General features: G+C 54.4%; 1 protein-coding gene across 4 annotated transcripts; it reads right to left on the bottom strand.

The window, feature by feature from the left end:
• Nucleotides 1-1,792: 1,792 nt before the first annotated feature.
• Nucleotides 1,793-80,242, bottom strand: LOC130684987 (uncharacterized). 4 transcript variants are annotated; one of them, XM_057508135.1, is made up of 20 exons: nt 80,025-80,242; nt 74,367-74,488; nt 71,362-71,578; nt 65,694-65,815; nt 62,689-62,905; nt 57,027-57,148; nt 54,034-54,250; nt 48,370-48,491; nt 45,362-45,578; nt 39,692-39,813; nt 36,693-36,909; nt 31,031-31,152; nt 28,029-28,245; nt 22,367-22,488; nt 19,338-19,554; nt 13,556-13,677; nt 10,530-10,746; nt 4,750-4,871; nt 3,317-3,378; nt 1,793-3,080 (listed from the first exon to the last, which is right to left on the bottom strand). In XM_057508135.1, exons 1-19 carry the CDS (start codon nt 80,210-80,212, stop codon nt 3,341-3,343), a joined length of 3,060 nt encoding a protein of 1,019 aa, XP_057364118.1. In that variant the 5' UTR covers nt 80,213-80,242; the 3' UTR covers nt 1,793-3,080; nt 3,317-3,340. The 4 variants fall into 4 exon arrangements, with proteins under 4 accessions (XP_057364118.1, XP_057364120.1, XP_057364121.1 ...); XM_057508137.1 differs by lacking the exon at nt 80,025-80,242 and adding an exon at nt 74,855-74,991; XM_057508138.1 differs by lacking the exons at nt 74,367-74,488; nt 80,025-80,242 and adding an exon at nt 72,660-73,894.
• Nucleotides 80,243-101,684: the final 21,442 nt, after the last annotated feature.

Below are 101,684 nucleotides of genomic sequence, written 5' to 3'. Positions count from 1 at the left end.
TGAACTCCTACCAGCTGAGAAGCTGGAGGCATCAGGAACCTGCATCCATAGGATGAAACAGCAGGTGGGGGCAGGCAGGGGTGGCTGCAGGTGCCGGGGGGAGGCCAGGAGGCCCTGGCCCAGGGTCCAGGGCAGTGAGTGCCGCTGGGATGGGCTGAAGTGACACAAGTTGCTGTTTGACGCTGAGAAGAACTAGGATTCTTCCCTAAAGTGGGAATGAACCCCAGAGAAGGGAATTCGTTTCCTTCCTCAGCCCCTCCAACTGAGACCACATCCCTCTAGCCTCCAACCAAACAGATCTCTTGCTCACTCATCACTGACCTTGTACCAAATCTGGCTCCCTCAGAATAGAAGTCTGGAGGGCAAGATGGCTTAACACTGGACCCCTACGTTCCTGTGGGGGTCCTGCTTCCCTCTCCCTCCTCAGCTGGGACCTGCAGGCAGGAGGTTGGAGGGAGACGGGCAGTGCGAGCGTGAAGCACCTTCATGTGTGACAGAGAGCCGACTAAGTCAGCGATAGCTGCTGTGATGAGGAAGATGAAGATGGCGACTAAGAAAACCACTCCAGGGTGGGGGTCACGCACAGGGGCTGGACGGCTGTACTGGGGGGGGATGGGACAGAGGACCCTGCAGCCCATGCCTCGGGCCGCGGCCAGCTGGGTTCCCCTCCACTAGCAAATGCTCCGCCAGTGCAGCGTGCCCCGTGCCTCCCTGCCACGCAGTGGCTGGTGCGCCGGGACCGGCCCAGAATGCAGTTGGCATGCCGTGGCATTCCAGCACGCTGGGGTGCAGTGGCTGGGCTGTAGAGGGGACACCTTAGACCAGAAGTGCCAGTGGGTGGGCAGTTGTGAAATGGAAGTATCAGTGGAGGAACCTGACCTGTCAGGTGCGATTCCATACTGCTGGAAGGGCCCTTTGGGCAGCGCAGGGAGTCTCCAAAGTGGGCCAACCGCACAGGAGGTGGGCCTGCTGGAGAAACCATTCAAGACACCCCCCCACACACACACACACACTCGTCCAATTCATGGCCCCCATCCACATTAGCCACGACAGAGGGGTGCAATGGGAGGGAGTCAGGGGAGACAGTGGCTGTGCTGGGTGGAGAGGATGGAAAGCATTCTTGTCCACCTGACACTATAATTCACTGGCTTCAGAGGGGGCAGAGAGATTTATGAGGACCCCATCAGCCTGGGTCAAGGAGAGCTCAAGAGCGGCCAAGTCAGGGATTCTCCCCTGCAGACCTGGTGATCAGAAGGTTTCCAGCTTGGCTGAGGGTGGGAGGCAGAGGGCTGCTGGGCCCTTCTAGAAAATCTGGGTGTCAGGGGAGGAGCCAGGTGTCGCAGAGAAAGTCCCTGGAAAATTGACATTCCAAAGTCAAGGGCCAGGCTGTTAAACAGCTGGAAGCACCCTGAATGCCGGGGATTTGACTTCCTGAGGTTTGGGGAGGCTGTGCCTCACCACGTGAGCAGTCATCAGGCCTGGGGGGTCCCACCGTGGGCCAGGTCACCAGCACACCCAATAAGCTCAGCCCCGTGATTCCCTTTACCTCGGGGGAGGGGAGTACAACGGGCAGCATTCTCTCCCTCTGTCCCTGGGAAATTGATTTTGCAGGACCGGGAACTGCAGGAAACCGGTCGGTGTCATTAGCTGGGGTTAGACAAGCCGTCAGGAGCCGCACCTCGCCCTAGCGCCCACCCCAGGTACCGGCTGACCGCCTGACAGCGCGGGAGGGGTGGGGCCAGAACACGGCAGGTGAGACAAGCGCTGAGCCTCGGCCCTCCCGCCCCTGCCTGGCCTGGCGGGACGGAGGAAGGGTGGGGGGGACTCAGAGACCTGGGGAGCTCACCTGCCTCGCTGCTTTCCTCAGTCTCTACTTGGACTTTTGTTTCCCCAAATAAAGGTCGCAGAGCCCCTCACATGGGCCCTGCTCTGGTCAAGGAACCCTGTCCCGTTCTTCCTTCTGGAGGCACTCCCAGCTTCCCCGGGGATCCCCTGCCCACTTCCCAGGGGGTCCACTCACACTGCCTCCAGATTCCAGTAGAAAATCCCAAAGTCCTGCTTGCTGGCAGCTCTGAGACAAGCTTGCCCACCAGGGGGAGAGGGAAGGGCATCGTGCTCCACCCGCGGCGAGCAGGAGGGCCCACTTCCCTTTCTCCCATCTCCTCCAGGGAGGCCTCTCGAGAGGTCCTCCATCCCTAGGGCGAGCCTCCGGCAGCTGGTGGAGCAGGTCCCAGGAGGAGGCAGCATCCCGGACCTCGAGCAGAAGCGCGTCACCTGGGCCCTGCAGGAGGGGGAGGCCTGGGAGGAGGGCTGCCGAGAGGGGCAAGAGTCCCACACCCCAAGCTCCCCAGTGCGTGCAGCCTTCCTAACCTGGCTCCGTGTCCCTAAGTCCATCACCAGGCCACACCCTGCTTCCTGTTACTGGGGGGTGCCTGAGGAGCAGAGGAGTAAAAGGAGTGAGGACATGCTATGGTCTGCTGATTCGAGAAGCATCCAGGAACCAGGATGGGGAAAAGCTGGGCTGGAGCAGGAGAGGCTGTGAGTTTCCTGGCATCGTGTCTGTTCCTCCCCCCCCCCCCACCAGCAGCTGCGAAGGCACTGCCCACACGGAGCTGACCTGGGCTCCTCCCAGCCCTGCCTGCAGACAGCCTCACCCCCTTCAGCTCTCAGACTGGGCTCAGGAAGCCCGTTTCAGAAGGCCACATGAGAAAAGTGCTCAGGAAAGTGGTGGTGACATAAGCTCATGGAGGAGAGGGTACAAACTGAAGTCCTCTCCCCAACACAGGTCCCCAAGAAACTGCAGTTTCCAACATTCTGGGAGAAGAAAGTAATGGTACTTTAATCTTCTAAATCTAACTCGAAGTTCCCCCTCATGAGAAATTTTCTGTCGTTGCTGGGGAGGTCCCCTGGGTCCCTCCACCGAGGCATTCCTGATGTGAGCCGCAGGGGTCCCATGAGGGTGAGCAGGTCCCTGGCTTCCACGCAAACATGGAGCACGGGGTCTCTTCTAAGACTGAGCTGTGTGTCAGCACCAGCTCCCCTGGGCACCAAACAGCCACTGCTTGCCCAGGCTGTCATCCCTGCTGGAGGGGGGACGTGAACACACAGAACACTCCTCCCCATCCCAGCCTTGGGAGAGTCCTTCAGCCTCCTTACCCCACCCACTTGAGAAGAAATGCCCCCCCCCCCAGCAAGCCCTACTTGCCTCCCTCGCACCACCAGCAGCTTGGCTGCACCTCCTCCTCAAGGAACCCAGGCTCTACAATACAAATGCCAGGTGAGGTCCTCTTCAGGGGGCCTGGCAGTGGCTGCTCACCACCTGGCATCGGGAATCCTTGAGTCACGGGGCACCGTCCTTGGAGTAGACAGCTGAGACACCTAAGGTGGTAAAAATGTCATAAATCAAAATATCAATGAAGTATCCTCTCACTGCTCCCCAATTTGTCAATCTCCCTGAATGCCTCTTGCTCCTGCAGGGAGAAATGCCATACTTCACGCTCTGGTCCAAGGGGAGCCTAGACCCCACGAGCACTGGCAGTGCACCAAAGGGGACCTCAGTAACTCCACCAAGTACCAGATATCCTCCACCCCGGGCAGCAAGGAGCAGGTGCTGCAGGTAAGAACTACAGCTCTTTACCTGACTGGCAACTACTCATCTCTTTCTGCCCCATGAAGGTCACCTTGGTGGCCTCCAATCCCCAGAAGAGGATTGGAGATATCACCCAGAAAAAATCCCACTTGATGCTGAGTCCACTCAACTCGGTCCTGTGGCTCCAGGTTGCCTGAGCCAGGTGTGTTTCCATGTGTGCTTATTTCCTGTTAATTCCCTCCTGCTGATGGCAACACTCGCACAGCAGGAGGAAGCGATCATGCAGATGCTGGCAGCTGAGGCCAAGCACGCTGTGGGCTGTGGTGCACTGAGGATGGTGGGGCAGACGGGGTGAGCCAGGGCACCGATTACACCCGCTACCCAGGGTGAACCAGAGGCCCTGCCAGCATGGAGCTTACACGCTCCCGAGAGAGCCACAAACCAATGCTTGTAGCACTCCTCAGGTGGCACCGTAAGGAAGACACAGCAGGGGAGGGGACGGAGAGAAAGGAGGGGCACTGTGCCGGCTCGGGTGGTCAGGGCAGGCGAGAAGAGACGGCGGCTGGTACCCACTGCGCCCCTCGCAGCGCCAGCTCCCGAATCTCCTCTGGCAGCGAGTCCCCGAGCATTTGGATTAAGCTGCCCACAAACCCAGCATGTCCTTCACGGCCAGCTTCAAGGGGCAGCGCACCCGGACGTCCTCTCGGGGGGGCGGGGACCGAGGCCCGGGAGTCTATCCCGGCTACTCTTCTGAAGGCCCGCGCTGGGGAAAGGGCGGCCGCCGCCGCCGCCGCCGCCGCCGCCGCCGCCGCCGCCGCCTTTTCCCCACTTTGAACTGTCAGCGGGATGCCTGGGAGCGGAAGGGCGGGTTCCCACGGGGGGAGGAGCCCGCGTCCGACCGGAAACTCACCCCGCGCAGCCGCAGAGTTCCTGCTGAGAGTCGGCGGAGAGCGGAGGGCGGCGGCCGTTGGGGCGGTGGGGGCGGGGGCGGAGGGCGCAGGGAGGGTGGGCTGTCGCTGCCGCCTCTCCGCGCAGGACTTTCCGGCGCATGTGAGGGCGAGGCGGGGCCCGTGGGAGAGGGGCGGCCCCCGTCCTTTCCCCTCACGGTATCTTTGCTTTCTTCCCTTAAGGGGAAGCCCCAGACCCTCCCAGGCGCCTACCTGGGGCTCTGCGTGACTTGCTCCTGACTCGCTGTGTAACCTCCGTGATACCGATTTCTCTCCCCGATCCCGAGTAGCGATCAGCCCTCTGTCTGGTCCACACATGTCCCCCAGCTTGCAGGCTGCAGGACAGATCAGTGAAAGAGGCTTCACTCGCCTTTTTTTTCTGTGTGGTGTCATTAATATACAATCACATGAGCAACACCCTGGTTACTAGATTCCGCCCATTGTCGAGGCCCAACCGCATACCCCATTACAGTCACTGTTCACTCGCCCTTTTTCCGGAGGAAAGGAAGCTGCCAGCTCTCGTTTCGCTCACTGTGAAAAGCCTTTAATTGATCTCTTCAAACAAGTTCTGTAGGCTACACTAGAACATGTGGGCTTGAATAAAAATTGGCTACTCTGCTACCAATGCCCTTCAGGGAGACACAGGCTTGATTAAATGTTAAGATTCAGGCACAGGAGTGGTGCCTGGTCCTTGAACTCACGTATGGTTCCTTTACACGATCCCCTGGAACACAGTCCTCCTAATTCTGTTTCCTGAATTGTCCATCAGGGGTAGTTCCTCATGTGTAAAGAGTCATCAGGCAGAGTACCATCCACCACTTCTTTCTGGAGATGTTTCCTTTTCTCAGTGCAGGGGAAATAAATCCTTACATTTACCCTCTGGTTGTGGGTATAGGGGCCACGCTGAGCCCTTATGAAACTCAAGGAAATATTTAAGCTGCCATGGACGACAAAGGGTTGGAGAGGAAGGAAGGGGGTGGTGACTCTGGCTAGAAAAATTGATCTGAGAAATATGCTGTGTATGACAATGGAACAGTATGTTCATTTACAAACGCATTAAAAAGGTTTGTTTCCTGTGGCCACGTTTATGTTTGGATACTTTAATTTTTGAAGAAAGGATGACTATATATTTACCATCAAATTGTTTAGCTCACCTCATGTCACATTCAGTGGAAAGGAAAGGCTGGGGGCTCTGGGAGAGCAAACTTGGACGCGGCCCCTGCCAGATGCCAGGCTGACCATGGTTTCCACCGGGCTGCCTCCTGCTGGGCTGTGACGTCACACAGGGCATGGAGCGCCCGCGCTCCCTCCTCTCTCCTGCCCTCAGCCTTGTCCCCTAGCCTTTCCCTGAGGCCTGGCTTGGCACTGCTCGGACAGAGAGCTTTAAAGGGTTTTGGTCCAGGACAGGGTTCTGGATGTGAAACTTTTACTTTGTGCCAAGAACTAAAACACCGACTCTTTTCCATCTCTATCCTAATGTCTCCCCACGGGCTTTGAATAAACTCCTGCAGGCCAAGCCCACATCAAACCTTTCCTCTCCTCTCCATCCCATATTCGTGGTTGTGTTCTAGAAGTTTCTGTGTGAGCAGCAGCTGTCAGCGCCAGGCGGGATGAGTGCTAATAATAATAGCTACCATAGCTTGGGACAATATGTTCCACACTTTACATGCAGTATCTCACTTAATCCTCACAGCAACTTTTATCCCCATGTTACAGATGAGGAAGTGAATGGCTTAGAAGTATCCTCAAGGTCCATGGTTGAGCCCTCTAAAGTGGAAATCTATGCATTTTAACTATAAGCATTCTGAGCTAGAGTGTGTGTGTGTGTGTGTGTGTGTGTGTGTGTGATAAAATACAAATTAACATGAAATCTAACATTGTCACCATTTTAGAGTATACAACTCCACTGTCCCTCACTGAATTCACAATACTGGATAACCATCACCGCTAACTAGTTCCAGAATTTTTCATCCCCCTGAAAGGAAATCTTGTACCTATTAAGCAGTCATCCCCATTCTCCCCTCCCTCTAGTCCTAGGCAAACACCAGTCTCATATCTTTCTCTATGGATTTGCCGCCATTGTTTCAGTCATATAAGTGGATTTGTACAATATGTGGCTTTTTGTATCTGGCTTCTTTCACTAAGCATAATATCAAGGTTCATCCATTTTGCAGCATGTGTCAGTATTTCGTTTTTTTTTATGGCTGGGAAACATTGTACTGTGTGAATAGACCCATTTTGCTTTTCCACTCAGCTTTCAATGAACAGTTACGTGTATTTTCACAGCAAGATAGCCTTTGTCGTCACGGAATGAATCTCTAGGGTGGGATTTCAGGCATAACATCAAACTGGAAGGTGAGGGAGTTGAGAGCAGACGTCTTTCTCAGATCTGCCAGGTAACAAAGTAGAAGTCACATGTTCTCTGACTAGCTCAATGGGACAGCAGTAAGGCAGGAGGTATAAGGGTACCCGCTCCCCAAAGGTGTCAAGGTTTCCAAGCCACTTCTGCTGGAGGGCATCTGGCAGGCTCCTGGAATGGAAGCTTACGGCTCAGGTTTATTTCCTGCCCTCCTCATTTCAGTGGGGGAGGAAGGAAGAATGCGGAGGAGTCTTAAAAGAATAGTAGGTTTCCATACACAGACTGATGAAAGGAGAAACGGAGATGACTCCCCAGATGATTTAACCCCCACGTCCTACCGGCCACGGTCTGAAGCGGTCATCCTGGCTTCTCTCCAGAACAATATATGTGCACATAGCATTATAGAACTTGTGATAATGCACTGATTTGATCCTCTTCAAGGTAGTTAAATCAGTCCGGTTTGGAAACATTTCGATGGCCCGCGCTTTCTCTGTAAGCAAAGTACTACAGCGGTTCAGAACAAAGGCTTTACACCTGCGTTCAAACACTGCCTCCACTACCACTACTCCCGTGAATTTAGGCAACTGACACAACCTCCGTTTCTTCACCTATAACAAGGGATGGTAGCTACAAGGCCAAACACAGTGGGTTCTCATGATATGTGAAGAACATAACACAGCATCTGAGGAAATCAATTTTTAATGTATTATTAAATAAGGTCAATATCACCATTTACTGAGACTTTTTGAAAGGACTGGCTAAGGACCGAGACTGGGTTGTTTGATGGTTCCATCCTATTCAATCATCTTACGTGACTACAGACTTTTTCCATTTGCTGTATCTTTTTCATTTGGGGCTGGAAAAGAAAGCATACACCCAATTTTCCCTGTTAAAGACATTTCTACCTTGGTACCCACCTCAGGACATGGCAGGATGGGCCTCTCTTCTGCGGGGCAGGGGGATGTTTGGGGGTGAGGGTGGTAGCCCCACCCTCAGGGTTCAGCTGAGGCGTGGAAAAAAGGGGATTGTGATGGTGACAGGACATACCCTGAGTTGTGTATGGCACAAAGGGCTTGACCACTTCGGGGCAGTGGCATGTTTGTGTAGGAGGGTGGCGGCTCCGCCCTGAGGGCTTGGCGGAGGGGTGGGGACAAAGGGGTTTGTGACAGTGACAGGTCATAAAGGGCAGCAGAGTATAAATGGGGCTGCGCAGGGGGGTTAGGCGAGGAGTTATTCTCTCCGTAGGACTCTAGCTCACAGCGTCTGACATTGTCAGAGGCAGACGTGAGGCACAGCAGAGCGCGAGCACACCGTATATCTCTGCACACTTGCAGAGATTCCGGCTGGCATCCAGCACCTGCTAGCACTCCCACGGCCGTCACCTGCACCCCCGCCCACACCTCTGCCTCCAGGCAGACCTGAGGCCACGGGAGTTGGGTACTGCAGGGTGGGGTGCTGTTGAGAGACCTGCCGGGAGGCCGCCCGTGCCCAGGAGCACCGCTGTTCCCTCTTCTGTCAGCGAAGGGAAGGAACAGGGACCTGTTTGCCTAGCCAGTGCTGCTTCCTGTAGTAACGGAGTCATCAGCAGTGAGACTCTGTGCCCGTGTTACATGGCCAAGAGGAGGCCCAGGGTGGGCATGTTCAACACCACCATGGGGCAACTGCAGCGACAACTGTGCCAGGGAGAATTTGACATGTTCAAGTCTGTCCCTGTGTTTGAGAGCGACTTTATGCAGGTCACCAAACGGGGAATGCTAGTTGATGTGCACAAATGCGCCATGATCATTACAGTGGGCATTGCAAACACCAACACCCTCGACCCAATACCAGATGTCATGCTGCTGGCACAACCTGTCGGTGACTGTGAAAAGCATGAGGGATTTGGTGAGCCCACTGAGGGTGAAGAGCAAGGAGATACAAAGACCTTAGAGCTCACAAGACTCTTTCCCTTGAAGTTCATAAAGATCTCCATTCACAACCGTGACAAACAACAGCTCCGCGTGAAGCTTGCTAATGGCCGCTCCTACTACTTGCAACTGTGTGCCCCTCCGGACAAGCAGGAAGAGCTCTTTGGCTACTGGGAACAGCTAATTGTCCTCCTGAGGCCCCCGGTTGAAGCTCACAGCACTATCCATGCCGTTCCTGTCGGGGACAGGTTCTTGTCGATGTTTGATGAAATTGACAGGAGGGTCCCCGATGCAGAACATTTCCACGGACCAGAAGGTCAGGAAGAGGTCAGCATTGGGAGCATCCATGTCCTGGAGGCGACTGCGGCCCTCTCTGCAGCTTCTGACGTGGGGGAGCGGGCCCGACAGGACTTCCACAGATGCACTACCATGCCCGAAGAGGCCGCCCCGGACAATACACCTGCATGGCGTGTCCGAGAGTCAGCAGCAAGGGCAGAAAGAGAGGAGGTGACAGCACAGGAGCCGGCAGCAAGGGCTATGACGCATGGAGCAGAAGGGGTGGCAGGAGACACCACGGCAGGTGCTTTAACCACGACAGCCACCAAGTCCGCCTTGAAACAGCTGAACACAACCCTAGCAGGGGCAGCCGCTGAGTGTCCTGGAGGACGCAAACACAACCCGGCTATTTCGGGTGCGGACAACACGTGCCCAACTTCCGCTCCGACCTTGCGGAGGGAGCGGGCTGGGAGGCAGCCGCGCCTGTCTCCAGCCAGCACTGAGGTCCCCACAGGGAGAAGGGAGAGCACGCAGGAGGGCGCTATCCGGAGCTCCCCACCCCGCGGGGTAGCTGAGAGCTGCCAGAGGGCAGGTGTGGACAAGATACCCCACCAACCAGGGGACAGCACCTTAGGGAGCCACACAACCCCCAGAGAGGAGGAGGAAGGCCGCCGCAGCTCCGCGCACAGCACGCATGACACCACCTGCAAGGAGCTAAGCCCTGCCCACGGCCCCACCGCTGAGGAGTCCAGAGCCTCTCACAAACCGGGTGGGAGAAAAAGTGCACGTTCATGGCCTAATATATGCAGCAGCATATGCTCGCTGTGGCATAAAATCAAGGACAGAGTGCGCGGCTACACCCACACACACAGAGGTGAACAACGTGTGCCTTACCTGCTGGGAGACTATCACAAAGAGGACAGTCAGGGACTGAAGGTGGCTGGGAGCAGACCCTGGGCCAGAAGACACAGGGAGGACCAGGGCTAGGGAGGGGACCAGGGCTCAGGACAAACTTTTGCATGTTAAATAAAAGATAAATGAGAAATACACTGAGAATGTGGCATGCTGCTTTTTGTCTGAATGTTTAGGTCAGTAGTGTGACCTCACAGTGGATCTCATGAAGTCATCTGGGCAGCAGCCTGAGACCCCAGTGCCAGCCAGGGCACACACCCCTGCTCAGCAGAGTCCACAGGACGGCTCCATCTCGCCTCAACCCCTTTCGGGGTCACTATTTAGAGTGAGATGTTATAGGCATTATTCTGTTCATGATTGCCTTTAATTCTCAAAGCAACGGAACAGGCAGCGATTAGTCTCACTATAGGGGGGAAACAGACCTAGAAAGGGTAAGTAACTCCCCAGAGGACACAGCGAGTTCACCTCTTCCTTCTGTCAGGCCCTTGCACCTCTGCTCTAGTCTGCTTGGTCACCACCCTCTTGGCCCCTAAACCCACCTGCACAGAAATTCCTTCGTGAGCCTTCTCAGGATCTTTCTTTGCTTCTGCTCCTGCCTCAGACCGTCAGTGCCTCCAAAGCCAGGGAAACATTTCCTCATTCTCTTTCTGGCCTCCCGTCTCCAACGCTGAGGGCCCCGTGTGAAGTTCTTCATAGAGTGGGCCCTTAGTAGATGCTCCAAGTTCATGGCTGTGGTTGCATGTGCAACTGGGGCCGCTGGAGGAAAGGCAGAAATGAGGGAACATCCAGAACCCAAACCCAAAGGCGAGATCCTCTGTCACTCCCCAAAACTCCTTTCTAGCATAAATATGCGTAAAGCATGACCTTCCTAAACACCCCAGGAAAATGCCTGCCCGTGAGTGTTCCAGACCCAGTGTGAGCCATCCGGGGTGGCTCGACAAAAGCTTGTGAACTGGTGGGAAGGAAGTGTAAGCTGGGACTCCCTGCACCAGGGCAGGTGAGCTGCAGGAATCTGTGGCCACGGGGAGAGAAGGTACATGGGGACAAGGCAGCGTTGAGGGCAGGCCTTTGAGTTCTGGCCCCTTTGAGGGGATGGGAGAAGAAATAGAACAAGAGATAAGAAAGGAGCAGTCAGACTGAGAAGCTGACGCCTGACTACTTTAGAGACAGACTCCCACATCTTAGAGCAGGGGTCAGGACGTTATGGCCCCCACCTGCCTGTTCTTGTCCTGCCTGTAAGCTAAGAAGGGTTTCTATAGCTTTAAATGGCTGAAGGAATTCAAAAGCAGAATAGTATTTCATGACACCTGAACATTCCATGAAATTCAAATCTTCACCTCTATGGATAAAGTTTTATTGGCTCCCAGCCAGGCTCATTCACTGGAGGGTTGTCCATCACTGCTTCCTGCTACCACGACAGTCAAGGTGATAGAGATCACATGGCCCAGAAAGCTTAAATATTTACTATTTGCCTTTTGCAGAACATGAGGAACAGGGCCCTGGGCCACAGATCGGCCCCCATGTGGGAGAGGAAGCCGCCTGAAGGGAGTTCAGGCTGAAGGGGACGCATAGGAGCAGATAGAGGGGGCGGGTTCCCAGGAGACTTCTGCCAAAGCCAGCTGCCCTGATTTTCTTAGGACAAAACTCCCCGGCAGTGAACTTACATCTTCCCAGCCCCAAACTAGCTGCCCAGGGAATCCTGAAGGAACCCAGACCCCAATACACACCCTAGGGCCCTGGAATCCCAGCTCCAACATTAGGAACTGTGTGGGCTTTCACAATTCCATAACCTCTAAGCCTCAGATCTCCATCTGCACGATAGGGGTGTAACGCAGACCTTGGAGGCCCGCTGAGAATTCCGTATGACGACAGAGTTAGCACAGTCTCTGGTGCACCGTGGCACTCTGCAACGTGTAGGCCTTGCTGTTAGTGTCGGTCACTCTGCCTGCAGCCGGTCTGCGAGAACAGATGCACCTCCTAATGTGCCCACCAGGGGGCAGGAAGGCCCTGCTCGTGGCCGGGACTATGGCAGATGGAGCCAGTGTAGAGGTTTCCTGCCTGGGGAGAGGTGCCCGTCCCTGCAGTTTACAACCCAGCCTGTGATTAGCTCCTATTCTTCCCCCAGCCTGCTGTGGGCCAGACTGGTGCAGAGCTTCCAGCTGCGGGCAGGCCAGTGTTGTTCTTGCCCTTCCGGTGGCAGGCCAGGTCACTGGGGAAACGCTCCTTCTTTCTGTCTATCTGTGTGTCACCTCATGTCGTCCTCCAGTGACCCTGGAGGCAGGCAGAGCAAGTGGGTTAACACCCTCACGCCAGCAGGGAACTGAAGCTCAGAGAAGTCAGGTGACTTGCCCAAGATCCCGGGGCTTGCGTGCGAGCAGGGTGCCTGGGATTGTAGCTTATATCATCTCTCCCAGTGCCAGGCTTGTCTCTCTCCTGGTCAGCAGGCTGTCCTTAATAACCACCCTCTCCCCAAAGTTCCACTTTCTGCCACTTCTTTCAGCATTCCTGCCCCTGCCCTCCTGGCTGAGGACACCCCACCACTCCTCTATCCCCGTGGAACTTGGAATGTGGACAGGCTGCTGGGCTGTGTGTTTGCATGTGTGGTAATTTCTTCTTCATTCCCTCCTGCTGACGCCAATACTTGCAGAGCACGCACAGCAGGAGGGAGCGATCATGCAGATGCTGGCAGCTGAGGCCAAGCACGCTGTGGGCTGTGGTGCACTGAGGATGGTGGGGCAGACGGGGTGAGCCAGGGCACCGATTACACCCGCTACCCAGGGTGAACCAGAGGCCCTGCCAGCATGGAGCTTACACGCTCCCGAGAGAGCCACAAACCAATGCTTGTAGCACTCCTCAGGTGGCACCGTAAGGAAGACACAGCAGGGGAGGGGACGGAGAGAAAGGAGGGGCACTGTGCCGGCTCGGGTGGTCAGGGCAGGCGAGAAGAGACGGCGGCTGGTACCCACTGCGCCCCTCGCAGCGCCAGCTCCCGAATCTCCTCTGGCAGCGAGTCCCCGAGCATTTGGATTAAGCTGCCCACAAACCCAGCATGTCCTTCACGGCCAGCTTCAAGGGGCAGCGCACCCGGACGTCCTCTCGGGGGGGCGGGGACCGAGGCCCGGGAGTCTATCCCGGCTACTCTTCTGAAGGCCCGCGCTGGGGAAAGGGCGGCCGCCGCCGCCGCCGCCGCCGCCGCCGCCGCCGCCGCCGCCGCCGCCGCCGCCTTTTCCCCACTTTGAACTGTCAGCGGGAAGCCTGGGAGCGGAAGGGCGGGTTCCCACGGGGGGAGGAGCCCGCGTCCGACCGGAAACTCACCCCGCGCAGCCGCAGAGTTCCTGCTGAGAGTCGGCGGAGAGCGGAGGGCGGCGGCCGTTGGGGCGGTGGGGGCGGGGGCGGAGGGCGCAGGGAGGGTGGGCTGTCGCTGCCGCCTCTCCGCGCAGGACTTTCCGGCGCATGTGAGGGCGAGGCGGGGCCCGTGGGAGAGGGGCGGCCCCCGTCCTTTCCCCTCACGGTATCTTTGCTTTCTTCCCTTAAGGGGAAGCCCCAGACCCTCCCAGGCGCCTACCTGGGGCCCTGCGTGACTTGCTCCTGACTCGCTGTGTAACCTCCGTGATGCCGATTTCTCTCCCCGATCCTGAGTAGCGATCAGCCCTCTGTCTGGTCCACACATGTCCCCCAGCTTGCAGGCTGCAGGACAGATCAGTGAAAGAGGCTTCACTCGCCTTTTTTTTCTGTGTGGTGTCATTAATATACAATCACATGAGCAACACCCTGGTTACTAGATTCCGCCCATTGTCGAGGCCCAACCGCATACCCCATTACAGTCACTGTTCACTCGCCCTTTTTCCGGAGGAAAGGAAGCTGCCAGCTCTCGTTTCGCTCACTGTGAAAAGCCTTTAATTGATCTCTTCAAACAAGTTCTGTAGGCTACACTAGAACATGTGGGCTTGAATAAAAATTGGCTACTCTGCTACCAATGCCCTTCAGGGAGACACAGGCTTGATTAAATGTTAAGATTCAGGCACAGGAGTGGTGCCTGGTCCTTGAACTCACGTATGGTTCCTTTACACGATCCCCTGGAACACAGTCCTCCTAATTCTGTTTCCTGAATTGTCCATCAGGGGTAGTTCCTCATGTGTAAAGAGTCATCAGGCAGAGTACCATCCACCACTTCTTTCTGGAGATGTTTCCTTTTCTCAGTGCAGGGGAAATAAATCCTTACATTTACCCTCTGGTTGTGGGTATAGGGGCCACGCTGAGCCCTTATGAAACTCAAGGAAATATTTAAGCTGCCATGGACGACAAAGGGTTGGAGAGGAAGGAAGGGGGTGGTGACTCTGGCTAGAAAAATTGATCTGAGAAATATGCTGTGTATGACAATGGAACAGTATGTTCATTTACAAACGCATTAAAAAGGTTTGTTTCCTGTGGCCACGTTTATGTTTGGATACTTTAATTTTTGAAGAAAGGATGACTATATATTTACCATCAAATTGTTTAGCTCACCTCATGTCACATTCAGTGGAAAGGAAAGGCTGGGGGCTCTGGGAGAGCAAACTTGGACGGGGCCCCTGCCAGATGCCAGGCTGACCATGGTTTCCACCGGGCTGCCTCCTGCTGGGCTGTGACGTCACACAGGGCATGGAGCGCCCGCGCTCCCTCCTCTCTCCTGCCCTCAGCCTTGTCCCCTAGCCTTTCCCTGAGGCCTGGCTTGGCACTGCTCGGACAGAGAGCTTTAAAGGGTTTTGGTCCAGGACAGGGTTCTGGATGTGAAACTTTTACTTTGTGCCAAGAACTAAAACACCGACTCTTTTCCATCTCTATCCTAATGTCTCCCCACGGGCTTTGAATAAACTCCTGCAGGCCAAGCCCACATCAAGCCTTTCCTCTCCTCTCCATCCCATATTCGTGGTTGTGTTCTAGAAGTTTCTGTGTGAGCAGCAGCTGTCAGCGCCAGGCGGGATGAGTGCTAATAATAATAGCTACCATTGCTTGGGACAATATGTTCCACACTTTACATGCAGTATCTCACTTAATCCTCACAGCAACTTTTATCCCCATGTTACAGATGAGGAAGTGAATGGCTTAGAAGTATCCTCAAGGTCCCATGGTTGAGCCCTCTAAAGTGGAAATCTATGCATTTTAACTATAAGCATTCTGAGCTAGAGTGTGTGTGTGTGTGTGTGTGTGTGTGTGTGTGTGATAAAATACAAATTAACATGAAATCTAACATTGTCACCATTTTAGAGTATACAACTCCACTGTCCCTCACTGAATTCACAATACTGGATAACCATCACCGCTAACTAGTTCCAGAATTTTTCATCCCCCTGAAAGGAAATCTTGTACCTATTAAGCAGTCACCCCCATTCTCCCCTCCCTCTAGTCCTAGGCAAACACCAGTCTCATATCTTTCTCTATGGATTTGCCGCCGTTGTTTCAGTCATATAAGTGGATTTGTACAATATGTGGCTTTTTGTATCTGGCTTCTTTCACTTAGCATAATGTCAACGTTCATCCATTTTGCAGCATGGGTCAGTATTTCGTTTTTTTTATGACTGGGTAACATTGTACTGTGTGAATAGACCCATTTTGTTTATCCATTCAGCTGTCAATGAACAGTTACGTGTATTTTCACAGCAAGATAGCCTTTGTCGTCAAGGAATGAATCTCTAGGGTGGGATTTCAGGCATAACATCAAACTGGAAGGTGAGGGAGTTGAGAGCAGACGTCTTTCTCAGATCTGTCAAGTAACAAAGTAGAAGTCACATGTTCTCTGACTAGCTCAATGGGACAGCAGTAAGGCAGGAGGTATAAGGGTACCCGCTCCCCAAAGGTGTCAAGGTTTCCAAGCCACTTCTGCTGGAGGGCATCTGGCAGGCTCCTGGAATGGAAGCTTACGGCTCAGGTTTATTTCCTGCCCTCCTCATTTCAGTGGGGGAGGAAGGAAGAATGCGGAGGAGTCTTAAAAGAATAGTAGGTTTCCATACACAGACTGATGAAAGGAGAAACGGAGATGACTCCCCAGATGATTTAACCCCCACGTCCTACCGGCCACGGTCTGAAGCGGTCATCCTGGCTTCTCTCCAGAACAATATATGTGCACATAGCATTATAGAACTTGTGATAATGCACTGATTTGATCCTCTTCAAGGTAGTTAAATCAGTCCGGTTTGGAAACATTTCGATGGCCCGCGCTTTCTCTGTAAGCAAAGTACTACAGCGGTTCAGAACAAAGGCTTTACACCTGCGTTCAAACACTGCCTCCACTACCACTACTCCCGTGAATTTAGGCAACTGACACAACCTCCGTTTCTTCACCTATAACAAGGGATGGTAGCTACAAGGCCAAACACAGTGGGTTCTCATGATATGTGAAGAACATAACACAGCATCTGAGGAAATCAATTTTTAATGTATTATTAAATAAGGTCAATATCACCATTTACTGAGACTTTTTGAAAGGACTGGCTAAGGACCGAGACTGGGTTGTTTGATGGTTCCATCCTATTCAATCATCTTACGTGACTACAGACTTTTTCCATTTGCTGTATCTTTTTCATTTGGGGCTGGAAAAGAAAGCATACACCCAATTTTCCCTGTTAAAGACATTTCTACCTTGGTACCCACCTCAGGACATGGCAGGATGGGCCTCTCTTCTGCGGGGCAGGGGGATGTTTGGGGGTGAGGGTGGTAGCCCCACCCTCAGGGTTCAGCTGAGGCGTGGAAAAAAGGGGATTGTGATGGTGACAGGACATACCCTGAGTTGTGTATGGCACAAAGGGCTTGACCACTTCGGGGCAGTGGCATGTTTGTGTAGGAGGGTGGCGGCTCCGCCCTGAGGGCTTGGCGGAGGGGTGGGGACAAAGGGGTTTGTGACAGTGACAGGTCATAAAGGGCAGCAGAGTATAAATGGGGCTGCGCAGGGGGGTTAGGCGAGGAGTTATTCTCTCCGTAGGACTCTAGCTCACAGCGTCTGACATTGTCAGAGGCAGACGTGAGGCACAGCAGAGCGCGAGCACACCGTATATCTCTGCACACTTGCAGAGATTCCGGCTGGCATCCAGCACCTGCTAGCACTCCCACGGCCGTCACCTGCACCCCCGCCCACACCTCTGCCTCCAGGCAGACCTGAGGCCACGGGAGTTGGGTACTGCAGGGTGGGGTGCTGTTGAGAGACCTGCCGGGAGGCCGCCCGTGCCCAGGAGCACCGCTGTTCCCTCTTCTGTCAGCGAAGGGAAGGAACAGGGACCTGTTTGCCTAGCCAGTGCTGCTTCCTGTAGTAACGGAGTCATCAGCAGTGAGACTCTGTGCCCGTGTTACATGGCCAAGAGGAGGCCCAGGGTGGGCATGTTCAACACCACCATGGGGCAACTGCAGCGACAACTGTGCCAGGGAGAATTTGACATGTTCAAGTCTGTCCCTGTGTTTGAGAGCGACTTTATGCAGGTCACCAAACGGGGAATGCTAGTTGATGTGCACAAATGCGCCATGATCATTACAGTGGGCATTGCAAACACCAACACCCTCGACCCAATACCAGATGTCATGCTGCTGGCACAACCTGTCGGTGACTGTGAAAAGCATGAGGGATTTGGTGAGCCCACTGAGGGTGAAGAGCAAGGAGATACAAAGACCTTAGAGCTCACAAGACTCTTTCCCTTGAAGTTCATAAAGATCTCCATTCACAACCGTGACAAACAACAGCTCCGCGTGAAGCTTGCTAATGGCCGCTCCTACTACTTGCAACTGTGTGCCCCTCCGGACAAGCAGGAAGAGCTCTTTGGCTACTGGGAACAGCTAATTGTCCTCCTGAGGCCCGCGGTTGAAGCTCACAGCACTATCCATGCCGTTCCTGTCGGGGACAGGTTCTTGTCGATGTTTGATGAAATTGACAGGAGGGTCCCCGATGCAGAACATTTCCACGGACCAGAAGGTCAGGAAGAGGTCAGCATTGGGAGCATCCATGTCCTGGAGGCGACTGCGGCCCTCTCTGCAGCTTCTGACGTGGGGGAGCGGGCCCGACAGGACTTCCACAGATGCACTACCATGCCCGAAGAGGCCGCCCCGGACAATACACCTGCATGGCGTGTCCGAGAGTCAGCAGCAAGGGCAGAAAGAGAGGAGGTGACAGCACAGGAGCCGGCAGCAAGGGCTATGACGCATGGAGCAGAAGGGGTGGCAGGAGACACCACGGCAGGTGCTTTAACCACGACAGCCACCAAGTCCGCCTTGAAACAGCTGAACACAACCCTAGCAGGGGCAGCCGCTGAGTGTCCTGGAGGACGCAAACACAACCCGGCTATTTCGGGTGCGGACAACACGTGCCCAACTTCCGCTCCGACCTTGCGGAGGGAGCGGGCTGGGAGGCAGCCGCGCCTGTCTCCAGCCAGCACTGAGGTCCCCACAGGGAGAAGGGAGAGCACGCAGGAGGGCGCTATCCGGAGCTCCCCACCCCGCGGGGTAGCTGAGAGCTGCCAGAGGGCAGGTGTGGACAAGATACCCCACCAACCAGGGGACAGCACCTTAGGGAGCCACACAACCCCCAGAGAGGAGGAGGAAGGCCGCCGCAGCTCCGCGCACAGCACGCATGACACCACCTGCAAGGAGCTAAGCCCTGCCCACGGCCCCACCGCTGAGGAGTCCAGAGCCTCTCACAAACCGGGTGGGAGAAAAAGTGCACGTTCATGGCCTAATATATGCAGCAGCATATGCTCGCTGTGGCATAAAATCAAGGACAGAGTGCGCGGCTACACCCACACACACAGAGGTGAACAACGTGTGCCTTACCTGCTGGGAGACTATCACAAAGAGGACAGTCAGGGACTGAAGGTGGCTGGGAGCAGACCCTGGGCCAGAAGACACAGGGAGGACCAGGGCTAGGGAGGGGACCAGGGCTCAGGACAAACTTTTGCATGTTAAATAAAAGATAAATGAGAAATACACTGAGAATGTGGCATGCTGCTTTTTGTCTGAATGTTTAGGTCAGTAGTGTGACCTCACAGTGGATCTCATGAAGTCATCTGGGCAGCAGCCTGAGACCCCAGTGCCAGCCAGGGCACACACCCCTGCTCAGCAGAGCCCACAGGACGGCTCCATCTCGCCTCAACCCCTTTCGGGGTCACTATTTAGAGTGAGATGTTATAGGCATTATTCTGTTCATGATTGCCTTTAATTCTCAAAGCAACGGAACAGGCAGCGATTAGTCTCACTATAGGGGGGAAACAGACCTAGAAAGGGTAAGTAACTCCCCAGAGGACACAGCGAGTTCACCTCTTCCTTCTGTCAGGCCCTTGCACCTCTGCTCTAGTCTGCTTGGTCACCACCCTCTTGGCCCCTAAACCCACCTGCACAGAAATTCCTTCGTGAGCCTTCTCAGGATCTTTCTTTGCTTCTGCTCCTGCCTCAGACCGTCAGTGCCTCCAAAGCCAGGGAAACATTTCCTCATTCTCTTTCTGGCCTCCCGTCTCCAACGCTGAGGGCCCCGTGTGAAGTTCTTCATAGAGTGGGCCCTTAGTAGATGCTCCAAGTTCATGGCTGTGGTTGCATGTGCAACTGGGGCCGCTGGAGGAAAGGCAGAAATGAGGGAACATCCAGAACCCAAACCCAAAGGCGAGATCCTCTGTCACTCCCCAAAACTCCTTTCTAGCATAAATATGCGTAAAGCATGACCTTCCTAAACACCCCAGGAAAATGCCTGCCCGTGAGTGTTCCAGACCCAGTGTGAGCCATCCGGGGTGGCTCGACAAAAGCTTGTGAACTGGTGGGAAGGAAGTGTAAGCTGGGACTCCCTGCACCAGGGCAGGTGAGCTGCAGGAATCTGTGGCCACGGGGAGAGAAGGTACATGGGGACAAGGCAGCGTTGAGGGCAGGCCTTTGAGTTCTGGCCCCTTTGAGGGGATGGGAGAAGAAATAGAACAAGAGATAAGAAAGGAGCAGTCAGACTGAGAAGCTGACGCCTGACTACTTTAGAGACAGACTCCCACATCTTAGAGCAGGGGTCAGGACGTTATGGCCCCCACCTGCCTGTTCTTGTCCTGCCTGTAAGCTAAGAAGGGTTTCTATAGCTTTAAATGGCTGAAGGAATTCAAAAGCAGAATAGTATTTCATGACACCTGAACATTCCATGAAATTCAAATCTTCACCTCTATGGATAAAGTTTTATTGGCTCCCAGCCAGGCTCATTCACTGGAGGGTTGTCCATCACTGCTTCCTGCTACCACGACAGTCAAGGTGATAGAGATCACATGGCCCAGAAAGCTTAAATATTTACTATTTGCCTTTTGCAGAACATGAGGAACAGGGCCCTGGGCCACAGATCGGCCCCCATGTGGGAGAGGAAGCCGCCTGAAGGGAGTTCAGGCTGAAGGGGACGCATAGGAGCAGATAGAGGGGGCGGGTTCCCAGGAGACTTCTGCCAAAGCCAGCTGCCCTGATTTTCTTAGGACAAAACTCCCCGGCAGTGAACTTACATCTTCCCAGCCCCAAACTAGCTGCCCAGGGAATCCTGAAGGAACCCAGACCCCAATACACACCCTAGGGCCCTGGAATCCCAGCTCCAACATTAGGAACTGTGTGGGCTTTCACAATTCCATAACCTCTAAGCCTCAGATCTCCATCTGCACGATAGGGGTGTAACGCAGACCTTGGAGGCCCGCTGAGAATTCCGTATGACGACAGAGTTAGCACAGTCTCTGGTGCACCGTGGCACTCTGCAACGTGTAGGCCTTGCTGTTAGTGTCGGTCACTCTGCCTGCAGCCGGTCTGCGAGAACAGATGCACCTCCTAATGTGCCCACCAGGGGGCAGGAAGGCCCTGCTCGTGGCCGGGACTATGGCAGATGGAGCCAGTGTAGAGGTTTCCTGCCTGGGGAGAGGTGCCCGTCCCTGCAGTTTACAACCCAGCCTGTGATTAGCTCCTATTCTTCCCCCAGCCTGCTGTGGGCCAGACTGGTGCAGAGCTTCCAGCTGCGGGCAGGCCAGTGTTGTTCTTGCCCTTCCGGTGGCAGGCCAGGTCACTGGGGAAACGCTCCTTCTTTCTGTCTATCTGTGTGTCACCTCATGTCGTCCTCCAGTGACCCTGGAGGCAGGCAGAGCAAGTGGGTTAACACCCTCACGCCAGCAGGGAACTGAAGCTCAGAGAAGTCAGGTGACTTGCCCAAGATCCCGGGGCTTGCGTGCGAGCAGGGTGCCTGGGATTGTAGCTTATATCATCTCTCCCAGTGCCAGGCTTGTCTCTCTCCTGGTCAGCAGGCTGTCCTTAATAACCACCCTCTCCCCAAAGTTCCACTTTCTGCCACTTCTTTCAGCATTCCTGCCCCTGCCCTCCTGGCTGAGGACACCCCACCACTCCTCTATCCCCGTGGAACTTGGAATGTGGACAGGCTGCTGGGCTGTGTGTTTGCATGTGTGGTAATTTCTTCTTCATTCCCTCCTGCTGACGCCAATACTTGCAGAGCACGCACAGCAGGAGGGAGCGATCATGCAGATGCTGGCAGCTGAGGCCAAGCACGCTGTGGGCTGTGGTGCACTGAGGATGGTGGGGCAGACGGGGTGAGCCAGGGCACCGATTACACCCGCTACCCAGGGTGAACCAGAGGCCCTGCCAGCATGGAGCTTACACGCTCCCGAGAGAGCCACAAACCAATGCTTGTAGCACTCCTCAGGTGGCACCGTAAGGAAGACACAGCAGGGGAGGGGACGGAGAGAAAGGAGGGGCACTGTGCCGGCTCGGGTGGTCAGGGCAGGCGAGAAGAGACGGCGGCTGGTACCCACTGCGCCCCTCGCAGCGCCAGCTCCCGAATCTCCTCTGGCAGCGAGTCCCCGAGCATTTGGATTAAGCTGCCCACAAACCCAGCATGTCCTTCACGGCCAGCTTCAAGGGGCAGCGCACCCGGACGTCCTCTCGGGGGGGCGGGGACCGAGGCCCGGGAGTCTATCCCGGCTACTCTTCTGAAGGCCCGCGCTGGGGAAAGGGCGGCCGCCGCCGCCGCCGCCGCCGCCGCCGCCGCCGCCGCCGCCGCCGCCGCCGCCGCCTTTTCCCCACTTTGAACTGTCAGCGGGAAGCCTGGGAGCGGAAGGGCGGGTTCCCACGGGGGGAGGAGCCCGCGTCCGACCGGAAACTCACCCCGCGCAGCCGCAGAGTTCCTGCTGAGAGTCGGCGGAGAGCGGAGGGCGGCGGCCGTTGGGGCGGTGGGGGCGGGGGCGGAGGGCGCAGGGAGGGTGGGCTGTCGCTGCCGCCTCTCCGCGCAGGACTTTCCGGCGCATGTGAGGGCGAGGCGGGGCCCGTGGGAGAGGGGCGGCCCCCGTCCTTTCCCCTCACGGTATCTTTGCTTTCTTCCCTTAAGGGGAAGCCCCAGACCCTCCCAGGCGCCTACCTGGGGCCCTGCGTGACTTGCTCCTGACTCGCTGTGTAACCTCCGTGATGCCGATTTCTCTCCCCGATCCTGAGTAGCGATCAGCCCTCTGTCTGGTCCACACATGTCCCCCAGCTTGCAGGCTGCAGGACAGATCAGTGAAAGAGGCTTCACTCGCCTTTTTTTTCTGTGTGGTGTCATTAATATACAATCACATGAGCAACACCCTGGTTACTAGATTCCGCCCATTGTCGAGGCCCAACCGCATACCCCATTACAGTCACTGTTCACTCGCCCTTTTTCCGGAGGAAAGGAAGCTGCCAGCTCTCGTTTCGCTCACTGTGAAAAGCCTTTAATTGATCTCTTCAAACAAGTTCTGTAGGCTACACTAGAACATGTGGGCTTGAATAAAAATTGGCTACTCTGCTACCAATGCCCTTCAGGGAGACACAGGCTTGATTAAATGTTAAGATTCAGGCACAGGAGTGGTGCCTGGTCCTTGAACTCACGTATGGTTCCTTTACACGATCCCCTGGAACACAGTCCTCCTAATTCTGTTTCCTGAATTGTCCATCAGGGGTAGTTCCTCATGTGTAAAGAGTCATCAGGCAGAGTACCATCCACCACTTCTTTCTGGAGATGTTTCCTTTTCTCAGTGCAGGGGAAATAAATCCTTACATTTACCCTCTGGTTGTGGGTATAGGGGCCACGCTGAGCCCTTATGAAACTCAAGGAAATATTTAAGCTGCCATGGACGACAAAGGGTTGGAGAGGAAGGAAGGGGGTGGTGACTCTGGCTAGAAAAATTGATCTGAGAAATATGCTGTGTATGACAATGGAACAGTATGTTCATTTACAAACGCATTAAAAAGGTTTGTTTCCTGTGGCCACGTTTATGTTTGGATACTTTAATTTTTGAAGAAAGGATGACTATATATTTACCATCAAATTGTTTAGCTCACCTCATGTCACATTCAGTGGAAAGGAAAGGCTGGGGGCTCTGGGAGAGCAAACTTGGACGGGGCCCCTGCCAGATGCCAGGCTGACCATGGTTTCCACCGGGCTGCCTCCTGCTGGGCTGTGACGTCACACAGGGCATGGAGCGCCCGCGCTCCCTCCTCTCTCCTGCCCTCAGCCTTGTCCCCTAGCCTTTCCCTGAGGCCTGGCTTGGCACTGCTCGGACAGAGAGCTTTAAAGGGTTTTGGTCCAGGACAGGGTTCTGGATGTGAAACTTTTACTTTGTGCCAAGAACTAAAACACCGACTCTTTTCCATCTCTATCCTAATGTCTCCCCACGGGCTTTGAATAAACTCCTGCAGGCCAAGCCCACATCAAGCCTTTCCTCTCCTCTCCATCCCATATTCGTGGTTGTGTTCTAGAAGTTTCTGTGTGAGCAGCAGCTGTCAGCGCCAGGCGGGATGAGTGCTAATAATAATAGCTACCATTGCTTGGGACAATATGTTCCACACTTTACATGCAGTATCTCACTTAATCCTCACAGCAACTTTTATCCCCATGTTACAGATGAGGAAGTGAATGGCTTAGAAGTATCCTCAAGGTCCCATGGTTGAGCCCTCTAAAGTGGAAATCTATGCATTTTAACTATAAGCATTCTGAGCTAGAGTGTGTGTGTGTGTGTGTGTGTGTGTGTGTGTGTGATAAAATACAAATTAACATGAAATCTAACATTGTCACCATTTTAGAGTATACAACTCCACTGTCCCTCACTGAATTCACAATACTGGATAACCATCACCGCTAACTAGTTCCAGAATTTTTCATCCCCCTGAAAGGAAATCTTGTACCTATTAAGCAGTCACCCCCATTCTCCCCTCCCTCTAGTCCTAGGCAAACACCAGTCTCATATCTTTCTCTATGGATTTGCCGCCGTTGTTTCAGTCATATAAGTGGATTTGTACAATATGTGGCTTTTTGTATCTGGCTTCTTTCACTTAGCATAATGTCAACGTTCATCCATTTTGCAGCATGGGTCAGTATTTCGTTTTTTTTATGACTGGGTAACATTGTACTGTGTGAATAGACCCATTTTGTTTATCCATTCAGCTGTCAATGAACAGTTACGTGTATTTTCACAGCAAGATAGCCTTTGTCGTCAAGGAATGAATCTCTAGGGTGGGATTTCAGGCATAACATCAAACTGGAAGGTGAGGGAGTTGAGAGCAGACGTCTTTCTCAGATCTGTCAAGTAACAAAGTAGAAGTCACATGTTCTCTGACTAGCTCAATGGGACAGCAGTAAGGCAGGAGGTATAAGGGTACCCGCTCCCCAAAGGTGTCAAGGTTTCCAAGCCACTTCTGCTGGAGGGCATCTGGCAGGCTCCTGGAATGGAAGCTTACGGCTCAGGTTTATTTCCTGCCCTCCTCATTTCAGTGGGGGAGGAAGGAAGAATGCGGAGGAGTCTTAAAAGAATAGTAGGTTTCCATACACAGACTGATGAAAGGAGAAACGGAGATGACTCCCCAGATGATTTAACCCCCACGTCCTACCGGCCACGGTCTGAAGCGGTCATCCTGGCTTCTCTCCAGAACAATATATGTGCACATAGCATTATAGAACTTGTGATAATGCACTGATTTGATCCTCTTCAAGGTAGTTAAATCAGTCCGGTTTGGAAACATTTCGATGGCCCGCGCTTTCTCTGTAAGCAAAGTACTACAGCGGTTCAGAACAAAGGCTTTACACCTGCGTTCAAACACTGCCTCCACTACCACTACTCCCGTGAATTTAGGCAACTGACACAACCTCCGTTTCTTCACCTATAACAAGGGATGGTAGCTACAAGGCCAAACACAGTGGGTTCTCATGATATGTGAAGAACATAACACAGCATCTGAGGAAATCAATTTTTAATGTATTATTAAATAAGGTCAATATCACCATTTACTGAGACTTTTTGAAAGGACTGGCTAAGGACCGAGACTGGGTTGTTTGATGGTTCCATCCTATCCCATCATCTTACGTGACTACAGACTTTTTCCATTTGCTGTATCTTTTTCATTTGGGGCTGGAAAAGAAACTATCCACCCAATTTTCCCTGTTGAAGACACTTCTACCTTGGTACCCACCGTAGGACATGGCAGGATGGGCCTGACCCCTGAGGGGCAGCGGGAAGTTTGTGGGGGAGGGTGGCGGCCCCGCCCTGAGGGCTCGGCGGAGGGGTGGGGACAAAGGGGTTTGTGACAGTGACAGGTCATAAAGGGCAGCAGAGTATAAATAGGGCTGCGCAGGGGGATTAGGCGAGGAGTTACTTCTCTCCGCAGGACTGTAGCTCACAGCGTCTGAGATTGTCAGAGGCAGACGCGAGGCACAGCAGAGCGCGAGCGCACCGTACATCTCTGCACACTTGCAGAGATTCCGGCTGGCATCCAGCACCTGCTAGCACTCCCACGGCCGTCACCTGCACACCCCAAACCCACCTCTGCCTCCAGGAGGCTCTGAAGCCGGGGGAGTTGGGTACTGCAGGGTGGGGTGCTGTTGAGAGACCTGCCGGGAGGCCGCCCGTGCCCAGGAGCACCGCTGTTCCCTCTTCTGTCAGCGAAGGGAAGGCACAGGGACCTGTTTGCCTAGCCAGCGCTGCTTCCTGTGGTAACGGAGTCATCAGCAGTGAGTCTCTGTGTCCGTGTTACATGGCCCAGAGGAGGCCCAGGGTGGGCATGTTCAACACCGCCATGGGGCAACTGCAGCGACAACTGCGCCAGGGAGAATTTGACATGTTCAAGTCTGTCCCTGTGTTTGAGAGCGACTTTATGCAGGTCACCAAACGGGGAATGCTAGTTGATGTGCACAAATGCGCCATGATCATTACAGTGGGCATCGCAAACACCAACACCCTCGACCCAATACCAGACGTCATGCTGCTGGCACAACCTGTCGGTGACTGTGAAAAGCATGAGGGATGTGGTGAGCCCACTGAGGGAGAAGAGCAAGGAGATACAAAGACCTTAGAGGTCACCAGGCTCTTGCCCTTGAAGTTCGTAAGGATCAGCGTTCACAACCGTGACAAACAACAGCTGCGCGTGAGGCTTATTACCGGCCGCTCCTTCTACCTGCAACTGTGTGCCCCTCCGGACAAGCAGGAAGAGCTCTTTGGCTACTGGGAAGAGCTAATTGACCTCCTGAGGCCCCCGGTTGAAGCTCACAGCAGTACCCATGCCGTTCCTGCCGGGGACAGGTTCTTGTCGATGTTTGACGAAATGGACAGGAGCGTTCCCGATGCAGAACATTTCCACGGACCAGAAGGTCAGGAAGAGGTCAGCATTGGGAGCATCCATGTCCTGGAGGCGACTGCGGCCCTCTCTGCAGCTTCTGACGTGGGGGAGCGGGCCCGACAGGACTTCCACAGATGCACTACCATGCCCGAAGAGGCCGCCCCGGACAATACACCTGCATGGCGTGTCCGAGAGTCAGCAGCAAGGGCAGAAAGAGAGGAGGTGACAGCACAGGAGCCGGCAGCAAGGGCTATGACGCATGGAGCAGAAGGGGTGGCAGGAGACACCACGGCAGGTGCTTTAACCACGACAGCCACCAAGTCCGCCTTGAAACAGCTGAACACAACCCTAGCAGGGGCAGCCGCTGAGTGTCCTGGAGGACGCAAACACAACCCGGCTATTTCGGGTGCGGACAACACGTGCCCAACTTCCGCTCCGACCTTGCGGAGGGAGCGGGCTGGGAGGCAGCCGCGCCTGTCTCCGGCCAGCACTGAGGTCCCCACAGGGAGAAGGGAGAGCACGCAGGAGGGCGCTATCCGGAGCTCCCCACCCCGCGGGGTAGCTGAGAGCTGCCAGAGGGCAGGTGTGGACAAGATACCCCACCAACCAGGGGACAGCACCTTAGGGAGCCACACAACCCCCAGAGAGGAGGAGGAAGGCCGCCGCAGCTCCGCGCACAGCACGCATGACACCACCTGCAAGGAGCTCAGCCCTGCCCACGGCCCCACCGCTGAGGAGTCCAGAGCCTCTCACAAACCGGGTGGGACAAAAAGTGCACGTTCCTGGCCTGAGATACGCAGCAGGATCGGCTCGCTGTGGCACAACACCAAAGCCAGAGTGAGCAGCCGCCCCAAGCCAGAGAGAGGTGGACACCCTGGACAGGACCTGCTGGGAGACCATCACAAAGAGGACAGTCAGGGACTGGAGGTGGCTGGGAGCAGACCCTGGGCCAGAAGCCACAGGGAGGACCAGGGCTAGGGAGGGGACCAGGGCTCAGGACATACCCCTGCATGTTAAATAAAAGATAAATGAGAAATACACTGAGAATGTGGCATGCTGCCTTCTGTCTGAATGTCCAGGTCAGTAGTGGTGACCTCACAGTGGATCCCCTGAGGTCATCCGGGTCTGCAGCCTGGGACCCCAGTGCCAGCCAGGGCAGCTCCCACCTCACACCCCTGCTCAGCAGAGCCCACAGGACGGCTCCATCTCGCCTCAACCCCTTTCGGGGTCACTATTTAGAGTGAGATGTTATAGGCATTATTCTGTTCATGATTGCCTTTAATTCTCAAAGCAACGGAACAGGCAGCGATTAGTCTCACTATAGGGGGGAAACAGACCTAGAAAGGGTAAGTAACTCCCCAGAGGACACAGCGAGTTCACCTCTTCCTTCTGTCAGGCCCTTGCACCTCTGCTCTAGTCTGCTTGGTCACCACCCTCCTGGCCCCTAAACCCACCTGCACAGAAATTCCTTCGTGAGCCTTCTCAGGATCTTTCTTTGCTTCTGCTCCTGCCTCAGACCGTCAGTGCCTCCAAAGCCAGGGAAACATTTCCTCATTCTCTTTCTGGCCTCCCGTCTCCAACGCTGAGGGCCCCGTGTGAAGTTCTTCATAGAGTGGGCCCTTAGTAGATGCTCCAAGTTCATGGCTGTGGTTGCATGTGCAACTGGGGCCGCTGGAGGAAAGGCAGAAATGAGGGAACATCCAGAACCCAAACCCAAAGGCGAGATCCTCTGTCACTCCCCAAAACTCCTTTCTAGCATAAATATGCGTAAAGCATGACCTTCCTAAACACCCCAGGAAAATGCCTGCCCGTGAGTGTTCCAGACCCAGTGTGAGCCATCCGGGGTGGCTCAACAAAAGCTTGTGAACTGGTGGGAAGGAAGTGTAAGCTGGGACTCCCTGCACCAGGGCAGGTGAGCTGCAGGAATATGTGGCCACGGGGAGAGAAGGTACATGGGGACAAGGCAGCGTTGAGGGCAGGCCTTTGAGTTCTGGCCCCTTTGAGGGGATGGGAGAAGAAATAGAACAAGAGATAAGAAAGGAGCAGTCAGACTGAGAAGCTGACGCCTGACTACTTTAGAGACAGACTCCCACATCTTAGAGCAGGGGTCAGGACGTTATGGCCCCCACCTGCCTGTTCTTGTCCTGCCTGTAAGCTAAGAAGGGTTTCTATAGCTTTAAATGGCTGAAGGAATTCAAAAGCAGAATAGTATTTCATGACACCTGAACATTCCATGAAATTCAAATCTTCACCTCTATGGATAAAGTTTTATTGGCTCCCAGCCAGGCTCATTCACTGGAGGGTTGTCCATCACTGCTTCCTGCTACCACGACAGTCAAGGTGATAGAGATCACATGGCCCAGAAAGCTTAAATATTTACTATTTGCCTTTTGCAGAACATGAGGAACAGGGCCCTGGGCCACAGATCGGCCCCCATGTGGGAGAGGAAGCCGCCTGAAGGGAGTTCAGGCTGAAGGGGACGCATAGGAGCAGATAGAGGGGGCGGGTTCCCAGGAGACTTCTGCCAAAGCCAGCTGCCCTGATTTTCTTAGGACAAAACTCCCCGGCAGTGAACTTACATCTTCCCAGCCCCAAACTAGCTGCCCAGGGAATCCTGAAGGAACCCAGACCCCAATACACACCCTAGGGCCCTGGAATCCCAGCTCCAACATTAGGAACTGTGTGGGCTTTCACAATTCCATAACCTCTAAGCCTCAGATCTCCATCTGCACGATAGGGGTGTAACGCAGACCTTGGAGGCCCGCTGAGAATTCCGTATGACGACAGAGTTAGCACAGTCTCTGGTGCACCGTGGCACTCTGCAACGTGTAGGCCTTGCTGTTAGCGTCGGTCACTCTGCCTGCAGCCGGTCTGCGAGAACAGATGCACCTCCTAATGTGCCCACCAGGGGGCAGGAAGGCCCTGCTCGTGGCCGGGACTATGGCAGATGGAGCCAGTGTAGAGGTTTCCTGCCTGGGGAGAGGTGCCCGTCCCTGCAGTTTACAACCCAGCCTGTGATTAGCTCCTATTCTTCCCCCAGCCTGCTGTGGGCCAGACTGGTGCAGAGCTTCCAGCTGCGGGCAGGCCAGTGTTGTTCTTGCCCTTCCGGTGGCAGGCCAGGTCACTGGGGAAACGCTCCTTCTTTCTGTCTATCTGTGTGTCACCTCATGTCGTCCTCCAGTGACCCTGGAGGCAGGCAGAGCAAGTGGGTTAACACCCTCACGCCAGCAGGGAACTGAAGCTCAGAGAAGTCAGGTGACTTGCCCAAGATCCCGGGGCTTGCGTGCGAGCAGGGTGCCTGGGATTGTAGCTTATATCATCTCTCCCAGTGCCAGGCTTGTCTCTCTCCTGGTCAGCAGGCTGTCCTTAATAACCACCCTCTCCCCAAAGTTCCACTTTCTGCCACTTCTTTCAGCATTCCTGCCCCTGCCCTCCTGGCTGAGGACACCCCACCACTCCTCTATCCCCGTGGAACTTGGAATGTGGACAGGCTGCTGGGCTGTGTGTTTGCATGTGTGGTAATTTCTTCTTCATTCCCTCCTGCTGACGCCAATACTTGCAGAGCACGCACAGCAGGAGGGAGCGATCATGCAGATGCTGGCAGCTGAGGCCAAGCACGCTGTGGGCTGTGGTGCACTGAGGATGGTGGGGCAGACGGGGTGAGCCAGGGCACCGATTACACCCGCTACCCAGGGTGAACCAGAGGCCCTGCCAGCATGGAGCTTACACGCTCCCGAGAGAGCCACAAACCAATGCTTGTAGCACTCCTCAGGTGGCACCGTAAGGAAGACACAGCAGGGGAGGGGACGGAGAGAAAGGAGGGGCACTGTGCCGGCTCGGGTGGTCAGGGCAGGCGAGAAGAGACGGCGGCTGGTACCCACTGCGCCCCTCGCAGCGCCAGCTCCCGAATCTCCTCTGGCAGCGAGTCCCCGAGCATTTGGATTAAGCTGCCCACAAACCCAGCATGTCCTTCACGGCCAGCTTCAAGGGGCAGCGCACCCGGACGTCCTCTCGGGGGGGCGGGGACCGAGGCCCGGGAGTCTATCCCGGCTACTCTTCTGAAGGCCCGCGCTGGGGAAAGGGCGGCCGCCGCCGCCGCCGCCGCCGCCGCCGCCTTTTCCCCACTTTGAACTGTCAGCGGGAAGCCTGGGAGCGGAAGGGCGGGTTCCCACGGGGGGAGGAGCCCGCGTCCGACCGGAAACTCACCCCGCGCAGCCGCAGAGTTCCTGCTGAGAGTCGGCGGAGAGCGGAGGGCGGCGGCCGTTGGGGCGGTGGGGGCGGGGGCGGAGGGCGCAGGGAGGGTGGGCTGTCGCTGCCGCCTCTCCGCGCAGGACTTTCCGGCGCATGTGAGGGCGAGGCGGGGCCCGTGGGAGAGGGGCGGCCCCCGTCCTTTCCCCTCACGGTATCTTTGCTTTCTTCCCTTAAGGGGAAGCCCCAGACCCTCCCAGGCGCCTACCTGGGGCCCTGCGTGACTTGCTCCTGACTCGCTGTGTAACCTCCGTGATGCCGATTTCTCTCCCCGATCCTGAGTAGCGATCAGCCCTCTGTCTGGTCCACACATGTCCCCCAGCTTGCAGGCTGCAGGACAGATCAGTGAAAGAGGCTTCACTCGCCTTTTTTTTCTGTGTGGTGTCATTAATATACAATCACATGAGCAACACCCTGGTTACTAGATTCCGCCCATTGTCGAGGCCCAACCGCATACCCCATTACAGTCACTGTTCACTCGCCCTTTTTCCGGAGGAAAGGAAGCTGCCAGCTCTCGTTTCGCTCACTGTGAAAAGCCTTTAATTGATCTCTTCAAACAAGTTCTGTAGGCTACACTAGAACATGTGGGCTTGAATAAAAATTGGCTACTCTGCTACCAATGCCCTTCAGGGAGACACAGGCTTGATTAAATGTTAAGATTCAGGCACAGGAGTGGTGCCTGGTCCTTGAACTCACGTATGGTTCCTTTACACGATCCCCTGGAACACAGTCCTCCTAATTCTGTTTCCTGAATTGTCCATCAGGGGTAGTTCCTCATGTGTAAAGAGTCATCAGGCAGAGTACCATCCACCACTTCTTTCTGGAGATGTTTCCTTTTCTCAGTGCAGGGGAAATAAATCCTTACATTTACCCTCTGGTTGTGGGTATAGGGGCCACGCTGAGCCCTTATGAAACTCAAGGAAATATTTAAGCTGCCATGGACGACAAAGGGTTGGAGAGGAAGGAAGGGGGTGGTGACTCTGGCTAGAAAAATTGATCTGAGAAATATGCTGTGTATGACAATGGAACAGTATGTTCATTTACAAACGCATTAAAAAGGTTTGTTTCCTGTGGCCACGTTTATGTTTGGATACTTTAATTTTTGAAGAAAGGATGACTATATATTTACCATCAAATTGTTTAGCTCACCTCATGTCACATTCAGTGGAAAGGAAAGGCTGGGGGCTCTGGGAGAGCAAACTTGGACGGGGCCCCTGCCAGATGCCAGGCTGACCATGGTTTCCACCGGGCTGCCTCCTGCTGGGCTGTGACGTCACACAGGGCATGGAGCGCCCGCGCTCCCTCCTCTCTCCTGCCCTCAGCCTTGTCCCCTAGCCTTTCCCTGAGGCCTGGCTTGGCACTGCTCGGACAGAGAGCTTTAAAGGGTTTTGGTCCAGGACAGGGTTCTGGATGTGAAACTTTTACTTTGTGCCAAGAACTAAAACACCGACTCTTTTCCATCTCTATCCTAATGTCTCCCCACGGGCTTTGAATAAACTCCTGCAGGCCAAGCCCACATCAAGCCTTTCCTCTCCTCTCCATCCCATATTCGTGGTTGTGTTCTAGAAGTTTCTGTGTGAGCAGCAGCTGTCAGCGCCAGGCGGGATGAGTGCTAATAATAATAGCTACCATTGCTTGGGACAATATGTTCCACACTTTACATGCAGTATCTCACTTAATCCTCACAGCAACTTTTATCCCCATGTTACAGATGAGGAAGTGAATGGCTTAGAAGTATCCTCAAGGTCCCATGGTTGAGCCCTCTAAAGTGGAAATCTATGCATTTTAACTATAAGCATTCTGAGCTAGAGTGTGTGTGTGTGTGTGTGTGTGTGTGTGTGTGTGATAAAATACAAATTAACATGAAATCTAACATTGTCACCATTTTAGAGTATACAACTCCACTGTCCCTCACTGAATTCACAATACTGGATAACCATCACCGCTAACTAGTTCCAGAATTTTTCATCCCCCTGAAAGGAAATCTTGTACCTATTAAGCAGTCACCCCCATTCTCCCCTCCCTCTAGTCCTAGGCAAACACCAGTCTCATATCTTTCTCTATGGATTTGCCGCCATTGTTTCAGTCATATAAGTGGATTTGTGCAATATGTGGCTTTTTGTATCTGGCTTCTTTCACTTAGCATAATGTCAACGTTCATCCATTTTGCAGCATGGGTCAGTATTTCGTTTTTTTTATGACTGGGTAACATTGTACTGTGTGAATAGACCCATTTTGTTTATCCATTCAGCTGTCAATGAACAGTTACGTGTATTTTCACAGCAAGATAGCCTTTGTCGTCAAGGAATGAATCTCTAGGGTGGGATTTCAGGCATAACATCAAACTGGAAGGTGAGGGAGTTGAGAGCAGACGTCTTTCTCAGATCTGTCAAGTAACAAAGTAGAAGTCACATGTTCTCTGACTAGCTCAATGGGACAGCAGTAAGGCAGGAGGTATAAGGGTACCCGCTCCCCAAAGGTGTCAAGGTTTCCAAGCCACTTCTGCTGGAGGGCATCTGGCAGGCTCCTGGAATGGAAGCTTACGGCTCAGGTTTATTTCCTGCCCTCCTCATTTCAGTGGGGGAGGAAGGAAGAATGCGGAGGAGTCTTAAAAGAATAATAGGTTTCCATACACAGACTGATGAAAGGAGAAACGGAGATGACTCCCCAGATGATTTAACCCCCACGTCCTACCGGCCACGGTCTGAAGCGGTCATCCTGGCTTCTCTCCAGAACAATATATGTGCACATAGCATTATAGAACTTGTGATAATGCACTGATTTGATCCTCTTCAAGGTAGTTAAATCAGTCCGGTTTGGAAACATTTCGATGGCCCGCGCTTTCTCTGTAAGCAAAGTACTACAGCGGTTCAGAACAAAGGCTTTACACCTGCGTTCAAACACTGCCTCCACTACCACTACTCCCGTGAATTTAGGCAACTGACACAACCTCCGTTTCTTCACCTATAACAAGGGATGGTAGCTACAAGGCCAAACACAGTGGGTTCTCATGATATGTGAAGAACATAACACAGCATCTGAGGAAATCAATTTTTAATGTATTATTAAATAAGGTCAATATCACCATTTACTGAGACTTTTTGAAAGGACTGGCTAAGGACCGAGACTGGGTTGTTTGATGGTTCCATCCTATCCCATCATCTTACGTGACTACAGACTTTTTCCATTTGCTGTATCTTTTTCATTTGGGGCTGGAAAAGAAACTATCCACCCAATTTTCCCTGTTGAAGACACTTCTACCTTGGTACCCACCGTAGGACATGGCAGGATGGGCCTGACCCCTGAGGGGCAGCGGGAAGTTTGTGGGGGAGGGTGGCGGCCCCGCCCTGAGGGCTCGGCGGAGGGGTGGGGACAAAGGGGTTTGTGACAGTGACAGGTCATAAAGGGCAGCAGAGTATAAATAGGGCTGCGCAGGGGGATTAGGCGAGGAGTTACTTCTCTCCGCAGGACTGTAGCTCACAGCGTCTGAGATTGTCAGAGGCAGACGCGAGGCACAGCAGAGCGCGAGCGCACCGTACATCTCTGCACACTTGCAGAGATTCCGGCTGGCATCCAGCACCTGCTAGCACTCCCACGGCCGTCACCTGCACACCCCAAACCCACCTCTGCCTCCAGGAGGCTCTGAAGCCGGGGGAGTTGGGTACTGCAGGGTGGGGTGCTGTTGAGAGACCTGCCGGGAGGCCGCCCGTGCCCAGGAGCACCGCTGTTCCCTCTTCTGTCAGCGAAGGGAAGGCACAGGGACCTGTTTGCCTAGCCAGCGCTGCTTCCTGTGGTAACGGAGTCATCAGCAGTGAGTCTCTGTGTCCGTGTTACATGGCCCAGAGGAGGCCCAGGGTGGGCATGTTCAACACCGCCATGGGGCAACTGCAGCGACAACTGCGCCAGGGAGAATTTGACATGTTCAAGTCTGTCCCTGTGTTTGAGAGCGACTTTATGCAGGTCACCAAACGGGGAATGCTAGTTGATGTGCACAAATGCGCCATGATCATTACAGTGGGCATCGCAAACACCAACACCCTCGACCCAATACCAGACGTCATGCTGCTGGCACAACCTGTCGGTGACTGTGAAAAGCATGAGGGATGTGGTGAGCCCACTGAGGGAGAAGAGCAAGGAGATACAAAGACCTTAGAGGTCACCAGGCTCTTGCCCTTGAAGTTCGTAAGGATCAGCGTTCACAACCGTGACAAACAACAGCTGCGCGTGAGGCTTATTACCGGCCGCTCCTTCTACCTGCAACTGTGTGCCCCTCCGGACAAGCAGGAAGAGCTCTTTGGCTACTGGGAAGAGCTAATCGACCTCCTGAGGCCCCCGGTGGAAGCTCACAGCAGTACCCATGCCGTTCCTGCCGGGGACAGGTTCTTGTCGATGTTTGACGAAATGGACAGGAGCGTTCCCGATGCAGAACATTTCCACGGACCAGAAGGTCAGGAAGAGGTCAGCATTGGGAGCATCCATGTCCTGGAGGCGACTGCGGCCCTCTCTGCAGCTTCTGACGTGGGGGAGCGGGCCCGACAGGACTTCCACAGATGCACTACCATGCCCGAAGAGGCCGCCCCGGACAATACACCTGCATGGCGTGTCCGAGAGTCAGCAGCAAGGGCAGAAAGAGAGGAGGTGACAGCACAGGAGCCGGCAGCAAGGGCTATGACGCATGGAGCAGAAGGGGTGGCAGGAGACACCACGGCAGGTGCTTTAACCACGACAGCCACCAAGTCCGCCTTGAAACAGCTGAACACAACCCTAGCAGGGGCAGCCGCTGAGTGTCCTGGAGGACGCAAACACAACCCGGCTATTTCGGGTGCGGACAACACGTGCCCAACTTCCGCTCCGACCTTGCGGAGGGAGCGGGCTGGGAGGCAGCCGCGCCTGTCTCCGGCCAGCACTGAGGTCCCCACAGGGAGAAGGGAGAGCACGCAGGAGGGCGCTATCCGGAGCTCCCCACCCCGCGGGGTAGCTGAGAGCTGCCAGAGGGCAGGTGTGGACAAGATACCCCACCAACCAGGGGACAGCACCTTAGGGAGCCACACAACCCCCAGAGAGGAGGAGGAAGGCCGCCGCAGCTCCGCGCACAGCACGCATGACACCACCTGCAAGGAGCTCAGCCCTGCCCACGGCCCCACCGCTGAGGAGTCCAGAGCCTCTCACAAACCGGGTGGGACAAAAAGTGCACGTTCCTGGCCTGAGATACGCAGCAGGATCGGCTCGCTGTGGCACAACACCAAAGCCAGAGTGAGCAGCCGCCCCAAGCCAGAGAGAGGTGGACACCCTGGACAGGACCTGCTGGGAGACCATCACAAAGAGGACAGTCAGGGACTGGAGGTGGCTGGGAGCAGACCCTGGGCCAGAAGCCACAGGGAGGACCAGGGCTAGGGAGGGGACCAGGGCTCAGGACATACCCCTGCATGTTAAATAAAAGATAAATGAGAAATACACTGAGAATGTGGCATGCTGCCTTCTGTCTGAATGTCCAGGTCAGTAGTGGTGACCTCACAGTGGATCCCCTGAGGTCATCCGGGTCTGCAGCCTGGGACCCCAGTGCCAGCCAGGGCAGCTCCCACCTCACACCCCTGCTCAGCAGAGCCCACAGGACGGCTCCATCTCGCCTCAACCCCTTTCGGGGTCACTATTTAGAGTGAGATGTTATAGGCATTATTCTGTTCATGATTGCCTTTAATTCTCAAAGCAACGGAACAGGCAGCGATTAGTCTCACTATAGGGGGGAAACAGACCTAGAAAGGGTAAGTAACTCCCCAGAGGACACAGCGAGTTCACCTCTTCCTTCTGTCAGGCCCTTGCACCTCTGCTCTAGTCTGCTTGGTCACCACCCTCCTGGCCCCTAAACCCACCTGCACAGAAATTCCTTCGTGAGCCTTCTCAGGATCTTTCTTTGCTTCTGCTCCTGCCTCAGACCGTCAGTGCCTCCAAAGCCAGGGAAACATTTCCTCATTCTCTTTCTGGCCTCCCGTCTCCAACGCTGAGGGCCCCGTGTGAAGTTCTTCATAGAGTGGGCCCTTAGTAGATGCTCCAAGTTCATGGCTGTGGTTGCATGTGCAACTGGGGCCGCTGGAGGAAAGGCAGAAATGAGGGAACATCCAGAACCCAAACCCAAAGGCGAGATCCTCTGTCACTCCCCAAAACTCCTTTCTAGCATAAATATGCGTAAAGCATGACCTTCCTAAACACCCCAGGAAAATGCCTGCCCGTGAGTGTTCCAGACCCAGTGTGAGCCATCCGGGGTGGCTCAACAAAAGCTTGTGAACTGGTGGGAAGGAAGTGTAAGCTGGGACTCCCTGCACCAGGGCAGGTGAGCTGCAGGAATATGTGGCCATGGGGAGAGAAGGTACATGGGGACAAGGCAGCGTTGAGGGCAGGCCTTTGAGTTCTGGCCCCTTTGAGGGGATGGGAGAAGAAATAGAACAAGAGATAAGAAAGGAGCAGTCAGACTGAGAAGCTGACGCCTGACTACTTTAGAGACAGACTCCCACATCTTAGAGCAGGGGTCAGGACGTTATGGCCCCCACCTGCCTGTTCTTGTCCTGCCTGTAAGCTAAGAAGGGTTTCTATAGCTTTAAATGGCTGAAGGAATTCAAAAGCAGAATAGTATTTCATGACACCTGAACATTCCATGAAATTCAAATCTTCACCTCTATGGATAAAGTTTTATTGGCTCCCAGCCAGGCTCATTCACTGGAGGGTTGTCCATCACTGCTTCCTGCTACCACGACAGTCAAGGTGATAGAGATCACATGGCCCAGAAAGCTTAAATATTTACTATTTGCCTTTTGCAGAACATGAGGAACAGGGCCCTGGGCCACAGATCGGCCCCCATGTGGGAGAGGAAGCCGCCTGAAGGGAGTTCAGGCTGAAGGGGACGCATAGGAGCAGATAGAGGGGGCGGGTTCCCAGGAGACTTCTGCCAAAGCCAGCTGCCCTGATTTTCTTAGGACAAAACTCCCCGGCAGTGAACTTACATCTTCCCAGCCCCAAACTAGCTGCCCAGGGAATCCTGAAGGAACCCAGACCCCAATACACACCCTAGGGCCCTGGAATCCCAGCTCCAACATTAGGAACTGTGTGGGCTTTCACAATTCCATAACCTCTAAGCCTCAGATCTCCATCTGCACGATAGGGGTGTAACGCAGACCTTGGAGGCCCGCTGAGAATTCCGTATGACGACAGAGTTAGCACAGTCTCTGGTGCACCGTGGCACTCTGCAACGTGTAGGCCTTGCTGTTAGCGTCGGTCACTCTGCCTGCAGCCGGTCTGCGAGAACAGATGCACCTCCTAATGTGCCCACCAGGGGGCAGGAAGGCCCTGCTCGTGGCCGGGACTATGGCAGATGGAGCCAGTGTAGAGGTTTCCTGCCTGGGGAGAGGTGCCCGTCCCTGCAGTTTACAACCCAGCCTGTGATTAGCTCCTATTCTTCCCCCAGCCTGCTGTGGGCCAGACTGGTGCAGAGCTTCCAGCTGCGGGCAGGCCAGTGTTGTTCTTGCCCTTCCGGTGGCAGGCCAGGTCACTGGGGAAACGCTCCTTCTTTCTGTCTATCTGTGTGTCACCTCATGTCGTCCTCCAGTGACCCTGGAGGCAGGCAGAGCAAGTGGGTTAACACCCTCACGCCAGCAGGGAACTGAAGCTCAGAGAAGTCAGGTGACTTGCCCAAGATCCCGGGGCTTGCGTGCGAGCAGGGTGCCTGGGATTGTAGCTTATATCATCTCTCCCAGTGCCAGGCTTGTCTCTCTCCTGGTCAGCAGGCTGTCCTTAATAACCACCCTCTCCCCAAAGTTCCACTTTCTGCCACTTCTTTCAGCATTCCTGCCCCTGCCCTCCTGGCTGAGGACACCCCACCACTCCTCTATCCCCGTGGAACTTGGAATGTGGACAGGCTGCTGGGCTGTGTGTTTGCATGTGTGGTAATTTCTTCTTCATTCCCTCCTGCTGACGCCAATACTTGCAGAGCACGCACAGCAGGAGGGAGCGATCATGCAGATGCTGGCAGCTGAGGCCAAGCACGCTGTGGGCTGTGGTGCACTGAGGATGGTGGGGCAGACGGGGTGAGCCAGGGCACCGATTACACCCGCTACCCAGGGTGAACCAGAGGCCCTGCCAGCATGGAGCTTACACGCTCCCGAGAGAGCCACAAACCAATGCTTGTAGCACTCCTCAGGTGGCACCGTAAGGAAGACACAGCAGGGGAGGGGACGGAGAGAAAGGAGGGGCACTGTGCCGGCTCGGGTGGTCAGGGCAGGCGAGAAGAGACGGCGGCTGGTACCCACTGCGCCCCTCGCAGCGCCAGCTCCCGAATCTCCTCTGGCAGCGAGTCCCCGAGCATTTGGATTAAGCTGCCCACAAACCCAGCATGTCCTTCACGGCCAGCTTCAAGGGGCAGCGCACCCGGACGTCCTCTCGGGGGGGCGGGGACCGAGGCCCGGGAGTCTATCCCGGCTACTCTTCTGAAGGCCCGCGCTGGGGAAAGGGCGGCCGCCGCCGCCGCCGCCGCCGCCGCCTTTTCCCCACTTTGAACTGTCAGCGGGAAGCCTGGGAGCGGAAGGGCGGGTTCCCACGGGGGGAGGAGCCCGCGTCCGACCGGAAACTCACCCCGCGCAGCCGCAGAGTTCCTGCTGAGAGTCGGCGGAGAGCGGAGGGCGGCGGCCGTTGGGGCGGTGGGGGCGGGGGCGGAGGGCGCAGGGAGGGTGGGCTGTCGCTGCCGCCTCTCCGCGCAGGACTTTCCGGCGCATGTGAGGGCGAGGCGGGGCCCGTGGGAGAGGGGCGGCCCCCGTCCTTTCCCCTCACGGTATCTTTGCTTTCTTCCCTTAAGGGGAAGCCCCAGACCCTCCCAGGCGCCTACCTGGGGCCCTGCGTGACTTGCTCCTGACTCGCTGTGTAACCTCCGTGATGCCGATTTCTCTCCCCGATCCTGAGTAGCGATCAGCCCTCTGTCTGGTCCACACATGTCCCCCAGCTTGCAGGCTGCAGGACAGATCAGTGAAAGAGGCTTCACTCGCCTTTTTTTTCTGTGTGGTGTCATTAATATACAATCACATGAGCAACACCCTGGTTACTAGATTCCGCCCATTGTCGAGGCCCAACCGCATACCCCATTACAGTCACTGTTCACTCGCCCTTTTTCCGGAGGAAAGGAAGCTGCCAGCTCTCGTTTCGCTCACTGTGAAAAGCCTTTAATTGATCTCTTCAAACAAGTTCTGTAGGCTACACTAGAACATGTGGGCTTGAATAAAAATTGGCTACTCTGCTACCAATGCCCTTCAGGGAGACACAGGCTTGATTAAATGTTAAGATTCAGGCACAGGAGTGGTGCCTGGTCCTTGAACTCACGTATGGTTCCTTTACACGATCCCCTGGAACACAGTCCTCCTAATTCTGTTTCCTGAATTGTCCATCAGGGGTAGTTCCTCATGTGTAAAGAGTCATCAGGCAGAGTACCATCCACCACTTCTTTCTGGAGATGTTTCCTTTTCTCAGTGCAGGGGAAATAAATCCTTACATTTACCCTCTGGTTGTGGGTATAGGGGCCACGCTGAGCCCTTATGAAACTCAAGGAAATATTTAAGCTGCCATGGACGACAAAGGGTTGGAGAGGAAGGAAGGGGGTGGTGACTCTGGCTAGAAAAATTGATCTGAGAAATATGCTGTGTATGACAATGGAACAGTATGTTCATTTACAAACGCATTAAAAAGGTTTGTTTCCTGTGGCCACGTTTATGTTTGGATACTTTAATTTTTGAAGAAAGGATGACTATATATTTACCATCAAATTGTTTAGCTCACCTCATGTCACATTCAGTGGAAAGGAAAGGCTGGGGGCTCTGGGAGAGCAAACTTGGACGGGGCCCCTGCCAGATGCCAGGCTGACCATGGTTTCCACCGGGCTGCCTCCTGCTGGGCTGTGACGTCACACAGGGCATGGAGCGCCCGCGCTCCCTCCTCTCTCCTGCCCTCAGCCTTGTCCCCTAGCCTTTCCCTGAGGCCTGGCTTGGCACTGCTCGGACAGAGAGCTTTAAAGGGTTTTGGTCCAGGACAGGGTTCTGGATGTGAAACTTTTACTTTGTGCCAAGAACTAAAACACCGACTCTTTTCCATCTCTATCCTAATGTCTCCCCACGGGCTTTGAATAAACTCCTGCAGGCCAAGCCCACATCAAGCCTTTCCTCTCCTCTCCATCCCATATTCGTGGTTGTGTTCTAGAAGTTTCTGTGTGAGCAGCAGCTGTCAGCGCCAGGCGGGATGAGTGCTAATAATAATAGCTACCATTGCTTGGGACAATATGTTCCACACTTTACATGCAGTATCTCACTTAATCCTCACAGCAACTTTTATCCCCATGTTACAGATGAGGAAGTGAATGGCTTAGAAGTATCCTCAAGGTCCCATGGTTGAGCCCTCTAAAGTGGAAATCTATGCATTTTAACTATAAGCATTCTGAGCTAGAGTGTGTGTGTGTGTGTGTGTGTGTGTGTGTGTGTGTGTGTGTGATAAAATACAAATTAACATGAAATCTAACATTGTCACCATTTTAGAGTATACAACTCCACTGTCCCTCACTGAATTCACAATACTGGATAACCATCACCGCTAACTAGTTCCAGAATTTTTCATCCCCCTGAAAGGAAATCTTGTACCTATTAAGCAGTCACCCCCATTCTCCCCTCCCTCTAGTCCTAGGCAAACACCAGTCTCATATCTTTCTCTATGGATTTGCCGCCGTTGTTTCAGTCATATAAGTGGATTTGTACAATATGTGGCTTTTTGTATCTGGCTTCTTTCACTTAGCATAATGTCAACGTTCATCCATTTTGCAGCATGGGTCAGTATTTCGTTTTTTTTATGACTGGGTAACATTGTACTGTGTGAATAGACCCATTTTGTTTATCCATTCAGCTGTCAATGAACAGTTACGTGTATTTTCACAGCAAGATAGCCTTTGTCGTCAAGGAATGAATCTCTAGGGTGGGATTTCAGGCATAACATCAAACTGGAAGGTGAGGGAGTTGAGAGCAGACGTCTTTCTCAGATCTGTCAAGTAACAAAGTAGAAGTCACATGTTCTCTGACTAGCTCAATGGGACAGCAGTAAGGCAGGAGGTATAAGGGTACCCGCTCCCCAAAGGTGTCAAGGTTTCCAAGCCACTTCTGCTGGAGGGCATCTGGCAGGCTCCTGGAATGGAAGCTTACGGCTCAGGTTTATTTCCTGCCCTCCTCATTTCAGTGGGGGAGGAAGGAAGAATGCGGAGGAGTCTTAAAAGAATAGTAGGTTTCCATACACAGACTGATGAAAGGAGAAACGGAGATGACTCCCCAGATGATTTAACCCCCACGTCCTACCGGCCACGGTCTGAAGCGGTCATCCTGGCTTCTCTCCAGAACAATATATGTGCACATAGCATTATAGAACTTGTGATAATGCACTGATTTGATCCTCTTCAAGGTAGTTAAATCAGTCCGGTTTGGAAACATTTCGATGGCCCGCGCTTTCTCTGTAAGCAAAGTACTACAGCGGTTCAGAACAAAGGCTTTACACCTGCGTTCAAACACTGCCTCCACTACCACTACTCCCGTGAATTTAGGCAACTGACACAACCTCCGTTTCTTCACCTATAACAAGGGATGGTAGCTACAAGGCCAAACACAGTGGGTTCTCATGATATGTGAAGAACATAACACAGCATCTGAGGAAATCAATTTTTAATGTATTATTAAATAAGGTCAATATCACCATTTACTGAGACTTTTTGAAAGGACTGGCTAAGGACCGAGACTGGGTTGTTTGATGGTTCCATCCTATCCCATCATCTTACGTGACTACAGACTTTTTCCATTTGCTGTATCTTTTTCATTTGGGGCTGGAAAAGAAACTATCCACCCAATTTTCCCTGTTGAAGACACTTCTACCTTGGTACCCACCGTAGGACATGGCAGGATGGGCCTGACCCCTGAGGGGCAGCGGGAAGTTTGTGGGGGAGGGTGGCGGCCCCGCCCTGAGGGCTCGGCGGAGGGGTGGGGACAAAGGGGTTTGTGACAGTGACAGGTCATAAAGGGCAGCAGAGTATAAATAGGGCTGCGCAGGGGGATTAGGCGAGGAGTTACTTCTCTCCGCAGGACTGTAGCTCACAGCGTCTGAGATTGTCAGAGGCAGACGCGAGGCACAGCAGAGCGCGAGCGCACCGTACATCTCTGCACACTTGCAGAGATTCCGGCTGGCATCCAGCACCTGCTAGCACTCCCACGGCCGTCACCTGCACACCCCAAACCCACCTCTGCCTCCAGGAGGCTCTGAAGCCGGGGGAGTTGGGTACTGCAGGGTGGGGTGCTGTTGAGAGACCTGCCGGGAGGCCGCCCGTGCCCAGGAGCACCGCTGTTCCCTCTTCTGTCAGCGAAGGGAAGGCACAGGGACCTGTTTGCCTAGCCAGCGCTGCTTCCTGTGGTAACGGAGTCATCAGCAGTGAGTCTCTGTGTCCGTGTTACATGGCCCAGAGGAGGCCCAGGGTGGGCATGTTCAACACCGCCATGGGGCAACTGCAGCGACAACTGCGCCAGGGAGAATTTGACATGTTCAAGTCTGTCCCTGTGTTTGAGAGCGACTTTATGCAGGTCACCAAACGGGGAATGCTAGTTGATGTGCACAAATGCGCCATGATCATTACAGTGGGCATCGCAAACACCAACACCCTCGACCCAATACCAGACGTCATGCTGCTGGCACAACCTGTCGGTGACTGTGAAAAGCATGAGGGATGTGGTGAGCCCACTGAGGGAGAAGAGCAAGGAGATACAAAGACCTTAGAGGTCACCAGGCTCTTGCCCTTGAAGTTCGTAAGGATCAGCGTTCACAACCGTGACAAACAACAGCTGCGCGTGAGGCTTATTACCGGCCGCTCCTTCTACCTGCAACTGTGTGCCCCTCCGGACAAGCAGGAAGAGCTCTTTGGCTACTGGGAAGAGCTAATTGACCTCCTGAGGCCCCCGGTTGAAGCTCACAGCAGTACCCATGCCGTTCCTGCCGGGGACAGGTTCTTGTCGATGTTTGACGAAATGGACAGGAGCGTTCCCGATGCAGAACATTTCCACGGACCAGAAGGTCAGGAAGAGGTCAGCATTGGGAGCATCCATGTCCTGGAGGCGACTGCGGCCCTCTCTGCAGCTTCTGACGTGGGGGAGCGGGCCCGACAGGACTTCCACAGATGCACTACCATGCCCGAAGAGGCCGCCCCGGACAATACACCTGCATGGCGTGTCCGAGAGTCAGCAGCAAGGGCAGAAAGAGAGGAGGTGACAGCACAGGAGCCGGCAGCAAGGGCTATGACGCATGGAGCAGAAGGGGTGGCAGGAGACACCACGGCAGGTGCTTTAACCACGACAGCCACCAAGTCCGCCTTGAAACAGCTGAACACAACCCTAGCAGGGGCAGCCGCTGAGTGTCCTGGAGGACGCAAACACAACCCGGCTATTTCGGGTGCGGACAACACGTGCCCAACTTCCGCTCCGACCTTGCGGAGGGAGCGGGCTGGGAGGCAGCCGCGCCTGTCTCCGGCCAGCACTGAGGTCCCCACAGGGAGAAGGGAGAGCACGCAGGAGGGCGCTATCCGGAGCTCCCCACCCCGCGGGGTAGCTGAGAGCTGCCAGAGGGCAGGTGTGGACAAGATACCCCACCAACCAGGGGACAGCACCTTAGGGAGCCACACAACCCCCAGAGAGGAGGAGGAAGGCCGCCGCAGCTCCGCGCACAGCACGCATGACACCACCTGCAAGGAGCTCAGCCCTGCCCACGGCCCCACCGCTGAGGAGTCCAGAGCCTCTCACAAACCGGGTGGGACAAAAAGTGCACGTTCCTGGCCTGAGATACGCAGCAGGATCGGCTCGCTGTGGCACAACACCAAAGCCAGAGTGAGCAGCCGCCCCAAGCCAGAGAGAGGTGGACACCCTGGACAGGACCTGCTGGGAGACCATCACAAAGAGGACAGTCAGGGACTGGAGGTGGCTGGGAGCAGACCCTGGGCCAGAAGCCACAGGGAGGACCAGGGCTAGGGAGGGGACCAGGGCTCAGGACATACCCCTGCATGTTAAATAAAAGATAAATGAGAAATACACTGAGAATGTGGCATGCTGCCTTCTGTCTGAATGTCCAGGTCAGTAGTGGTGACCTCACAGTGGATCCCCTGAGGTCATCCGGGTCTGCAGCCTGGGACCCCAGTGCCAGCCAGGGCAGCTCCCACCTCACACCCCTGCTCAGCAGAGCCCACAGGACGGCTCCATCTCGCCTCAACCCCTTTCGGGGTCACTATTTAGAGTGAGATGTTATAGGCATTATTCTGTTCATGATTGCCTTTAATTCTCAAAGCAACGGAACAGGCAGCGATTAGTCTCACTATAGGGGGGAAACAGACCTAGAAAGGGTAAGTAACTCCCCAGAGGACACAGCGAGTTCACCTCTTCCTTCTGTCAGGCCCTTGCACCTCTGCTCTAGTCTGCTTGGTCACCACCCTCCTGGCCCCTAAACCCACCTGCACAGAAATTCCTTCGTGAGCCTTCTCAGGATCTTTCTTTGCTTCTGCTCCTGCCTCAGACCGTCAGTGCCTCCAAAGCCAGGGAAACATTTCCTCATTCTCTTTCTGGCCTCCCGTCTCCAACGCTGAGGGCCCCGTGTGAAGTTCTTCATAGAGTGGGCCCTTAGTAGATGCTCCAAGTTCATGGCTGTGGTTGCATGTGCAACTGGGGCCGCTGGAGGAAAGGCAGAAATGAGGGAACATCCAGAACCCAAACCCAAAGGCGAGATCCTCTGTCACTCCCCAAAACTCCTTTCTAGCATAAATATGCGTAAAGCATGACCTTCCTAAACACCCCAGGAAAATGCCTGCCCGTGAGTGTTCCAGACCCAGTGTGAGCCATCCGGGGTGGCTCAACAAAAGCTTGTGAACTGGTGGGAAGGAAGTGTAAGCTGGGACTCCCTGCACCAGGGCAGGTGAGCTGCAGGAATATGTGGCCACGGGGAGAGAAGGTACATGGGGACAAGGCAGCGTTGAGGGCAGGCCTTTGAGTTCTGGCCCCTTTGAGGGGATGGGAGAAGAAATAGAACAAGAGATAAGAAAGGAGCAGTCAGACTGAGAAGCTGACGCCTGACTACTTTAGAGACAGACTCCCACATCTTAGAGCAGGGGTCAGGACGTTATGGCCCCCACCTGCCTGTTCTTGTCCTGCCTGTAAGCTAAGAAGGGTTTCTATAGCTTTAAATGGCTGAAGGAATTCAAAAGCAGAATAGTATTTCATGACACCTGAACATTCCATGAAATTCAAATCTTCACCTCTATGGATAAAGTTTTATTGGCTCCCAGCCAGGCTCATTCACTGGAGGGTTGTCCATCACTGCTTCCTGCTACCACGACAGTCAAGGTGATAGAGATCACATGGCCCAGAAAGCTTAAATATTTACTATTTGCCTTTTGCAGAACATGAGGAACAGGGCCCTGGGCCACAGATCGGCCCCCATGTGGGAGAGGAAGCCGCCTGAAGGGAGTTCAGGCTGAAGGGGACGCATAGGAGCAGATAGAGGGGGCGGGTTCCCAGGAGACTTCTGCCAAAGCCAGCTGCCCTGATTTTCTTAGGACAAAACTCCCCGGCAGTGAACTTACATCTTCCCAGCCCCAAACTAGCTGCCCAGGGAATCCTGAAGGAACCCAGACCCCAATACACACCCTAGGGCCCTGGAATCCCAGCTCCAACATTAGGAACTGTGTGGGCTTTCACAATTCCATAACCTCTAAGCCTCAGATCTCCATCTGCACGATAGGGGTGTAACGCAGACCTTGGAGGCCCGCTGAGAATTCCGTATGACGACAGAGTTAGCACAGTCTCTGGTGCACCGTGGCACTCTGCAACGTGTAGGCCTTGCTGTTAGCGTCGGTCACTCTGCCTGCAGCCGGTCTGCGAGAACAGATGCACCTCCTAATGTGCCCACCAGGGGGCAGGAAGGCCCTGCTCGTGGCCGGGACTATGGCAGATGGAGCCAGTGTAGAGGTTTCCTGCCTGGGGAGAGGTGCCCGTCCCTGCAGTTTACAACCCAGCCTGTGATTAGCTCCTATTCTTCCCCCAGCCTGCTGTGGGCCAGACTGGTGCAGAGCTTCCAGCTGCGGGCAGGCCAGTGTTGTTCTTGCCCTTCCGGTGGCAGGCCAGGTCACTGGGGAAACGCTCCTTCTTTCTGTCTATCTGTGTGTCACCTCATGTCGTCCTCCAGTGACCCTGGAGGCAGGCAGAGCAAGTGGGTTAACACCCTCACGCCAGCAGGGAACTGAAGCTCAGAGAAGTCAGGTGACTTGCCCAAGATCCCGGGGCTTGCGTGCGAGCAGGGTGCCTGGGATTGTAGCTTATATCATCTCTCCCAGTGCCAGGCTTGTCTCTCTCCTGGTCAGCAGGCTGTCCTTAATAACCACCCTCTCCCCAAAGTTCCACTTTCTGCCACTTCTTTCAGCATTCCTGCCCCTGCCCTCCTGGCTGAGGACACCCCACCACTCCTCTATCCCCGTGGAACTTGGAATGTGGACAGGCTGCTGGGCTGTGTGTTTGCATGTGTGGTAATTTCTTCTTCATTCCCTCCTGCTGACGCCAATACTTGCAGAGCACGCACAGCAGGAGGGAGCGATCATGCAGATGCTGGCAGCTGAGGCCAAGCACGCTGTGGGCTGTGGTGCACTGAGGATGGTGGGGCAGACGGGGTGAGCCAGGGCACCGATTACACCCGCTACCCAGGGTGAACCAGAGGCCCTGCCAGCATGGAGCTTACACGCTCCCGAGAGAGCCACAAACCAATGCTTGTAGCACTCCTCAGGTGGCACCGTAAGGAAGACACAGCAGGGGAGGGGACGGAGAGAAAGGAGGGGCACTGTGCCGGCTCGGGTGGTCAGGGCAGGCGAGAAGAGACGGCGGCTGGTACCCACTGCGCCCCTCGCAGCGCCAGCTCCCGAATCTCCTCTGGCAGCGAGTCCCCGAGCATTTGGATTAAGCTGCCCACAAACCCAGCATGTCCTTCACGGCCAGCTTCAAGGGGCAGCGCACCCGGACGTCCTCTCGGGGGGGCGGGGACCGAGGCCCGGGAGTCTATCCCGGCTACTCTTCTGAAGGCCCGCGCTGGGGAAAGGGCGGCCGCCGCCGCCGCCGCCGCCGCCGCCGCCGCCGCCTTTTCCCCACTTTGAACTGTCAGCGGGAAGCCTGGGAGCGGAAGGGCGGGTTCCCACGGGGGGAGGAGCCCGCGTCCGACCGGAAACTCACCCCGCGCAGCCGCAGAGTTCCTGCTGAGAGTCGGCGGAGAGCGGAGGGCGGCGGCCGTTGGGGCGGTGGGGGCGGGGGCGGAGGGCGCAGGGAGGGTGGGCTGTCGCTGCCGCCTCTCCGCGCAGGACTTTCCGGCGCATGTGAGGGCGAGGCGGGGCCCGTGGGAGAGGGGCGGCCCCCGTCCTTTCCCCTCACGGTATCTTTGCTTTCTTCCCTTAAGGGGAAGCCCCAGACCCTCCCAGGCGCCTACCTGGGGCCCTGCGTGACTTGCTCCTGACTCGCTGTGTAACCTCCGTGATGCCGATTTCTCTCCCCGATCCTGAGTAGCGATCAGCCCTCTGTCTGGTCCACACATGTCCCCCAGCTTGCAGGCTGCAGGACAGATCAGTGAAAGAGGCTTCACTCGCCTTTTTTTTCTGTGTGGTGTCATTAATATACAATCACATGAGCAACACCCTGGTTACTAGATTCCGCCCATTGTCGAGGCCCAACCGCATACCCCATTACAGTCACTGTTCACTCGCCCTTTTTCCGGAGGAAAGGAAGCTGCCAGCTCTCGTTTCGCTCACTGTGAAAAGCCTTTAATTGATCTCTTCAAACAAGTTCTGTAGGCTACACTAGAACATGTGGGCTTGAATAAAAATTGGCTACTCTGCTACCAATGCCCTTCAGGGAGACACAGGCTTGATTAAATGTTAAGATTCAGGCACAGGAGTGGTGCCTGGTCCTTGAACTCACGTATGGTTCCTTTACACGATCCCCTGGAACACAGTCCTCCTAATTCTGTTTCCTGAATTGTCCATCAGGGGTAGTTCCTCATGTGTAAAGAGTCATCAGGCAGAGTACCATCCACCACTTCTTTCTGGAGATGTTTCCTTTTCTCAGTGCAGGGGAAATAAATCCTTACATTTACCCTCTGGTTGTGGGTATAGGGGCCACGCTGAGCCCTTATGAAACTCAAGGAAATATTTAAGCTGCCATGGACGACAAAGGGTTGGAGAGGAAGGAAGGGGGTGGTGACTCTGGCTAGAAAAATTGATCTGAGAAATATGCTGTGTATGACAATGGAACAGTATGTTCATTTACAAACGCATTAAAAAGGTTTGTTTCCTGTGGCCACGTTTATGTTTGGATACTTTAATTTTTGAAGAAAGGATGACTATATATTTACCATCAAATTGTTTAGCTCACCTCATGTCACATTCAGTGGAAAGGAAAGGCTGGGGGCTCTGGGAGAGCAAACTTGGACGGGGCCCCTGCCAGATGCCAGGCTGACCATGGTTTCCACCGGGCTGCCTCCTGCTGGGCTGTGACGTCACACAGGGCATGGAGCGCCCGCGCTCCCTCCTCTCTCCTGCCCTCAGCCTTGTCCCCTAGCCTTTCCCTGAGGCCTGGCTTGGCACTGCTCGGACAGAGAGCTTTAAAGGGTTTTGGTCCAGGACAGGGTTCTGGATGTGAAACTTTTACTTTGTGCCAAGAACTAAAACACCGACTCTTTTCCATCTCTATCCTAATGTCTCCCCACGGGCTTTGAATAAACTCCTGCAGGCCAAGCCCACATCAAGCCTTTCCTCTCCTCTCCATCCCATATTCGTGGTTGTGTTCTAGAAGTTTCTGTGTGAGCAGCAGCTGTCAGCGCCAGGCGGGATGAGTGCTAATAATAATAGCTACCATTGCTTGGGACAATATGTTCCACACTTTACATGCAGTATCTCACTTAATCCTCACAGCAACTTTTATCCCCATGTTACAGATGAGGAAGTGAATGGCTTAGAAGTATCCTCAAGGTCCCATGGTTGAGCCCTCTAAAGTGGAAATCTATGCATTTTAACTATAAGCATTCTGAGCTAGAGTGTGTGTGTGTGTGTGTGTGTGTGTGTGTGTGTGTGATAAAATACAAATTAACATGAAATCTAACATTGTCACCATTTTAGAGTATACAACTCCACTGTCCCTCACTGAATTCACAATACTGGATAACCATCACCGCTAACTAGTTCCAGAATTTTTCATCCCCCTGAAAGGAAATCTTGTACCTATTAAGCAGTCACCCCCATTCTCCCCTCCCTCTAGTCCTAGGCAAACACCAGTCTCATATCTTTCTCTATGGATTTGCCGCCGTTGTTTCAGTCATATAAGTGGATTTGTACAATATGTGGCTTTTTGTATCTGGCTTCTTTCACTTAGCATAATGTCAACGTTCATCCATTTTGCAGCATGGGTCAGTATTTCGTTTTTTTTATGACTGGGTAACATTGTACTGTGTGAATAGACCCATTTTGTTTATCCATTCAGCTGTCAATGAACAGTTACGTGTATTTTCACAGCAAGATAGCCTTTGTCGTCAAGGAATGAATCTCTAGGGTGGGATTTCAGGCATAACATCAAACTGGAAGGTGAGGGAGTTGAGAGCAGACGTCTTTCTCAGATCTGTCAAGTAACAAAGTAGAAGTCACATGTTCTCTGACTAGCTCAATGGGACAGCAGTAAGGCAGGAGGTATAAGGGTACCCGCTCCCCAAAGGTGTCAAGGTTTCCAAGCCACTTCTGCTGGAGGGCATCTGGCAGGCTCCTGGAATGGAAGCTTACGGCTCAGGTTTATTTCCTGCCCTCCTCATTTCAGTGGGGGAGGAAGGAAGAATGCGGAGGAGTCTTAAAAGAATAGTAGGTTTCCATACACAGACTGATGAAAGGAGAAACGGAGATGACTCCCCAGATGATTTAACCCCCACGTCCTACCGGCCACGGTCTGAAGCGGTCATCCTGGCTTCTCTCCAGAACAATATATGTGCACATAGCATTATAGAACTTGTGATAATGCACTGATTTGATCCTCTTCAAGGTAGTTAAATCAGTCCGGTTTGGAAACATTTCGATGGCCCGCGCTTTCTCTGTAAGCAAAGTACTACAGCGGTTCAGAACAAAGGCTTTACACCTGCGTTCAAACACTGCCTCCACTACCACTACTCCCGTGAATTTAGGCAACTGACACAACCTCCGTTTCTTCACCTATAACAAGGGATGGTAGCTACAAGGCCAAACACAGTGGGTTCTCATGATATGTGAAGAACATAACACAGCATCTGAGGAAATCAATTTTTAATGTATTATTAAATAAGGTCAATATCACCATTTACTGAGACTTTTTGAAAGGACTGGCTAAGGACCGAGACTGGGTTGTTTGATGGTTCCATCCTATCCCATCATCTTACGTGACTACAGACTTTTTCCATTTGCTGTATCTTTTTCATTTGGGGCTGGAAAAGAAACTATCCACCCAATTTTCCCTGTTGAAGACACTTCTACCTTGGTACCCACCGTAGGACATGGCAGGATGGGCCTGACCCCTGAGGGGCAGCGGGAAGTTTGTGGGGGAGGGTGGCGGCCCCGCCCTGAGGGCTCGGCGGAGGGGTGGGGACAAAGGGGTTTGTGACAGTGACAGGTCATAAAGGGCAGCAGAGTATAAATAGGGCTGCGCAGGGGGATTAGGCGAGGAGTTACTTCTCTCCGCAGGACTGTAGCTCACAGCGTCTGAGATTGTCAGAGGCAGACGCGAGGCACAGCAGAGCGCGAGCGCACCGTACATCTCTGCACACTTGCAGAGATTCCGGCTGGCATCCAGCACCTGCTAGCACTCCCACGGCCGTCACCTGCACACCCCAAACCCACCTCTGCCTCCAGGAGGCTCTGAAGCCGGGGGAGTTGGGTACTGCAGGGTGGGGTGCTGTTGAGAGACCTGCCGGGAGGCCGCCCGTGCCCAGGAGCACCGCTGTTCCCTCTTCTGTCAGCGAAGGGAAGGCACAGGGACCTGTTTGCCTAGCCAGCGCTGCTTCCTGTGGTAACGGAGTCATCAGCAGTGAGTCTCTGTGTCCGTGTTACATGGCCCAGAGGAGGCCCAGGGTGGGCATGTTCAACACCGCCATGGGGCAACTGCAGCGACAACTGCGCCAGGGAGAATTTGACATGTTCAAGTCTGTCCCTGTGTTTGAGAGCGACTTTATGCAGGTCACCAAACGGGGAATGCTAGTTGATGTGCACAAATGCGCCATGATCATTACAGTGGGCATCGCAAACACCAACACCCTCGACCCAATACCAGACGTCATGCTGCTGGCACAACCTGTCGGTGACTGTGAAAAGCATGAGGGATGTGGTGAGCCCACTGAGGGAGAAGAGCAAGGAGATACAAAGACCTTAGAGGTCACCAGGCTCTTGCCCTTGAAGTTCGTAAGGATCAGCGTTCACAACCGTGACAAACAACAGCTGCGCGTGAGGCTTATTACCGGCCGCTCCTTCTACCTGCAACTGTGTGCCCCTCCGGACAAGCAGGAAGAGCTCTTTGGCTACTGGGAAGAGCTAATTGACCTCCTGAGGCCCCCGGTTGAAGCTCACAGCAGTACCCATGCCGTTCCTGCCGGGGACAGGTTCTTGTCGATGTTTGACGAAATGGACAGGAGCGTTCCCGATGCAGAACATTTCCACGGACCAGAAGGTCAGGAAGAGGTCAGCATTGGGAGCATCCATGTCCTGGAGGCGACTGCGGCCCTCTCTGCAGCTTCTGACGTGGGGGAGCGGGCCCGACAGGACTTCCACAGATGCACTACCATGCCCGAAGAGGCCGCCCCGGACAATACACCTGCATGGCGTGTCCGAGAGTCAGCAGCAAGGGCAGAAAGAGAGGAGGTGACAGCACAGGAGCCGGCAGCAAGGGCTATGACGCATGGAGCAGAAGGGGTGGCAGGAGACACCACGGCAGGTGCTTTAACCACGACAGCCACCAAGTCCGCCTTGAAACAGCTGAACACAACCCTAGCAGGGGCAGCCGCTGAGTGTCCTGGAGGACGCAAACACAACCCGGCTATTTCGGGTGCGGACAACACGTGCCCAACTTCCGCTCCGACCTTGCGGAGGGAGCGGGCTGGGAGGCAGCCGCGCCTGTCTCCGGCCAGCACTGAGGTCCCCACAGGGAGAAGGGAGAGCACGCAGGAGGGCGCTATCCGGAGCTCCCCACCCCGCGGGGTAGCTGAGAGCTGCCAGAGGGCAGGTGTGGACAAGATACCCCACCAACCAGGGGACAGCACCTTAGGGAGCCACACAACCCCCAGAGAGGAGGAGGAAGGCCGCCGCAGCTCCGCGCACAGCACGCATGACACCACCTGCAAGGAGCTCAGCCCTGCCCACGGCCCCACCGCTGAGGAGTCCAGAGCCTCTCACAAACCGGGTGGGACAAAAAGTGCACGTTCCTGGCCTGAGATACGCAGCAGGATCGGCTCGCTGTGGCACAACACCAAAGCCAGAGTGAGCAGCCGCCCCAAGCCAGAGAGAGGTGGACACCCTGGACAGGACCTGCTGGGAGACCATCACAAAGAGGACAGTCAGGGACTGGAGGTGGCTGGGAGCAGACCCTGGGCCAGAAGCCACAGGGAGGACCAGGGCTAGGGAGGGGACCAGGGCTCAGGACATACCCCTGCATGTTAAATAAAAGATAAATGAGAAATACACTGAGAATGTGGCATGCTGCCTTCTGTCTGAATGTCCAGGTCAGTAGTGGTGACCTCACAGTGGATCCCCTGAGGTCATCCGGGTCTGCAGCCTGGGACCCCAGTGCCAGCCAGGGCAGCTCCCACCTCACACCCCTGCTCAGCAGAGCCCACAGGACGGCTCCATCTCGCCTCAACCCCTTTCGGGGTCACTATTTAGAGTGAGATGTTATAGGCATTATTCTGTTCATGATTGCCTTTAATTCTCAAAGCAACGGAACAGGCAGCGATTAGTCTCACTATAGGGGGGAAACAGACCTAGAAAGGGTAAGTAACTCCCCAGAGGACACAGCGAGTTCACCTCTTCCTTCTGTCAGGCCCTTGCACCTCTGCTCTAGTCTGCTTGGTCACCACCCTCCTGGCCCCTAAACCCACCTGCACAGAAATTCCTTCGTGAGCCTTCTCAGGATCTTTCTTTGCTTCTGCTCCTGCCTCAGACCGTCAGTGCCTCCAAAGCCAGGGAAACATTTCCTCATTCTCTTTCTGGCCTCCCGTCTCCAACGCTGAGGGCCCCGTGTGAAGTTCTTCATAGAGTGGGCCCTTAGTAGATGCTCCAAGTTCATGGCTGTGGTTGCATGTGCAACTGGGGCCGCTGGAGGAAAGGCAGAAATGAGGGAACATCCAGAACCCAAACCCAAAGGCGAGATCCTCTGTCACTCCCCAAAACTCCTTTCTAGCATAAATATGCGTAAAGCATGACCTTCCTAAACACCCCAGGAAAATGCCTGCCCGTGAGTGTTCCAGACCCAGTGTGAGCCATCCGGGGTGGCTCAACAAAAGCTTGTGAACTGGTGGGAAGGAAGTGTAAGCTGGGACTCCCTGCACCAGGGCAGGTGAGCTGCAGGAATATGTGGCCACGGGGAGAGAAGGTACATGGGGACAAGGCAGCGTTGAGGGCAGGCCTTTGAGTTCTGGCCCCTTTGAGGGGATGGGAGAAGAAATAGAACAAGAGATAAGAAAGGAGCAGTCAGACTGAGAAGCTGACGCCTGACTACTTTAGAGACAGACTCCCACATCTTAGAGCAGGGGTCAGGACGTTATGGCCCCCACCTGCCTGTTCTTGTCCTGCCTGTAAGCTAAGAAGGGTTTCTATAGCTTTAAATGGCTGAAGGAATTCAAAAGCAGAATAGTATTTCATGACACCTGAACATTCCATGAAATTCAAATCTTCACCTCTATGGATAAAGTTTTATTGGCTCCCAGCCAGGCTCATTCACTGGAGGGTTGTCCATCACTGCTTCCTGCTACCACGACAGTCAAGGTGATAGAGATCACATGGCCCAGAAAGCTTAAATATTTACTATTTGCCTTTTGCAGAACATGAGGAACAGGGCCCTGGGCCACAGATCGGCCCCCATGTGGGAGAGGAAGCCGCCTGAAGGGAGTTCAGGCTGAAGGGGACGCATAGGAGCAGATAGAGGGGGCGGGTTCCCAGGAGACTTCTGCCAAAGCCAGCTGCCCTGATTTTCTTAGGACAAAACTCCCCGGCAGTGAACTTACATCTTCCCAGCCCCAAACTAGCTGCCCAGGGAATCCTGAAGGAACCCAGACCCCAATACACACCCTAGGGCCCTGGAATCCCAGCTCCAACATTAGGAACTGTGTGGGCTTTCACAATTCCATAACCTCTAAGCCTCAGATCTCCATCTGCACGATAGGGGTGTAACGCAGACCTTGGAGGCCCGCTGAGAATTCCGTATGACGACAGAGTTAGCACAGTCTCTGGTGCACCGTGGCACTCTGCAACGTGTAGGCCTTGCTGTTAGCGTCGGTCACTCTGCCTGCAGCCGGTCTGCGAGAACAGATGCACCTCCTAATGTGCCCACCAGGGGGCAGGAAGGCCCTGCTCGTGGCCGGGACTATGGCAGATGGAGCCAGTGTAGAGGTTTCCTGCCTGGGGAGAGGTGCCCGTCCCTGCAGTTTACAACCCAGCCTGTGATTAGCTCCTATTCTTCCCCCAGCCTGCTGTGGGCCAGACTGGTGCAGAGCTTCCAGCTGCGGGCAGGCCAGTGTTGTTCTTGCCCTTCCGGTGGCAGGCCAGGTCACTGGGGAAACGCTCCTTCTTTCTGTCTATCTGTGTGTCACCTCATGTCGTCCTCCAGTGACCCTGGAGGCAGGCAGAGCAAGTGGGTTAACACCCTCACGCCAGCAGGGAACTGAAGCTCAGAGAAGTCAGGTGACTTGCCCAAGATCCCGGGGCTTGCGTGCGAGCAGGGTGCCTGGGATTGTAGCTTATATCATCTCTCCCAGTGCCAGGCTTGTCTCTCTCCTGGTCAGCAGGCTGTCCTTAATAACCACCCTCTCCCCAAAGTTCCACTTTCTGCCACTTCTTTCAGCATTCCTGCCCCTGCCCTCCTGGCTGAGGACACCCCACCACTCCTCTATCCCCGTGGAACTTGGAATGTGGACAGGCTGCTGGGCTGTGTGTTTGCATGTGTGGTAATTTCTTCTTCATTCCCTCCTGCTGACGCCAATACTTGCAGAGCACGCACAGCAGGAGGGAGCGATCATGCAGATGCTGGCAGCTGAGGCCAAGCACGCTGTGGGCTGTGGTGCACTGAGGATGGTGGGGCAGACGGGGTGAGCCAGGGCACCGATTACACCCGCTACCCAGGGTGAACCAGAGGCCCTGCCAGCATGGAGCTTACACGCTCCCGAGAGAGCCACAAACCAATGCTTGTAGCACTCCTCAGGTGGCACCGTAAGGAAGACACAGCAGGGGAGGGGACGGAGAGAAAGGAGGGGCACTGTGCCGGCTCGGGTGGTCAGGGCAGGCGAGAAGAGACGGCGGCTGGTACCCACTGCGCCCCTCGCAGCGCCAGCTCCCGAATCTCCTCTGGCAGCGAGTCCCCGAGCATTTGGATTAAGCTGCCCACAAACCCAGCATGTCCTTCACGGCCAGCTTCAAGGGGCAGCGCACCCGGACGTCCTCTCGGGGGGGCGGGGACCGAGGCCCGGGAGTCTATCCCGGCTACTCTTCTGAAGGCCCGCGCTGGGGAAAGGGCGGCCGCCGCCGCCGCCGCCGCCTTTTCCCCACTTTGAACTGTCAGCGGGAAGCCTGGGAGCGGAAGGGCGGGTTCCCACGGGGGGAGGAGCCCGCGTCCGACCGGAAACTCACCCCGCGCAGCCGCAGAGTTCCTGCTGAGAGTCGGCGGAGAGCGGAGGGCGGCGGCCGTTGGGGCGGTGGGGGCGGGGGCGGAGGGCGCAGGGAGGGTGGGCTGTCGCTGCCGCCTCTCCGCGCAGGACTTTCCGGCGCATGTGAGGGCGAGGCGGGGCCCGTGGGAGAGGGGCGGCCCCCGTCCTTTCCCCTCACGGTATCTTTGCTTTCTTCCCTTAAGGGGAAGCCCCAGACCCTCCCAGGCGCCTACCTGGGGCCCTGCGTGACTTGCTCCTGACTCGCTGTGTAACCTCCGTGATGCCGATTTCTCTCCCCGATCCTGAGTAGCGATCAGCCCTCTGTCTGGTCCACACATGTCCCCCAGCTTGCAGGCTGCAGGACAGATCAGTGAAAGAGGCTTCACTCGCCTTTTTTTTCTGTGTGGTGTCATTAATATACAATCACATGAGCAACACCCTGGTTACTAGATTCCGCCCATTGTCGAGGCCCAACCGCATACCCCATTACAGTCACTGTTCACTCGCCCTTTTTCCGGAGGAAAGGAAGCTGCCAGCTCTCGTTTCGCTCACTGTGAAAAGCCTTTAATTGATCTCTTCAAACAAGTTCTGTAGGCTACACTAGAACATGTGGGCTTGAATAAAAATTGGCTACTCTGCTACCAATGCCCTTCAGGGAGACACAGGCTTGATTAAATGTTAAGATTCAGGCACAGGAGTGGTGCCTGGTCCTTGAACTCACGTATGGTTCCTTTACACGATCCCCTGGAACACAGTCCTCCTAATTCTGTTTCCTGAATTGTCCATCAGGGGTAGTTCCTCATGTGTAAAGAGTCATCAGGCAGAGTACCATCCACCACTTCTTTCTGGAGATGTTTCCTTTTCTCAGTGCAGGGGAAATAAATCCTTACATTTACCCTCTGGTTGTGGGTATAGGGGCCACGCTGAGCCCTTATGAAACTCAAGGAAATATTTAAGCTGCCATGGACGACAAAGGGTTGGAGAGGAAGGAAGGGGGTGGTGACTCTGGCTAGAAAAATTGATCTGAGAAATATGCTGTGTATGACAATGGAACAGTATGTTCATTTACAAACGCATTAAAAAGGTTTGTTTCCTGTGGCCACGTTTATGTTTGGATACTTTAATTTTTGAAGAAAGGATGACTATATATTTACCATCAAATTGTTTAGCTCACCTCATGTCACATTCAGTGGAAAGGAAAGGCTGGGGGCTCTGGGAGAGCAAACTTGGACGGGGCCCCTGCCAGATGCCAGGCTGACCATGGTTTCCACCGGGCTGCCTCCTGCTGGGCTGTGACGTCACACAGGGCATGGAGCGCCCGCGCTCCCTCCTCTCTCCTGCCCTCAGCCTTGTCCCCTAGCCTTTCCCTGAGGCCTGGCTTGGCACTGCTCAGACAGAGAGCTTTAAAGGGTTTTGGTCCAGGACAGGGTTCTGGATGTGAAACTTTTACTTTGTGCCAAGAACTAAAACACCGACTCTTTTCCATCTCTATCCTAATGTCTCCCCACGGGCTTTGAATAAACTCCTGCAGGCCAAGCCCACATCAAGCCTTTCCTCTCCTCTCCATCCCATATTCGTGGTTGTGTTCTAGAAGTTTCTGTGTGAGCAGCAGCTGTCAGCGCCAGGCGGGATGAGTGCTAATAATAATAGCTACCATTGCTTGGGACAATATGTTCCACACTTTACATGCAGTATCTCACTTAATCCTCACAGCAACTTTTATCCCCATGTTACAGATGAGGAAGTGAATGGCTTAGAAGTATCCTCAAGGTCCCATGGTTGAGCCCTCTAAAGTGGAAATCTATGCATTTTAACTATAAGCATTCTGAGCTAGAGTGTGTGTGTGTGTGTGTGTGTGTGTGTGTGTGTGATAAAATACAAATTAACATGAAATCTAACATTGTCACCATTTTAGAGTATACAACTCCACTGTCCCTCACTGAATTCACAATACTGGATAACCATCACCGCTAACTAGTTCCAGAATTTTTCATCCCCCTGAAAGGAAATCTTGTACCTATTAAGCAGTCACCCCCATTCTCCCCTCCCTCTAGTCCTAGGCAAACACCAGTCTCATATCTTTCTCTATGGATTTGCCGCCGTTGTTTCAGTCATATAAGTGGATTTGTACAATATGTGGCTTTTTGTATCTGGCTTCTTTCACTTAGCATAATGTCAACGTTCATCCATTTTGCAGCATGGGTCAGTATTTCGTTTTTTTTATGACTGGGTAACATTGTACTGTGTGAATAGACCCATTTTGTTTATCCATTCAGCTGTCAATGAACAGTTACGTGTATTTTCACAGCAAGATAGCCTTTGTCGTCAAGGAATGAATCTCTAGGGTGGGATTTCAGGCATAACATCAAACTGGAAGGTGAGGGAGTTGAGAGCAGACGTCTTTCTCAGATCTGTCAAGTAACAAAGTAGAAGTCACATGTTCTCTGACTAGCTCAATGGGACAGCAGTAAGGCAGGAGGTATAAGGGTACCCGCTCCCCAAAGGTGTCAAGGTTTCCAAGCCACTTCTGCTGGAGGGCATCTGGCAGGCTCCTGGAATGGAAGCTTACGGCTCAGGTTTATTTCCTGCCCTCCTCATTTCAGTGGGGGAGGAAGGAAGAATGCGGAGGAGTCTTAAAAGAATAGTAGGTTTCCATACACAGACTGATGAAAGGAGAAACGGAGATGACTCCCCAGATGATTTAACCCCCACGTCCTACCGGCCACGGTCTGAAGCGGTCATCCTGGCTTCTCTCCAGAACAATATATGTGCACATAGCATTATAGAACTTGTGATAATGCACTGATTTGATCCTCTTCAAGGTAGTTAAATCAGTCCGGTTTGGAAACATTTCGATGGCCCGCGCTTTCTCTGTAAGCAAAGTACTACAGCGGTTCAGAACAAAGGCTTTACACCTGCGTTCAAACACTGCCTCCACTACCACTACTCCCGTGAATTTAGGCAACTGACACAACCTCCGTTTCTTCACCTATAACAAGGGATGGTAGCTACAAGGCCAAACACAGTGGGTTCTCATGATATGTGAAGAACATAACACAGCATCTGAGGAAATCAATTTTTAATGTATTATTAAATAAGGTCAATATCACCATTTACTGAGACTTTTTGAAAGGACTGGCTAAGGACCGAGACTGGGTTGTTTGATGGTTCCATCCTATCCCATCATCTTACGTGACTACAGACTTTTTCCATTTGCTGTATCTTTTTCATTTGGGGCTGGAAAAGAAACTATCCACCCAATTTTCCCTGTTGAAGACACTTCTACCTTGGTACCCACCGTAGGACATGGCAGGATGGGCCTGACCCCTGAGGGGCAGCGGGAAGTTTGTGGGGGAGGGTGGCGGCCCCGCCCTGAGGGCTCGGCGGAGGGGTGGGGACAAAGGGGTTTGTGACAGTGACAGGTCATAAAGGGCAGCAGAGTATAAATAGGGCTGCGCAGGGGGATTAGGCGAGGAGTTACTTCTCTCCGCAGGACTGTAGCTCACAGCGTCTGAGATTGTCAGAGGCAGACGCGAGGCACAGCAGAGCGCGAGCGCACCGTACATCTCTGCACACTTGCAGAGATTCCGGCTGGCATCCAGCACCTGCTAGCACTCCCACGGCCGTCACCTGCACACCCCAAACCCACCTCTGCCTCCAGGAGGCTCTGAAGCCGGGGGAGTTGGGTACTGCAGGGTGGGGTGCTGTTGAGAGACCTGCCGGGAGGCCGCCCGTGCCCAGGAGCACCGCTGTTCCCTCTTCTGTCAGCGAAGGGAAGGCACAGGGACCTGTTTGCCTAGCCAGCGCTGCTTCCTGTGGTAACGGAGTCATCAGCAGTGAGTCTCTGTGTCCGTGTTACATGGCCCAGAGGAGGCCCAGGGTGGGCATGTTCAACACCGCCATGGGGCAACTGCAGCGACAACTGCGCCAGGGAGAATTTGACATGTTCAAGTCTGTCCCTGTGTTTGAGAGCGACTTTATGCAGGTCACCAAACGGGGAATGCTAGTTGATGTGCACAAATGCGCCATGATCATTACAGTGGGCATCGCAAACACCAACACCCTCGACCCAATACCAGACGTCATGCTGCTGGCACAACCTGTCGGTGACTGTGAAAAGCATGAGGGATGTGGTGAGCCCACTGAGGGAGAAGAGCAAGGAGATACAAAGACCTTAGAGGTCACCAGGCTCTTGCCCTTGAAGTTCGTAAGGATCAGCGTTCACAACCGTGACAAACAACAGCTGCGCGTGAGGCTTATTACCGGCCGCTCCTTCTACCTGCAACTGTGTGCCCCTCCGGACAAGCAGGAAGAGCTCTTTGGCTACTGGGAAGAGCTAATTGACCTCCTGAGGCCCCCGGTTGAAGCTCACAGCAGTACCCATGCCGTTCCTGCCGGGGACAGGTTCTTGTCGATGTTTGACGAAATGGACAGGAGCGTTCCCGATGCAGAACATTTCCACGGACCAGAAGGTCAGGAAGAGGTCAGCATTGGGAGCATCCATGTCCTGGAGGCGACTGCGGCCCTCTCTGCAGCTTCTGACGTGGGGGAGCGGGCCCGACAGGACTTCCACAGATGCACTACCATGCCCGAAGAGGCCGCCCCGGACAATACACCTGCATGGCGTGTCCGAGAGTCAGCAGCAAGGGCAGAAAGAGAGGAGGTGACAGCACAGGAGCCGGCAGCAAGGGCTATGACGCATGGAGCAGAAGGGGTGGCAGGAGACACCACGGCAGGTGCTTTAACCACGACAGCCACCAAGTCCGCCTTGAAACAGCTGAACACAACCCTAGCAGGGGCAGCCGCTGAGTGTCCTGGAGGACGCAAACACAACCCGGCTATTTCGGGTGCGGACAACACGTGCCCAACTTCCGCTCCGACCTTGCGGAGGGAGCGGGCTGGGAGGCAGCCGCGCCTGTCTCCGGCCAGCACTGAGGTCCCCACAGGGAGAAGGGAGAGCACGCAGGAGGGCGCTATCCGGAGCTCCCCACCCCGCGGGGTAGCTGAGAGCTGCCAGAGGGCAGGTGTGGACAAGATACCCCACCAACCAGGGGACAGCACCTTAGGGAGCCACACAACCCCCAGAGAGGAGGAGGAAGGCCGCCGCAGCTCCGCGCACAGCACGCATGACACCACCTGCAAGGAGCTCAGCCCTGCCCACGGCCCCACCGCTGAGGAGTCCAGAGCCTCTCACAAACCGGGTGGGACAAAAAGTGCACGTTCCTGGCCTGAGATACGCAGCAGGATCGGCTCGCTGTGGCACAACACCAAAGCCAGAGTGAGCAGCCGCCCCAAGCCAGAGAGAGGTGGACACCCTGGACAGGACCTGCTGGGAGACCATCACAAAGAGGACAGTCAGGGACTGGAGGTGGCTGGGAGCAGACCCTGGGCCAGAAGCCACAGGGAGGACCAGGGCTAGGGAGGGGACCAGGGCTCAGGACATACCCCTGCATGTTAAATAAAAGATAAATGAGAAATACACTGAGAATGTGGCATGCTGCCTTCTGTCTGAATGTCCAGGTCAGTAGTGGTGACCTCACAGTGGATCCCCTGAGGTCATCCGGGTCTGCAGCCTGGGACCCCAGTGCCAGCCAGGGCAGCTCCCACCTCACACCCCTGCTCAGCAGAGCCCACAGGACGGCTCCATCTCGCCTCAACCCCTTTCGGGGTCACTATTTAGAGTGAGATGTTATAGGCATTATTCTGTTCATGATTGCCTTTAATTCTCAAAGCAACGGAACAGGCAGCGATTAGTCTCACTATAGGGGGGAAACAGACCTAGAAAGGGTAAGTAACTCCCCAGAGGACACAGCGAGTTCACCTCTTCCTTCTGTCAGGCCCTTGCACCTCTGCTCTAGTCTGCTTGGTCACCACCCTCCTGGCCCCTAAACCCACCTGCACAGAAATTCCTTCGTGAGCCTTCCCAGGATCTTTCTTTGCTTCTGCTCCTGCCTCAGACCGTCAGTGCCTCCAAAGCCAGGGAAACATTTCCTCATTCTCTTTCTGGCCTCCCGTCTCCAACGCTGAGGGCCCCGTGTGAAGTTCTTCATAGAGTGGGCCCTTAGTAGATGCTCCAAGTTCATGGCTGTGGTTGCATGTGCAACTGGGGCCGCTGGAGGAAAGGCAGAAATGAGGGAACATCCAGAACCCAAACCCAAAGGCGAGATCCTCTGTCACTCCCCAAAACTCCTTTCTAGCATAAATATGCGTAAAGCATGACCTTCCTAAACACCCCAGGAAAATGCCTGCCCGTGAGTGTTCCAGACCCAGTGTGAGCCATCCGGGGTGGCTCAACAAAAGCTTGTGAACTGGTGGGAAGGAAGTGTAAGCTGGGACTCCCTGCACCAGGGCAGGTGAGCTGCAGGAATATGTGGCCACGGGGAGAGAAGGTACATGGGGACAAGGCAGCGTTGAGGGCAGGCCTTTGAGTTCTGGCCCCTTTGAGGGGATGGGAGAAGAAATAGAACAAGAGATAAGAAAGGAGCAGTCAGACTGAGAAGCTGACGCCTGACTACTTTAGAGACAGACTCCCACATCTTAGAGCAGGGGTCAGGACGTTATGGCCCCCACCTGCCTGTTCTTGTCCTGCCTGTAAGCTAAGAAGGGTTTCTATAGCTTTAAATGGCTGAAGGAATTCAAAAGCAGAATAGTATTTCATGACACCTGAACATTCCATGAAATTCAAATCTTCACCTCTATGGATAAAGTTTTATTGGCTCCCAGCCAGGCTCATTCACTGGAGGGTTGTCCATCACTGCTTCCTGCTACCACGACAGTCAAGGTGATAGAGATCACATGGCCCAGAAAGCTTAAATATTTACTATTTGCCTTTTGCAGAACATGAGGAACAGGGCCCTGGGCCACAGATCGGCCCCCATGTGGGAGAGGAAGCCGCCTGAAGGGAGTTCAGGCTGAAGGGGACGCATAGGAGCAGATAGAGGGGGCGGGTTCCCAGGAGACTTCTGCCAAAGCCAGCTGCCCTGATTTTCTTAGGACAAAACTCCCCGGCAGTGAACTTACATCTTCCCAGCCCCAAACTAGCTGCCCAGGGAATCCTGAAGGAACCCAGACCCCAATACACACCCTAGGGCCCTGGAATCCCAGCTCCAACATTAGGAACTGTGTGGGCTTTCACAATTCCATAACCTCTAAGCCTCAGATCTCCATCTGCACGATAGGGGTGTAACGCAGACCTTGGAGGCCCGCTGAGAATTCCGTATGACGACAGAGTTAGCACAGTCTCTGGTGCACCGTGGCACTCTGCAACGTGTAGGCCTTGCTGTTAGTGTCGGTCACTCTGCCTGCAGCCGGTCTGCGAGAACAGATGCACCTCCTAATGTGCCCACCAGGGGGCAGGAAGGCCCTGCTCGTGGCCGGGACTATGGCAGATGGAGCCAGTGTAGAGGTTTCCTGCCTGGGGAGAGGTGCCCGTCCCTGCAGTTTACAACCCAGCCTGTGATTAGCTCCTATTCTTCCCCCAGCCTGCTGTGGGCCAGACTGGTGCAGAGCTTCCAGCTGCGGGCAGGCCAGTGTTGTTCTTGCCCTTCCGGTGGCAGGCCAGGTCACTGGGGAAACGCTCCTTCTTTCTGTCTATCTGTGTGTCACCTCATGTCGTCCTCCAGTGACCCTGGAGGCAGGCAGAGCAAGTGGGTTAACACCCTCACGCCAGCAGGGAACTGAAGCTCAGAGAAGTCAGGTGACTTGCCCAAGATCCCGGGGCTTGCGTGCGAGCAGGGTGCCTGGGATTGTAGCTTATATCATCTCTCCCAGTGCCAGGCTTGTCTCTCTCCTGGTCAGCAGGCTGTCCTTAATAACCACCCTCTCCCCAAAGTTCCACTTTCTGCCACTTCTTTCAGCATTCCTGCCCCTGCCCTCCTGGCTGAGGACACCCCACCACTCCTCTATCCCCGTGGAACTTGGAATGTGGACAGGCTGCTGGGCTGTGTGTTTGCATGTGTGGTAATTTCTTCTTCATTCCCTCCTGCTGACGCCAATACTTGCAGAGCACGCACAGCAGGAGGGAGCGATCATGCAGATGCTGGCAGCTGAGGCCAAGCACGCTGTGGGCTGTGGTGCACTGAGGATGGTGGGGCAGACGGGGTGAGCCAGGGCACCGATTACACCCGCTACCCAGGGTGAACCAGAGGCCCTGCCAGCATGGAGCTTACACGCTCCCGAGAGAGCCACAAACCAATGCTTGTAGCACTCCTCAGGTGGCACCGTAAGGAAGACACAGCAGGGGAGGGGACGGAGAGAAAGGAGGGGCACTGTGCCGGCTCGGGTGGTCAGGGCAGGCGAGAAGAGACGGCGGCTGGTACCCACTGCGCCCCTCGCAGCGCCAGCTCCCGAATCTCCTCTGGCAGCGAGTCCCCGAGCATTTGGATTAAGCTGCCCACAAACCCAGCATGTCCTTCACGGCCAGCTTCAAGGGGCAGCGCACCCGGACGTCCTCTCGGGGGGGCGGGGACCGAGGCCCGGGAGTCTATCCCGGCTACTCTTCTGAAGGCCCGCGCTGGGGAAAGGGCGGCCGCCGCCGCCGCCGCCGCCGCCGCCGCCGCCTTTTCCCCACTTTGAACTGTCAGCGGGAAGCCTGGGAGCGGAAGGGCGGGTTCCCACGGGGGGAGGAGCCCGCGTCCGACCGGAAACTCACCCCGCGCAGCCGCAGAGTTCCTGCTGAGAGTCGGCGGAGAGCGGAGGGCGGCGGCCGTTGGGGCGGTGGGGGCGGGGGCGGAGGGCGCAGGGAGGGTGGGCTGTCGCTGCCGCCTCTCCGCGCAGGACTTTCCGGCGCATGTGAGGGCGAGGCGGGGCCCGTGGGAGAGGGGCGGCCCCCGTCCTTTCCCCTCACGGTATCTTTGCTTTCTTCCCTTAAGGGGAAGCCCCAGACCCTCCCAGGCGCCTACCTGGGGCCCTGCGTGACTTGCTCCTGACTCGCTGTGTAACCTCCGTGATGCCGATTTCTCTCCCCGATCCTGAGTAGCGATCAGCCCTCTGTCTGGTCCACACATGTCCCCCAGCTTGCAGGCTGCAGGACAGATCAGTGAAAGAGGCTTCACTCGCCTTTTTTTTCTGTGTGGTGTCATTAATATACAATCACATGAGCAACACCCTGGTTACTAGATTCCGCCCATTGTCGAGGCCCAACCGCATACCCCATTACAGTCACTGTTCACTCGCCCTTTTTCCGGAGGAAAGGAAGCTGCCAGCTCTCGTTTCGCTCACTGTGAAAAGCCTTTAATTGATCTCTTCAAACAAGTTCTGTAGGCTACACTAGAACATGTGGGCTTGAATAAAAATTGGCTACTCTGCTACCAATGCCCTTCAGGGAGACACAGGCTTGATTAAATGTTAAGATTCAGGCACAGGAGTGGTGCCTGGTCCTTGAACTCACGTATGGTTCCTTTACACGATCCCCTGGAACACAGTCCTCCTAATTCTGTTTCCTGAATTGTCCATCAGGGGTAGTTCCTCATGTGTAAAGAGTCATCAGGCAGAGTACCATCCACCACTTCTTTCTGGAGATGTTTCCTTTTCTCAGTGCAGGGGAAATAAATCCTTACATTTACCCTCTGGTTGTGGGTATAGGGGCCACGCTGAGCCCTTATGAAACTCAAGGAAATATTTAAGCTGCCATGGACGACAAAGGGTTGGAGAGGAAGGAAGGGGGTGGTGACTCTGGCTAGAAAAATTGATCTGAGAAATATGCTGTGTATGACAATGGAACAGTATGTTCATTTACAAACGCATTAAAAAGGTTTGTTTCCTGTGGCCACGTTTATGTTTGGATACTTTAATTTTTGAAGAAAGGATGACTATATATTTACCATCAAATTGTTTAGCTCACCTCATGTCACATTCAGTGGAAAGGAAAGGCTGGGGGCTCTGGGAGAGCAAACTTGGACGGGGCCCCTGCCAGATGCCAGGCTGACCATGGTTTCCACCGGGCTGCCTCCTGCTGGGCTGTGACGTCACACAGGGCATGGAGCGCCCGCGCTCCCTCCTCTCTCCTGCCCTCAGCCTTGTCCCCTAGCCTTTCCCTGAGGCCTGGCTTGGCACTGCTCAGACAGAGAGCTTTAAAGGGTTTTGGTCCAGGACAGGGTTCTGGATGTGAAACTTTTACTTTGTGCCAAGAACTAAAACACCGACTCTTTTCCATCTCTATCCTAATGTCTCCCCACGGGCTTTGAATAAACTCCTGCAGGCCAAGCCCACATCAAGCCTTTCCTCTCCTCTCCATCCCATATTCGTGGTTGTGTTCTAGAAGTTTCTGTGTGAGCAGCAGCTGTCAGCGCCAGGCGGGATGAGTGCTAATAATAATAGCTACCATTGCTTGGGACAATATGTTCCACACTTTACATGCAGTATCTCACTTAATCCTCACAGCAACTTTTATCCCCATGTTACAGATGAGGAAGTGAATGGCTTAGAAGTATCCTCAAGGTCCCATGGTTGAGCCCTCTAAAGTGGAAATCTATGCATTTTAACTATAAGCATTCTGAGCTAGAGTGTGTGTGTGTGTGTGTGTGTGTGTGTGTGTGTGTGTGTGATAAAATACAAATTAACATGAAATCTAACATTGTCACCATTTTAGAGTATACAACTCCACTGTCCCTCACTGAATTCACAATACTGGATAACCATCACCGCTAACTAGTTCCAGAATTTTTCATCCCCCTGAAAGGAAATCTTGTACCTATTAAGCAGTCACCCCCATTCTCCCCTCCCTCTAGTCCTAGGCAAACACCAGTCTCATATCTTTCTCTATGGATTTGCCGCCGTTGTTTCAGTCATATAAGTGGATTTGTACAATATGTGGCTTTTTGTATCTGGCTTCTTTCACTTAGCATAATGTCAACGTTCATCCATTTTGCAGCATGGGTCAGTATTTCGTTTTTTTTATGACTGGGTAACATTGTACTGTGTGAATAGACCCATTTTGTTTATCCATTCAGCTGTCAATGAACAGTTACGTGTATTTTCACAGCAAGATAGCCTTTGTCGTCAAGGAATGAATCTCTAGGGTGGGATTTCAGGCATAACATCAAACTGGAAGGTGAGGGAGTTGAGAGCAGACATCTTTCTCAGATCTGTCAAGTAACAAAGTAGAAGTCACATGTTCTCTGACTAGCTCAATGGGACAGCAGTAAGGCAGGAGGTATAAGGGTACCCGCTCCCCAAAGGTGTCAAGGTTTCCAAGCCACTTCTGCTGGAGGGCATCTGGCAGGCTCCTGGAATGGAAGCTTACGGCTCAGGTTTATTTCCTGCCCTCCTCATTTCAGTGGGGGAGGAAGGAAGAATGCGGAGGAGTCTTAAAAGAATAGTAGGTTTCCATACACAGACTGATGAAAGGAGAAACGGAGATGACTCCCCAGATGATTTAACCCCCACGTCCTACCGGCCACGGTCTGAAGCGGTCATCCTGGCTTCTCTCCAGAACAATATATGTGCACATAGCATTATAGAACTTGTGATAATGCACTGATTTGATCCTCTTCAAGGTAGTTAAATCAGTCCGGTTTGGAAACATTTCGATGGCCCGCGCTTTCTCTGTAAGCAAAGTACTACAGCGGTTCAGAACAAAGGCTTTACACCTGCGTTCAAACACTGCCTCCACTACCACTACTCCCGTGAATTTAGGCAACTGACACAACCTCCGTTTCTTCACCTATAACAAGGGATGGTAGCTACAAGGCCAAACACAGTGGGTTCTCATGATATGTGAAGAACATAACACAGCATCTGAGGAAATCAATTTTTAATGTATTATTAAATAAGGTCAATATCACCATTTACTGAGACTTTTTGAAAGGACTGGCTAAGGACCGAGACTGGGTTTTTTGATGGTTCCATCCTATCCCATCATCTTACGTGACTACAGACTTTTTCCATTTGCTGTATCTTTTTCATTTGGGGCTGGAAAAGAAACTATCCACCCAATTTTCCCTGTTGAAGACACTTCTACCTTGGTACCCACCGTAGGACATGGCAGGATGGGCCTGACCCCTGAGGGGCAGCGGGAAGTTTGTGGGGGAGGGTGGCGGCCCCGCCCTGAGGGCTCGGCGGAGGGGTGGGGACAAAGGGGTTTGTGACAGTGACAGGTCATAAAGGGCAGCAGAGTATAAATAGGGCTGCGCAGGGGGATTAGGCGAGGAGTTACTTCTCTCCGCAGGACTGTAGCTCACAGCGTCTGAGATTGTCAGAGGCAGACGCGAGGCACAGCAGAGCGCGAGCGCACCGTACATCTCTGCACACTTGCAGAGATTCCGGCTGGCATCCAGCACCTGCTAGCACTCCCACGGCCGTCACCTGCACACCCCAAACCCACCTCTGCCTCCAGGAGGCTCTGAAGCCGGGGGAGTTGGGTACTGCAGGGTGGGGTGCTGTTGAGAGACCTGCCGGGAGGCCGCCCGTGCCCAGGAGCACCGCTGTTCCCTCTTCTGTCAGCGAAGGGAAGGCACAGGGACCTGTTTGCCTAGCCAGCGCTGCTTCCTGTGGTAACGGAGTCATCAGCAGTGAGTCTCTGTGTCCGTGTTACATGGCCCAGAGGAGGCCCAGGGTGGGCATGTTCAACACCGCCATGGGGCAACTGCAGCGACAACTGCGCCAGGGAGAATTTGACATGTTCAAGTCTGTCCCTGTGTTTGAGAGCGACTTTATGCAGGTCACCAAACGGGGAATGCTAGTTGATGTGCACAAATGCGCCATGATCATTACAGTGGGCATCGCAAACACCAACACCCTCGACCCAATACCAGACGTCATGCTGCTGGCACAACCTGTCGGTGACTGTGAAAAGCATGAGGGATGTGGTGAGCCCACTGAGGGAGAAGAGCAAGGAGATACAAAGACCTTAGAGGTCACCAGGCTCTTGCCCTTGAAGTTCGTAAGGATCAGCGTTCACAACCGTGACAAACAACAGCTGCGCGTGAGGCTTATTACCGGCCGCTCCTTCTACCTGCAACTGTGTGCCCCTCCGGACAAGCAGGAAGAGCTCTTTGGCTACTGGGAAGAGCTAATTGACCTCCTGAGGCCCCCGGTTGAAGCTCACAGCAGTACCCATGCCGTTCCTGCCGGGGACAGGTTCTTGTCGATGTTTGACGAAATGGACAGGAGCGTTCCCGATGCAGAACATTTCCACGGACCAGAAGGTCAGGAAGAGGTCAGCATTGGGAGCATCCATGTCCTGGAGGCGACTGCGGCCCTCTCTGCAGCTTCTGACGTGGGGGAGCGGGCCCGACAGGACTTCCACAGATGCACTACCATGCCCGAAGAGGCCGCCCCGGACAATACACCTGCATGGCGTGTCCGAGAGTCAGCAGCAAGGGCAGAAAGAGAGGAGGTGACAGCACAGGAGCCGGCAGCAAGGGCTATGACGCATGGAGCAGAAGGGGTGGCAGGAGACACCACGGCAGGTGCTTTAACCACGACAGCCACCAAGTCCGCCTTGAAACAGCTGAACACAACCCTAGCAGGGGCAGCCGCTGAGTGTCCTGGAGGACGCAAACACAACCCGGCTATTTCGGGTGCGGACAACACGTGCCCAACTTCCGCTCCGACCTTGCGGAGGGAGCGGGCTGGGAGGCAGCCGCGCCTGTCTCCGGCCAGCACTGAGGTCCCCACAGGGAGAAGGGAGAGCACGCAGGAGGGCGCTATCCGGAGCTCCCCACCCCGCGGGGTAGCTGAGAGCTGCCAGAGGGCAGGTGTGGACAAGATACCCCACCAACCAGGGGACAGCACCTTAGGGAGCCACACAACCCCCAGAGAGGAGGAGGAAGGCCGCCGCAGCTCCGCGCACAGCACGCATGACACCACCTGCAAGGAGCTCAGCCCTGCCCACGGCCCCACCGCTGAGGAGTCCAGAGCCTCTCACAAACCGGGTGGGACAAAAAGTGCACGTTCCTGGCCTGAGATACGCAGCAGGATCGGCTCGCTGTGGCACAACACCAAAGCCAGAGTGAGCAGCCGCCCCAAGCCAGAGAGAGGTGGACACCCTGGACAGGACCTGCTGGGAGACCATCACAAAGAGGACAGTCAGGGACTGGAGGTGGCTGGGAGCAGACCCTGGGCCAGAAGCCACAGGGAGGACCAGGGCTAGGGAGGGGACCAGGGCTCAGGACATACCCCTGCATGTTAAATAAAAGATAAATGAGAAATACACTGAGAATGTGGCATGCTGCCTTCTGTCTGAATGTCCAGGTCAGTAGTGGTGACCTCACAGTGGATCCCCTGAGGTCATCCGGGTCTGCAGCCTGGGACCCCAGTGCCAGCCAGGGCAGCTCCCACCTCACACCCCTGCTCAGCAGAGCCCACAGGACGGCTCCATCTCGCCTCAACCCCTTTCGGGGTCACTATTTAGAGTGAGATGTTATAGGCATTATTCTGTTCATGATTGCCTTTAATTCTCAAAGCAACGGAACAGGCAGCGATTAGTCTCACTATAGGGGGGAAACAGACCTAGAAAGGGTAAGTAACTCCCCAGAGGACACAGCGAGTTCACCTCTTCCTTCTGTCAGGCCCTTGCACCTCTGCTCTAGTCTGCTTGGTCACCACCCTCCTGGCCCCTAAACCCACCTGCACAGAAATTCCTTCGTGAGCCTTCCCAGGATCTTTCTTTGCTTCTGCTCCTGCCTCAGACCGTCAGTGCCTCCAAAGCCAGGGAAACATTTCCTCATTCTCTTTCTGGCCTCCCGTCTCCAACGCTGAGGGCCCCGTGTGAAGTTCTTCATAGAGTGGGCCCTTAGTAGATGCTCCAAGTTCATGGCTGTGGTTGCATGTGCAACTGGGGCCGCTGGAGGAAAGGCAGAAATGAGGGAACATCCAGAACCCAAACCCAAAGGCGAGATCCTCTGTCACTCCCCAAAACTCCTTTCTAGCATAAATATGCGTAAAGCATGACCTTCCTAAACACCCCAGGAAAATGCCTGCCCGTGAGTGTTCCAGACCCAGTGTGAGCCATCCGGGGTGGCTCAACAAAAGCTTGTGAACTGGTGGGAAGGAAGTGTAAGCTGGGACTCCCTGCACCAGGGCAGGTGAGCTGCAGGAATATGTGGCCACGGGGAGAGAAGGTACATGGGGACAAGGCAGCGTTGAGGGCAGGCCTTTGAGTTCTGGCCCCTTTGAGGGGATGGGAGAAGAAATAGAACAAGAGATAAGAAAGGAGCAGTCAGACTGAGAAGCTGACGCCTGACTACTTTAGAGACAGACTCCCACATCTTAGAGCAGGGGTCAGGACGTTATGGCCCCCACCTGCCTGTTCTTGTCCTGCCTGTAAGCTAAGAAGGGTTTCTATAGCTTTAAATGGCTGAAGGAATTCAAAAGCAGAATAGTATTTCATGACACCTGAACATTCCATGAAATTCAAATCTTCACCTCTATGGATAAAGTTTTATTGGCTCCCAGCCAGGCTCATTCACTGGAGGGTTGTCCATCACTGCTTCCTGCTACCACGACAGTCAAGGTGATAGAGATCACATGGCCCAGAAAGCTTAAATATTTACTATTTGCCTTTTGCAGAACATGAGGAACAGGGCCCTGGGCCACAGATCGGCCCCCATGTGGGAGAGGAAGCCGCCTGAAGGGAGTTCAGGCTGAAGGGGACGCATAGGAGCAGATAGAGGGGGCGGGTTCCCAGGAGACTTCTGCCAAAGCCAGCTGCCCTGATTTTCTTAGGACAAAACTCCCCGGCAGTGAACTTACATCTTCCCAGCCCCAAACTAGCTGCCCAGGGAATCCTGAAGGAACCCAGACCCCAATACACACCCTAGGGCCCTGGAATCCCAGCTCCAACATTAGGAACTGTGTGGGCTTTCACAATTCCATAACCTCTAAGCCTCAGATCTCCATCTGCACGATAGGGGTGTAACGCAGACCTTGGAGGCCCGCTGAGAATTCCGTATGACGACAGAGTTAGCACAGTCTCTGGTGCACCGTGGCACTCTGCAACGTGTAGGCCTTGCTGTTAGTGTCGGTCACTCTGCCTGCAGCCGGTCTGCGAGAACAGATGCACCTCCTAATGTGCCCACCAGGGGGCAGGAAGGCCCTGCTCGTGGCCGGGACTATGGCAGATGGAGCCAGTGTAGAGGTTTCCTGCCTGGGGAGAGGTGCCCGTCCCTGCAGTTTACAACCCAGCCTGTGATTAGCTCCTATTCTTCCCCCAGCCTGCTGTGGGCCAGACTGGTGCAGAGCTTCCAGCTGCGGGCAGGCCAGTGTTGTTCTTGCCCTTCCGGTGGCAGGCCAGGTCACTGGGGAAACGCTCCTTCTTTCTGTCTATCTGTGTGTCACCTCATGTCGTCCTCCAGTGACCCTGGAGGCAGGCAGAGCAAGTGGGTTAACACCCTCACGCCAGCAGGGAACTGAAGCTCAGAGAAGTCAGGTGACTTGCCCAAGATCCCGGGGCTTGCGTGCGAGCAGGGTGCCTGGGATTGTAGCTTATATCATCTCTCCCAGTGCCAGGCTTGTCTCTCTCCTGGTCAGCAGGCTGTCCTTAATAACCACCCTCTCCCCAAAGTTCCACTTTCTGCCACTTCTTTCAGCATTCCTGCCCCTGCCCTCCTGGCTGAGGACACCCCACCACTCCTCTATCCCCGTGGAACTTGGAATGTGGACAGGCTGCTGGGCTGTGTGTTTGCATGTGTGGTAATTTCTTCTTCATTCCCTCCTGCTGACGCCAATACTTGCAGAGCACGCACAGCAGGAGGGAGCGATCATGCAGATGCTGGCAGCTGAGGCCAAGCACGCTGTGGGCTGTGGTGCACTGAGGATGGTGGGGCAGACGGGGTGAGCCAGGGCACCGATTACACCCGCTACCCAGGGTGAACCAGAGGCCCTGCCAGCATGGAGCTTACACGCTCCCGAGAGAGCCACAAACCAATGCTTGTAGCACTCCTCAGGTGGCACCGTAAGGAAGACACAGCAGGGGAGGGGACGGAGAGAAAGGAGGGGCACTGTGCCGGCTCGGGTGGTCAGGGCAGGCGAGAAGAGACGGCGGCTGGTACCCACTGCGCCCCTCGCAGCGCCAGCTCCCGAATCTCCTCTGGCAGCGAGTCCCCGAGCATTTGGATTAAGCTGCCCACAAACCCAGCATGTCCTTCACGGCCAGCTTCAAGGGGCAGCGCACCCGGACGTCCTCTCGGGGGGGCGGGGACCGAGGCCCGGGAGTCTATCCCGGCTACTCTTCTGAAGGCCCGCGCTGGGGAAAGGGCGGCCGCCGCCGCCGCCGCCGCCGCCGCCGCCGCCTTTTCCCCACTTTGAACTGTCAGCGGGAAGCCTGGGAGCGGAAGGGCGGGTTCCCACGGGGGGAGGAGCCCGCGTCCGACCGGAAACTCACCCCGCGCAGCCGCAGAGTTCCTGCTGAGAGTCGGCGGAGAGCGGAGGGCGGCGGCCGTTGGGGCGGTGGGGGCGGGGGCGGAGGGCGCAGGGAGGGTGGGCTGTCGCTGCCGCCTCTCCGCGCAGGACTTTCCGGCGCATGTGAGGGCGAGGCGGGGCCCGTGGGAGAGGGGCGGCCCCCGTCCTTTCCCCTCACGGTATCTTTGCTTTCTTCCCTTAAGGGGAAGCCCCAGACCCTCCCAGGCGCCTACCTGGGGCCCTGCGTGACTTGCTCCTGACTCGCTGTGTAACCTCCGTGATGCCGATTTCTCTCCCCGATCCTGAGTAGCGATCAGCCCTCTGTCTGGTCCACACATGTCCCCCAGCTTGCAGGCTGCAGGACAGATCAGTGAAAGAGGCTTCACTCGCCTTTTTTTTCTGTGTGGTGTCATTAATATACAATCACATGAGCAACACCCTGGTTACTAGATTCCGCCCATTGTCGAGGCCCAACCGCATACCCCATTACAGTCACTGTTCACTCGCCCTTTTTCCGGAGGAAAGGAAGCTGCCAGCTCTCGTTTCGCTCACTGTGAAAAGCCTTTAATTGATCTCTTCAAACAAGTTCTGTAGGCTACACTAGAACATGTGGGCTTGAATAAAAATTGGCTACTCTGCTACCAATGCCCTTCAGGGAGACACAGGCTTGATTAAATGTTAAGATTCAGGCACAGGAGTGGTGCCTGGTCCTTGAACTCACGTATGGTTCCTTTACACGATCCCCTGGAACACAGTCCTCCTAATTCTGTTTCCTGAATTGTCCATCAGGGGTAGTTCCTCATGTGTAAAGAGTCATCAGGCAGAGTACCATCCACCACTTCTTTCTGGAGATGTTTCCTTTTCTCAGTGCAGGGGAAATAAATCCTTACATTTACCCTCTGGTTGTGGGTATAGGGGCCACGCTGAGCCCTTATGAAACTCAAGGAAATATTTAAGCTGCCATGGACGACAAAGGGTTGGAGAGGAAGGAAGGGGGTGGTGACTCTGGCTAGAAAAATTGATCTGAGAAATATGCTGTGTATGACAATGGAACAGTATGTTCATTTACAAACGCATTAAAAAGGTTTGTTTCCTGTGGCCACGTTTATGTTTGGATACTTTAATTTTTGAAGAAAGGATGACTATATATTTACCATCAAATTGTTTAGCTCACCTCATGTCACATTCAGTGGAAAGGAAAGGCTGGGGGCTCTGGGAGAGCAAACTTGGACGGGGCCCCTGCCAGATGCCAGGCTGACCATGGTTTCCACCGGGCTGCCTCCTGCTGGGCTGTGACGTCACACAGGGCATGGAGCGCCCGCGCTCCCTCCTCTCTCCTGCCCTCAGCCTTGTCCCCTAGCCTTTCCCTGAGGCCTGGCTTGGCACTGCTCGGACAGAGAGCTTTAAAGGGTTTTGGTCCAGGACAGGGTTCTGGATGTGAAACTTTTACTTTGTGCCAAGAACTAAAACACCGACTCTTTTCCATCTCTATCCTAATGTCTCCCCACGGGCTTTGAATAAACTCCTGCAGGCCAAGCCCACATCAAGCCTTTCCTCTCCTCTCCATCCCATATTCGTGGTTGTGTTCTAGAAGTTTCTGTGTGAGCAGCAGCTGTCAGCGCCAGGCGGGATGAGTGCTAATAATAATAGCTACCATTGCTTGGGACAATATGTTCCACACTTTACATGCAGTATCTCACTTAATCCTCACAGCAACTTTTATCCCCATGTTACAGATGAGGAAGTGAATGGCTTAGAAGTATCCTCAAGGTCCCATGGTTGAGCCCTCTAAAGTGGAAATCTATGCATTTTAACTATAAGCATTCTGAGCTAGAGTGTGTGTGTGTGTGTGTGTGTGTGTGTGTGATAAAATACAAATTAACATGAAATCTAACATTGTCACCATTTTAGAGTATACAACTCCACTGTCCCTCACTGAATTCACAATACTGGATAACCATCACCGCTAACTAGTTCCAGAATTTTTCATCCCCCTGAAAGGAAATCTTGTACCTATTAAGCAGTCACCCCCATTCTCCCCTCCCTCTAGTCCTAGGCAAACACCAGTCTCATATCTTTCTCTATGGATTTGCCGCCGTTGTTTCAGTCATATAAGTGGATTTGTACAATATGTGGCTTTTTGTATCTGGCTTCTTTCACTTAGCATAATGTCAACGTTCATCCATTTTGCAGCATGGGTCAGTATTTCGTTTTTTTTATGACTGGGTAACATTGTACTGTGTGAATAGACCCATTTTGTTTATCCATTCAGCTGTCAATGAACAGTTACGTGTATTTTCACAGCAAGATAGCCTTTGTCGTCAAGGAATGAATCTCTAGGGTGGGATTTCAGGCATAACATCAAACTGGAAGGTGAGGGAGTTGAGAGCAGACGTCTTTCTCAGATCTGTCAAGTAACAAAGTAGAAGTCACATGTTCTCTGACTAGCTCAATGGGACAGCAGTAAGGCAGGAGGTATAAGGGTACCCGCTCCCCAAAGGTGTCAAGGTTTCCAAGCCACTTCTGCTGGAGGGCATCTGGCAGGCTCCTGGAATGGAAGCTTACGGCTCAGGTTTATTTCCTGCCCTCCTCATTTCAGTGGGGGAGGAAGGAAGAATGCGGAGGAGTCTTAAAAGAATAGTAGGTTTCCATACACAGACTGATGAAAGGAGAAACGGAGATGACTCCCCAGATGATTTAACCCCCACGTCCTACCGGCCACGGTCTGAAGCGGTCATCCTGGCTTCTCTCCAGAACAATATATGTGCACATAGCATTATAGAACTTGTGATAATGCACTGATTTGATCCTCTTCAAGGTAGTTAAATCAGTCCGGTTTGGAAACATTTCGATGGCCCGCGCTTTCTCTGTAAGCAAAGTACTACAGCGGTTCAGAACAAAGGCTTTACACCTGCGTTCAAACACTGCCTCCACTACCACTACTCCCGTGAATTTAGGCAACTGACACAACCTCCGTTTCTTCACCTATAACAAGGGATGGTAGCTACAAGGCCAAACACAGTGGGTTCTCATGATATGTGAAGAACATAACACAGCATCTGAGGAAATCAATTTTTAATGTATTATTAAATAAGGTCAATATCACCATTTACTGAGACTTTTTGAAAGGACTGGCTAAGGACCGAGACTGGGTTGTTTGATGGTTCCATCCTATCCCATCATCTTACGTGACTACAGACTTTTTCCATTTGCTGTATCTTTTTCATTTGGGGCTGGAAAAGAAACTATCCACCCAATTTTCCCTGTTGAAGACACTTCTACCTTGGTACCCACCGTAGGACATGGCAGGATGGGCCTGACCCCTGAGGGGCAGCGGGAAGTTTGTGGGGGAGGGTGGCGGCCCCGCCCTGAGGGCTCGGCGGAGGGGTGGGGACAAAGGGGTTTGTGACAGTGACAGGTCATAAAGGGCAGCAGAGTATAAATAGGGCTGCGCAGGGGGATTAGGCGAGGAGTTACTTCTCTCCGCAGGACTGTAGCTCACAGCGTCTGAGATTGTCAGAGGCAGACGCGAGGCACAGCAGAGCGCGAGCGCACCGTACATCTCTGCACACTTGCAGAGATTCCGGCTGGCATCCAGCACCTGCTAGCACTCCCACGGCCGTCACCTGCACACCCCAAACCCACCTCTGCCTCCAGGAGGCTCTGAAGCCGGGGGAGTTGGGTACTGCAGGGTGGGGTGCTGTTGAGAGACCTGCCGGGAGGCCGCCCGTGCCCAGGAGCACCGCTGTTCCCTCTTCTGTCAGCGAAGGGAAGGCACAGGGACCTGTTTGCCTAGCCAGCGCTGCTTCCTGTGGTAACGGAGTCATCAGCAGTGAGTCTCTGTGTCCGTGTTACATGGCCCAGAGGAGGCCCAGGGTGGGCATGTTCAACACCGCCATGGGGCAACTGCAGCGACAACTGCGCCAGGGAGAATTTGACATGTTCAAGTCTGTCCCTGTGTTTGAGAGCGACTTTATGCAGGTCACCAAACGGGGAATGCTAGTTGATGTGCACAAATGCGCCATGATCATTACAGTGGGCATCGCAAACACCAACACCCTCGACCCAATACCAGACGTCATGCTGCTGGCACAACCTGTCGGTGACTGTGAAAAGCATGAGGGATGTGGTGAGCCCACTGAGGGAGAAGAGCAAGGAGATACAAAGACCTTAGAGGTCACCAGGCTCTTGCCCTTGAAGTTCGTAAGGATCAGCGTTCACAACCGTGACAAACAACAGCTGCGCGTGAGGCTTATTACCGGCCGCTCCTTCTACCTGCAACTGTGTGCCCCTCCGGACAAGCAGGAAGAGCTCTTTGGCTACTGGGAAGAGCTAATTGACCTCCTGAGGCCCCCGGTTGAAGCTCACAGCAGTACCCATGCCGTTCCTGCCGGGGACAGGTTCTTGTCGATGTTTGACGAAATGGACAGGAGCGTTCCCGATGCAGAACATTTCCACGGACCAGAAGGTCAGGAAGAGGTCAGCATTGGGAGCATCCATGTCCTGGAGGCGACTGCGGCCCTCTCTGCAGCTTCTGACGTGGGGGAGCGGGCCCGACAGGACTTCCACAGATGCACTACCATGCCCGAAGAGGCCGCCCCGGACAATACACCTGCATGGCGTGTCCGAGAGTCAGCAGCAAGGGCAGAAAGAGAGGAGGTGACAGCACAGGAGCCGGCAGCAAGGGCTATGACGCATGGAGCAGAAGGGGTGGCAGGAGACACCACGGCAGGTGCTTTAACCACGACAGCCACCAAGTCCGCCTTGAAACAGCTGAACACAACCCTAGCAGGGGCAGCCGCTGAGTGTCCTGGAGGACGCAAACACAACCCGGCTATTTCGGGTGCGGACAACACGTGCCCAACTTCCGCTCCGACCTTGCGGAGGGAGCGGGCTGGGAGGCAGCCGCGCCTGTCTCCGGCCAGCACTGAGGTCCCCACAGGGAGAAGAGAGAGCACGCAGGAGGGCGCTATCCGGAGCTCCCCACCCCGCGGGGTAGCTGAGAGCTGCCAGAGGGCAGGTGTGGACAAGATACCCCACCAACCAGGGGACAGCACCTTAGGGAGCCACACAACCCCCAGAGAGGAGGAGGAAGGCCGCCGCAGCTCCGCGCACAGCACGCATGACACCACCTGCAAGGAGCTCAGCCCTGCCCACGGCCCCACCGCTGAGGAGTCCAGAGCCTCTCACAAACCGGGTGGGACAAAAAGTGCACGTTCCTGGCCTGAGATACGCAGCAGGATCGGCTCGCTGTGGCACAACACCAAAGCCAGAGTGAGCAGCCGCCCCAAGCCAGAGAGAGGTGGACACCCTGGACAGGACCTGCTGGGAGACCATCACAAAGAGGACAGTCAGGGACTGGAGGTGGCTGGGAGCAGACCCTGGGCCAGAAGCCACAGGGAGGACCAGGGCTAGGGAGGGGACCAGGGCTCAGGACATACCCCTGCATGTTAAATAAAAGATAAATGAGAAATACACTGAGAATGTGGCATGCTGCCTTCTGTCTGAATGTCCAGGTCAGTAGTGGTGACCTCACAGTGGATCCCCTGAGGTCATCCGGGTCTGCAGCCTGGGACCCCAGTGCCAGCCAGGGCAGCTCCCACCTCACACCCCTGCTCAGCAGAGCCCACAGGACGGCTCCATCTCGCCTCAACCCCTTTCGGGGTCACTATTTAGAGTGAGATGTTATAGGCATTATTCTGTTCATGATTGCCTTTAATTCTCAAAGCAACGGAACAGGCAGCGATTAGTCTCACTATAGGGGGGAAACAGACCTAGAAAGGGTAAGTAACTCCCCAGAGGACACAGCGAGTTCACCTCTTCCTTCTGTCAGGCCCTGGCACCTCTGCTCTAGTCTGCTTGGTCACCACCCTCCTGGCCCCTAAACCCACCTGCACAGAAATTCCTTCGTGAGCCTTCTCAGGATCTTTCTTTGCTTCTGCTCCTGCCTCAGACCGTCAGTGCCTCCAAAGCCAGGGAAACATTTCCTCATTCTCTTTCTGGCCTCCCGTCTCCAACGCTGAGGGCCCCGTGTGAAGTTCTTCATAGAGTGGGCCCTTAGTAGATGCTCCAAGTTCATGGCTGTGGTTGCATGAGCAACTGGGGCCGCTGGAGGAAAGGCAGAAATGAGGGAACATCCAGAACCCAAACCCAAAGGCGAGATCCTCTGTCACTCCCCAAAACTCCTTTCTAGCATAAATATGCGTAAAGCATGACCTTCCTAAACACCCCAGGAAAATGCCTGCCCGTGAGTGTTCCAGACCCAGTGTGAGCCATCCGGGGTGGCTCAACAAAAGCTTGTGAACTGGTGGGAAGGAAGTGTAAGCTGGGACTCCCTGCACCAGGGCAGGTGAGCTACAGGAATATGTGGCCACGGGGAGAGAAGGTACATGGGGACAAGGCAGCGTTGAGGGCAGGCCTTTGAGTTCTGGCCCCTTTGAGGGGATGGGAGAAGAAATAGAACAAGAGATAAGAAAGGAGCAGTCAGACTGAGAAGCTGACGCCTGACTACTTTAGAGACAGACTCCCACATCTTAGAGCTGGGGTCAGGACGTTAAGGCCCCCACCTGCCCGTTCACATCACCCCACCATTCGTCCGGTGAGGTGGGATCTAGTCTTCCCTCAGCCCAAACCGCCTTCTCTGGTCCTTCCCCACTGCCTGGCATCCCAGCCATCTTTGACTCCTTTGCCCTGTTATATGTTTCGATGCCCCCATCATCACCCTAGATGTTATAGAAATGCTGAGAGAACCACTGGTGTTCAAGACTGGGAAGCCGGTAACAATGCAGATCCCCTTCTAGAGCCGCCTCCCAGTTCAGGTGTCCGGGAGGAAGGACGTGTCCGAGCAGCTGGGAAGCATCACAGGCGCGCAGGCAGCCCTGGGAGACGGCTTCGCAAAGCTGTGCCTCCCCTGTGCCAGCAGGAAGGTCCATGGCCAGTACACGTGACCCTGAGGACTGAGGGAGGCTCTCTGCAGGCTGAGCTCACCCTCCAAGCCATAGGTGCCAGTCCCAGCCTTCCCCCCAGACAAGGCCTGAGGGTCCCGGAGCTCTGGGGCCTCCCAGCCAGCCAGGGCAGGCCTAGGGCGTGGTCCCCTGGCCTTGACCCTCTTTGCGTGCTGTTCAAGATATAAACCTGCTCTCCCCCCACCCACCCATCTCCTCTCTCCTCCTCAGACTGGTTGGGATGAAGCAGTTTACACAAATAAAGAGCAGGGCTCCCCCTGGGAGGAGGGACTGACTGTGCTTCTCTGATAGCCAAGACATGGGCCTTGGGGATCTGCAGGGGTGGGGTGTTCTGGGGCCTCCAGCCTGGAAGGACAGGAGCCAAATAGGACTGCCCTCAGCTGTAGGGCTGACCAGATGCCCGCACCAGCCCTGAGCGGGGGGCCTCCGGGCTGGGGAGTCCACCGTCACCTCCCTGGGCATGGGTGTGGTGTTGGGAGGTAAGACCAGGAACCCCTGTAGGTAATGGCCAAGCCTCCCTGGGCTTTCAGCCCTGCTGCAAGTCACCCGCTGATGAAGGGGGACGTCCAGCACCGCTTCCCTCCAACTCCTCCAACTCTCCCTCCTCTCTTGCTCCTCTGGGTGGGACCCCAGACAAGCCCCAGCCCCCACAGAGCCCCCTGAAGGGGCAGGATTACCGCGAGGCCGGTGTCTGCCTCCAGTGGCAGCCCCCAAGCGATGATGGGGGCCGGGCTGTGGAGCACTACATGGTAGAAAGGTGGCAGGCTGGCAGGAGCACGTGGCTAAGGGTGGGTGAGGCCCCTGCAGATGGCACCATCCTCACCGATGGCTGCGTGGAGGGGGCCAGAAGTACACGTTCTGTAGGGGGGGCCGTGTCCTCTGAAGGGGCCAGAGAGGCCCTGGAGTCCTCGGAGGTGCTCGTGGCCTCTGAGGGTGAGTGGCTGGGTGGGGTCTTGGGTGGAAATCCCTGCGCTTCCCACGGTGCCCGAAGGACGGGCAGGTCTCCCCATGGGCTGAGGGGCTCCAGGGGGCCTTGGGGACCTTCCGGAGCACTGCAGAGACCTCTGGTCTTGGCTGCATTTGGGGTCTGGATCAGGAGGCAGGCTTTGCAGGGCTTCTCCTGCCTGCAGCTCTCCTTGCAGGGGACGGGGGGTGGACACACATGGCCCACGCTCTCCGGGCCTGGTGGGGTAGCACCCTCCTCCACCAGATGCCCTCCATCTGGAGTGGCTGGCAAGGACCCTGAGGCTGGGGGGCCTCAGGGCTGGCTCTAGACTCCGAGGCCCCAGGCAGAACAGGTTCCCAAGGGAGGCCGGCTCAGCCCAAGGCCCTCAGGAAAGGACAGTGGCATGCCCCCAGGGGCGCACCCTCTCTCTCCCCCAGAACTGCCTCATGAGCTGACCCCTTTCCTCAGCCTCTGGCTTACCAGCACCTTCTCTGCCCCCAGCTGTCCCTGGGCCCCCTTTCACCCCAGCCATCCTGTCCACCTCTAGCCAGGGCCTCACACTGACCTGGATGGCACCTCAGGGCCCTGGTGGTGCCCACATCCTGGGCTACCTGGTTGAGAAGCGCAGGAAGGGGAGCGACACCTGGATGGCAGTAAACGAGCAGCCAGTGCCTGGTGAGCAGGCCAGATGCGTCGCTGTCCTGCCTCCAGAGGTTCCTGAGACGCCATCCCGGCTCCAGGGTCCTGGCCGCGCCTGATTAATTCAGTGCCGTGGGCCTCACCGGGGGTGGTTTAGCCCCTGGGCACATTTGACACTGTCTGGCATTTTTTGGTTGTCATAACTGAAGTGGGGAAAGGTGGGAAGTGGCATCTAGTGTGAAGAAGCCTGAGACGCTGCTAAACATGCACAGGTCAATGCCCCCGCCCCCACTTCCCTGAACCCAGAATTATCTGGTAACAATGCCAATCGTGCCCAGGTGGGAAACCTAGTCTAAGAGAAGTCTCAGGGTGGAGGCCCTCGAGGCGGAGCTGTCAGCCGCGGCCCCTCTCCTTCTGGCGCATCCCAGCAGCTCTCTCTTCCCGCTAGATCCTAGTGGCCCCGTCCACACCATGGGGAGAAGTGCCCCCAGCCCCACCAAGCAGTTTCCAAGGATCTGCTTTCTGAGATCAGAAAGAACAGCCCACCGCCCTGAGCAGGTTGTCAGGAGACCCGGTTTCTGGCTGAGGCTTCTCTGGCCTCAGTTTCTCATCTGTGGAAAGAGGGAGAGGAACTCCAGGCATCCTTCTGACTACTCCATTTAGCGGTTCCTCTTCACTTAAATACAACAATAACTCTGTAAGGCAGAGAGAACCAGGGAGACTAAGGCACTTGCCCAAGACCACCAACCACCCAAGAACCAGTCCAGGGCTCCGGGCCCCTGACATCCTGAGCAGGGCCCTCGTCCCCTTGGGCCGCAGGCTCAGTGTTCTCCAGAAATGGGAGGCACCCGGCCATCTGTCCGCACGTCACTGGTCCCGTCTGGGTGGGACTGACGCGGGGTTGCCTGTCCACAGGCAAGGGGTGGACCATGGTAGACGTGCGGCAGGGCTGTCAGTATGCGTTCCAGTTCATGGCCGTGGCTCCCTCTGGCCCTGAAGAGCCTGGGCCCCCATCGGATGCCATCTTTGCTTGGGACCCCACGGGTACATAGAGCACCAGCCCCGGATGAGGGTGGTAGTGGGGGTGAACAGGCGCTAGCTCTGAGGCGGGTGGGACAGGACAGAGGTCAGAGGTGGTCCCAGAGGAAATGGCCAGGAGGGCTGGAAGATACAGGCTGAAAGGCCTCCGGCCACAAGGCATATCTTAGGGGCCCAGAGGAGGCTTGAACCCCTAACTGAGATATTACAGCCCCAGGGCCAGGTAGTGGGGACCAGAAGAGCTCCCTCCCAAGCCCACTTCACTCTGTGGCCTCTGGCAGGTCAGTCCCCAGCCTGGCCCACCTGTTGCAGTCCTGTCACCACCCACTCACACCAAGGAGGAGTCACCATCCCTGCAGGGCAGGGGGAACACAGGGGAACCTTACCATCAGTTCTCTATCCAGTAGGTGTTTGCTCATTACCTACTGGGTGGCAGGCATTGTGCCAGGGACCAGTGACTAAACCTGGTCTCGCCCTTGGGAAACTTCCAGTCTAGAGTAGCATTTCCCTGCCTGTGGTCACAGAAGCATCAGTTTACTGGGAGATGCCAAGAGAAACTGTGAGAGCGACAGAGTCGGCAGAAAAGACCTGGGATCCAAGATGTCTATGACTTGCAGCCCAATACTTCCAAGTCCTGCAGGAGAGAAACTTGTCCTACTTTTTTTCATCCAAATCTCTTAAATGTGAGCAGAGAATACCTTTTCCACAAAACAACTACCAGTAACTTCACGCCAAGGTACACAGCTTGGAAAATGCTGCTCTGTGTGTCTCTGAGGAGCCTCCTGCCCCTTAAGAGCCTGGCAGTGGCAAGATGCCCATTTTGGCACTTGCTGGATCGGACAGGTGGCCAGCACCCCCAGGGCGCCTTTATAGCCCCACAGGGCACACTGGAGGGGTCCTGCTGTTGTAATGAACCCAGCAAGAGCAGAGCTTTATACGAGTTTAATTGTTCAGTTGGCATTCAAGTTTTAGTCCTAGAAAGGGCAGAGTGTGGAATGGAGGGAAGGGTGAGGAAAGCTGGCTCACGTGTCTCAGTCCTTGCAAAGGCACCGAACCTGTCCTATTTTATTGTCAATCTCTCTCTTACCAGTGATGGGGGACAGAGAACAAGTAGGAGAGGCAGTGTCCCAGAATCACCCCCCAACATGTCCTGGCCCATGGTACTGAGTACGTCTGCTTGCCATCAGCGAGCCCCCTCCACTGTGACTGGGCCGAAGATCAGGATAGCCGCCATCTCCGCCTGGTTCACAGGACCTGTTTTTTAAGCGGCCGTACCCGGCCCTCCTGGGGCATGGATATGCCTGTCTGTGAAACTGTGCCATCGGACAGAGCCAGAATCGCTGATGAGCACCTCCTGGCTTACAGACTGCCCACCAAGTTCCCAGTGTGGCTTTGCAACACACTTCAAGATGAGCCATCAAGAGGCTTCTGCATTGCCCGCCATGAATATGCCCAGATATGGACCGTTGGTGCCCCGAAGCCAGGCGGATTCTCTCACTAGCAGTCTCCGTTTCTGCAAAGCAAGAAACATATGTTGATAAGGACACATTTTTCCCCATAACTTCTAAACATCTTTATTCAGAATTGATCTTTGTACAAAAGTGGCCCCTTCGGCAGTGGACCAGAACATCTCTTCTGTCTGTGGCATCTATGCCAGACATGGAGGAAGCCACTCTCAAAGTGCCCCAGCTGTGCACACATGGAGTCCTGAAAAGACTGTTTCAGAAGGTGTTTGGGGGTGGTTAAGGTTGCCAGGGAAGGACTTTGCCCAGGCTCAGAGAGTACATGGTGGCTCTGGATCTGAACCCACACCTCCCATGGCAGAGCCCCTAAGCCACTTGCTGTACGGCCCTCACCACGTAACAGGTGTGGGAGGGGCAGGTGCCCCTTGAGGACCAGTGGGAGTACCCAGGAGGGCTCTGCCCTGCAGAATCCAGCTCCTAGACCCGCCTCACCCTGGGATGGCCCTGCCTGGCCCCACTGCCACAGGATGATGACAGGTCCCTGGAGCTGCACTCCTGACACCCACACTGGCCTGGGAGCTGCACCGGACAGACAGAGGACACTGGCAGTGCCCAGAGCCCAGAGAGACAGGAGTGAGGGGCCTCCAGGGAGGGTCCTGGGGGAGAAAAAGAGGAGGGGGCTCTCAGCCTGCGAGCCCCAAGCTGAGTCACTGAGCAGGATGTCCGCAGACCTTCCCACCCGCCACGTGGGTGTCTTCCTTTCCCACCTGGGAAGATCCAGAGAGAACCTGTCTGCGGGATGGAGGCCAAATCCTCCCTTTCCTGGGCTGGGCCCCTCAGAGGGAAAGCAGAAGGTCTGGGCCTACTGTGAACACAGGGAGGGAAGAAAATGGGAGGCCGGAGGTCTGGGCGAGGCAAAGGCTTCGAAGGTCTGCGTGTGGGTGTTGTTCTCTGCAGGTTTTGCCATTAAACCATTAGGCCAAGATGAGCAGATCACACGTGCAGATTCCCTGGGGGTGGGTGTGCCAGAGGAAAGACCCCCCAGGGCAGAGGCTTTGCAGCCGTTCCCCCTGAGGATGCTCAGGTTCCGGCTGGAGGGAAGAGCGGGGTCAGAACTGGGCCCTGCTGCGAGGCAGGCCTGCACGGTTGCTTCCCATGGGAAAGCTGAGAAAGGCTGGAGGGTCTTCGTGGAGAGGAGACCGCCCTCACCCCCAGCCCGTGTCTCCTGCACACCTGTGTCTGGCACAAGTTCCCTAGGTTTTATACGTGTGGGGAATATAGGGCCAGGGGTGCTAGGCCTGCCACATGCCCGTCACTCCTGGAGGCCAGGCAGAGTCTGGCTTGGGGGAAATCCCCCTCCTGGGTGTGCTCTCTGGACCCCCGTCAGAGGGGCCGAGAGGGACCTTCAAGCGGGGGGTTGACCCCTACTCAGGGCTCTGGGGGCCCCTCCTCGCCTTCACAGTCCCCACCACCCCGTGTCACAGACGGGATAGGATGCCTCCCTTTCCAGGGGACGACCTCCCTCTCCAGGGAGGAGATAGGACGACCTAGTGCCTGTGGCTTGCCTGGCCCTGAACACGGGCTCCCGCAGCAGGGACAAGAGGAGAGCCTCTTCTACGCCCCCGAGGGCAGACTGGGGCCTGGCTGTCCGAGGAGACGCAAGGACAGACACCCTCCAGCTGGTGATGGCTTCTCAAGATCCATTCATTCACTGCACGGCCACAAGCAGGCACTGTGCAGGGAGATTCAAAGACGACTCAGACGTGGGACCTACCCTCAAGGTGCCTTCCTTCTGGAAGGAGGAAAGACTTGTATACCAAGAGCCAGAATCCAAGGTAGAAAGTTCAACATGCTCAAAGAAAAACACCAGAAAGTCCTGAGGATGCAGAGGAGGCGAGACACTGCAGGCAAAGAGCCTCCTGGAGGGAGGAGACGTGGCCTGGCAGATGTGGGGGACCACCAGGAGCATGGGCGGGGGACAGGATAGTACAGACTGGGTTCCAGGACTGCAGGCGGTGTCATGTGAGGCGGTGGAAAGCGATGGTCTGTTTTGGCAGTGAACACAGAGTGCTGACACCCCAGGACGAGCCCAGCTGTGTGTCCCTGGGAGGGGGCTCGCAGACTTTTATAACCAGGGCAGAATATGAGGGCCAGGGGGAGCAGTTATGGCATTTTCATCCATTTCTGCACAAAGCCCAAAAGCCCTTGCCAGTCAAGCACATTGAATCTGGGCACGAATTCAAGGGACTGAAGACTAGTTCTGTTACTAACTAGTTGTGTGACCCCAGCAAGCTCTTTAGCCTATGTCTGATTCCTCATTTGTAAGTTAAGAATAATAGTTGCCTAACCCATTACCGTATTTGCTCCCTCACATATCTAACCATCGATGCATCTCTCAATTCATCCATTGATCCATTTTATGTTTTTTTATATATTTCAAAGTAAGTTGCAAACATGAGTATGCTTCACACCTGAACACTTGAGCGGAGCAAAAAGCCTTTTCAGGTCTAGTATTTGGCCACTAGGGGGCGTCCAAAGGCCGTAAGAAGCTTTAGTAAAGTAGACTAATTACTACAGCAAATTAGTCTACAATCCTAAAAAGATACGTGCTGGGGAAGTTCCGCAGTGTAAAAAATGACATTAATTAATAAGATAGACTAAAATACTGGACAGAAATCAGATGTAATTTGGGAAACGAATGATCAGAGGTAAAATATGATGATATTTATTAAACTTTGGGTGCATAGTAAGAATAACTAGAGTAACGACAAAAATAACAGATTCAGAGTGTATAACTTCCATGCAAAATATGGAAAGAGAAAAATAACTTCAATCCAAACGAGGGCAAGTAAGGAAGGGGGAGGAGAAGGAGAAAAGGGAGGAGAAAGCAGAGGAGGGAGGGAAACAGAAGTACTGGGACAAACATAAATAAATAGAAACACATCGGTCATCACAAATAACGTAAGTTAAATTCTCCAGTTAAAAGACAAGGACCATCAGACTGTATTATCAAAACCCAGCTGTATTCTGTTTACTAAAGACACTTAAACACTGGACCCAAAAAGATAGAGTTGATGAATGGAGAAGATATTTCAAGTAATTATTAGCCAAAAACTAAAACTAAAAAAAAAACACAAGACATAACCCTTGATAGAACTATATTGGTATCAGATAAAAATGATCTGTAAAAAGACTACCGTTAGAAGAGATAATGGAGTCATTACCAAAATTTAAATGTTTACTTCACTAGGAAAATATAACAGTTTTGAACTGGCATGCACCTAAAAAGACAGCCCCATAATATATTTAAATATAGCCACAAAACATCAAAAGCAGAAATTGACAGAACTACAAGAAAAATGAATCATTGTGATATTGTACCATTCTTCTTTTAGTAGTTAATATATCAAGCAAAAAAGTAATAAAGATATAGAAGATGTGAACAGCACCCTTAATGAACTTAATGAGTAAACATAGACCACTGTGCTCAATGAATGGAGAATAGCATTCTTCTGAAGCACAGATGAAAAATTTGTGAAAATTGCCATGTACTAGGTCACAAAGCCAGCCTGAACAAATTCCAAATGATTCATCTATTTCAGAGACCACATTGGCCACAGCACAATTAAGTTGGAAATCAGTAATAAAAGATACATATATAAAAGCTCATACAACTGGAAATTTCAAAATATACCTTTGAACAATTAATGATTCAAGCAGAAAACCATAATGGAAAAGAGAAAAATTTAGAACTGAGTAATAATAATAATAAAGTACATATCAAAACTTATAGAATCCAATGAAAATCAAATGGAGAAGAACATTTATAGCTTATATGCCTTCTCTGAAAAACAAAAAAAAAAGGCTCAAAATTAATGAGGAAAGGATCTGTGTCAGGGACGATTTCCCAGCCTCCCATGATTAGGTATGACTGTGTGACTGAGTTCTGTCCAGTAGAATATTGTCTATGTGCAAAACATCCAGGTCTGACCCTTAAAACTTCTGTGCAAGCATCCTCTAGATGCTACATGCAAACAATCCTTTGTAGGACCCTTACTCTAGAATGTGGTGGAGCCATCTGATGGAAGGAACTCAAGTTCCTGAGGACTCCAGGTAGAACAAGCTCCTCAGTGGCCAGCCCACACTGGACTGTGATGTGAGAAATGAACCTGAACTGCATTAGGTTGAGATCTGGGGGTTGTCATGGCAGTTAGCCTGTCCTGAGTAATATCGCAAACAACTTTATAAAAATGGGGGAGAAAGGAGAATAACTTTAAAGAGCTTAAAACCAAAACAACAAAGGGCAGAAATAATTAATTAAAATTCATTATGGAAAGGATAATCAAATTCAAAGATTATCTTTCTAAATGGTTAATAATATTAACAAACCTCTGTCATGATTAGTCAAGGGAAAAAAGAAATGGCAAGAATAAACAATGAAAAATAGAACACAGATTCAGCAGCGAAGGAAAATATTTAAAGTTGTATGCTAACACAGCTGAAATTCAATGGAATGTGTGAATTCCTAAGGGAAAAAAAATTACTTACCAAAATAGACTCAAGGAGATAGAAAACCTAAAAAGTCCTATATCATTGAAGAAATTCAATTGGTAGCTTAGCATTTTCTTGCAAAGGAAACAGCACAACAGCCTGATAGATGAGAAGTTCTTTCAAATGTTTAAGAAACATTTATGATCTTTACAATTTTCTCCAGAGAAAATAAAAATAAGCATTACTCTCCAATTTATTAAGCAAGATTAGCCTAACCCTGATGCCACAACTAGAAGGACAGTACAAAGGAGGAAAGTTACAGGTTAATCTGACTTATTAGTATAGATGTAAAATCCTTAACAAATATCAGTTAACTGAATCCAGCATGAAGCAAAAATGTTTATACCAAGATCAAGTGATCAATTATGACCAAGATCACTTTATACCAGAGTTCTAATATTGCATTAATATTAGAGAAATGATTAACATAATTCACCACATTGATAAAACGAAAGAGAAAACCATACAAGAATTTCAATAGATACACAAAAAGGATTCAGTAAAATTCAACACCCAGTGAGAAGTAGGAGAGAGAGTTGCAGACATGGGCTCTGGAGACAGACTGCCTGGTGTTGAATGCTGACTATACCATTAAGAGCTTTGAAACCTTCACCAAGTTATTTAATATCTCTGAGCTTCAGTTTCCTTCCTCATCTATAAAGGTGAAGATAATCATAGTACTTTTCTCACAGGTTTGTTGTGAGGATTAAAATAATTCGTATGTGTAAAGCATTAGAACAATCATTGCATGGGTAATAGATGCTTGCTATTACTGTGATTTAAAAAGAGACTCAGCAAACTAGGATAAGAAAGAAATGTCCATAGCCATAACGTCCACTAAGAGCATCTACAAAGACCTGCCACAAACATCATAGTTGATGTTGAAATGCTGAAAGCATTCTCTTTAAAATCAGAAGCGAGACAAAATGCCTGCTTGTCATCATTTATAGTTAACATTGTACTGGGGGTCCTAGTCAGTGCAAGAAAAACAAATAACACATAAGAATTAGAAAGAAAGAAACAATGCTAGCATTATTTGCAGATGATGTGATTGTCTACAAAATGCAAAGTGATCTACAAATTATGCAAATTAATAAAATAACTTAGGTGTTCTGGATAAAATAATCAATATACAAATATGGAATATAAATTTCTCAATAAAGTTATACTCAATTAGAAAATGTAACTTTAAAAAGATATCATTTAGAATTTGAAATACCTAGGACTAGATCTAATAAAAGATGTACAAAATATACATGGAGAAATTATAAAATTTTATTGGAAAAAAATTTAAAAGGCATATGTAAATGATATACTCTGTTCCTGGATAGGAAGCTAATACATCAAATATGTCAGTTCTGCCCAAATTCATTTATAGATTCAATGCGTTTTAGATAAAAATCCCAGAAGGGTTTTTCATGCAGATGAACAAAGTGATTCCAAAATGTAGGATGAGCAAAGAGTCAAAACAAGTCAAGACATTCCTGAAGAAGAATTAAAAAGAAAGGTGGAAACTTGCCCTACCAGATATCAAGATTTATTATCTCTGTATAGTATTTAACAGTGAGGTTTGGGTGTAACAATAGACATGTAGAACAGAACAGACCTATGCCTATGTGGAAACTTGATTTATGACCCAGTGGGCACTATAAATCAATTGGGAAGGATGAAGAACTATTTAATATGTTGTTCTAGAACAATTGGTTATCCAAGTGACTCTGAATTGCTACCTTATACGATATATAAAAATGAATTTCAGATGTATTTAAAAATGTATACATAAGTGGTGAAACATAAACCTTAGGAGATGCTAACCATCTGTATTACTTTGAGGTAGGAATGGATTTTTTAAGCAAGATGTCAAAATTATAGCGATAAAGTAAGATTATAAATTTGACTATAAATTAGGCATGTGTTTTCATCTGACAACAAAGAATGTGAAATAATTCACAGAAAGATTTGCTGTACAAATATCTGTCAAACAATTCTTGTCCATAATTAGAGATCCCTTAAAATCACTGAGAAAAAGGTAAACATCTAGAGAAAAATGACTAAACGACGCGAACCAAGCGCCCCGCCTCCACCAGCCGGCACACCCTCACACTGCCCACTCTTTCCCCTCATTGGCTGAGAGGACACGTCAGCAGCCAAACAGACCCCGTTGCCCTGGCGCCCCTCGCCCCGCCTTCCCGGCCGCGCGCGCTGCGTGCCCCGGGTTCTCACGAGGCTGGCTTGCAGGGCTCCCTGACCGGCGTGTGTGTCCCAGGCTCCCGGCGCTCCGCCGGTGCTGCCCTCTCCGCCGGGTGGTCGCAGACTGCCTCGTGCGGCGCGGGCGTGGTGCCGAGGCCCCGCCCGATGAACCGCAAGACGGCCGAGCGAAGCCGCCGCGGCCCGTCGCCAAGCCCGGACTGTGGCCGCAGAGGGCTGCTCCTCGTGGGTGTTTTATTGTCGCTTCCGGCGCGGAGCAGCGTGGGTCTGCAGAGCTGGCCGCTCGCCGTGCACCTGGCGGCGCTGGGGGCCACGGCGCAGGGGCTGCGGGAAGGTCCGGCCGAGCCCGCGGAGCTTGTGGGCAGAGCGCCGCGGCCGGGGGAGAAGGGAGTGCGGTGCCCCCGCCACCGCGGTCCTGCCGCTCCGTCACCCGCGCTTGCCTCTCTCCTGGGCGCCCCTCGACTCTCAGCCTCCCAGCGCCCATCCATGCGCGAGGATATCCAGGCTGGGCCACCGCCTCTGTAGTTCCGGGGAGGGTTTGGCAATGAGGAAGTAAATGCTGGCTTTTCCAATTAAAACTTCACTACAGCTGAGTGTGGGGAAAATGTTAATGGCTTTCTTTCCAAAAACTAGGTGTTGGGGGTTGCCCTGAAAGTAAATGAGGCGTGTTTTGTGGCTGTTCTGTTACCCCATTAATGCCCTAGAGTTTGACTGTAGGGACGCTGTGTGCTCTGCCCCCCTCACTCCCAGCCACGCCTCTGCTCTAGCTCCCTGCAGGGCTGTGCATACGCAGGGTGTGATTTAGGGGCGCCCCACCTTCACCAAGTCCTTGCAAACCCCCTGCTGAGAATGCGGGTAAGCGTGGAGGCAGGTTGTTGGGGATGGGAGATGGTGACTGGCCGCTTAGAATGAGTGGAGGCAGGGTGGGCTGGGGCTGCTGGAGACCCTGCTTGGAAGGACCCCTCATTTGGTTTAATGATCTGCACTTGCCTTCTTGTATTAAGAATTTTTAAAGAAGGTTCCCCCACGTTTGCATTTTGCCCTGGATCTACAAATTATGTACACTATTTTGGGGGGTCAGGGAGGGGTGGGTAGGAACACCACAAGCAGTAGTTCCCAAATTTCAGTGCATATCAGTTATTCTGAGTACTTCACAATGTTACCACTGATATAATGATAAAAATCCTCTGGGATATACATATTAGCTCTGGAGTCAGGCCTGACAATCTGATTTCAATAAAGGGGTACCCCTACCTCCCACCCAAGCTGATTCTGAAAGGGCCAGAACCATCATTCAGAGACCACTTCCTCCTGTCCAGGAAAGCGGGGACAGGAAACAGGCTCAGAGATGGGAAGGGCCTTGTCCACTACTAGTTTGGTGATAGAGCTAAGCCTAGAACCTGGGTCCTGGACCCTTCTAAGCCCTGTGCACCCACTCACAGCCCCCCACCTCCATGAGGCTTACCAGAGGGCCAACTTTACCATTGGTGCCGTATTCCATATGAGGTGCAGGCGTGTGGGGCCAGGGACCCGAGCTGACCTGGAGGGCAGTGTTCCAGGCAGAGAGGCACAGGAAGAGCATTCTGAGGGTGGGCTCAGAGGCCTGGGAAATACCCTCAAGTCTCCAGAAAGGTGTCAGGGCCTCATTCAGCACCTTCTGTGGGCAGCCCGTTACCTGGGCAAGCCAAGGTGTGCTGCAGCCATCCCAGCCCGGACCCCTGAGCCCATGGAGATTGTCTGTTCTGACCAGGGGGCAGATGTGGCCCAGAGCAGGAGAGCACGGTGCCCGGGGCTCACAGCAAGTAGGTGGCGGAGCTGGGCTTAAGTTCAAACTCCAAGTTTAGTGTTCTTCTGATCTTCCCCCAGGGCTCGGGTTTGTCCTGGGGCTGGGGCCACGACTTCACGGGTCTCTGCACAGCAGGGAGCTCTGGGTGTCCTGAGAGCCAGTTCAGTCCCAGTGCCACCATTTACTAACATGCAGCCTTGGGCAAGTGATTTAGTCTCCCTGAGCCCGAGTCCTCACGTGTGCAGTGGAGAGAGAACCTCCACAGGGTGGGGGTGTGAGGATGCAACGTTATTCCCTATCCCCACGCTGATGTTTCTAACTCTCTGCTCACACCCCCAGCTGGAGGCCAGCGCGGCCCAGCTCTCCATGGCCCCCAAAGTGGCTGGGGCAGGTGGAAGGCTGTCAGGGCAGTGGAGTCCAGCAGTGTCAGGGCCAGGCTTCCCGGGGAGTGCGACAGGGTGGAGGGCCTGGGCAGGGTGGATGGGGACCTGAGAGGCCTCAGCCCCCTCCTCTGAACCCCAGGTGACAAGCTGCCTGCCATCCCATCTGGGACCACCAGGAGGCACCACAGGCTTTTCAGCAGGGCTGGGGAAGGCAGCTAGGAGGAGAAGAAAGGGCCCCAGGTGAAATCCGGGGACAGCCTGGGGACAGGAGAGCAGGGAGCGGGGAGTGGGGCTGGAGCTGGGCCCACGGGGTGGGCACCAGCAGGCTCTCCCCACCTTCTCTCCCCCAGGTCTCCCTGGGTGCACTTCGTGCTGGGCCCAGGAGCCCCGCGCCAGGCCTGGGGAAGAGGTGTCCTTCAGGCCTCCCCAGCCTCCTCCCTCCCCACCCTCCTTGGCCCCCAGACCAGGAGGACCGGCAGCCTGGGGTTTTCTGGAGGGCGGGTCCCCGGCTCTGGGTGTCCCTGTGAGGGGCTTCAGGGTGGAGGTCCGGAGGCAGGAGCCCTGGAGGTCTGGGTGTCCCGGACGGCCTGTGGGTGAGGGAGGAGCTGTGTGGGTCCAGGTGGGGACAGTGCGCAGGACCACCTGCCCTCCTGTGTTGCTCTGGGCCTCGTGGCCTTCTTACCGCTGCTCAGCAGCATGTCTCTAGTGTCTTTTCTGCTGGATTCTGGGTGGGACACCAGACTTCCCCCACCTGAGCTGGGCCCGGGGAGGACAGGGTTGAGCAGAGGCCTGGCCCTCAGAGCAGACCGCCCTCTCTTCTTCCTGGGCCCAAAGCCAGGGTCTCCCTGAGGGTCAAGAACTGGTGCCAGGGACACTGGACAGAGTGGAGCCACCTCGGGCCTGGGCTCAGACGGCCTGGAAGAAAGGCTGAGTGTCACATCAAGGACAGGGCACGGCCATGGCCACAGAAGATGGACAGGGCTGGTGGCAGAGGTAACCTGGGCCAGGCCCAACGAGAGACTCAGACCCAGAGCTGGCGGCACGCTGCCTAGCATGACATCTTCCCTTCACAATGGAGCAGGGCCCTTACCCTCCATCCTGCCCACCTCAGCAGGGGGAGCTGCTAAGCGGGCCACAAGGGAGGCGTCTGGGGGGCAGCCTTGGCTGCTGACAGCTGTCACACTCGTAGGACATAGTGTACTGGGTGAGGTGCCTGGGATGTGGGGCACAGGCTGGGCACAGGCTCAGGGAGGGCGCGGTCCCCGAGGGCCGGGCACAGGGGCTTCGCCTCAGCACCTCGCTGCGGGTGGTGCCGCCGGAGCCGCCTGGCCGGAAGCGGCCAGCATGTAGCTGTGGGGCGCGGGGTCGTCCCAGCACAGTGTGATTCTCGTCTGCCTGGGGCTGCTGTCTGCTGGCTCCGGCCTCCCCTTGGAGGGTAGCATTTCCCCGCCCAGCAGGGTCCCCGGCCCTGCAGCCAGGGCAGAGCCCTGCCAGCCTGCACCCCGCCCCTGATAGTTCTCTGTGGGCTCTCCTCCCTGAGTGGTGCCACCCAGGGAACCCAGCCTTGTCCCTCTGTCTCCCTTGCCTCCTCTTCCTGATCCCACAAACAGTTCCCACACCCGGGGCCAGTTGTCCAGGCTTTGGGTCTCAGGAGCACCTCTCAGCTCCCAGCTGGGCCATGGAGGAGACGCCTGAGAGCCCACCCCTCACCTCAGCTGTATCCCTGCTCAGAGGACTGACTGGGGTCATGGCCAAGGAGCAGTTCTCCCATCCAGAGGGCATTGGACTGGGGGACCTCCGGCTGGCACTGAGTGCCCATGTCCACTCTGTGGTCCTATCCTGGCTCTGTTGGCAGCCTCAGCCAGGACAGCCCACTCCTAGTCCAAAAGCTGGAATAAACGTGTGCTGCACCTGGGAGCAGCCTGTGCAAGGCAGGCATGCCATGGGATGGGCAGCAGGGCCCTGCACGGAAGCAGGCCATGGGGTGGGCAGCAGGGCCCTGCACGGAAGCAGGCCATGGGGTGGGCAGCAGGGCCCTGCACGCCCCGAGATGGGCCCTGGAGGCCCAGGTGTATCCCTCCCTCTGCTTCTTAGCTTGCTGGGCAGAGGAAAGGCCCCCAGTTCTGCTGAGCTTACCATTTTCAAACTCCTTTCTGAGACGTATTTTGTTGTTGTTTTTTCTAATGATTAGGGAGTTGGTCCGTGTTGGCTCATGCTGGCAGCATCACAGGGAGTGCCAAGCTCCCTAAGCAGCCCTGGCCCTTCTGTTCCTTCCTCCGGGGGACAGTGCTGGCCTGCCCCTTGAGCTGCAGGAGCTGAGCTCGTTAATGTCACCAGACGACAGGGGCCAGTGAGGCCGCACCATGGCAGTTACAGGACATCAGGGAGGTGAGGAGGGGGAGCCTTACCTGTTACAGGTGACACAGGTTTGGCTTTGTGGTTTCTTGGGGACTGCAGCTCGTGGACCCACCCCTCCCCCAGACCTGACCTAACCCAGGGAGCGGTCACCCTGGAGCCTTCCCATTCCAGAGCCAAGAATGGCTACCCCGGCCCACCCGGAGGCCAGGCCTACGATATAGGCTAGGACCCCCGGAAGAGTGCACTGGGTACATGGGACGTTCAAGGGGGACTTGCCCCACCCCAGGCCTGGGGAGGCCGGCTGGGGTGGGGATGGCAGCGAGGGCCTGGCGGCAACCCGCCCCACCTCCAGCCGCACCACACCTGCGTCAGGGGAGCTGTCTGCGCTTGTACCAGCTTCCCAAGCGATGAGACACACGCCCAGCCTGCCTGCCCAAGCCTCCGGCAGCTCGCACTCTGTCATCTGGGGTGGCCATGGAGCCCCTGTCCACCAGTGGCCCGTGGCTGCCCACAGCTTCCCCGGCGAGCAGAGGCCCTGGGGCCCTGGCCCTCTGGGGGACGGAGATCAGCCGGTGGACTGTACGGAAGTGAGGCTGCCCCTGGATGCGTCTCCTGGGATAACTCAGGGGCTGATTCTCCCAGCCTCCCACCCAAGCCCCGGGGTGGGGCTGAGGATGAGAAGGGACGAGAGTGAGTTGGCCTGGACCAGGCAGGGTGCGGGTCTTGGCTCTAAACTGGAGCAAGGCCTATGCGGGGCAGATTCTGGTAAAAATGTGCCAACACAGATGGGTGTGCCTGGCCTTGGCTGCTGGGCAGGGGATCCATCTCGCCCCTCCCAGGGCCCCTGCGTGGACCTAGAGCCACACCCTCGTCTCCACGCTGCCTGTGCTCCCAGGCCGCCGTGCAAAGAAGCACATACCTGTCTGTTGGCTCCAACTGGTAATTTCCCTCTGAGCCTGTCTTTCTCAATGACTTTTTTAGCCACTGAGTATGTTACACATATAGTCAAACATACAGACCCAGAGTATGCATTCTGATGAGCTCTGATGAACGCATGCAAATCAGGATACAGCTCAATCCCAGCCCCCGGGGAGCCTCCACTGCAGACAGCGACCTGAAGGTGGGGCCTGCGTCCTGCTCGCCTGTGTGTCCCTCCAGCACCTGACACAGCCTGCCGGTCTACACGAGGAGAGCCTGTCCTGATCACGGAGAGAGGCCCCTCTCCCGCCCGATCAGGGAGTCCCTGGGCACCGTGGTGGGGTCCAGGGACTCCCGTGGGCCTGGGCAGCCCCACTGAGCTCACATGGTCCGGGCTGAATCCGCTGGTGGAGTCTCTGCTCTCTGCCTCTGAGCTCTGCCCACAGCTCACGGCTGCCCTCGCCCAGGGCACAGCATCCACCTGGGCCCACGGGATCCAAAACGGTGGGGAGCTGGGTGCCCTGCCCACTCTGGCCTGGAGAGGGGCAGCAGGGCTCGGAGCCCGAGTGCCAGCGGCCGCCTGCTCCAGGGCCGAAGCAGCCCCTTTAGAGCCGCGAGAGCTTTGGATTCAGTGCTGCGCCCTGCCCCTCATTCTGTCTGTGACCGGGGCACGGCCTCTGGTTCCCTACACTGTAAAATGATGTCACAAAGGAGTGACTTCATCCTTTGGGGGCACCAAAAATTTCTTTTCACATAATGCTATCTGAAACCCCAATACATAACGCAGATAAAAATGGAGCCACCCAGGGAGAATTGGCGTGGGGGGCTCAGAACCCACCCGCCAGGAACAGCCCTCTCCTCTTCTCGCAGGAGCTCCAGCGAGATCCTTGGGTTCATCCTGCAACACACTCTGAAGTCCCTGGTGGCAAGGTCTGCTCCAGAGAGAGGCGTGTGGATCCCAGGCTCCCCTGGTCCCCTCGGACACCCCCTTTACTGTGATGGGGGACGCGATGGCAGGCACGCTGTCTCACAGGGTGACCTAGCAGAAAAGGAGAGGAGGGCCCAGCCACTAACTGAGCACTTACTTTGTGCCGTAAGTCTTTAACCCGTGGGCATTTCTCATGACCGTCCCACAGAGGGGTGGTTACTACACTGTTTTACCGATGAGAGGTACGCTCAGAGGAGAGGAATCATCTGCCCAGAATTACACAACCAGCTCCTTCAGGAATGTCAGGTCATGGTGAGGAGTCCAGCAGAGTGGGAGAATCCTGGTCTGGGTGGGTGCCTCTGCAGCCCTGGGAGAATTACATCACCCATCAGTCACCTGGCAAACATGCCAGGCATGAAGTGGAGGCCGTGTCGTGGCAGAAAGGGGATAGTCTTTGCCCACCGGCTGTTGTCACCAGGAAGCCTGACTGGGTGCTTTCCCATCCTCAGGACGGCAGGAGGTGGGGATTCAGCGTCTTTTGGGCCTTCTGTGACCTGGAGTCAAGCTGTCTGAGGGTGGCTGTGGGGTGGGGTGGGTCCTGGGTCCTGGTGGACTGACAGCATCACGAGTGGCAGGTGGGGAGCAGGCAGGATTCCCGAGCCCACCTGCTCACTGGGTGAGACAAGTCAGGTGGTGACAGGCTCTTCAGGCCTCCCTGGGGTCTGGGTCCAGCTCCTTCCAGACAAGCACAGGGAGGGATGTGACAGGATGGCTGATGGTCTGGGAGCAGGAGAGGAGTGGGAGGGAATCACACCCGCCAGGGGGTCTCCTGCGTAGAACCTGTCAGAGGGCTGTAGGAGGCGCTCATGGTTGTTCAATGGATGAATGCATATTTTATTGTTTCCTCTGTCCACACCAGCCTCCCCACCAGAATACTCTTGTCTCCATCTTGAAAATCTGTGCTGCCCAGTACCACACCTGGCTATAGAGCGCAGATTTCAAACACTTCATATGAGAAAGATAATGTTAACTATCTCAATAATGTTTACATTGATTACATGTTGAAATGATACATCAGATATGGTGTGTTAAATAAAATGTATCATTAAAATGAATTCTACCCACTTCTACTTTTTAAAATGCAGTCCCCAAAACAGGTAAATTACATGTGTGGTTCACATTGTATTTGTTGGGCAGCCACGATCTTGTGCCCTTTTGCCCCCACTGGAAGCCCTGGGTTTTGTCCAGCATGCAGACCCCTGCTCCCCGGCCCCGACTCCCGCCCCCCCACTGGCCGCGCCCAGCCTGTGCGTGATGTCAGATGGCCAGAGGCCTCTTTGTTGTATTAGACTTGCCGCCTCTCCGCGCTGGTGAAGCAACAGCTCGGAGAGGACACCCCGCTGCCCAAGGCCACCAGCCAGAACCCAGATCTGAGTGGCGATCAGGGGTGGGAAGGTGGTCAGCAAACGGGACATGTCGGAAAGTGGCCGGCGGTGCGGGGGTCACTGCAGGGCATCGCTGGGGCGGCACCTTACCTGTGCTGTCCTGTCCAGTCCTCATGGCAGGGGTGGATGATACCATTTCCATTCTGTGCCCGACGAAACTGAGGCTCAGAGGCGAGCAAAGTCAGAGTGGTCACACGGCTGGTAAGTGGCAGAGCCATGATTCAAATAAAACATGATAGACTTCAAAACCTGTACTTTTAACCTGTAGCTTGTCCCACAAGGTGGCTTCAGAGTCCCGGCAGGACGGGGGCTTGAGAACCCCGTGTGTGGGGCAGAAGGGATGAGAGAGCAATCAAGGCCAACGCAGGTTCTCAGAAGACGTTCTGACCCCTGCTCCTGCCTGGCCCGGGACCAGCTCCCGCGGCTGATGGCAGGAAGGCCGCAGGCTCCAGTGGCAGGACGGGGACTGGCCTTAGAGGCCAGGACGGCTGCACGGTGACGGTTCTGCTGCTCAGGGGATGGCCAGTCTCCGCGGGGCCAGGGAAGCCCACACACGGCGATGCAGCAGGTTCACAACAGAGCCAGAGGGCTGCGGGTCCCTAGGCCCCGGACTCCGGGGAAGAGGAGGAGGTCCGAGGCCATTTTATTGCCACTTCCTGTGTAATTAATGACTTAACAACCTTTTGGGAGGCAAAAGGAGCCATTTATGGCCTCTGAGAGCATGACCCCAGCTCAGAGTTGAGTCTCCATGCCCTGCAGGGTCGGGTGAGTGCAGTTGCACCATGACCTTTGCTCGCTCGGCAGCTTCAGGTCTCCCGGCCCCCTCCTCTGTTGGACCTGGGGATCTCCATGGGACCTGCAGCCTAACTGGACACTGCCGGCCGCTGGGAGCTGGCCTCGGGCTCTGGGCCCTGACCCTCCGGGGGCGACACGAGTCACTGCGCCTTCCCTGCAGTCTCGTTGCTGTCATGCTGTCATTCCGAGGTGCACCTGGGCTCACACACACTATCAGGCAGTCCTTCCTCACTCCGCCTGGGGCACACACCGCTCCGTTCTGCTCAGCTCTGGCCCACAAGGTGTGAGCCCAGCAGCTCGTCCTCCTGGTCACACTTGAGTTCTCAGTCTACCCTGTGCTTTGTGCTCTGTGCACCGTGTTCTCCCCCTGGCTTCTCTCTCTGACTTCAGTTTCCTCATCCATAAAATGGAGATCACACCACCTACCCAGAGACCTAGGAAGGTTAAGCAAGATAATGCATGAAGTGCCTGGCACAAGGGATGCTCTCCGAACCTACCCATTCTTCAAGGCCCAGCTCAAACCCCATCTCTTCCAGGAAAGCTTCTCCTGTATCTAGGCCATCCTGTCATCAGAGGGGTAAACTGAGCTCCTGGGAGGAGGCCAACGCCTCGGTCCAGGACAGCCTGCAGGGCCCACGCCGGCATCTGCTCTAGGACTGATTGTGGGCCACACCCACTTTACCCTTTCCTTCCATGTTTCAAAGCAATGCTTTTGATCTTTTTTGTCAAAACGGTACATGCTTATTATAAAACTCCGAACAGCACAGAAATCTGTGAAGACAGACTAACTCCTCCCAGATCCGACCTCCCAGGAGAACTGTTCTGCTGAACACCAGCCCCAACGTGTCTCAAAGCATAAATACAGACGGAACGGTAGGTACATGACAGAAATAATTGTACAGGAAAAGGATCCTATGTTACATGCTTTTAAAATATGACAACATTGTTTATCTGTATTTGCATAGAACAACAAGAAATGAATAAAGCTGAAGGCATTATTCTACCTTGGATAAAAGTTTCTTAACTACACAAGACACTTGCACCTATGGAATCCTGCTAGGGCTAAGAAAATAAATCATTTTTTCAAAACGATTCTAAAAGGAGAAGCCATTGAAACATTGAAGTTTT

The sequence above is a fragment of the Manis pentadactyla genome, chromosome 9 (assembly GCF_030020395.1).
Source record: "Manis pentadactyla isolate mManPen7 chromosome 9, mManPen7.hap1, whole genome shotgun sequence".
Lineage (NCBI taxonomy): Eukaryota > Metazoa > Chordata > Mammalia > Pholidota > Manidae > Manis > Manis pentadactyla.
The sequence above is the reverse complement of the archived record's forward strand: the minus strand, read 5'-3'. Positions and strand labels throughout refer to the sequence as shown.

What these genes read in the sequence shown, in the direction of transcription:
- LOC130684987 (XM_057508135.1), bottom strand. Translation starts at nt 80,212, where the DNA reads ATGAACTTGGAGCATCTACTAAGGGCCCACTCTATGAAGAACTTCACA. An exon ending in ACGAAGGAATTTCTGTGCAG is followed by an intron (nt 13,678 to 19,337) that starts GTGGGTTTAGGG and finishes TCTGTCCTGCAG; the next exon opens with CCTGCAAGCTGGGGGACATG. An exon ending in CAAGTCACGCAGAGCCCCAG is followed by an intron (nt 3,379 to 4,749) that starts GTAGGCGCCTGG and finishes TTACCACCTTAG; the next exon opens with GTGTCTCAGCTGTCTACTCC.